This window comes from Emydura macquarii, unplaced genomic scaffold, assembly GCF_026122565.2.
Source record: "Emydura macquarii macquarii isolate MOO-44397 ecotype Brisbane River unplaced genomic scaffold, CSIRO-AGI_Emac_v2 contig_1363, whole genome shotgun sequence".
Taxonomy (NCBI): domain Eukaryota; kingdom Metazoa; phylum Chordata; order Testudines; family Chelidae; genus Emydura; species Emydura macquarii.
In genome coordinates, this window is record NW_027131500.1 from 21,427,276 (window position 1) to 21,571,454 (window position 144,179).

Here is a 144,179-nt window from a genome sequence, read left to right on the forward strand (position 1 = left end):
CCTTCAAAGCCCAGCTCTGAAGGCAGCACAGAAGTAAGGGTGGCAATTCTGCCAGCCCCCTACAAGAGGTTTGCGACCCCCCCATAACCCCATTTTGAGTTAGGACCCCCACAGTTACAACACTATGAAATTTCAGATACAAACATCTGAAATCTTTAAACTGACCAATTTTCAAATCCTATGGCCATGAAATTGACTAGAATGGAGTGCGAATTTGGTAGGGCCCTACCCATAAAGCATGAGACTGAGGTTCATTACATTCAAACAAGAGGTGACAGGAGGCAGCCAGAGCCAGCCTCTCCCTTACTTGAATCTCTCACTTCCTGGCCTCATTCCACTCCAGGGTAACAGAATTAATCTCTGCTGGAGGCTGGGCCTTCTGGCAGCCAGGACTTCAGATCCACACATCAGTGGGAACTGTGCTTAATCTGCTACTCGTTGGAGAAGTCAGGGGGGAGAGGGTATCTTCCAGTTCCTGTGGAGACTAGAGAAAATTCTCTGTAGCCCAATCCAAGAATGATTATACTTTTCTTTTAGTTAATTTTAGGATGTTGGTTTGAGCTCTTGGTTCATCAGAGGAGAATGTGTGTGTGATTACATATGTGCTTTCAATTGTATACATTGCTCTTTTTGTACTTTAATATTTTGCTTCAGGCAAAGCAGGAGTGGGGAACGTTGTTTCTCAAGTTATTCATTGTCTACTTCAACACTCCCTCTTTATTTATCTCCCACTTATCTTCATATCTTTTTCCATACCACTTCTTATACCTGGAACTTCCTTCTGTCCCAGCTGTGCCTGGTGCAGCTTTCAAGATGAGTGCTATGATTGTATGCTCCTTGTGGCAGGAACCATACTTATTCTGTTTTGTATAGTATCCAGCACGTTGTTGGTGATGATCAATAATAAAATAAGTGATCTTTTCTTCCTCCCACTGTTTCAGATTTTAATGCTTTTTTTGGAATGACTGTTAGAGCCATTCTGTTCAATAGTTTTATCTTTATCATGTAGACAGGGCCTTTTATTTGTTTTTCAAATCCGTTTTCCTAGTCTAGGGATTTGGCTGCCTCTTTGTTCCTTTTGTGGTTAGCAGTGATATCAGATTTGTTTAGCTGAGTTTTCTGCATCTTTTCTGATTTTTCATACTGATGTTCCAGTCTGGGTTCCCTACTTCACGTAACATCAAAGTCCCTTCACAAGGCAGGGACTCCATATTTGGTAAATAGGATGGGTATGAATATATAAAGAAATGAGGAAATTGTAAGTAGAAAAACCTGTAGGGGGTTGAGTGTCCTGGCCACTCATTGTTATTGGAGGGTTCTGGAGAATAGCCAGGTAAATCCTGAAAACTCAGTAAAGGTGTGGTTAACAAAGTCCCCTGCCTGGACTCTTATCATATAGCAAATAAGAAATCTCTGGAATGCAAACTGCTTTCAATTCTGGCTCTATACTGGATTCTGTGTTCTTCTCTTTAGCAGCCACAAGTCGTTTCTCTCTTCTTTTGTTGACGGTTGTCCTCCTCCTTATCGGTAATTATTTTGTTATGTCTTTGATACAACTCTATGGCCTTGTTGGTGTTGGAAAAAATTCAAACTGTAACTTTCCAGTGGTGAAGACCCACACAGTATTCTGCACAGAACTGCACTGGTGAGGAATTATGGGTCCCACTTTGTCCATTTCGATACAACATAGAATCCTGATCCCACAACTTTGTGCGGGGAGAACCGTACACCCACGTCAAGACCCAATGGGAGTCCACCCATGAGGACCTCAATGGACATTTGGGGCTTTTATGAGTGCAAGCCTATTGAAGCAGAGTGTTTGTCCTTTATACATGATAACTATGGTACTAACTGAATAGCAAATTACACACAGTTACATTAAAAGAACATATTAAGCTTGCAAAGACAAGCACTCAAAAGTTAGGAAATACCAGAATGAAGGCTGTCTGTGCAAGCCTCATTGGGTGTATGTGTTATGACAGTCTTTAATTATATGATCATATACTATTTTGTCCACAGCACCCTTGCTTTATTCAGTGCACAGAATAGACAGTGCTCACTTAATGAGCACAATTCAATATTTAGTTTTTGCCTCATTGCTCAATGGGCATCCTAGGACATATTTACTGCAAATTATTCTGCTCTGAAAACAGAATTATTAAATAATTATTAATTTCTTCATGGGCTTTTCTCTGGCACATTGCTATGGTATCTGAGGGCTTCACAAATACTAATGAATTTATTTTCACAGCACCTCTGTGAGATGAAAGGGTGACATGATCCCCTTGTTACTGCTAGGGAAGTGAGGCACAGAATGGTTAATATAAAAGAGTCTACTAATTTTGGATGTGCAATTTGAGATGCCTAGTGTCATAATCCTGCTAAAACTTCCCCCTCTGGACACACACCAAGGCTGTTGTGTGTGGCTGAATCTCAATACACTGCACCTGTGTTCTTTTTAAGCTTCCTAAACTAAGCAGCATCCATACATTTTTTCTGGTTTTTGCTCTTTAGGCACACCCTCAAAGTGCAGATCCTGTATCACACCCTTTCTGCCAGCTGAGATCCACAGTTCAAATGTCTGGGCCCTGTGACTAGGTCCAGACCAGCTCTCCTAGCCTCCCCACCCTTTCCCAGAATTCTACCATATGCGCATGTTGGCTGGCTTTACAAAGCACCTCTTCAGGAATACCAGATAGTGAAAGCAAACAGGCACGGGCTATGCAAAGTATTCCAAAAAGCAAACACTTTACTTTAGATAGCACTAAATAAGAGTTTTTTCAAGGCTCCAGGTCCTTCTTCAGAACTCCACTCCTCCAGGTCAGGCTTCCCTTCCAGGTGAATCAGTCAGTCTGCATGTGCTCGTTCTTGCTCTCTCTTCCCACTCTGGAATCCAGCCAGCATCCTTTTACCTTGGCTGGTACTGCCATCAAAACATCCCCTCTCCCTCCAAAAGCCTGTGCCTTTGTTCCTCATGTGAGTCCTTTCTCTACATCTCTCAGGCTCCATAGTTTTAAAGACACAATGCTAACACCTGATTTCTTTGTTTTACTTCTGGTGAATTCCACTCTTCAGAGCTCAGTCCCTTGCAGAGAAGTTGGAGAAAACTGGTTCTCCCAGCTTGGGCCAACCCATTGTCTTAAGGTGCTCCCATTTGAATGGGTGACCCTCCTTTATCTCTCATCTGGAGATATGCCTGACAGCAGATGGTGGATCCACTGAGGCGTTCAATGATACAGCAAAAACAATGAGAGTTCTGTGGCACTTTAAAGACTAACAAATTTAATTTTAGCCAGCATAAGCTTTCGTGAGGCTCAGCTCACTTCGTCAGATGCAGAGGTACAGCAGAGATACAGCAATGTCATAAAATCAATCAGCATTCATAAATTGTGCATAGAGAGACAAGGGAGGTGAGGTAATATTGTTTTATTAGACCAACTTCTGTTCGTGAAAGTGTCAAACTTTTGAGCTATGTAGAGCTCTTCTTTAGATAGATATAGCCTCCTTCACTACATAACTGATTCATCCCCCCAGCACCATCCATCTGTGTCAGGCAACCTCAGTTATAGGCAGCACTATTTGTTCTGCCTATAATAACAATCTGAAGCAAAGACTATATATTCTAAGGTACCTATCATATTGGTACCTAAGCACCTCCAAAAATTTTTCCAGTTTACAACAGTAAGGTTTAACTTGTTCCACTTCTCAAAGTGAAAACTTTTATTACTTAATTCACCTAACCCATACTGAAACAAGTGCTAGTGTTTTTCTCAGCTGTAGTTCATATCAAGAAAGTAGAAAGGCAGCTAACCCCTCTAAAATAGGTGGGTTGTTTTATTTTAAGACACCATTTTTTTTTCTTTTGGTCGTGATTTACACCCCTGGTTGCCACCCAGGGCTCAGTGTAATTGTACTGGATATAACTCAGCACACAGTTTCAACAATGGAGCCATAAACCAGCCAAGTCTCATTTGAACAGTGGCTCTTGTTTTGGATTATTTAAGGCAGTTTCTAAAGCTCTTTCCCACTGGAAAAATTCGCTGCATTCTTGCAGGGACATTTAAGATCCCACTCAATGCGGCAGTACTGTTTACAACTCTTCCTCGCTCAAAAGGTTACCAGTTTGAGAGACAGCCCTGGAAACACTTGGATCCATAAGAAAAAAATCGTGTCCCTTATCCCTAAATAAGTTTTCAGCTGCTCAAGCCTCAAGTGCGAGTTCATCTCCCTCTCCAGCTAAGAGGTCGCTCCCTCTCTTGCATTCTGCTGCAGCCCCGACTGCTGCTTTCTGCTCCACATACCTCCCCCTCCTCCTTTTGTTTTAGTGGTAGGCAGCAGCGGAGTTTCCTGTTGACACCGGAATATTGTGAATGGGCAGGGAAAGCAAACGCCACCTTCTTTGACTTTCCTTTAACTTTCCCTCCCCAGCCAGGCTGGGTGTGTGCCTCTCTCTCCTCCCAGCCCGCCTGTGCCGAGCCCGGCTGGGGGAAGAGAGAGGAGAGGAAAAGGCCCAAAGAGGCGCCTGGGCTTAAACTTTACAGAAGGGAGGAGAGTGGAAAGGGGAGAGGCTGCAGGGAGGGAATCTCTGGTTGCCGGGGCAGGGCGCGCAGGCGGAAGAGAGCGGGCAGAGTTGCAGGTGCAGAGCGGGCTGGCTCGGAACTGCCGCCGCTCAGCCCCGGGGCCCCCAGCGCCCCCCACCCCGGGAGCCCTCGCGCTGGGGCGTTCGCTGCGCGAGACGACAGACAAAGCCCCGCGGCCAGCTCCCGCGCGCTCGGCCATGGGGGCGCCTGCTTTCTGAATGCCCTCCCCGGCCCCACGCGTGCCTCCTCCCCCTGATGGCTGAAGGCTGGAGGCTGGAGGACGACGAGGAGGAGCTGAGGGAGCTCGGCAGGCGGCACAGACGGGGTCACCTGAACTCTGCCGCGGGTAAGCAAGCGGCGGGCTTTCCGCTGAGCGCCGGGGGCACAGCCATTAACCCTGGCCGCAATCTCACCAGCGGGCGCACAGGGCTGGGGCTGTTCCTGCTGGCAACAAGTGTGTGTGTGTTCGGATGAAGTAGAAATACGTTCATCTGTGATCGATAGTTATTTAAAAAATGAGATTCCTTCCCTCCTTAAAGTTACATTTAAAATCCTACCTGCAAAGGGGGGGAGGGGGGCAGGAAGGCGAGTCAGGGCAAGGTACAGTCACTTAACTGTGTTGCTAGCTTGATAGGCTCAGCAGAGTGCTTATCTCCTTGATGAATCAGAGGAAGCTCATTATTAAAGGAAAAGGTGCAAGGTCCAGCTTCGGCCAGTTTAACTCCAGTGCTGTTTTTTGCCTAAATGGGGTGATTACATTATAAATTGTATTGATTGATGCTTAAAGTGCACTAAGGACCCACCACCACAAGAGGCAAACCCCATCCTGTCCCTGATTCTGCATGTTGTTCAGCAGTGGAATTCCTCCGGGGGCGCAAAGGTCTGCCAGTCTATGACAGGCTGTGGGATTGGGGCCTAAATGTCAACAATGTGTGTAATGCTGTATGAGACACAATGTTACAAACAGTCTCTGCCGGGAAGATCTTACAGTCCTAGAGAAGACAGGAGGCATTGGGAGACCCAGGTGAGGGAGTAACTTTTTATTGACTCACTTCTTGTAGGCATCACAGGAGAAATGAGTTGTAGAGGCCTTCTCTATGCATTAAAAGCTTTACTGCTTTAACTAGTGTAGACAGCTATACCCATATCGATGTGTTCATATCAGAATAGTTTATTCCTCTAGGGGAAGGGGAATAAATTATACCAGCATAAGGCACTTTTATGAGGTGATTTAAGAAGGGATTTGTGTAAGAACAGGTCTTGGCAAACAGGATTTAGGAGTTGGTGGTGTGAAAGAAATCCCGAAAACAGGAGTGAGAGAAAGGGATGACATATCTGGAAGGCTGAGGAGAGACAAGGATGAGAGAATGTGATAAAGGGGTCGGTGACTAGGCTACAATGGATTTATGTAGATCCTTGAAAGCAAGGATAAGTTTTTATTTCATGTGGTGGGCCTGGGAGCCAACAGAGCCCTGTCTTGAAGTATCCCCATAGCTTCTAATTCAATCATTAGTTAAAGATCACTTGTGATGAGCAGCTGTTGCTGGTCCTTGAGGTAGCTGCCTTATTATTTGCTCTTCTGTCCATATAAAATCCACTCTGTGCTGAGACAGCTTCTTAAACGCCCAGTTCCAGGGTGAATGTCATGTTAAAAAACATATTTTTAAAAACCAGCTAAACAAAAATCTTGTTACCTTTGTTTCTAATAACTATTTTATTAAAACTGAAAACTTAAAAAGTCAGTTTTGATTTTTCTTTGTTTGTTTACTTTCTGCCCTTCCCTCAGTAACTGTAGACAAATGGAAACTGACTAGTCATTTTCACTTGGCAAAACTAGCTATCTATAACATTGGTTTTAGGGCCTTCTCCTTGTTGTTCTGTGTAGGAATAATAATATTTTAAAAATTCTTTCCAATTGATTTTTTTAAAAACTAGTAGAAAACATTTATTTTGATTTTAGATTTTGTGGAATTGTGTTTGTTTTCTCATCCTGGAACTAAATTTGACTCTGGAGTTCACTTCAAGGTATGAAATTACTAGTACAAAAATTAAAGGGCCTGATTCTTTGTTCCTCTGTACTTTGTATAGTTGCTATTGTTGCAAAGGAAGTCTACATTGCTACTGTCTGTTTTGTGTCTGTTTCTACACCTACTTTGCACTAGTGTAAATGACTATACGCCTTGCAGAGAATGAAGACCCAGGCCATATATATGCTATGAGCACTTTACCGTTATAGCAATACCTTGTACCAGTAATATTTGGACTGTGGCTCTCAAGCAGCAAGTGGCTCTTTAATGTGTCTCCTTACAGCACTTGATATTAAAACACTGTGTGATTTAATTATTAACCAGTCTAAGTTATTAACCAATCAGAATGCTTTTCCTCTCTTATTAACCAATTAAGTGATCAACTTGCACCAAGTTATTAATTTACTTGCTGTGAGAATAATACATAAAAACTAAATATTTCTCCTGTCATTCACACTACTCTGGTTCTTTTTGGTAACGTTGTTTGCTAATTTGGCTCCTGAACCACTGAGCTCTGAATATTATTGTATTATACTATAACTATAACAGCAAAGTATTCCTAGTGTGGGTGCAGCTATCCTGGCAAAGCCATGGATTGTACCAGCATAGTAAAACCACCACCTTCAAATGAAATAAGCTATACTGATAAAAATGCAGCTTTGCCAACATATCTGTATTTACATTAGGGACTTCTGCTGGCACAGTTATGTTGGTCAGGGACATAGCTATGCTGGGAGAAGTCTCTAGTGTAGGCATCCTGAGGCCCAGTATTTTTAAAGATATGTTTGAGAAAGTCACTTGAGCTGTATATTCCAAGTTTTCTTCTCTTCCCCCACCTCCCAATTTATATATTTTTGCATTAAAAAATTAACTGCACCTTACATGCAAATGATAGAAATAATAACATAAGTAAGGGTAAAACAAACAATGGAAATGCTTAAATTATGAGAAATAGGGTAGTGAGTTATGCTGTATTTATCAATTTAAAACTTTACATTTTGTTGAATGTAATACATGCAACATGTGGTTTGCAACCTTAAATATGATGGATACATGGAGGCCACAGATATAAAATAATAGTTCAGTTCATATATGGAAATCAAGGTGGTGAATGATCACCCCCTCAGTCCCACATGTACAAGGTCTGGTTCATTCATAAGTAATGTTGAGAAACTAGAGACGTGGATATTAAGAGGCTAAACATATAAAAATGGAAGAGAAAAGGGGTGCGTGTGTGTGTGTGTGGAAATAAAGAACTGGTATGAAAGGTAAAAGCATAGTTATGCTTCCTAAGGGTCTGACCCAGTAAACACTTGTATCGGTGAGTACATGTGCTTTCACACATGAGTTTTCCCATTGTGTTTGCAGGACTGGGCTTTAAAAGAGTAACAAAGAGACAAGTAATATGTTACCATAAAACTACACTTCTTACACTGCATCACCCACATTGCATGCTATGGAGAACAGGGACAATCTCTTTTTTGGAATTCCAAGCAAGCCTAATAATAAGTGTACTGTTGATAGGGCAGGTAAAGATAACAAACAATTGGAAATTTTGGGAAATGCTGATTTGTCAAAACAACACATTTCATTGGAATGTGTCAATTTTTGATGAATTTTCAGCAGAAGCCAGGCAGGTTTCTAAGAGAGATCTGCCTGTTTTCCTGACCACGTACCAGCCTCCCCCATTTCTTAGTAGCTTGCCTGGCCAGCTGCTGAGGTGCTCTGCCCCCAGGCTCCTTGGTAGCCTGCCTGGGAGTCTGTCACGGAGCTGGGGTTTCCTCTAAATTCCTCTAGAGTTCATCAAGCAGGCTGCCATGGAGTAGGGGTGCCCAGGACTTCCAGGCTCTTGGGGAGTCTCTGAGCCTGGGCATGAATATTTTGGTGATTCTAGAATGAAGTATTGCAAACTTCCAGTTCTGTAAAAATGTATGAGTTTTTGGAGGTTCATCCCAATTCAAGCCAAAACCATTTCCCTAGGCTTAAAGTTTTTTGCAGGCCTGCAAGTCTGTTTCCTGGCCAACTCTAATGATGAATATTCTTTGAGGGGATGGGAAAAGACTCTAGTCCTGCAATGAGCTCCATTTGGGTTGGCCCCTGTGCCTATATGGACCCCCATTTGAATTAATGGAGTTACTTGTGGGATCTGGGGTCTTCTTGGACAGAACTCACTGCAGGAGCAAAGCTTTCATGTGGGTGGAAAAAAGGACAAGGAAACATGGAGCAAACTATGGGGGAACGAATGAGAATATGGACCTTAGAAGCCACAAATTATTTTAACTTAATGCTCCAGTAACTTACTGTGAGAAACGAAGCCTAAGTTTGATTTGTGACTTCTGGGAGCTACTGGAATATAAATAATAAAGAGGTTTTGACATTTTCCCTTAGGATTTTCTCCTATACTTTATTATTTCCAGTAACAGTGAAGAGCCCTAGATTCTTTACTTGTTCAGCAAACGTGTACGTGCGTGTGTGCGTGTGTGTGTACCTAAATGATTCATCTAGTCTATTTATACTTCCTTTATTACCTATAAAATTGTGAAATTCCCTCTTGGAGAGTGTTCATGTTACTATTCATCAAATCTCAATTCTGACCTTTTTATTACAAGAGGAATACTAAGGTGCATTTGCCAACATCAGAATTCTGAAAGCTTGAATCAGTTTTGATTATGTATCCTGTCCTGTGAGTTATAGGCTTGGAAGGATTAGTTGTTTTTTTTTTTATCAGTACGTGTGAGTAAATGTCAAATTGTGTAACCCAACAAAAATATTTCCATTGATAAGACAAGACAGGCAATGTAAGAATAATGCTACTTGAGAACTTATTAGTTTGATATAAGGGTATTACTTTGATTTAAGGATATTTACTTTGTATATTTTGACATATGATGTTGACAACTTGTGTTTTAGTGGCTATAAAGGTTTAACTTTTTGAATCTCAACATCTACGATAATTAAATCATTATTCTCTGAAATCCCCCTAGTGTCTGACCCCTCAATTGTCCACTACTGTGAAAATGTAAATCAGTAAAAACTGAAAAATGCTTAAAATAAAACTTGATCTGTCAAAATTAAAAAAAAAAAAAAAAAATCAAATTCTGCCACGCCTATTTATACCTGGTTAGGAATTTAATTTTGTGAAGTGATAGATTCATCTTGTCTAATAGTACGTATGCAAATTATTTTGATTAAAGATAGACTTTCGGAATGCTACTGAAATGCAATTGCATGGCAATTCCCCACCACTGTCACCACTGTGGAAGAGATCCCAGGCCCTCCAGAAGTCCAGTGGATTCCAATGGGGTGGATTCTGAGTGGGGAGTTCTGGAGAAAAGATAATACAACTACAGGAAATCTACATTGAACTGGGACAGTAGAGAGAGCAATGTGTTGCGCACCTGGCATGACTCACCTACTTCTGAGGTCCTTCATGCAGCATGAGAGAGCTTCATGCACCTCTCATTCTATAATCTGAAAAGCTGAAATTTGAAATCCCCAGCTACTGAAAATCTAAAAACAAGGAAAAATGCATATACAGAGGTTTTCAACCAGGGGTACACACCCCTGGGGGTACTTCCGAATATCTAGGGGGTACACAAGAGGATTGAAGTGACTGCCCTGGGCTCCGTGCTTTGGGGGGTCCTGCTTCAGACCTGGCGGGAGGTGGGCAGCTGCAGCCTGCCTCTCGGTTGCATGCTGGACCAGGTGGGTGTGGGGAGTTGCGTACCGAGACGGCAAGGCCCCTGGGCACTGGCCTAATTGTCGGGGCACCAGGCTGGCCCTACACGACACACAGCTGGAAGCCTCCTGTGCTCCCCATCCCCGCTGCATGTTGTGAAAGGCCGGCCTGGCTGGGGTGAAGCTGCCCTGTCCGAGTTGGTGCAGGGCTGCGGTGCTGGAGTGGGAAAGCCGGGTGCTACGTGGCGGGTACACGCGGGGGAGGGGAGGAGGAGTCTGGCTCATAGGAGGAGGTAAGCAACATGTTCCCCCCCACCCAGGTATAGACCGCCCCCCACAGGGCAGCTGTGGGACGGGGCCATCTTGTGGGAGCTGGGGATCCCTCCTGCCCTGCGTGAGGGGGTGGTGGGAATGAGGCCTAGGGGGGAGATGGGGGCTAAAATGCAGGCTTGGCCCCTGGGCGCCGGAGACCCAGGGTATGCCACTGGAGCCAAGAGGGAAAATCTTGAAAGGGTACTTCAGGTGAAATCTTGAGACCGTAAGGGTACAGTTCCTAAAAAAAGGTTGAAAACCCCTGCCGCACTTGATATTAGATCCGTGTTACATCTTCTGATGTGACTATAAAAGGTGCAGCTCTGCTTAAGTCTATTTTTACATGGATTTCCTCTGATCACGTGTAGTGTAATTACTGGAAAAACACATTTTTGTGAATGGCAAACTTGTTCCTTTTTCTGATTATCCTGCCTCCATTCCTTTCTCAGAATAGTACTGCTATACCATAGCTAATTTTGGACCTGAATCTGATACCTCTTCTGACGTAGTAAGCCAGTTGAAATAATTGGACCTGAAACAAAACTTATATCAATTACAATAAATCTTAACTATTTACTGTGTTGGAATGCAGAAATAACAACATATATCTCTGCTTATCTTCTTGGCTAATAATAGAATATGAGGATTATGAGACAGCCTCTATATTCTAATGTAGTTTGAAGTATGAGATTTCTAATACAATATAAGCTAACTTACTGTACTCAGCCTGAATTAATTTGAACTTCTAGAGAGGGAGGTTGGGTAGCTACAAATGTTGTAGACATGCCCTGACTTTCAAGAAAAGTTACCAGCTGTGGAAAATCAGTAACAAGGGTTATCCAATTCAAGTAAAAAGCTGTCATGATTATGCTGCAGTGTCTTGGTAATATTACGCGTGTTTAGTGATACAGGAAAGGCTTTTGACTTTTAATATTGCTCGGTTTTTGCCCACTTTCTAAACCACACAGTTCTGTAATTTACAATGTGTTTCTCCGTCATCAGTGTGGATTAAAGAGGTTCTACTAGAGTTGCTTTTGATGTTGGTGAGATTGTTTTAGGACTCATGATTTTATTCCCATGGGATGGCTGGCAGTAAATATGGCAAATAAGTTTCTTGCTATACTGACCAATAGTCTTTCTATATTATTTTTTCTTACTCTTTTTTTTTATTATTATTATTTTTCTTCAGATGTTTCAGACTGCGTTGTGGAATTTCTTCAGTTCATTTGTTCAGTTTTAGGATACTGAAAAAAATGCATAACTTTCTGCTTGCCTATTTTCTTCTAAACCAAGATCTAGTTCAGAACAACCCTATTTCCTTTACACTCCCACACCAAACTTATGCGGACTTGCTTTGGAAGCTGAGAACAATATGGGGGCCAGTATAACAAATCAAGATTGCATAAGAAGCATATCACCTCACCAGTCAATGTACAGCTAGGGAAATTGCTGGGGTATGTTTCTGTGGGATAGGTTGATCCAGCTCAGACTTGAGTGCAACAACAGTTTTGCAGGGGTGCGGCTCTTTCTCCAAATAAATTAGGAATCCGTACGAGAAGGCTCTGCATTCGATTCTCATTTTTTTGCAAAGTATCTGTTTGGTCCCAAAAGTAAAAGAATAATAAGCTATAAGTTGTCTTCTTGAAATTTAGGCACTTGATCTTGCCAAGTGATGAGCTCCTTCAGTGTTCGCTGATGCATCAGACAGACACGGAGGCCCTCAGCACCCTGCAGGAGATGTTCAGGCATTGGCAGGATCAGGTCCAATGATATTTGTGTCAGCAAAAAAAAGATGGTTATAAGAGGGAAAGGTTTTTTTATAAATAGACTTCACTAAAACAGAGTAAATGCTGGAACATGAAATCAGTAGTAGACATACAATAAAAAGTGAAAGTGCTGTCAGTGTTCTCTGTTTGGGACCTGTTGCTCCTTGAGTGGGTAAGGTTGATGTTTGTCACAAGATCAAGATTGGTAACAGCAGTGTTATTGCTCAGGTTTCCATTTCGGATGGGTACCCAAGTCAGCGATTATGACTGTATTACAGCAGATAGATCATATTAAATGTTGAATTAGTTTGCAGTATAAATGGTGATGGCACTTGCTCAAGTGTGTTTTGTGGACTAGCTAACTCCATGCCTTGATATATCCAATATTCAGTTTGCTTTCTGTAACTTGGTAGTGCTGTGCATTGGAGTCACTGGGAGTTCCCTGTGAAGAGGTCTCATAGAACTGGACACGATGCTTTATTCGTTATTTTGGCTAACCATATTTTTCTTTATTTCTAATGGAACAAAAGCCAGTCTAGATCAGTTTTGGTGACTTTGCTGTCTGCATCATTGACCTTCAGAGTCGAGCTTGGAACCATACTACACATGCCATTGTAGGGGGCAACTTCTTGCATCTCTTACAAATAAACTGCATTGAGGACAAATAGATGTGTTGTGTGTGTATCCTTTGTGTAATGATTTGCTCTGGTGGTGTCTTATTAGCCAGAACGCACAAAGCCCTTTCAGCATCTGTTATTTTCTCTTTTATTCCTTTCCTTCATTGTGTGGTTCACCTACTTCCATACATTTCTAACCTCTCATTCCCCCCCCCCCCGCGGGGTCTTTCACACTGCTCCCCTTTTGAGATTTCACCTATACTTAAATGTTATGTCAGAATAGCTACATTAGTCAGGGGTGTTTAAAATCCACACCCGAACTAGCATAGCTATGCCAACCTAACCCCCAACGTAGATGCAGTTGCGTCAATAGAAGAATGTTTCTGTTAGCATAGCTAATGTAATTCAGGGAGGTGGTATTCCTGCACTAAAGAAAAACTCTTCCCATCAGCCATTACAGAGGTACGCTGCTATAGCTACACCAACTGTATAGCTGTGCTGGTATAGTCTCTGTTGTGAAGACACAGTCTAACTTATCCCATCACTTTCTTTCTCTCCTATCCACCTATATCTACACAGCACAAAACACCTTGCCTCTTCCAGACACTTGTATGCCTTTTAGAAACAAAACAAAAATAAACTTATATTGAGATGCATTTAAATATATAATCACATCATCTAGGTAGTCCATTCTTTCCCTTTTACCTAGAGAAACATGCAAAAAGAGTCACTTAATTAGTTTTGTTGCTCCGAGTATAACATTTGTTTTGACTTTTAAGGGACTTTTTGTGCTAAAATTAAAGTGGTTTTAGTTGTTTTAAGAAGGCAAACTCAAATGTATCCTGTGCTGTCTGTGTCCCTATATTGAAATGGGAGCACTTTGTTAGTTTCTACTTAATTTGAAATATTAGTTTGGGGCTGCACAACTTATTAATATTTTGGCATATATTTAAAGCAAATGGAGCTGAGCTGGCACATATCCCAGCAATTTTTGGGTTAGACCAGTATCATTAAACGATCCACTTTTCTGCACGTCAGATCCTATGAGATTTGGTAATTTAGAGTAAGGTTTAAAATAAAGTGTGAGAGGCCTTAACAGTTTCCAATATAACCCACTCTTTCAACTAAGGAAAAATGCAATACAAATGACAAACTGTTTTGTTATCTGCAGGCTCAGCATCTTTTGTTCCCATTTGGGCAGAATATGGTTCCATTTCATCTTAGAAAACTTTAATGGACTAACTTCACATACAATCAGTACAAGCATAAGAATGTTGAAGTGTATTTATTTGATTTGGCTGGACAGTTTGAGACTCCACCTCTCAAACACTGAAGAGACCAAAGACTATTCAAATAACTACCCATTATATACTTCTGTGATAACGTTGAGGGAGAGAAATATTTTATTTGGATGCTGTGGCAGGGCAGACTCACTCCTACCTACTCTCTAGCCCATGATCAGCTTGAAAATGGTCTTCTGGTAGAACATCTCATTTTTGCCACCACTTTCAAAGACTATACAGCCTCATCGCAGCAGTAACATGGAGCCTTCAACTCCTGAGGCAAAAGGCCTCTGATGGCTCTGACTCTACAAGAATGCCTCACTCTCTTCCTCCCCTTCACCTCCATATTTCCTTTCAGTGCCTTTTGTACCAGCTGGACTAATGAGGTAATGAATGACTTTTAACTCCCTCCAGCCCATCCCTCTCTATCAATTGGGCACTCTGGGGAAACTAACTGGTTCAGCTGCTATTGCCCAGCACTCTGTCACAGATGCTGTATTTGAGGCCCATCACAATACAATCACTGGATATTATAACCCAGGTGAAAAAAGAAATGCTCCCGAAGTGGCTAAACAATTACAAAAGCAGACAGGCATTATACTTGTTCAAATTCTGCAGGAGATTGTAAAATTCTAGGAGTAAATTGACAAAAGCATAAAATGACACCAGTCTGTCAGTTTTAACAGTCACTAAGCAGTAATGGAATCTCTTAGGCTCAAAGCAATCTCTAACTTTCGTAACTTGGAAGTAACACATTTCCTCCTCTTCAGCAGGAGACCTAGTGGTGTGAAAAGAATGCATCTGCATAGGAATGCATTAAGGCTCTTTGGGTGAATATTTAGCTTGGAGACAGTTCCAAGTGCTTGCTAATCACTAGAGATTTTCCAGTTATCATGAGAAGTATATATTCTGTAGCTTGTCAAAGATCTTAACAGTGAACTACAACCACCTTTTTAAAAGCTTCTACAAGAGGTGTAAATTAAAAGAGGAAATAATGAAAGTTTGAGCCTGTCTCAAGCCCAGCACCTTGCTCTGGTTTAGCTGTCTGTCCATGAGTGACAATGAGCCAAAAAAGGACAGAGCTGCAGATCAATTCTGTCTACATTACAATATTGCATCATTTCAAGGTGAAGCATCACAGCTTAGTGTTTCTAGTACCATGTTGTTCCTAAACCTTTTTTTATTGTGTCCATACTAATATATCTTGTTGGAGTAAACCAATGAAGTGCATCCGCACACAGCACTTACTCTGTACCTATGTACAGGGGCACCTATTGTGTAATTCCCAGGACAGTTCTTACAGCAGGTGCACAGCATAGATGAAGACACATACCTGGCAATATATTATGTTATATCAATTTAGGTTGACTTACACTTTGCATCAGAAAAGATACTTGAGAAGCTCTAACATGTCAGTGTTTGCAGCTGGCCTTTGGAGTTTGACAGTTAGAAAGAACTGTGGCCAGAGAAGTGCTTATGAAATTCTGCTCAGGTTTGGCTTAGATGTAAACTTTTGAAAATCACTATTTCCTTTTTGTACCTTGTATTGTCAGCTAATTGAGCATTCTAATATAAGAGTGGCCTCACACTGTGACCAGTGCAGCAGCACTGGAAATCCTGTGACTAGACAGCCTTTCCAGGAAGGGGTGAGAGAGAGCCAGGCCAGGCTCCACACAGACAGCCCCTTCAGACTCAGTACATGGGCTCACAGGCCCCTATCCTATTCTAGGGGCACCACATGAGGAGGAAATTCTCTTTACCTCCTGAAGGAGAAAAGGAGAGAGAGAGAAACAACCTAGGCTCCCCTAACCACCCCTAGGGATGCAGCATATGGCCCCAGCAACCTATTTCTGCCTTTGGATAATAGCCTTTTCCTGCTGCCAGCAAATGTAGGAAGCATCTGAGCAGATTAAAAATGTGCTTTCAGGTAGTACCCATGCAAAGGGTCATACACATTTTTACAAATGTATGATTTTGCACTCTGAATAAAACATGGGGGGGGGGGGGGGTTGTTTCCCTTAAAAACAAGCTTTGTTACATACATTTTATAGGGTAATGTTGTATTTTCTTGGAATGTCACCCTAACTTGGATACCCATTGTTGTGAGGTATCAAAACAGTGAAAACTCCTGCAGGCATTCTCATGAGTAGCTTATAAAGCACTGCAGGAATCCATTCGAGCTGAAGAACTTCAAAGCAACTTTACAGAAAATTAATCTGATATTTAGAAAATTTTACAAAATTTTCAAAAGCCTGATGAAGTGTTCACACAATATGATGCCCATCACAGAAATAGAAAATATAACTCCAACAATAGGTACCTCAAATATAATCCTATACATGAGGGAGAAAATTTTCAAAACCTCATAAGTGATTTAGGAGCCTAAATCTCACTGAAAGTCAATGTGACTTAAGCTCCTAAGTGCCTGGCTCTTTTCTGAAAATGAGACTTAGGAACTCCTGAAAATTTTACCCTAGATCTTGTTGGAATTAAGTAAATTAGAAGTTTCTAGGCCAAGCCATTTTAGTGGTATGTGACAAAGTAACATTAGAAGGATTAAAATAGTAACTTTCCCAACCTCCATTTTTAAACCCATGTCAGAAACTGTTTCTCCAATTCACCTAATTTTTTGGCGAAACATGGTCCTCACACACAATGACAACAGAAGTGCACAGGGACATATTTTGAGAGAAATTTGAAGGGTGGAGGGATGACAGGAAACAAAAGTCAGCAAAGCTTGTTAAAACCTGAACTACAGAGGCTATCATCTCTCTGTAAAACACAAGAAGAAATACACAGGGTGATAAGTTTATTGCACATGCCAGGGATTCCTGGCATCCTTCAGTTTCCTCTCTCTGCTTCCCATCCCCCGCTGGAGTTGCAGTGATCAGAGGGCTTCTGTGTGCCACATTCCCCTTCATTCAACGTCATGCCAGGGGTTGTGTGCAAACCCCTTTCCTCCCTATTCTCCCCCCAAATTCATCTTTCTGTCTGGGAAACAAGTTATTCCGCATGTGAATATGTTAAACTATTGGGAGGATTAGGAGAGATGAGCAGGGATATAGTTATGTTGGAAGGTGTTAATGGATGCCATCAACCATCAAACCAGTTGTTTGATCCATAGAGAATTGCAGAGGTGCTTGAGGCTGTGGCTGTGCTAAACAGCTGGCATGGGCATCATATGTCCCCCATTTCACCTATTTCCACCCAAAATCAATAGGCTTCTGGCCATTGATGCCTAGAACATTCCCTGAAATTTTGGAATTGATTGGATGTGGCATTCAAATGTTAGCACATTATAGACAGATAGACAAACAGCAAAGTGTTATCAAATTGAGTGTAAAGCCTTCATGAGGTCAGCCAGTAAACTCTGATATTAGATTTTATTTGTTAAAAAGAGGTAGGGCCATATTCTGCACTCATTTATACTAGTGTAAAACGGGAGTCACTGCTGAAATCACAATTGATTGGTAGATGTGGTAGGCTTGGTCTACACATACCAACCTATTTTCCTTCTTTGACAGGATTACTGGCCCAGTGGATAGAGAGGAAGCAGTAAACATGATACATCTTGATTTTAGTAAAGCTTTTGACACAGTCCCACATGACATTCTCATAAGCAATTAGGGAAATATGGTCTAGATGAAATCATTATAAGGTGGGGTGCACAACTGGTTGAAAAACCCCTAGTGAGGTCCCATGGGGTCAATCCTGGGTCTGGTACTATTCAGTATTTTCATTAATGACTTGGATAATGGAGTGGAGAGTATGTTTATAAAATATGCAGATGACCCCAAACTGAGTGGGGTTGCTAGCACTTTGCAGGCCAGGATTAGAATTCAAAATGACCTTGACAAAGTGAAGAACTGATCTGAATTCAACAAGGTGAAATTCAATAAAGATAAGTGCAAAGTATAACTGCACTGGGTTGGTAGTAGTGCTGCTGAAAAATCAAAGCATAACTGCAAACTGGGTTGATAGTAATGCTGCTGAAAAGGACCTGGGGGTTATAGTGGATCCCAAATTAAACATGAGTCAATAATTTGAGCAGTTGCGAGAAAGGCTAATAACATTCCAATATGTATTAACAGGAGTATTGTATGTAAGGTCTGGGAGGTAATTGTCCCTTTATACTTAGCCTGCGTGAGGCCTCAGCTGGAGTACCATGTCCAGTTCAGGTCCCCACACTTTAGGAAATATATGGACAAATGAGAGAGAGGCCAGAGAACAAAAAAATGATCAAAAGATTAGGAAATGTGACTTATGAGCAAAGTTTAAAAAAACTGGGCATGTTTAGTTTTCAGAAAAGAAGGCTGAGTGGGGACCTGATAACAGTCTTCAAATTTGTGAAAGGCTGTTAGGAGGATGAGGATCAGCTGGTAGAACAAGAAGTAATGGACTTAATCTGCAGCAAGGGAGATTTAGATTAAACATTAGGAAAAACTTTCTAGCTGTAAAAGTAGATAAGCTCTGGGATAGGCTTCTAAGGGAGGTTGTGGAATCCTCATCATTGGAGTTTTTTAAGAACAGAGTGGATGAACACCTGTCATGGATGGTCTAAGTTTACCTGGTCTTGCCTTAATGTAGGGGCTGGACTTGATGACTTCTTGAGGTCTCTTCCAGCCCTACATTTCTATGATTTTATCGTCTTTGTACTGGTGTAACTCTATTTTAGTAAAACAAAAACAAACAAAAAAATCATACCACTAACCAAAAGAGTTACATCAGTGCAAAAATCACAGAAACTCTTTTTTGGTTAGCAGTGTGACTTTTTTTTCCTTCTGTTGTGTAACTCTTTTGGTAAAACCAGTATAACTTCTAATGTGGACAGAGTTATAGCTTATTACCCTTCCTGTAAGGGAATAAGCTGTACTAGTAAAAGTGCATCTGCACTAGGGGACTGAACAACTTTTACTATCCTGTTATTGTTGAAGTGGTACAAGTTTTATATGTGGATAGGTGTTCTTTTTGAAAGGTATTCCCATTATCACACCTTATAATTCCTCTTTGCTTTGAATATAGATCCCAATATTCATTCTACATAATTGTCTTTTTTTTTTTTTTTGGCTTCTGGGGTTTAGAATTGATTAATAACCTATATCTTGTTAGAAAGCTGTCATGTCTCCTAAGGCAAACAAATTATTTCTTTGGTGAGGAAAAAGTATCTATTACAGTGAATTTAAGTTTCAGCTCTTTTCTTGTAACAATACTGTCACCTAGCTCTATTGTATTGCAAAAGATTATTTAGAGATTTTAAAACTCTCGTCTGACAAAAAAGAGTCAAATGGATCTCATTTGAGGGCCCTAGTCCTGTATGCTACCCTGTGTGAGCCAGGGATTCGCCTGCAGGGGGCAGCACAAACATTGGGCCTTTATTTTGTTCAGAATTTTTTTAGAATCAGCCTTCTATTCTGTGCCCACAAATTAGATAGTTAGAGAGATCTAAATGGCATCAGCTGGGCCTGTGGTTATTTATAACAGAAAAATTGTGCCCAGAATTGCAAAATTATAGATACAAAATTGGAATCTAGGGTGAAACTCCTTTTGAAATCAAATTCTTTGTGACCGATTCTCTTACCACAAATGATGTTAAACAAAATTTATATAACCTCAAGAATGTAGAGTGCTTTATTATTTATATGCTACTTAGAAGTAGTACATTCCCTTGTTTTTTAAAAAAAATATAGTTCAGACGAGAATTGTGGTGGATGATGTTCTTTCTCTATTTTAAGCATTAAATAAAATGTGTAAAAACAACTGTACCATTTCCTGTTTCAACAAAAAATGAAAGGGAGAATAGAATTGCATTAACTTCCTGAATGACAGCATTCCATGAAAGATCTGCCAATCAGAAGTGGGCTCCAGAAGGAAACTCTGATGCTGTTGTTTACATGTTCTTAGACTCTTTTTTCCCCACTGTTTCTGGCACATTCACATTCATGTTGCACCAACTTGGAATGTCCTGTCAGTACATTGCTCTTAAATGGCTGCATAAATGGCAGGGAAACTTGGATCTCAGCAACAGATGGCAAGTAGACTAAGTGGGAACCTCTGTCTGTCCCTGAATAGCCACAGGTAAGGTGGTTACCTGGGAAAATTTCAGGATGGAATGAGCAAGCCTTTCTTTGTGTGTATGAGCAACTGCTTTTGTGGCTCTGGTTTGAGACATTACGTTTGAATTCTAGCTAGCAAAGGGAGCAGAGTGGGATGTGATGAAATGGAGAGCAAAGTACAGCAGAGATTTAACAGATTATGTGCTGCGTGGCTATGACAGTCGGAGCTGGGCACCTGTGAACTGAACGTGAGTTAGATGTGGAAATAAGCGTCATATAATCAATTTGATTGACAAACTGCAACAAAATAGAATCAAATGCAAACCCCTGTAAAAATTGGAGAGGGAAATATTTTTCCACTGTGCATTCATTACTTGTTTGTCTGTGATCTACCAGACAACAAATTGTTGCTCAAATGCAAGATTTTTAAATCTCAAAATACATTCCACAAGCGAGTGTGACATGGACAGGATATCCAGGGATATCTGTATTTCCTAGAGTTAGACAAGCCTTTCAGTAAACCAGCTGTTCGCTGACACAAATAAAGGTGCTTTGATTCTAAAGGGTGCACACAGAGAGTAAGAGGCAAAATTATTGTAGTGAGTGGTGATATAATCAGTAAGAACATGCTTCTAATTATATATTGGATCTCTTTTATAGATTGAGAGAGCTGTAACTTTGGAATATGTGTATCTGAATACCATATGAATCTCATTTTTTTTTTTTCACAGAGTTCAAGTTTACAATGCGGCCTTTGAACTCAGTCAAAAACATTTCTTACACTAACTACTTATAATAAATGAACTTTATTAACACTATATTAGATAAAATATTTGCCATCCTTGAATGATAATTCTAACTCTTTATATTAGACAGGACATCTATGTTTGTTTTTAAAGTAGCATATTCATTTTTTGCATGTAAGAACAAATGAAAAATTCATATTTTAAAAAAGACTGTGGATCTACATATGAAACAAATACATATATGTACTTTTCAGTACAATTTAGCAAAGTCCCTGACTGCACCTAATAGACTTTATTTAAATTTGCTGCTCAGTTTCATTAGACACCAGTAAACTCCCTCTTCTAATACTTCTCTGAATAAACAAAGCCCTAACTGAGAACATAAAAGAACTCCAAACATAAAACTCCAAGGAGTGCAAAGAGTTAATGATAGAGCAGCACTAAATTCAGTGTATTTGCAGATGTTGCAGCAACCAACCGCTGATTTTTCCCCCCATCCTGTCAGGGAACCCTGCCAGCTATGATTCATGGAATGATTTTTTTGCGCTGAGTAATCTGTGTTTTTTCTTTTTGTCTCCTCCTCCCCTCGCTTTTATTCCTTAAACTAAAGTCCTTTTTATTTTAGCAGGGAGCTTGATAAACAATAGATAAAAGAATAAGCACGCAAAATGATGTGTTTTACGGAGGGGAATTTAACAAACATTAAACTTACAGTTATTTTATCTTCTTTCTGGCAAACGAACCAAATGCAGACAAACGGTCCTGTAAAAGAGATAATCCAGCTTCTGTTTTTTGAATAGTCCCTTTATAATATCTAATAGTATGATGTGAGAGTTTTCAGATTTTTGTACAAGTGTTGCTAAAGAACATTAACATTTTTGTGCTGATAATATGTTTCCTGTCTTCACAGATCGCCCTGAAAGAAATAAACCAGACTACCGTTCCTCAGGGTAAGAACGCTATTCCTGTATTTATTTCCTTCCCCCCCCCCCTCACCCCCCCCCTTTTTTTTTCTTTGAAGGTGTGGGTTAGGAAATTTAGCCAATCTACTCTCTTTCTTTCAGTAATAGGAAGAAAACATTAACATTCACTTTGGATTAAAATTAGCTATTTTATTTTCCTAATGAGCTAAAATCTTAATAGATTTAACAGGTTTCCCCCATTGTCTTTTGTACTTTAAACACAAAATTATAAAAGGCTTGTTTATGAAATACATAGTGAATTGTTTGATAAAACTATGACTTACAAAATAAAAAGCTCCAGCAATAAATTGTTAAATGCTGAAACAGTGACTTCAGTTTCCGTAAGTTTCTGAGTGTTTGCTTCTGTGACAGGGAAAAGAACTTTCATTTCAGACACGTGAACATCCAGACTTTACCGGAGCTCAGTTCAGACACATGAACATCCAGACTTTACCAGAGCTCAGATGCCAGCACATCTAAATGTCAGTGAGCTTGAAAAGGATTATGGGTATTATGGATTGATAGATACCAAGGCCAGAAGGGGCCACTAGTCTGCCCTCCAGTGTAACACAGGCTGTCGAACTTTACAAAAATAATTCCTGGAGTATATCTTTTAGAAAAACATCCAATCTTGATTTTAAAATTGCCAGTCATGGAGAATTCACCACAGCCCATGGTTAATTGTTCCAGTGGTTAATTATCCTCACAGTTAAAAAATTACACTTCCTTTCCAGTCTGAATTTATCTAGCTTCAACTTCCAGCCACTGGATCATATTATATCTTACTCTGCTAGATTAAACAACCGATTATTGAATATTTGCTCCCAATGTAGGTACATATCAAATCTGTGATCAAATTGTCCTTTAACCTTCACTTTGTTAATATAAGTAGATTGAGCTCCTTGTGTCCATCACTATAAGGCATATTTTCTAATCCTTTAATCATTCTTGTGGCTCTTCTCTGAACCATGTCCAATTTATCAACATATTCTTATAAAAAAGAACTCATCAAGCATCTCTCGTTGATTCAGAATTCCCAGTGATAGGCAGGGCTCCAGTTTTATCATGGAGGTCATGATGATCACGGAAATCGTGAATTTGAATTAGGTCCGTCTGTGGAGTGGCAATGTGACCCTGAGCACTACGTCACAACGACAATCAAATTTGGCCTGTCTGCCCTTTTGTTTCCATCTGTGAAGGGGTGGACAGGCCAAACCCGAGATGCGCTGCAACCTTGTGTGCTAGGTTGCAATGCCCAGAGCGGGAGCTAAGCCGAGTCCTGGGGGAAAGGAGCTGCTGCTGTGCAGTGAATGCAGGATTGGTTTGCTCTTCAACCCCACCACCCAGACCTCACCTTTCAGCACCTCTCTTTAAAGGATATGTCTTTTAATGACTCCCCCCCCTCCCCTCCCCCCCACACCTGTTGTGAAATTCATTTAAAAGGTCCATGCCCAAATCATAACCTTAGTGATAGGTCATAAACTTTTAAGCCATTAGATTCTGATAAAACTCTGAAAAGTCTGATGCCCCCTGAAGATTATCAGAATCTTCTGGGGTCACCATTTTCCTCTTTTCCCCTTTCCATTGCTATCTTTTCATCAGCTCTATTTTTTCTTTCTCTCTATCACCTTATATCCAGCTCCCTCTCTGACCTTCCTGTTGCTGCCTGGCAGTAAATGGTGCAGTTGAGGATACAACAAACATAAACTCTTCAGGCCTATCAGCTACAACTGCTGTCTCAGTTCCATTCTAGACCCTGTCCAATCTGGTTTCTGTCCTCCACACTCCAATGAAGCAGCTCTTGCCTAAGTCTCTAGTGACGTCTTTGCTAAATTTTGGACAAGTTGTCCTTTCTCATCCTCCTTCACCAACTGTTGGTTGAGGCTAGGATTTACTCCTCATGAATGGACATGACAGTGAACACAGTTTGTTCCAGTCTACATTGACTGCAAAGTTTTAGACAGCAACATGTCACCAAAGTCACTCATTCACAACTCTTTTCAAACATGATAAATAGAGCGTGTTGAAAATTTTCTGACGGAACAGTTTTCCATCAAAAAATGCTGATTTGATGGACTCAAAATGTTTTGCTGGCTGGCATGCTGGCTGGCTAGCTTGCCTGAGTTCCTGCTAGCCCACCACCAGCCAAGTAGGCTGACAGGAAACGAGGCATACTGGCTATCTTGCCTGCTGCCTGGCTGGATGACTGGCTGGCAAGAGGACAGGCATCCCAGATTCCTGGGGGCATTAAACCAGGTATGTTAGAAAGCTTTCCTGCTGCCAGCAGATAGGCAGGTGGACTCCCTGGCTGTATGGCTGGCTTACTGGCTGGCCAGCTCACCGATAAGCTATACCATGTCATTTATATGTTTTACCAATAACCAATTGCCAATTTTTATTTTATAATTTAAAAATAATTATTAAACCTCAGTATAAAAATAATATAAATACAATATTATAATTTGTCATTTAAAAGCTGAATTTTTTTGACTATGATCATAATATAGTCCACTATATCAGTTGAAACATGCTGACTTTTATATTCTATTATAAATTACAATATAAATAATGACATAAAAATCATATCAGTAATGTCAAAGTGAAATGTTGCTGTTATGTTTTTTTCCTCAAATGAAGTTTTGGAATTCCAGTTCTGAAGAATGTTTTGAAGTTTTGATTTTTTTTTTGTTCCAATTTGGAATGAAGAAAAATTTGAGATGTTTGGATTTTGAATTTAATGTTAATTCTGATGACTGACGCTAATGATATGATGTTGTTGTTTAGACCTGACCTCAGTTTGATGAGTAACAACTTCAGAATTTTCACCTCCAAAGAGGAGAAAAATTAACTGTTTTAATTGCCCACCCATCTCCAACTTTCGGTTTTAAATTCTTCTCCCATTCTTTATGTGGATATGTGTTTTTCTTTGTATGCCTTTTCATTTGGATCTGATGAACATCAGTAATTTTTCACATTGATCACATAAACATTGATAGAATTAGAGGCTTTCCATAAAATGTGTTGTTTCTCCTAGAACAACATAAGACCTTGACTGCACTGTGGTTTGTCGTTTTAGCAACTAGATCTATCAGTTTTATTACAAGGTTCTAATATTCCTTTGCTCAAGTTGGTCAGGAAAATCCTGCTAACTTTCTACTCCTGTGTCATTCCAGGCACAGTCTGATTCCCAGCCATATCCGCTTACCATCTGACTCCCTCTGTTCTTCCTTTTCAGATATGGCCTATGGAAAAAGAGAGGGACATTTTTGAAAGACAGTGTTTTTAGCCTGTTTATCCTGCCTCTTCCTTTGTGCCTGCATTAGTCTCACTAGTCCATCTGGTGTGCTATATCAATTAGTATTGCTGTTTGCAGCAGCCTGGGTAGAATAAGGATAAAAAACACTGGGTGAGATTCTCAGCCTCGCTCTGGCCCTTTTATGACAGGTAAAAGGGATGCAGCAGTATAAAGGGCCAGGGAAGAATTCCCCTGACATAGGAACTAAGGAAGGCAGCGCTAGGCAATCTTTTAAGGACCTCCCTCACAGGCGCTGTTATAAGAGGTGAAGCTAGGAATGGGCAGGGCCACAGCACATGGTCGTGTGGTGATTCTAGGCAGCAGTGCTCCCATAATGTGGATAGCTCTTCAGGGCTCCTTTTGGGAGGGTGTAAAGATGGCTCTGTAGTCACTGATTTCTTCCCCTTCCATTGGGCTGCAAGTTCTGTGCTGCATCTCTTAGGAGTGCAGTACAGAATCTCACTCAGAGTCTTTGCTGGTGGACTGAAGAATTAAATAATTTGAAAAGATGTCAGAGACTGAAAGGGGAGGTTGTCCATGAAAGGGTGTGTCTTAGTTTCCCAGAATAAAAAGCGTGTTAATAGCTGATCTAACCAGAATCCAGTGCAATCCCCGAACTTCAAAACTTGAAAACAGGGTTGTTTTATAAATCCCTTGGTTGAATACTGGCTGAAATTTTAATTGCTACAGACTCAGTAGAACCTCACAGTTACGAACACCAGAGTTATAAACTGACCAGTCAACCATACATCTCATTTAGAACCAGAAGTATGCAATGTGGCATCAGCAGAGACAAATAAAAACAAATACAGTACAATACTGTGTTATACGTAAACTACTAAAAACACAAAGGGACAGTTTTTAAAAAAAAAAGATCTGGCATGGTAAGGAAACTGTTTCTGTGCTTGTTTCATTTAAATTAAGATGGTCAAAACAGCATTTTTCTTCTTCATAGTAAAATTTCAAAGCTGTATTACATCAATGTTCAGTTGTAAACTTTTAAAAGGACAACCTTTTGTTCAGAGTTGCAGACATTTCAGAGTTACGAACAACCTCCATTCCCGATGTGTTTGTAACTCTGAGGTTCCACTGTTACCTTCTTTAAAAAGATGCTCCATGATTTAGATAATAAATATGCTATTTTATAACACTCTTTTTAATGTGTCTTCAAGTCCTTAAGGTTCACATTTAATTATTTTCTGCAGTAGAAATAAGGCCTCTAACATGAATCTTGAGAAAACATCAAGATGAGAGAGGAGAGCAGGAACAAAAAAATTTCCTGCCTCCAACCAGGATCATATATAACATATTCAAATGTAGTTCTGTATGGCAGGACCACTTTAAAAGCAAACACATAATGCAGTGCAGTTGCTCAGGACTAGTGTTGATTGCCCAAAATGAATAGAGAAAAAGACCCAGATTAATATGCATGTTAAGCATAATACAAGCTTGACCTCAATTTTTCCTGGATCAGATTCAATTATTAATTTTATGTCCTTGTAAAACTTGCTTTATCTGTTCATTTTCAGTTAACATGATTTTACAGGAACAACTATTGATTAGAAAAAGCATTGAAGGCTGAAATTAAATTTAGATTTAATAATGAGTATGTTGGATATCTGTATAATTCTTAGAAAGATACATTTATCTGGTCATCAGTGAGTACCCTAGTGCCATTCACTGCCTCTTGGTTTTAAGCACATGAGCAGCCTCATTGAAGGGACTGCTCATGTATTTCTAGGTAAACTTGTGCATAAGTGTTTGCAGGATCGGGGTTTAAGGACCCATGCACAGTGAACCAGCAACAGAGTTCAAAGACAATTCCAGCTAAACATAGAGTAGAACATGGTTTTAGAATTGATTTCTAACACAGCTTGACTGCATTCCAATGGCTAGGGTATAAGAAACTGGTTTAAACTGCATTTTAACACCGTTACCTAAATGTATGTGATGAAGCCATAGATTATCCAGGAATGGTTCTTGATTTTTGTGGCATCATCCAGTACCAGATATTGTGATTTGGTATGGACAGGAACAGAATCAGATCTTAGATTCTGGGGAGGTGCTGGAGGAAGGTGTGTTCAGAGGAAATGGTACTGGGATCTGGGAGACTGCTAGGAGCACAATGAAATTGGCAAGAATATGGAAAAGACTTTTCAAGGAGGAAAATGATAGCGGGAGGAGGTGCTGAGGTATATATACAATGATCATGTTCATTTGTGGCGTCATTTTTGTGATTCCATATCTAGCTTTCTGAGCTTGAAAACTGGTACACTAGATTTCAAGATCTTATCTACCCAGGAAAACTCTATTGCAGCTGGATTAGAGAAATGGTGATATGATGGGAGATTTGAAGGAGGATTCTTGAGAGTGTAGGAACTGTTTGTCAGACTGTTTTTAAAAACTTAAAAAACACACATTTAACTCCAGTGGCTAATGAACACTTGGGAGAAAGGGTCTTTTGTTAGCAATTCCTTCCCTATACCATTCCCCACGCCCAGTTAGAGTCTGAGTGCTCATTTCGTACATCCCTAAGACACTCAGGAGTTCTATAACAAAACTAGGGAAAACAGGAATTGATATTCTTGTTATTCACTTTTTTTTCCTTTTGACAAAAGCCTTTTATGCCTTCTTTACTCATCATAAAGAATATTTTTTAAAAGAAAAAGCCTAAAAACCCAAATCTCTTGAGTCATCTTTCAGATGGTGCAGTTTTAGAAAAATCTATAATGCTGTTAGAAAAAAGGGCTTCCTTTCTTCCCTAATCTCAATAGTTTTCTCTTAATTTTTAAGCAGTGTTCTTCTCACATGTCTTTAATTCTGGACATGATTGTTCCCAAACATCAAGTCTCTTCTCTAAATGTGTCAGACTGTATCTGTGAGATAATAACACACTATCATTCTACTTTGCATTAATATGCATCAGATAAAGTGGTTAAATCTGCAGCATATCAATCATCTCTTTTAACAAAAAACCCTGGGACTGAAACATAATTACGGGTCAGTGTCTCTGTAGCTGGGAGGGGTGGTCCCCCTCTGAGAAGGACCCAGAGGGGGAGCCAGACCCACCTTGGCTGGTAGAGACCCAAAGGAAAACCCCTGACCGGAAGCAAGTGGGCAGGTCCAGGCCTTTAGAAGCCCCAGGGACACCACCTGACCGGAAGCAGGGGGCGGAGCCAGGCCTTTAAAACCCAGGCCTGCGAGCCCAGTCAGGAGAGGACGGCTGAGGGAGAAGGACGCCTCTCCCCCCGATCTCCCAGCTAAGGCCAGGCCAGAGACCCACGCCAACAGGGAGTGGCCGGTCTTACCCCTAGCCTGGGAGCCAGTGGAGGGCCCATCTGAGATACCCGCGGTCTGGGAGCCGAAGGAGGGCTGGCCGGAGCAGTACAGAGCTTGGGACCCGGAGAACCTACCAGCCCTGCCCACGGCCTGGGGGCCGGAGGACCTGGAAGAGCTGCCCTCCGTGGAGGAATCCATGGAGTTGCCAGAGCTGCCACCTGTGGATGAGGAGGGCCTCGTAGGACTACCACGCACCAGTGACCCAAAGGAGGCAGTACCGGAGGTTTCAGGGAGGAAGAAGCCCAGGGAGAGTCATAAGTTCGTGGCTGAGTCTGAGGCAACCCGGGCAGCGTGTTGTGGCAGGAGCCCCGCCGACCCAGTGGCAAACGCCTTTTGCCACTGCAAGGGCCCTGGGCTGGGACACAGTGGAGATGGGTGGGCCTGCGTCCCTCTCCCCCCTTCCCTAGCATCCCCGAGAGAGCCTCACCCTTCATACCACTCCAGAGAGCGGGCCTGCTTACCTTGCCAGTCCTGCCTGAGGGCCTGGCCCTAGACTGCTGACTGGCCAGCCCTGACTGAGGCCCTGGCACTGGCCAGCCTATTGGCCAGCCCTGCCTGAGGGCCGGACAAAAGATTGCTTGCCCGGGAAAGGGGTTTGAGACTGCTCCCGGCAGGAAATAGCCGGGAGGGGTGGTCCCGCTCTGAGAAGGACCCAGAGGGAGAACCCCGGACACTGCCCACTTTCACAGGGGTCGTCCACAGTCTCCTGCTTTGAAAATAACTGTATGCACTTTGCCTTAACATGGATGTAGTTGCAAGGAATTAAGGATGAGCAAATCAAATAGTAAATTAAATTTTGCTTGTGTTTCTTAAGTATTGGATGTATTTGGCCAGAAAATGGGCTCTTCCCTGTTCACTCCCTACCTCTGTTTTTGGAAGATGCCCAGCAGCAGGGCCTGTGGCTGATTCCCTGGCCATTCCAGGTGCATTCAATTGGTCAGCTTCCACATCTCACCTGTAGGAAGGGCTAGCAAGGTAGGCCTGCTCACCCCAAAGGTGAAGAGCTATTTTATGGGGAAGCAGGTCATTTGCCTGTCCCACTTTTTGCAGCAGATGTACCCTAAAGACTCCATCATTTATAGCTGGTGCAGTACCAGTGACCTTTACACTGTTCATGAAGAGAGGTAGAAAGCATAGGACTATCTCTTGGACTTATGACGAGTGGACCAGCACCCTAAGAATTCAAGAAGGGTAGGAAATAAGCCAGTTGACCACCCTCCAAAGAACCCAGGAGGTGATCAGCTAGCTGGTCCTCAAAGATTTCGCCGAGGAGGAGGAGAAAGCTGACCCCTCCCACTAATGATGGCTGGCAAGGATGCAATGGGGCAGCCTAGGGCCTGTGGTTTTTCTAATTCAGTATTCCAATTTATTTCCTAAATATTAGTACCCTCAAAGATCCTCGTATTCATTCTCAGAATCCAAGTAAGGAGCAGTTTGCTAATTGCTACAGGAAATCATTATTCTATAACAACTTTCCACTCCATTGAAATGATCTTTTATTATATTCCTTTAATTGTTAAACTTCAGGAAAAATTGAACAAATATCTTTTATATTGGTAACGATGATCTGTAATTATTGTAGTATCTTGAGATTAAAGGTTGGTTTGTCACTTATATAATTCCATTGACTTTGATGGTGTTTCCACTGATACTACACCAATGTGAGTGAGATCAGATCTAGGCCAAAAGAAACAAACTCCCTATATTTACTGTCTGTATGATTTTTGTTTTGAAAGTGTAAAGCATTTAGATAGTAATTGAACAGCTGATTCTGGGCATCCACATATTTATAATGAATCCCCGAACATGGATAAGCTAGAAAAAAATGGATTAATTTTCTCTCATTTTTCCTTTAGGGCAAGGAGTGGGGATAAAAATTCCTTTAAGTGTAATCTTGTAACAGGATATAACTCTTCCTTGTAATTATTTTGCTTTCATTCTTTACTTCTGTGAGAATGAGTTCTAATCAGTTTCATTTGACTCAGGGAGTCAAAGGGAGAAGCTTTTAATTAACTGTCCCAGAGGAAAAAACTGGCTGGTCAAATGGTGTGAAGATAGTTTTACCATTGAGCAAGGGCGTGATGACTCACATAGCATCCAGTTTTTAACAGCGAGGGTAATAAACCATTAGAACAATCCACCTAGAGATGTGGTGGATTCTCCATTACTTCTGTCTCTAAATCAAGACTTGATGTCTTTCTAGAAGACATACCATAGCTCAAAAAGAAGTAATGGGCTTGATGCGCAAACTACTGGGTGAAGTTGTATGACCTGTGTTATACAGGAGGTTAGATTATCGTCTAAGGCTACTATTTAGTCATGCAAATGTTTAGTCTGTTTAATGGTAGAGGTATAAGAGGAAAAAACCCATCGTCACAGGAGGTTCATGGCCTGGGAAGGGCGGGAGGTTGAAGAGCTTACTTACCCTGCAATGGTGGCTGCTTCCTGCTGGGTTGGCCCCAGCTCCCTGTCCAGGCATTGTGACCCTGTGCACTAGGTCATGGCACAGTCAGGTTTGGCCTTTCTGTCTCCAGCTATGGAGGGGTGGACCCGCCAAATCTGAGTGTCACTGCAACCTTGTGGGCTACGTCACAGTGCTGGGGGGAGGAAGCCAGGTCTACAAGAGCCACTGCTGTGAGGGTCGCAGACTTTGTTAAAATTCATGACCATTCTGAACACCATGATCTCTGCACCAGAATCATAGTTTTGATCATCATCATCCCTTTTGGCCTTCACATCCATGGAAATGTTGTGGAAAAATTAGTAAACAAAAAGTCAGGAAACAACTGGACATTCCCACAAACTAGTCCTTAACCCTCCTTCTGCTCATGTATAATCTGCTGGTTACCCAAATACATGTTACAGTCAGTATGGCCAATCCTAGGCAACCAAAGCTGTGATAGATTTAATTTAAAATGCATCTGGATGATCAGATGAGTGAACACAACTTCTTCTAGTTCCTTTTTAGAACGAGATGCTTGAAAAGGTTTAAAAAAAAAAAAAAAAAGAGAGGGGGGCGGCAAGAAGTTTCCTTTTCTCTCTTTCACAGCAGTGAGGCCTGAGATGAAAGTAAGGCTCTGACTTCTAAGAATGGGTGTTCTGTATAGCATTGTTTGTTTTAAATTCTGTTTTTATCTTTCTGTGTAACAGCTTTTAGTTGCAATCACAGCATTTTATTTGTCTGTTTTAGAAATGTTGCTGTATGTTCCACTTTTGTTTTGTTTTCTGTGCTGTATGATCCTGATGTTGTAAAACAGTGTGTAATACATTTATAATTCTCAGACTGTATCATATTTAAGGGTGTATTCCCTAGATGCATCTCTGAAGTCACCCACAAGAGAATCCTTCCATTATGAATACACATGTCCTTACTCCTTTAGCTAAGCAGGCAGGGAATCACTCAAACCACAGGCCTGACAGCACAGTGAAACTCTTCTCATTCTGAAGCAAGTTGGAGATACTGTACATCTTGGGGTCTGTAGAGCTGCAGACTGGAGGGACATAGTTTTGACGTGTCTGCGAAAGCAGGTTATGACAAGTACCATTACCAGCAGGAACTCTTATACTTAACCAATGTTGCCATTTCTCAGGCAGTCAAGCAATGCTATGAAAAGTTCAGCCCTCATGCAACTGGGAGGTGAATGAAAGACTCTTCCTCCACCCCCTAATGCCTTGTAACCTAGCAAAAGGTGCACAGCACTGTCAGCCCAGATTTCTAGTCCTAGGCTTTCTCAGACTGCTGTAAATATTTCTGTGTTTCATAAAACTTATGAGCCAAGTTTCATATCGTGAGAGAGAACTTTCATTCACCCATTTCACACATCAGATAACTGAGATCTTGCATGAGGTCACTTCAAGCAGAGCTGGGATTATAACCCACATTAGTATAACAGAAACAAGTACCTTCCACTTTGTCACACAATCTTTCATTAAAAACTTGTCAAATGAGGTGCTTCTGTAACCTCCTCTAACACAATGTGGCTCTGTGTCATCCTTTGGCAGCTTGATTATATGCAAAGGTTTGTGATTCTGCTACTGATTCCATTCTAAGAAATCTGATTCTTTAGCTCAAGTGGTAGAGGACATGCCTTTAGACTCAGAAGTCCTAGGCTGCTGGTGGGGGTGCCTGAGAAGGGAAGAGTAGGTCAAGTGTGTGTGGGGAAATCTATGCCTTCCTACACCCTCTGTTAAAGCACGCCACAGCCTCTGTTAAAGCCTTCTGCTTGTAGGTCACCGGTCTGAGTCCTGCTCAGATCAGCAAGAATTAAAAGTTGTTCCCATCTGAAGGATGTCTGGTAGCCTTGAGATGAGAGGAGTTTAGTAAGTCCGACTCTCAAACTCCTCAGGGCAGGAACTGTCTTTTGGTATGTGTTTGTACAGTGCCTCACACAATGGGGCCTAATCTTGGCTCTGTCCATGTCACTAAAATAACATGCTTTTCATAAAATGACAGAAATTAGAGGAAAGCCACAGTTGTAGAATGGTGGTGAGAAGGGAATTCACACTGAATATCTGTGAAAAGAAGCATTAAAAATATATTTAGAAAATGCTTTTTGTCAAGAAGTTACTCAGAGCTTGGATAAATTAGGAAAAATTGTCAAGGTAATTATGTCAACTCAGCCTTGTTAGTTTTCCCATAATACACTGGATTTCAAGTCCAAACATCCTTCTAGCATAATTGAAGTCCATAAATAGACTTCCAAGAGTACACAGAAATTGGTGAGATAAATCTTGTGTATACCATGACTAGCACAATGGGGTTTATAACTGTAATTATTATAATAATGGTAATAGCTTTTGAAGGTGAATGTTAGATTCAGTATACTCTTTGAATGGGGTCGGGGTGAAGTGAGAGATCAAAGGTAGTTTCCAATGACTGCTCAATTATAATGGTAAATTTAATGCAATTTTTATAATATAGGTGTAGAATGAACAAATACATTTGTGATTCTGAAATTCTCAAAGACCATGATAGCTACAAGAACAAGAAACTCTACATAGAGACTTCCACAGTGTGAATAATAATATTTAGCCTTTTAATCAGTACTTCCCAAAGTACTTTACAAAGGAGGTAAATACCATTGTTCGTCAGTGGCAGAACTCCTGACTCCTGCTTCAGTGCCTAATCAACTGGACTACAATAACTAAAGATAAAACCATTCGAATTATTTCATCTGAAGTCTGGTCTCAGTCATGCTGGTGAACACAGAGTAACTTAATATGGATTTAAACCAGTGTGAGACCAGAATCTAGTCAAGCATTTCCCTTATGGGAAAAAAGTTTACCTTTCTATTTCTGGTAATTAACATACATAGCTCCTCTCATCTGTAGAGTAAGTTAAATGTTCAGTAATCATAGAACATGGGGTACTACAACATGCAGCCCTCCATAACAACAATAACCTTGGGTCCCCTGCAAACCCCAGAAGTGTGCTTAGGTGGAGGAGTAGGGTGGAGATACTTGATGCAGCCTGGATGTTACACGTTACTTAGCACTGTAACATTAGTTTCCTTCAACAGTTTTTATCCATCTCAGAGGTGGGCGAGCCAGGTGGGCTGCCGGTGTTTGGGGATCTTATGGATTCCTGGCCTTTATGAAGGGATTTTTAAGCTGTGCCTGTTCTGCACTGTGGTTTTTTTGTCCTGCAGTTGGCTGGGGAGAGCCGTTGGATGGTTGTTGGGGAAAGAGCAATGAATTTTGCCTGGATTAGCATTATGTATAAAAAATCTGAATTTTTGTACTTGTCCTTGGGAGGGACAGACCTAGCCAGTGTTCCAGCTCTCTTTTTTTTCCCTGCACGTAGGAGGTTTGTTTAGAAAACGGTGTCAGTCTCCTGCCATTGTTAAGGGATAGGAAGATCTCTCTTGTCTGCTGGGCTGGCTTCCTAAATACTCAGCCTCTTGTACTGAAGGGGCCACTCTCTGGTCCCTATCTGCACCTGAGAGCACCACCATGAGCAGAGAACAGCCCAGGCGTTGAGAGCACCTGGGAGCATACAGCCCAGCTCCAAGCACAGGAGGAACATCAGAAGCCCTGATTTTCTCTAAGGTAACAGTGGGATAAATGCTTGGAAGGGGGGGAAGGGTGTCAGAAAGAGGATGAGACACCGGGGGACAGAGTTTTAGAGCTATGGAGTTGGGAGAAATGAGAAGCCATGAAAGAGAAGGAAAGTTGTGAGGGAGCCATTGGAGGAACAGGGAAAGAGGGATCACATTTTTTTTCCAGAGGATGACTTTTGAAATAAGCCAGGATCTTACTCAGGGCATTTACATACACTGGAGTGAATTTTCTGTCTTATCTCCCCCATCACCTTTCTGAGAAGAAAAATAAAATCTAGTTTAACTGTCCAACAACAGGGGTGTGGCAGCCCTCCGGTCCCTGCTTATTAGGAGAATTGTCTGGCAACAATGTTAATGATGGCAGCTGTATTTCTAGGCCAGGTGGTTTCATGGAAGACACAGAGTCATTTTCAGTCTACTAATGACCTTTTAAAATTGGGTTTGAAAAATTTTCATTGTGATTTCTGTAAAGCAGCACTCACTCTAAAAGCAACTGGAAGGTTTTTAAGTCTGCACAACAAGCAACTCTGAGGCTGATGAAAGCTGATATAGAGAAATGGAATGATCTGATTATAAATTGTGTATAATAATGGGCCAAATTAATCATGCATGGGTGTAACTTCAACTGTCTTTTTTTCCTCTTTATTTTATGAAAACATTTTGGCAATGGATAGAAAGTGAAATTCATCCAGTGGTTGGGGAGGAGGGATGAAGGAGCATTGTTTCCAAAGATTTTATTTTTAGTGTTCTTAGAAAAACAATAAATACCTCTAGAAAGAGCAGGAGGGCACTGTCTCCAGCAAGGCAGGGAAGCCTAAGGGCCTAATGATGATTTTAGAACTGAACTGGCAGGTCTAGCTAGTTCTAAATTGCCATCATAAAGGAGGAAAGCTCAGGTAATTCTTTGTTTAAAAGGATCTCCTGCCAACGTTATGGACAATGCCAAACTCAGTGCTTGAGCAGGCATCTGATTTATCATTTTAAAGTTTTTATGGTTTGGAGACTTCTGTTCTGATTCACTCAGGCTAAGGTTAGTCTTTGTGTTTACTCTTCTTGTTTGGAATTTCGATTAGGGTTAGATTTGCTGCTGTTGTAGCATATTACATAGGTTTCCATTGCTTCTGTTTTTGTTTTGCACAGGAGGAGGAGAGATTTTTACTTTTTTCTGTTGCCTCCCCCCTTTGGTATAATGCTTATTCAGTGTGCTAGTCTATCACTGTGTGTTGTCTTTTCTTGTGTTCGGCGCATACACTGTGAATTTAGCTTGTCTCCTTATCTAGCAACTGGGTTTGGAAGACTGAAGGCTGAAGCCACTGATATGAGTAGCACCTCCAAGGCAGCTATATTTACCTTACATCCATCTTATATCTTTGGGGTGAATATTCCTATTCAGACCTGTCAGGGACTGTCAGTTTTTCTTCTTTGTTGGAATTATGCGTATTGCCTTCTGTAGAATTTGTACAGTTGTGTCTTCAGCTCTGATCTTGTAGCTCAGCAAGACAAGTTATTGTTACGTTACATAGTCAAATCTTTCCCTCCATCCTATCTTCCAATTCAGAGGCATTTTGTGTGAAGTATGTCTGGTACTGTTTGGAGTTAGGCTTTGTCTACACTGGGGATTTGTCCCAATTTCGCCCATCTGTGATGAGACACCAGTGCAGCTGCACCAATGCAAACCCCTAGTGTAGACAATGGTAAACTGCTATGAGATCTGATATGCTCTGTTTCATCTTATCCTGGTTTCGAGAAGGGATAAGATTGAGTTGTACAAATAGTGGTTTTGCTTATCTATATTAGGGGTTAGCACTGACGCAGCCATACTGACTGCTGAAATTGGGGCAAATAGCTGTAGTCAGGGCAAATCCTCAGCACAGACAAGTCCTTAGTGTATATATATGCAATGCTTACTACGTACATACAGTGAGTATAGGATTTGACTCTGTCTAGATGCAGGGTGGTGTTAAGCTACTCACAAATCCCCATTGCTACAAGAGACTGCCATCTGTCCAGATATACAAATCTGAATCTGTCTCAGACCTGAAGAAGAGCTCCATGTAGCTCAAAAGCTTGCCTCTTTCACCAGCAGAAGTAGGTCCAGTAAAAGATATTACTCTACCCATCTTGTCTCGCTAATATCCTGGGACTGACACAGCTACAGCACTGCAAACAAATTGAAATATGCAGGACATTCCTCATTTTCACAGGTCTAATCTGCTTCCCTATCTGTTAAAACAGATCATCTCAAATTTTACTTGTGTGTCACAACACCATGAAGGTGCATCAATATGTCAACAGAAGTTTAGTGGTTGGAGAATACCCCAAAAGAAACTTCACTGGGTGCAGGGAAGGGTGAAGATCCTAAGGAATAAACATTTATTTAGTCATCTGCTATTTTTTCTGTGTTTGTGATTTGAGCATGTTATGATTCTTTTTTTTTTCTTTTTTTTTTTTTTTGGAACGGTAAACTGTGCAAGTAATTTTTATGGATTTTAGGGTTTTTTTAATCATTTTAAATAAAAATATATATAAAAATAAAAAAGCTTCATCAGACACAGAATTTCCTATTTTGCTGTTCATTATCAATTTGACATAAAAAGATGAAAGGACATAATTGTCATAGATATTGACTGCTAACTTTCAATAATGCACAAAATCCATTCAAAGGGAATAATGATGTTCTTAATGCTTGTACTTTTTAGTGGATGTTTTTCATTGCAAGTAACAAAAGAAAAAGAAAAAAATGAAGGAAAAAAAAAAGTGCAAAAAATGCTGTTTCCCCTACATTTAGCCATATGATTCTGTTTGAATTGCCAAAAATTGGTTTGCATAAAAATTATGGTGCAGTAATTGCAAAAATGAAAATGGTAGTTATTACTTTGCAGTTGACAGAGAGAGGTACTTCTTTGAGAATGTATTTTTAGCTCTAAATAGAGAGTAAGAATCAGCTGTATAGTTTGCAATATTGCCCTTGTTATTTTATGTAGCTGAAGTGGGCTTGGATGACTTCTTGTGCAGAAGACTGAAGCTCTGAGCAACATGTTTTTAAACACACTGTTTAAGCTATTTTTGATTTCTAAAAATACTATTTCTACACTTTTTAAAACTGTTCCTAGGAAGCTTGATTGTGGAATCTGTTCTTTTACTGCTTTTTTTCCATAAGTTTATTGTTTTATTTTAGGGCTGTTCATAAGTGCTTTAAAGTTTTTCTTTTAAACCCTTTAAGTCTTTTGTTTTGAGAAAGATCATAAGGAACTATATTCTCTGCAAACAAATGAAGAAGAAAACAAAAAACCAAAAGACTATGGTTAAATTTTAGACTTACTGACCTTGATAGTTTTCCTTCTTAAATGTAATTGCAAGTGCTAGAATTTGCAGCAGAGAAAAACTTAAATCACTTTTATTTCGAGTACATTACATTCTCTAAAAATTAAAGACCAGGTTAGACCAAACAATATTTGTAGTAATTTTACCCCCCTGTTCCTGCAGCTCTGTTTTATTATTGTTTTTATAGCACCATAGATGTGCATGGTGCTTAGCAGAGTAAAGAAATTGCAGAATTCTCTGCCCAGAAGAGTTTTCAATTTGAAGACTGGGCCCTGGAATTAGTTATTGCTGAATAGATGCTTACTACCATGGGGAATCCCCTTTAAAATAACCAGATTATTCTGTTCTATTCAGGGTATTAAACACAGCATATCACTGTGGTATGTGAATACCTAAGTATTATGCTCAACAATAAGTGCTATTCAGATCTGGTTCTAAGTTTAGATGAGGAGAAATGTGGGGAGAGGATTGGATAAAATGTTGTATGTGATGCAGTGGCTCACTACTAAAATAAATGGTGCGTTCTGGGGATCATGTCTTTTTTCTCCCATGGGTGTTTTATTTTATTTTATGGTACTTGGCACGTTATTAGCTAGATGAGATGACTTTCAAATCCTGCAGGTTTTGGGGATTGGTTTGTTTGTTTGAAAATAATAATAAAATAGGTGGAAAGTAGAAACATTGGGACGTAGGCAACAGGAAAAAAGGGAAGGAATATATTTCTTCCAAGCCAGATTTTCTCCTGCCAGTGCTTAATTTGTGCTAGGGATGCCAAGGCTCACCCCTAGCACCTCTAGGCTTAGCAGTTCATAGCCCTGGCACTTGTGGGCTTGCTGCATCAGTTATGAATATAACCAAATCGCTTGAGCTCTGGCACCTCCTTCATTGCAGATTAAGCACTGCTTCCTGCCCCACCTAGTACAGTATCTATCGTGACTTTTTATTGGGCTATTGTTTTCTTGGATGGTCTAATGACTTGCTATGAATGCTAGAGATTGGGGAGGTTTTTACTGACTTCCATGTCTTGAGTGAAAAATCTTGCTATTAGAACTGATCCTAATTGTTTTAACTACATTGTTTTTGTTGAAAAATGGGATTTTGACAATTACATTTTTTGCAGGAAAAGAAAGATTTTTGTCAAAACATTTGACAAAAATTTTGAATTAACTTTTGACAAAAATGTTTTTATTGTTTCAAAGTTATGAGAAAAAAAATCCACTTTCACTTACTTTTAAAAACTTCTTCCACCTTTTTCCAATGGGGGAAAAAAGTAAAATGGTAAGAGAAAGTGGTTTTCCCCCACTTTCTCTCACCTGTTCACTTTCCCCCTGTTCCTTTTTCTTTCCTGTGGGGGAAAAGCTCCAGAGGGGGAGGGGCAGTTAAGAGAGAGGGATTTTGAATTTTTTGTTTACATTCTTATCTCAACCATTCATCAAAAACTTTAATTAAAAGAATACAATCCTTTTTTACTAGTTCTATTTAAGATGTTCCAGCCACAAATTTGGCTTACCATACATCTTGAGGGATTTTTTGTTGCAGAACCTGTTTTTCAGATTCCAACCATATTTTATTAAAAGTTTAGTTTTGTAGTACTGGGAAATGAGGAGATGAGGGAAACAAACATCTTAGTTTTTACATCTCTCCCATTCCTCTATCCCCCATCTCCAAACATACCTTTACACACAGCTTGTATGTCTTGTTGATAAACCTGAGTATATTTATATAAGTAGACTTCAATCGAGGCAATTTTCCTTTCTCCATAGAATACACACCATTTAACTTGCTGAGCAGCTTTTGAGACCTTGTATCAAATTAGCATCCTCCGCAGGTCTACTATTTGTTTAAAAAAATAATCCCTAGAGGATTATTCAGTGCTCCTTTCAAGTGCTGGTTTGACCACCTGGGACACTGAAGTCCTCTGTCTGTCCACAGAACGAGTCCAATATGGACAGCAGCAGTACAAGCTTTCCTAGCACATCTCTACTGTTTTGGGTAACAGAGAAATTCAGTCTTCATACCTGATCGATCCCTCTTCTCTCTGGTAAGATTGGTAACAAGGCTACCAGATCTGTTGGATGGACACCTGTTCACAGTGAACTGGATTGAACCATCAACTAATTTCCAGATGGCTGTCCAACACCTTTCAGTAAGTAAAGGTGCTTAATTATTACTACTTGGGACAGCTTTGAATTGGTTACACAGATCTCTAGCATTCTCTTATCTACCTTTCCACCTTCCCATTTTTTGTGATGTTTATTTAAAATGTTTCTGCTTTTCAGAGCTGGGACTTGCCTTTTAATGTGCGTATGTAGTGCCCAGCATAATACGTGCTCTGATCCTGACTGGGCCCTCTGGATACTACTGTAAACAAATAATTAATAATCCTGGAGGTGACTAAATTAAAATAAAAAAGAAAATGTCTATTAAAAAGCCATTAAGATTCTTAAATGTTCTCTCTCTCTCTCTCTCTCTCTCTCTGTCTCTCTGTATAACTCAGAACTGAGAGAGAGAGTCTTTTTCTGGCTGACCTCATTCTCCAAACAGCTGAATCTTCATGTAGGAGAAGCAAGCAATAGAATATAAACAGTTTTCAGGAATGCATTTTAACTTGGCTCTAAATGTTTTTTGCAACTAGAGTCCTTTGTTTTTTCTCCACAGTAGAGATCATCGCTGATAAACAGTTTGTTGAATCTCTAATATTAAACTGTTAGCGTCCTACATGCTGTGGGAGAAATGGCAGTGATTTGGGAGAATTATTGTAGGCGACTCTGGCATTTATTTGGCAAAACTCTGCATACAGGAAAGACAGGTTTGGTTCAGAGTGGGGCTGTCATTAATAATTTAAAATTTCTGTGCAGTGCACATTCTTGAGAGGCCACTGTTAAAAGTTTGTGTTTCTAATGTACTGTAGGGCGTAACTGAATGAGTCAGCAGTTACTTACAGCAAGTTGTGATTGTATAAGAAGATAGTTTTGTTTTTGTAAGACTTTAACAAGTTAAGAAATACTTTAAAATTAATATTTCTACTACCTGGAAACTGTTTTTTTTTTTTAAAGCATATAAGCAACTAATTTGAGAGACACTGTGAGTATGTGTGTGTGTATTTATATTATTCTCACAACTTTTTTGCTTCTTGGTTTACATTTACTATGTGATAAGACTTTTTTTGGGGAAAAGTGATTAGATAATAGGCTTGACCATATTAGAGTTATGGTACATATGGACTAATAAATCTGCTGTTTTATAGACCATTCCAGTGATATATTAACATGAGTGAGCTGAAGGAGAGTAAACATACAGTTTAAAAAATTAGGAAACCAAAGTTTGCCTTATAAAGCCTCAGTTCCCTTTAGGAATACTACTCCTTTACCTCAAGTTAGAAGGTCCAGTTTTTTCACATTGATTTTTTGAGTGACACATTGTGAATATAGATTAATTAGGTTTAGGGAGAGAGGGTCACTTGGGGTGGGATTTTCTAAAGCTCTTCGCTTTGGCCTAAATCTGCTCCCAACAAAATCAATTAACTTCAGTGACGGCGGAGTTAGGCCAATGTGGAGTGCTATAGAAAATCCCACCCTTAACATCAATTAAATGCTAGTTAGGAGTTCTTTAGGGCTTGTCTTCGCTGCAGTGTTAGCTCAAGTGTTGTCCTTAACCTGACTCCCATGCATACTCTCTAGGTTGAGTTAAATGGTGCTTTAAACTCAACTAGCTGGCCCATCACAGAGTATGGGTTGAAGCTGATTGCTGCTGATCCTGGAACTAGTAATGCAGGGAGGACTCAGATATTCTGTGCAGTTTGTGTGTTTTATAGTGTTATCTTGTTTGAGCTTGGCTAACTTGAGAGGAGTTAACTCAGGTGTAGATAACTTGAGCTAAAACTGCTGATAAGTGAAGATAAGCTATCAAGCAATGTCTACACTACAGACTTTTGCCAGCACGGTTTCAGTGAGGGGTGTGATCCCTGACAGACACAGCTGTGCCAGCAGAAGCCCCTAGTGTAGGTACAGTTATACAAGTAAAAGCAGTTTTGTTGGTGTAAGCTTGCATCCACAGTAAGAGTGTTTGCTACTGTAATATACAATATTCCTATACCAGTAAAGTGCACCTAATATAGATGTTGATTCTTGGAGATCCAGAACTACTGACTTTCCTGTATGGGGCTGTTTCTTTATATCTAATCATGATTCAAAGCAAAATCCATTCAGCTGCTTGCTGGATTTGATTCAGCCACTTGGCCCTGGTCTACACTACAAACTTATGTCGGTATAATTATGATGGTTATACCGACCTACCTCGCAGTGTAGACAGCACTATGTCAATGGGAGGGCTTCCCTGTCGATATAGCTACCCTCTCTTGGGAAGGTGGAGCACCTGTGCTGATAAAAGAAGCTCTCCCATTGGCATAGGTAGTGTCTTCACTGAGTGCTACAGCAGCGCAACTGCACTGATGCAGGTGTGCCATTGTAGCATTGTAAAGGTAGACAAACCATCAGTCTCATCTCAATGCACAGGGATATATATGTCAAGATGAAAGCATACTATAGTGTTTTCAAGCTGTTTTGGTTTATCCATTAAAATATTTATGAAAATAGTACTACAAGCAATTGGAGTAATGCACTGTGCTGTCAGAAATAAATTTCATTCTATATCTTTTAGCTGCACCAGTAATTCTTGCACAGTCATGTTGCCCTGCCTGTAAATGAGAGCCTATGAATAGTATTAAATGGTAAATATTTTCCATCAGTCTAGGTCAGTTGTGAGTGAAAGTTGTTACCATCTGATGACCAATGGGCTGGATGCAGGAATTGCTGGATGAGGTTCTGTGGCCTGTGTTATGCTGTAGGTCAGACTCAAATGGTCCCTTCTGACCTTAAATTATATGAATGTGACCCAAATATAGTTCTGAAATAATCCAATGCTAGTCACACAAGCAGTACTAAGATAAATAGTGAACAAATGCCCTCAGTTGGAAAAGTAGTTACAGAGAGCTAGCTTGTTTCTCAGAGTGTTTGCCTCTGCTGACACACTTGAGTTCTGTTTTGCCTAGACTGAGCAGCTGGATTCAGCTGCTTTTCATCCATGTGCCTACTTTGTCCAGACAATGGGATATCACAGTTGCTGCCTTTGATGAGAAAGAGATGTAGAACTGAGTGTCTTCAGCATATTGGTGACATAGTAGAAGATATTGGCCCCACTTCTAAAATGGCTGTTTCCATGGTCACTTCGTCCATTTTCTAAAACAAAAAGTTGTACCCAATAGATTCCAAGAATTTATTGAAAATTTTGTGGTTTGCTGTATTACTTTTCCAACAGATGTCTGGGTAGTTAAAGTCCCCCATTACTACCAGGTCTTGTGTTTTGGATATTTCTGTTGTTTGTTCTAGAAACGCTTCATCCACCTCCTCTTCCTGATTTGGTGGTCAGTGGTAGAAACTCGTGTGTGTGTGTGTGCGCACACGTGCGCACTTAAGTGACTGCCAGTATTTTCACCACCGTGTTTTCTAGACTTGCTCTGAACCAGATGAGACTATAATGGGAAAAATGCCAGTGTTCTGTCTACACTAATACTCCCACCACTGGTACCACTTGTGAAGCTGCAATGGTGGAAAAGGCTTGTGTAAACTCAGCTGTTTGTATTAAGGACACTGTATTAAATATACTGTATTTGGTACAAATTAGTCTTTAACCTTTCATGTGAATATTGGTTTTCCCAGAGGATTCTCACTAAGAAGTTGGGCCTTATTTTTTATCTGTAGTGTAAAAAACATTTTGGCTTCAGAATAGGGTTATTGGTGAGTGATTTTTAAGGCTTCTTGTGGCTTAAAGTTTTGCCAGATTCTTATCATGTTATTGAAGTTAATATAATACTTTAAAAACAAAAATGTTCTCTAGGTCTTCTGGATTGTGGTTGCAGAGGAAGGAGCACTGCTATGATGTCTAGATTAAATAACTATCTCAGAAGGAAAGCATCAGTGACTTTAGCCCTACTAAGAAAACAAATGAGTAGCCAAAAAGAAACAGATTTGTCTGTCCTTGCATATCCACAAATTTCCAGTCATGGCTTTTCTCCCTTAAGCTGTTAGTGAAAGCTGCAAACCCAGCTGAATGCAAAGATGAAATCTGTTTTTAAAGTAGCTGTTGAAAATGCTTAGCAAATGAAGTGTGGGATTTTATTGTTTGTATTTTTACTTATATTTACAAGAATGTCAGGTCATAAAAGGCTAAGTAATGTGATAATAGATGAACTGTGATAGTCTTCCCAAAGTTTTCCAATCTGACATGTGATGAATCTGAACTTCAACACACTATTCAGAGAATAGGTTAAAAAAAAAACACCTTGCAGTTTTTGCGTGACCGTGCATTTAAAATCATATATTGGTTTTCATTAGAAGGAGCTGGATGTGGGTGGATATATTAAAGTTTGAGACAAATTTCTGTAGCCTAGAAGATGTGGGGAAACATGACCTGTGTTATAAAATACAAAGCTGCCCTTTTTATTTTGGTAAAATACAACCAGGTACTGTACTGAGAGTTTGTGTGACAACATACTTTCCATCTGGTACAGAAGCTCTGAATAATGTGAGCTGCTTCACTTTTTTTCCCTGTGGATTAGTAATGTGCCTAATTTTCTTTCTTTTTTTTATTAAGCCAAGGACCCCTGTCATCCATTAGAGCAGCAATCAGGAGAAGTAAGTCTGTTTTTCTTCTACTCTTGGGTTTCTTAATTTCAAATTGCTGCGTCTTCATTTCCAGCAAGTGGCTACTTTTTATGAGAAGATTAAATGACTAAACAAAAGGAAGTTTATAGAATCTGAAAGACTGTAACAGTTTTTGCTTTGCCTCATTTTAGATCACGTCTCCAGTTTGCCGATGAGTTATTTCTTTTTGCAGAATACTAGCATTTCTCTTATCTCTGCATGTGTGCTGAACTGTGTATGTCTGATTCTGAAGAATCTGGGTTATAGTTGCCTACTCTAACTTGATTGGTTGGTTAGAGCATCATCTTGCTTCCGTTGAAGTCAATGGCAAAACTCCATTGACTTTAGTGGGAGCTGCATTTGGACCCATTCATTTTGGGATAGAGATTTTGTTTTTAAACCTTGAATGAAAGTCTTCTCTGTGCCTCTCCTAATTTCTCTCTTTATCTTCTCTTTTTGCCCTCTGACCCCACCCATAATATTCTCAGGTAGAGATTCACTTCAGTTGGAATCATCCAAAATACTGTTTTCATCCCCATTTCATGTTGTTTTTTTGCTGACTATAGCTGGCATTTCAGAAAGCTCTCTTCTCTTCAGCTATGTGTACACTAGTGTATTTTTTCCTGCTAAACTTCTCCACTCTGCCCCCAGTGACAGCAGTCATGGGATCGCTATATAGACAGGGTGTGAAGTAGTCAGCAGCACTGTACGCATTGTGTTGATAACTACTCAAAACAAGTCTTTGTGATGCTATGCTTAAAAAGCAGCACCTTGTATGCACTAGTGCTACCGTTGTTATTCTCATTTTACAAATTGGAAATTGAGGGACTGAAAGATTGTGACTCATCCAAGGTCACACATGAAATCTGGCAGAGCCAGGAATTGAATCCAGATTGTCCGACCCCAGTCCTTTATTTTACTTAGAAAACCATCTACAAGATCATTACACAATTAATGACTAACATTTCACAAATCCTAGACATATAAAGGCAATTACATGTATAATATTCCCTTAAAGAGAAATCAAGCAAATAAAAATTGTTTTCCTAGTCCTGGAAGCCCTAACCTCTGGATATTAGAGCAATACAATTAAGAAGTAATGATAATATAGTACTAGTATATGATCAGCTGTGATAAAATATTCATGTCATGGGAATTACTCAAACCAGAGAGACATGTCCCATGATTTAAAAAGGGGTGAAATACCCATTATATATTTATGCAGACGGACTGTATAAAAACATAGCTACCTATATATCAATAAGTTTATTATATATAGGCCTGAACTAAAACTCTAGATCTGGCCACTTCCCAATTCATTCTAACATTAATCTCAAGAATGTACAGTACTTACTGTAACACTATTTCCTTATTTGCATTAGAAACCTCTTTCTTCTTCTCAATTTACATGGTTTCATTAGCTTAATTTGCAGGCCTCATATAACTCTAGCTGGGGAGATAAAAACAGATAATTTCAAATTGCTAGGTAGCTCAGCAGAGTCCCTTCTTCCTGAGATTGATTTCCTTAGTAAAGCTAGGATGTCATGCATTAGGACGGGAGAAATAGTGGTAAAGGGTACAACCCCCAATTTCTTCTTCTCCATTACTAACATTTTCTAGCCTTAATAATTGCTCTACCAGCTTCTACTTAAGCCAGGGTTCTATGCATTGTACGCTCAGCACAATGGGGTACTTATCACGATTCAGGCCTCCAGACACTATTCTAATACAAACAACAGTAATAATAGAGCACATGGACTATTCAGAAAAATTCAGTATTTATATATAAAAATAAACATGTATGATTACATGAACCATAAAGAAATATTGACTAGTGAAGAGCCAGCACAATATGTCCTCCAGTTTAAACAAAACATCTTTCTGAAAATAAGACTTATATCAGAGAATGAAAAAAACAAACAGATTGGTGAAAGTTTGTAATAATGAGCTGGAGGAGAGTGGGGTTCATGCCTTGGGCGAGGATGAGAAAGTGTACCAGTATAGCAGGAGCTAGGTATAGTAGTGGCTGGTGCTGGAAGAAGTTTTATGGCTCACTCCACTGATGTTATCTGCTTGATAAGAATGTGGATGGAGATAAGAGGAGCAGTAGTAACTTGTATTGTGGATAGCAGGTTTGATAGCTCACCCTTATTGACACCCTTTCATGGGCGGGGTGAGGAAGCTGAGTGATTGACAGCAGCTGGTGGTGGAATGTCCCTTTCTGGACAGGCCCATCCACAATGGTGGTAGGGCGGTAGCTAGATGAACCGGAAGCCGACAGTTGCCCTTTTCTTTGGGGCAGCAGATGTACAATTTGTGTCTTGAGCTCCTGAATTTGTGCTTTTACAACTTAGTTTATCCTCTGGAGTAATGTCTGCCATGAACATTTCTGCACATTGATTACCTGCAAGCAGTACTTTCTGATTGTATTCATTTTAGCATTCCTAGTGCACTTCAGAGTTTATCAAGTAGACTTCTGCCTTAATATGACCAGCTGGCAACTACAAGGGCCTAAAGTTTCACTGTCTTTCTTTCACAGATACACTATTACATTTCAATCCCAATTAACTGAAATACTAGGTTTGACCAAAAATTGGTTATGTTCTCTGGGGCTGTCTTGACTGTCTGACTGGAGAATGCCTCTCATGTGGAGCTTCAGGCTTCAGTCCTGTAGAGCAGTTATGTTCTGCATAATAGGGACTCCTAAGCTCTGCTTGAGTGAAGTTTAGGAGCTTATTGAGGTGATAGCTTCAGCCCTCCAGTTTTAAAGGCTTCATAACAACAAAGCTTCCAATTATCAGAACCTCTAGTTTTATGAAAATTATCCCGTAAGGCCATTGTGAAATCAGTTTCTCTCTCTGTTTTTAACTGGTCTCTTCAACTTAGCTTTCCCATAATAAGCACTTCTCACAGATGCACACCAAATTCAAAATTACACAGACACACAGCCTGCATGTGCTCTCTTGTCCTCTCGCCTCTCTCTCTCTCTCTCTCTCTCTCTCTCTCTCTCTCACACACACACACACACACACACACACACACACACACACACACACACACACACACACACACACACACACACACACACACACACACACACACACTGTACTAACTATTCCAGTATACTCCTACAGATAGGGGAAGGAACAGAGAGAATATGGTTTGTTCTTCTCTTTTAATTCTTTGGAGGTGCTCAGATACTAGTGATGGGAGCTATATAAGTACCTATACAGATATACAGACACAAGAATAATTTCTTAGAAATGCCAATATATTGTATTTTACTGGGCTGAGGGCAAGAATGTCTGACCCATGGTGTGAAAGCACTGAGAGTCTGCAGTTAGTATGATTAGCACGTACCCTTGTTGTCTGAAATAATTAGTATTGCTTTAAAATCCATTGTATCACATTAGCTAAGGTTATTGAAAAATTTAATTGACAACTCTTTTACTGAAACTCTGATTGCTAGGACTGAAATTGATTAAAAATATAAGTCTGGGTTTGAACTTCTCCCAAAGTCCTCCTTAGTTTGATTTGATCATTTCAGGAAGGCTACAGTCCAGTATGGTGCTGATTAATCTGACAGCTTTGAAATCTGCTGCAGTGTCAAACAAGGATGTGTTTTGGCACCAACACACTGGTATATTTTTCGCTCTGCTGATTCATCATACTTTCTCATCCAGCCTCCAGGGTATACATCTCCATACAAGATCAGATGGAAAACTCTTCAGCATTGCCTGAGCAATGAAGAGAACTTCTTTTTGCCAGCAGTTTAAGGCTTGTCTCACATAGGCACTCCAGAAACTTTGCAATAGCGTGGTGTTAGCTTGTGATGATTTGGACTAACCGTCAGTCTAAAGAGGACATTGATTATGGCAAAAGGTGTGTCCTGAGCATGCTGCTGTATGGTGATGAGACCTGCACTACCAACAGCGGGCACAAGTAAAAGTTTAACAACTTCCACACCTGCTGCTGTCTTTGTTTGATTTCACATATAAGTTCCTGATACCCAAACATTTGAGAAAACAAAATCGCCAAGTCTAATGGTTATTCACTATTCTTAAAGACAGACTAAATTGCTAGATACTAAATATCATGGACTGAACAGACACACTGGATTTATGGCTTATTACAACAATCAATAACCTACTTAACCCCTCCCCCACCAGCCCTCTCCCCATGACTGGAGAGGTGTCAACAGGTCACTTCACCGTGAATGGTCCCTTGAAATGTGTGTTAACTACTTATACTAAACAATTTGTTCCACTTTGTAATTACACTGAGTACATTTCCCAGACCTGAAGAAGAGCTGTGTGTAAGCTTGAAAGCTTCTCTCTCTCACCAATAAAAGTTGGTCCAATAAAGATATTACTTCACCCGCTTTGTCTCTCTAATATCCTGAGACCAACCTGGCTACAACAACACTTATTGCTAATAGGCGTTTTATACTAGTTGAATAGATTTGCCTCTTCTCTCTATTCTGAGTGAAAGTGAAATCTTAAGAAGGGGAATGTGTGTTTGTGCATATGTGGGGATAAAGGACAAGCTAGCAGAGTAACACTCACTGGGATAGGTAGGTAGCGTTCATGTTATTGAAGAATCTGATTCGACTTCTTGGAAGTTGGGTCAGGCCCTCAGTGTACATATCTTGTATATCATCTGTTTATAAAGTAAATAAAACAAGAGAGTTTAAATCAAAACAGACACCAATTAATACATACCTAAAAACAGCATTCGAAGTATACCGCTTTTCCCATTTGAAATTTATGGTACAGAGGTCCTTTCCTTCTCAGTTTTCATGTTTGATTAAGATGGCATCCCCAGGCAATAAGTAAGCCTCTGTTGTTAAATTCAGTGTGAGAATGGAAATTAAAAAGTCAATTAAATGGGTTCTGATTTTTTAAAATTTTATTTTGACCAATCACTATAATTTCTTTTAAAAAACTGAAATCGGCACTATTCTTGTGCGAATAACAACACAAATCCAATTAATCTTGGCTATTGGCATATAGGAATCTTGGATTGTTATTTTTCTTCCTCACCCCCTCTTTCTCCACTGTAATCCCTTTTTTTCCCCCTCCAGCACTCATGAATAGTGCACATCAAAAATGCCCCGTAGAAGAGGTATGTCTGTGACAATGCTATGCCGTTCTTTTTCAAGTAGCGCTTTGCTGGTTTCAGCTATCAATCTGTGATGGCATAATAATGGTGAAATTATCAGCTTTTACACAATAAGACCTTATTTCTCCCTAAATCACTTTTGCTGTGCTTAGATTCAGTTGGGAGTTAATTTCTTTTCTTTTTTTTTTTATTTAATCAAATTTTAAAAAGTTAGTGGGGCTTTTTTAAAAAATTATTTGAATGTAAGTATGACAAAAATACAAGATTAGAGAGCTGAGGATTTAATGAGCTTGTGAAACTTAAAATACAGTGGATATAAAAATATAGATAACTGCTGGCGCATAAATTGTCTCATTATTTGTTACTGTATTAGTCCAGATTAACTTTTTTTTTTTTTTTTTTTAAACTTTAATAGCTTCTCGAGCTTCTGGTCATACCGAACAGCAGAGAGATAGAAGGTATGAGGAGGTCATTTTTATTACAACTATATATCATATTAATAGTTGGTTTTATCTGATCATATCATGATCCTACTTTTGTCCTTTTCTTCTGTTTTTTTTTTCTCTTTTCTTTCTGTTTTCTATCTGTTAAAACAGTAATGATTGGAACCAAAGAAATAAATATGTACATTTTAAAAATCATGAGATTTTAAAATGGATTTTTTTGGCCTGAAATATTTTTAAAAACTTTATTGGAGCCCACAGACACCCCCCCCCCCCAACTTCTCAGAGGGGGTGCCCTGATTAACCTGTCGTAAGCCGTGGCCTATCCCTCTTTAAAAGTACCCTTTATCCCTGCCTATCTCTCTTTAAAAGTACCCTTTAAACATATATTTGTGCACTATTTTTCTGAAAGCAAACTGACAGAAGAAACTACCATAGCAAATGGTCCATGTAACCGGATATCCAGTGGCCAAGAAAGGCATACAAATAATTAATTAATACACCAAAGTGTTCTCCAAGCTTTTCAGTCTATTGACAGCTTCACAATAGAAAGATGTTCTGGATCCGACCCCCTCCCAACACTGTTTGGTTCTCAGAATATTTTATTATGCAGAATATCTTGAAAGGTTCCACAGACAACAGTCATGCAATACTGAATATGGGTGTTGCAGGATAGGGAATATATCCTTTAGGCAATTGATTTTCACTCTGAAGCATTATTATTTATACTGTGGGAGCACCTAGAGGTCCGAATCAGGGATTGGGGCCCTATTGTTAGAGCCCTGCAAATCCACGGATATCAGCTTTATATCTGCGCATGTGAATGCGGATATCCGCAGATCAGTTTTTGGCAGATGGTGGATTGGATGTAGATCTCAAAGGCGAGGAAGCAACTGTCTGCAGCTCTTAGCCTTTGAGGCTGCTTCCTTGCCTTTGAGATCCAGGGGCAGGGGCTGGCCTCTGATCAGCTGCTCCATGGGGCTCTGGCTGGCAGGGGAGCCCTGCAGAACAACTGATTGATTGTTAGCCAATAGGGGAGTCCCCTGACCCCCAAAGAGCTGTTCAGCGGGTCTCCCCTGCTGGCTGCCGATCAGTTGTTCTGTGTGGCTTCCCTGCCAGCCAGCAGGGGAAACCTGCCAAACAGCTGATTTGAGTCCAACAGGGGAGCCCCGGCAGAACAGCTGATCAGTGACCACCAGGGGAGCCCCGGCAGAACAGCTGATTGATGGCCAGCAGGGGAGCCCCCGTGGAATAGCTCTTCGGGAGGGCTGCCCCACGGGCTGCCAATCAATCTGCAGTTCTGTGGGGCTCCCCTGCATGCTGATCAGCTGTTGGGCAGCTGCCTGGAGAGGCTTGTGGATGCGGGTCACTACACTGCAGATGGCGGTCCATGGTAAGATGATTGGGGTGGATGCGGATCCACATTTGTGTATCTACGCAGGGCTCTACCCATTGTTCTAAGCACAGTTCACAAATATAACAAAAGGACAGGCACTGTCCCATAGCGTTTGAGGCTTCATTGCCCTAGCTTTAGCTCTGGTGGGAGATTTCTCTAAAATTATCCATGTAGACAAGCCTTTAGATATCAAAGAACCAAACCAGGCAGGGCTTTCTAAGTCAACACATTGATTTCCCCCACCTTCTCCCACTGGTTAGTGCACTGTGGTAATATTTAGTATTATTAACGATGTTGAGAACTGTCCACTGCCAACCAGATATTCTGAAAAATGTCTAAACTGTTGATTAAATGTATTTAAGAAGGGCAGCATAAGTGAGTCTAGAATCACATTTGAACACTGGCATGCACAAAAGTAGAGAAAATGGCAGTAATTTGATCCATGTCTATAAATTAGAACAAATTAGTTGGTTGAAAACTTTAGCCTCTATTTCTCATAATTTCCTTAGATTTGGTCTTCACTCCAAATTACTTGTAATCTTTGAATTTTTAAACTCTGTGGGATTCAATATGTACAATTTGCCACGAATATTCGATATTCTCTATTCAAACTAAGGGTAGTTGTAATTGGTCAGATAAATCACATGATGTTATTTCTGTTCCCTGACTAGATTAGTACAAAGTCTTCCAGCATGTAAACTCACTCGTGTAGCCTTGCAATTAGCTTTCTGTGAGCATTGGTGTTAGTTAAAACTCAGTCTTGTGAACGATCACAGGAAATGAACACAAATAGCATGGCTGAAGCAAATTCATTGAAAAATCAGCCTAACTATTCACAAAAAGTTTGTTGCAGTTTTCAATGTATTCTACATGTAAAGCTGTGCCACAAAATAAAAAATATCAATACATATAAATAAAAAAATCATGACATTAATATTTCAGTTTGTTTTCTTGGTGGACTGAACAGGTGAAAAAGTACACATTCAGCCCAATCCTGGCACCATCTGAGCTAAGACATGCTCATTTAAAAAAAAAAATCTTAAATTTGTTTTGTTGCTTGCATTATTCCTACAAAGCAGTTAATAATAATACTTTGCATATATTAGTGCCTTTCAACCCAAACCACTTTAAACCATGAGAGACAGAGACCCCTGTCTAGTAAAGTACTCAAGCAGATGCCTAACTTGAAGTACATGAATGGTCCTGTTGTAGTCAATAGACCAGTGGTTCCCAACCTGTTGCCCAGGGCCAGAAGTGGCCCATGTGGACTTTCAGAATGGCCTGTGGCTCTCCTCCTGCTGGCTGCAGAAGGGAGCTGCTGCCTAAGGACCGAGGTGCAGCGCTTTGCTGCGAAGCTAAAAGACCAGTGCAGGCTCCTTGCTTCAGCCAAGGGGATCAGAGATCAGTGCGCCATCCCCTGACTGTAGCAGGGGGCATGGCACTGCCCTCTGTCTGGGTCCCTAGGCACTGGGGTCCCTGCTGGAGTCAGGGGGAGGGGAGCACAGATCTTCTGTCCCTCTGGCTGCAGAAGGGAGCTACTGCCTAGGGACCCAGGTGGAGTGCATGGGGCTACAGGACACGTGCGGTTTCTGTGCTGCAGCCAAGGAGATGGGAGATCAGCGAGGAGGCAGCCTCCTCGCTGAGCTCTTTCCATCTGGCTACAGTAGGGGGGTGGGCCTGCTGGCAGAGACTGGTGACCCTTCAGAGTTGTAAAAATTATATCTGTGGCCCTCAAGCCAAAAAGGTTGGGAATCACTGCAATAGACCTTCTTGTTTGCTTAGACTTAGGCATGTACCTAAGTGCTCTGTTGAATGGGGATCCTAAGTGATTGCTAGATTGGGGCCAGAAAGGTTAAGTGAGTGTATAAAGTCATACAAGACATCTTTGGCAAAGTCAGGAATAGAACTGGAACTACTAGGAAAACCATATTCTTTCAGTATTTATTTAAATCATTATTGTAAAACTTGCTAGTCAGTTATTCCCTCCCTCTCTGGCACACCATCTTTTTATGTTTCTTTGCAGACGTCCTGAGATTACAATAGTTGCTGCTGAGCCTCTCAGACCATCCTCCTGGTTTCCAGGTGGAAATGTCACTCCACAGGGATTAGGATTCCCATCTTCTCCATCCCAGGCCAACTGGAGGATAAATGAGCTTACTGCTGCTGAGGTGAGCAGATAATGGTTGTATTTACATTACATATGTATTTGATGTGAATTGTAAAGTGTAAAGAGGAACAATATCACCAGAACTCATTCTCCTCTTAAAAGAGAAATAGTTTTTTGTTTTGTTTTTTTTTTTAAATTGAACATGTCAGTGTAGCATGTCTGAATTCATATAGGGTTTTTTAATTTTCACATTTGGACACATTAAAATTTTTACCTTTATTTTGTAGCTTCCACCATCTTATGAGCAGGTGATAAAAGAAATTAACCAAGTGCAAGTCAATACAACAAATAACAATAATGCTGCTGCTGCTTCTAGACGCACTGCTACATCTGCAACACAGACTGACTTTCCAGAGGAAATAATCAGCCATTTGCCAGGAAGTAATGTAAAAAACAACCTACGTGTTCTCTCTGAATCTGAAACTGTTCCAGGTGAATGCTCTGTGGACTTCATATGATCATAGATTTTACATATTGTGTTCTGGTGATTCATTTAAAAATCAATTTAAGCCTTTCTTCGTTCAATAAAAATGTTTCATTTATGGACTTAGGTGCTGTTATGAATTACTGCGTTTACTTCTTACCTCTAATGACCTGATATTCCATTCTGGTCTGGGTCAAAAGTAAAAACGTGTTGTTCTTTATTATTACCCTAAGCTATAATGCATTTAATTTTTTTCCCCACAAAACCATTGAAAGTATTTTTCCACTCCAGCTCTACTGGCAATCTCTTTTGGCCAGAGAAGCTGAAAAGACTTGAGTGGAACAGCAGGGAGCTTGTAGGTCAGAACTGAGATGTATGCAAATGTGGTTGGAGAAGCTACAGTACTATTCCTTATTCTAGCCACTGCTGGGAAACCCTGTTTCATGAAACATTAAAAAAAATGTTTTTAAATGTATTTGATGGTGCTTTGAATATGTTAAAATGAAAGTACTGCAAGCCAGCAAAGTCATTTTGGACTTCTTATTTGTAAATTCTATGCATCTGAGCAAAGATCAATTCCTTTCTGAACTGTAATAGTATTTTTGCCCCCTTGAGAAAGGGAGGCTGACAAATGTAATACAAGCAACAGTGCTAAGGGGAAATGGTGGATTTCCAGTCAGAATGTTAGAGAGGCCAAATGACAAAGTAAATTTGTGTTTAAGATGTGTCAGAATACAATTTGAAAGCTTCTCTTTTCTGTCAGCAGTGCAAAGTCCTCTCAAACCTCCCAGACCTCTCTTGAATAGCAATTCTTCAGAAAATGAGGCTCCCTTAGTTGCCTTTGAAGCTTCTGAAGAATGGAAGTGCCAAGAAAATCCCAGTGATGTGACAGGTCCAGTGCCAAAACCAAGATCAAAAGGCAATCTCAAACCTGTGGTCAGAGATATTCAAAGTAAAAAACAAGACAATCAGGAAGAAGTGAGCCAGCCTAGAGCTGAAAGGGAGACATCTCCAAGTCAGCCTACATCCTTCTTAGATAATAGCTTATTGGACAATCACATGATGATGCACAGTATGAATTCAGAAAAAAACCAAAATAGTATTGGTTCAAGGATCAAAGCTTTTGAATCCCAAGCAAATTCTGATATCTCAGGATTATCAAAGAAACCAGAAATTGCCCCACGATCATTTGTCCCAAGACCTACTGTTTCTGCAAAGAAGCCAATAGTAGCTCCAAAGCCAGGGCCAGGGACCAGGAATGCATCAGGAGAACGGATTTCATGGACAGAAAACTCACAAAAAACTGCATCCAGGGAATGGCACCCTCAACCTCAAGAAGCCGGGAGCAATGTCATAACCAAACCTGAATTGCCAAAGAAACCAAAACCTACCCTTGTAAAAAATACTAGTAATGATTTGTTTGATGCAAGGAATGGGTCAGCTTCAGAGAACAGTGATGGACAGAAGAAATTCCCAGTACCTGCTGCAAGGCCACTTGTTCCCAAAAAGTCACTTTCTGTAGAAAGTCCTGTCTCTTATTCAGCCTTACTAAAACCAGTCGCTGCTGCTCCCAGACTCTCTGTAGCTGCCGAAGCAACAGCTTTCAAATCCCTGGGAGAGTCATTGGCTCCAACCAACCTCTCAGCATGTACTTTGCAAAGTAAACCAGTTGGGGAAGGAGATCTTATCAGTTTTGATGATGACATTTTGCCCCCTCGTTCAGTTAGTGCAGTGAAAGAATGTACCAATTCTGAAGCAGCTGCAGGTAAGAACAAACATAAAGGAAATAAATAATAAACATGGTTACAAATCTGCATGCATGTGATATTGTACATATTTATAGCAGTGCAGGTATATGTGTGTGTAAAATTCCATGCTTGTCATTGTATTAAGTTTCCTTTGATATATGGAATCAGAGACCAATGTGATTGACCAATAAGGTTCCCAGGCTGTGTAATTCTGAGAACATGCCAGCTGGATTTATAACTTAATAGCTAAAATAATATACAGTAAGTGCAATACTATATTCCACTCGAGAATGCATCATGATCTCATGTCTTCTTTCTGGAGACATCTTGCTTTGTGCTGTCTAATCTATCTAGTACTAATATTTGAGCACCTGTAATTCATAGCACATAGCTCCTGGGCCATGCAGTAGTATATGTATAGGTATTATAAATATTTATTCCCCATTAAGTCAGCAAGAGAAGCAGCAGTGCACATTGTGTTTTGGAAAATCATGACCAAGCAGACTAAAATACCGTGCACCATGAGTGGAGGACATGAGTGCCATTATTTATTTACTTTCACAGTTTCAGTCTCCAATGCACATATTAATTTGTTACATGGACTGTGTGTTTGTTCATATAACTGTAAGCTTGTCAGTTAGTACATCCATTTTTACTTAAAAGCTACTATGTAAAGTTTGGAAAATTTGGTTGATTCAGCTAAGCACTTAGGGTGAGAGTTGGCTGAATAATGGATTTTTTCCGTTCACTGGCAATTTTAAAAAAATCAGAAAAATTTTGTTTTGGATCAAACTGAAAACTTTTTTATATTTCAGCAACTCGAAATGTCAAAAAATTTCAAGTCAAAACAAAACGTCTTACTAACATTAAAATAAAATGTTAAAATTTGACAGGTTAAAATGTGTTTAGACTTTTAGATGTTTTGACAAAAGGAAAGGAGGAGTAGATGGATAAAAGAGGTTGTGGTGGTGTTGCTAACTCCCTTATAAACTTTAAGCCCAGTGGGTAAGCACTCATCCGGGATGTGGCCATTGTCATTTATAGTGGCAACTCGTAGTTAGGCTTGACAGAATTTTATAATTTCAACAGATTATCAATGTTTGTTTTTAAGCATTTTTCCCTGATTTTTATCAATTGAAATTTTCACAGGTGTGCCAAATTGTGGAGTTTAAGCTTCTTAAAAATATTTATCTACTTACATTTTCATAACTGTGGGTCAGGCAATGGGAGGGGTCAGACAATTATTTAATGACAGTAGACATTGAGATGCAAAAAGTTAAAAGTTTACAATTGTTCAAACACAAATTGTCAACATCATGTCAAAATAGTCAGAATAAATATTCTTAAATTGAACTTTAAGAAATTCACAAGCAGAATTTTTATAACTTTGCCTATCTGTAAATTTTGATTATCATTCATGGAAATTTGTTATTTTTTGTTTATATGTACAATGAAATAGTTGTTTACCAGTAAAAATCTAATCTTTGCACGCCTATTTGTTGTCATTCATGATGACAATGGATAGTCTTTTGGCCAGAGATAGTGCCAGGTAATTAGGGAACTCACCTGGTATGTGGGAGACCCAAGTTCAAGTCCCTGCTCTGATGACTACTTATTTATTTATAAATAGAGGAACAGTTTCAAGAGGAGAAATTAAGAGACCCCATGTCAGAATGTTCTATAACCTTTTGGCTAGGGCATTCACCTGCAACACGGGAGACCCAAGTTCAAATTCCTTCTCTTCATCAGATAGAGGGGAGAATTGCACCTGGGTCTCTAGATGAGTGCCCTGATCATTGGATTAAAGTTTATTAGGAAGGGGGTACCACTACCAGCAACCACCAGAAAACATTTCAACTTTTCCAGTTCAGTTGAAACTGACCAAATTTGCAAATAGTTTTGGTTGACCTGAAACTTCATTTTCTGGCAAATAATCTATTTGTCAGGAAAATTTGAGGCACTTTTGAAAATCACATCTGGTCCCTATCTGTATCTTTAGACACCTAAATACCTTTGAAAATCTGGCTTTTAGAATTTAGCTCATAGGCCCAGTTCCTGCAATGAGTTCTTAGAGGATGGAGTCTGGTGCCCACACAGAGCTCATCACAGACTTGAGAACTTAGATTATAAACTCAGTGAGGCAGAGACTGTGTCTTTCTATGTTTCTGTATAGTTCCTAGCACAATGGATCCCTCAGTCCTGACTGGGGAAAAATTGCAATATATAACTTCTTATAATACATAGCTTTTTATTTGCTAAATTTCTCTTTCCGGAACTTTGGTAACCTTACAAAAACAGGTTTTTCTTGATAAGAATTCAAGCATTAGCTTATTTAAGCCTGTTCATGGGCCATATAATACTGTAATAGCTTTTCCTAACATAAAATAACATACTGGAGGCTTTTAAGTACAGTTTACTTAACTCATTTTTGAGAACTTTACAGATAGCTGTTGCTGGCTGGCTCCAATTACAAGCCATATCCTTCTGCTGATAAGGCTCATTACATACAACCCTATGGTAATTTTTGGTTCCTGCTCCAGAGTTCCATCTATCATTACAATACCATCAGTTTTTAAGCAGAATTCCCAACTGCAATCCATAGGGAGTGCCACTTAAAAACAGATGATACGATAGCATCCATGGTGAATGAAATACATTTTTGAAAATGTGAAGTTGGGAGAGAGTATGTGTGTGTGACTTCATTTAGCATTAAACATTTTCAGCTACTTGGGAACAGATACGTAAATAGTGCATAGCTGTCACATTACATTTATATTTATTAATGGTAATGTGTTTCCATTATAACTTGTGTTTTGAATAATTGGATGGAATTTTGATTTACTACCTCTTCCTTTCTGTATTTACGTAATAACTGCAGGGTGCATTTTGGAAGGAAACTGTAGAAATACCTTGTATATTAAATTCAGTACTATTGATAATGATACATATATTTTCAGAACTGCTTTGATGCATTGGCTAACAGACTGCTTTTAAAAGAAGTGAAATAAGGCTGACCCAGCATTCTGTTGGCAATGAAATATGCTGCAATGTCATTGAGCAGTTCAGGATAGACATGAGCCCCTTTCTTTGTGGACTGACGGGGTCTGAACCACTGCAGAAGCAGTATCATTCCCTGGGGGAAGAAAGAATTTTTGAATGACTTGAGAGATACTTCCTAGTCCACTCCCGGAAATGTAGTGGGACTGGAAATGACTGGCTGTGACTGGGGTTAAGTTTAGCTCTTTTTGTCCAGAGGGGTGTTGCTGCAATACAGAGCAGAGCATAAAACTTGTTTCCAAACACTCAAAGTAAAATTTGTACTTTCGGTGGTTAAAGAAAACAACAATCAAAGAACAAATATAAATGCTCTAGAGCAGTAGTTCTAATGGCATATTTACCATTGTGGGCCGCATATGCAGTTCTCTGTGTTATGTGGGCCATATCCACACTATATATACATACTACCTTTATGGCTCTGAAGCTGTCACATGAGCCGCAGCTATGCACTGATTGCACCACAAGTGGCCCATGGGCTGCGAGTTAAGAATCACTGCTCTAGAATCCAGCTGACAGGCAGTCCGGCAGAATTCTTATATTTAAAGTTCCAATACAAAGAAAACAGAGTCATAGCTACATACACTACAGACTACCCCCACTGATCCACGAGAAATTAAATAAATATTGAACCAGAAACCCTGTGTTAATGCAGAGAACTGCCAGATAAACCAACTGTCCACCAGAAAACAAGAAGAGCACCACTCTGTTCACCTGTCTGATAGCTTAAGTCATCCTATGGATACATATGTTTTCGTGGTGGACATTTTAATTACAAACTCAAAAATTGAGTATAAAAGAACCAGATTTTAGTTGTCTGACTTCTCTTGTCTGTCAGATGGTAATGATTTTGTTAATCAAGTAGGCGTGTTTGCTCACCCTACCTCTTTTAAATGCAGAAGACAAAAGGGTCTGTCTGTGGTCTCAGTTAACACCAATGTAAATCAGGATTAACACCAATGAAATCAATAAAGTTGCCCAGGTGTTGGTGAGATCGGAATTGTGCCCCCATCTCTTGTTACTATTGGCAGCACATGACTTGACAAAGGATCCACAAGAAAAACTCTTGCGTGCTAAAAAATATGGTGCCATATTGCACTAACGTGAGGTGCTTGCCATGTTCCAATAGGAACAGTTTCAGGTTAGCAAGATGAATCCACAGTAAAATACTTTGTAAAGGCATTAAGAGCAGCTATAATCTGCTCCCAATTCCCCAGACCTTTGCATTTGTAATGAATAATGACATAGCAAAATGCCAGGGCTCCACACTTGTTGCTGTGGCAATCCTAGAATAGAAGAAAGGGCTTTAGCAGGCGACCCTTGAAACACAGCACTTACTACTTGTTTGTAAAAGAACAGTTTAAATCACAAATTGTAGTGTACAAAAATTTAATATTTCTGAAATGCAGCTAAAATATGCTTGTCTAGCGACCTATGTATTAGGACTGTACAGATACATCACTGCTTTAGTTAGAGCCTGCTGCAAATATAACACAGCAAACTGTTCTACAGAAAGAGTGAGTCACACACAAATGTAAGCACATGTGATGAAACAGATTTGGTGGCATTACAGCAATTCAATTGTCTTGCTAAAAGCTAATATAAACATTAATGAATTTATCCTCATAGCATCTCTGTGAGGTAGGGAGGTGTATAATCCCCATTTTGCAGGTGAAGAATTGAGGTACAGAAAGTTTAAAGCCAGTTGGATTCTGCATCTGACAAATCTATTTTTATAAAGACATAGGATGGAAGTCCTAGTCTCATTGATGGGGCCAGGATTTCACCCATAACTCCTGAAATCCTGCCTGCCTGCACAGCTGAACTGCACTGGATTCCGCTGTGGATTTTACCTGCAACCATTGTGGGGAGAAGTGTGAACAGAACTTGTCCATAGCACCTGTCATGCTGGAGGATTGCAAAACACATTGAGAACTGTGTATATTAGGGATCACTCACCCACCAGTGAAAGGCTAGTGTGAACTATGCAGCCATTGGATGACAGGAATGTTTTTAGAAACAGAAACAAACACACACCTTCTCCAACTCAAAATACATAGGTAGAATGCAACTAATCAAGCTGAAATTTAGGCAGGACACCTAAGTTAATAACTCTAATCTTGCAAATCAGGGGGGATTTGCAATGTCTAAGCGATCAGGCCCTTTTTGTTTAACATATCATCCATCAGGCAGTACTTTCAGCAGCACTGTGCCACTTATCACCATGCTAGTTCACTATTGGTTCCATTCTGGTTTGGAATTCTGTCTATTAAATCTCCAACCCTATTTCGAGCAGCATCTAGGTTTATCCTTGAAGTCTCCCTAAGTCTCCCTAGATAGGCATGATCCTTGAAGTCTCCCTAGATAGGCATGATTCTACTCAGGCTGTGAAGTGGTTTCACCAAGATGAGATTTTAATAAATCTCTGTGTTTTTTAAAGAGAGTGGATTAATCCTTACTTCCTAGAAGGCCCAGATAGCCATCTTAATTTTTTGCCTCTCTTGGTCTAGTAACTTATTTAATATTTAATTAAACATTAAAAGTAGAGACAGTACATACTTCTGTAACAGTAGTGCATGTTATGATTCCCAGTGCTGTTACGTCATTCTTGAATGTATTGAGAGCACTATTTCCATGACTTAGTCAAAACAGGTTGGCTTTTTCAAAACTGCATAATAAATATTACATTTACAACTTTCCTCTCCTTACCTGTTCATCTTACTGTCTCCTAGCAATAGACTAACAATAACAGCTTCAGAAAGATAGCCACCATCTTCCCCTGAATAAAGGCAAATATCTGCTATGTCATCCCTTTATTTTTTGGTGTGGGGCAAGGATGGAAAAATGAGACTGAGTGAAAAATGTCTTGTCTCTTCTAAAATAATACAACCAAGAGAAAATATACACTGTACTCCAATACATGCTACATTTCCCCTAATTTAAGTACCTATGTAGGGGAATATGTTATCAAACTGTTTTATTTGCAGCCACAGAAAAGTCAAACTTAAAAATACAGGCTGTAAAAAGCATATAAAAGGATTATTAAAGAAAGACGATAGTAGTCGATTGATGAATGCCCTAGAAGATTAATTTACTGGAGATGAGAAGCCCTAAGTGAGTGTTACCAATTCTATTTTCACACTTTTCTGAATCATGCGGAAACATGCCCAATTGTTGTTAAACACCATCAAAAAATTCATATGCTGCCAGTCCCATTACGCAAAACAGCATAGTAGTTTACCAGCCAATTTCTGCCACTAACACAACTCTGGGGAAAGGAATGACACAAACAAGTTAATGAGGTTTAAACTAATTATGAGGTGACAATAGTATCATTGAACATAAGATAATGAGTGGAAAACTAATATTTTCATAAATGCTTTTCTTTGCCTCATGATGAATAGCACAGATGAAGAGTTAACAGTGACTTTTTTCTCAGGGATTATATGTGTAGAACAGTAGCTGCAGAGCAGCACTAAATATTGGTAAAAGGGATGGAGGGAGAAAAATGGAAACTGTTGACAACTAGGGGCTTGTTACAACCTAATGTCCCCATCCTATAAAAATGTAGGCATGTGCTTCACTTTAAGCGTATGAGTAGTCCCATTTGATTTAACTGTGCATATATCTTTGCAGGATTGGGGCTTAACTATACAGTTTATGAAAATTCCTTTTTAGTGTCTTCAACAAAATGCTCCTTTACAAAGACAGCTCAATGTACAGATGTAGATAGTTGTATGAGATCCATAGTACCAAACAGTAGATACTGGGTCTGTTCAGCTCTAACATAGAAACTGGTTACTACCGTAAGGAGTATTCTCTAAGTGAAATGGTCTTAACTGGGCCTATTTTTAATGGAACGATGTAGTTAGAATATATTTCCTCTCCCTTCCCACCCATAATCCAAATTTGAAAGCTTTTAAATGAAAACTCTAAGTGATTTTTAACAAGGTAAACACTATATATTTTTACGTTTAAATTAGAATTTTTAAATCTCCAAATATAAAATATTTCAATTTCTTGGTAAACTGCATCAGATTCTGTTACTTGCTATTGTTTATAAGAAATTCTGTCCTCCTACTGTCCTTTATTAATGTAAATTCTGAACAGTTAATTTAAAGAAATTATTTTATATTTTACCCGAGGGAGCCTGTCATTTTGTGCAGTGTGTATTTACTTTAGTTCTACTTCGTTGTTTCCTGCCTTCAATGAAAAGAAGAAAATGGAGAATTTAAAGGAACCACCCACTGTGCTGCCTTATTTAAGTGTGTCTGACACTATTTTAATCTAGCACACATTTGAAATGGCCGCCACATGAAATAAGTGCTTATTTGCATGGGCTTTTATGTGAATGGTGGATAGGAGTCATGGTGAATTTGTTGGCCAGAATACATCTCCCATTTCCATCGTATGCAATTATGGTGCAGTAATTGTTTGCATATTCGTGTATGGGGATGGATACTGCCAGAGGAAGAAATAGTAATTGATAATATGGAGTGGACACAAAATAGATACATGTTCCTTTGCATGGAGGCAATCAGAGTTCTGCTGGAGTAAGGAGTTACTTGTTTATCCTAATACATTTCCATGGCTGCCTTCTGCATGGTATCTGAACATCTCATAAACCTTAATGAATTAAGTGTTCACTTCCTATTAAGCATGGGAAGTAATCCCATTTTACAGATGGAGAAACTGGGGCCCAGAGAGGTTGACTGACTTGCCCAAGGTCACATAAGGATGTCTGTCACATAGCCAGGAATAGAACCCAGCTCTGAGTCTAGTCTTGTGTTTTAACAAGATGGGACTTCCCCATTACTTGGATTATGATGTGTAAAAAGGCAACACAAATTTCAAGGAAAACCTGATTTAGCCAGTTATTAAGAGATGGAGGGGGCACCAAAAGGACTTGATAACCAGAGCCTAATATTTGCAGTGGAATATGTTACTTGTTTTCAGTAGGTCTTTTATTTTCTGTGTGATGACTTAGCTTTGAGAAGGTTTTGTTGAACAAAACTTTCTCTCTTACACATTCACAGCTATGTATGTATATCAGAGCAATTGCATTGCAACATGTTTTTGTGAAGCTGTACGGACTTCAGAAATCCCTGTTATCCAGAGGAGCACTTGCTATTGCACAATGACTTGAACAGTTCTGGAAAACATCTGGAACCTGGTTTAAATTAACTAATTTTTTAATCTTTTCTCAGGGCAGATCAAGGAAAAGTGCATTATTTACAAAGGGCTGAGTAATCTTTCATTAGCTCTATATTTATTGTCTCTATACTGAAATGGTAATTTTTCCCTTAGTTGTGAAATATACAAGTGTTTTATAATGACGAGGTTATGTTTAACGAAGATATGCTAAATAAGTTGTGTCTTTCATTAGATCCCTTTCAATTCCTCTCCAAAAATGAGCCTACAAAGGAACAGACAGTTCAACCAGCTATAGCACGGAAGCCTACAGTGATCAGAATCCCTTCTAAACCAGGGAAATGTAAGTTCTTCATACTTTTATTTTTTATCTGAAGTTTTCAGAGAGACTTAAATAAAGAAATCATTTTATCAGAATTCACTACTGAAATACTGAATTACCTAAAGCTAGTTACATTAACTGCTAGAAAAATCTTACCCAAAATAATTTCATATTAAGCAGTGAAGTCATGTTTACATCTTTCTAGAAAACTGTAATTAAAGAATAGTTTAATACAAAGGTGATAACTTTGTTTCTATAACAAATATAGACCCGTCTGTGGAAAATCACACCTTTTGTATTAAACTGTTCTCTAAATATAGTTTTCTAGAAAGATCTAAGTATGACTTCATTGCTTAATATTGCTTTATATTGACAGGGATAAAATTATTTTGGCTCTAAAATCCACGACTGGTCAAGTACTGGCATTTTGCAGGTGTTTATAGGAATTAAAAAGAACAAAAAAAACACCACAAGTCTTGGATACCACAAGTGGTAACTGCAGCCATTTTTGTCATGGTCCTATCTTGACCTTTAACCACAGTGTCTTCCATCTCCCAACCCATACTACTGACTAGCTCTCACAAAGCTGAAAAGCTGCAGAGGAGATGCAGTAGAGGTCTTGGTGTTGACATCTTCAGTCTATTGAGTGCTTTATTGCATGTTGCCTAGATTCAGATTTTATAAACTACAAATGTTAACCCTGGTGTACTCCCAAAGTAGAGGAATTGACATTCCTATTATATGGGCCCGAAAGTACAAGCAAAAGAGAGAAATAACACAAGGCAATTATTATAAGTGTTTAAAAACACACATTCCTTTACACTGGTTCAAATTTGTAGTAAGAGGCTGGCCTGGTGGTGGTGTTTTAGCATCTCCTTACTTTTACATCATTACTTCCAGAAGAGTGTTTAATTTTCCAGTGAAATGCTCTAGTTTTTTAGGTAAGAAATGTAGTGGAAATGGTTAGAAAAATACAGAGGAAAGATTTAAAAAAAAAATCTATTTCAAAATACATAACAACCTTTTTGGTTTGCACAATCACATGTACCCTCAGCTGTAAGAACCTGTCTGATGAAGGCAGAGAGGTATGTTCCACCTCCCCAGTGTAATTCTCAGGTCTCAGTTATTAATATGCACGTCCAGGCAGATTTTTTTTTTCTTTAACTGCAAGACAACGGCCTCTTGCTGCTGTCTAGTGGCAAATGAACTATCCTTAGGGGGCTGCTAGTCATGCTCTGTCAGTTTGTAGAGGGGTATGCAGGACCACTCAGCAAGAGACTGCAACTGGGAAAGAGTTGGAGGCAAAGGGATAAAGTGGAGTTTCCAGTTAGCAGCATAGCCTGTGAAGGTGTTCAGATCCCAGAGTGGATCCAACTTCCCTATTGTCAAATGCAAGCTGTTGCAGAAACTAAGGCTACATCCACACTGAGCTAGGAATGTGATGCCCCTGCTCACATACACATATTTGTGCTAGCTCTCATTGAACTAGCATGAGTATAAGTAGTAGTGTAGCTGTGGTGACACACACAGCAGTAACAGAGGCACAGCTTAGCCATATCGAGTAAAAAACTGTCAGAAGCAGGTGAGTATGAACTCAGTGTGTCTTAGCCATGCCTCTGCTGACACTACTCATGCTACCACAGCTACACTGCTACTTATACTCACGCTAGCTCGATGTGAGCTAGCTCGAAAATGTGAACATAGGTTGCCAGGTGTCCGGTTTTCAATCGGAAAGTCTGGTTGAAAATGGAACTTGGTAACTAAAAGTCTGGTTACATGCACTAACTGGCCTGCACCACTGGGAGGGGGTGGGAATAGCAGCAGCTGCTGAAACCTGGAGGAACTGTTTGGCTTAGCAGCTGCTGCTCTTCCCGCCCCCCAGCCTGATGGAGAGAACTGGCTGGCTCCTAGACCGGATTGCTGTGCCCTGATTTCCCCACCTTCGCCCCTTGCTGCAGCGACCACCCTCCACCCCCCATGCCCTGCCGGTCTCTGATTTCCCCAGCCCCTTGCTCTGGGGACTGACCCCTGCCATGCCCCGCTGTGCCCCGATTGGTCAGGCAGGCAGGCTCCACATCAGCTTCTCCCAGCCTGGCTTTGCAGGCAGCAGGTGAGTGCTGGGTGGTGGGGTAGTGAGCAACAGGGGAAGTGGAGAGTCAGTGATGGGGGGAATAGGGGAAAGGTGGGGCAGGAACGGAGCCTCGAGGGAAGGGGCGGGACAGGGGCCTTTGGTTTTCTGCAGTTAGAAAGTTGGCAACCCTATGTGTAGTGAGCTGGGAATCACACTGCCAGCTCATAGGGCAGATACAGCCTACAGTCATAGAACTTAAGGGCAGAAAGAACCATCAGATCATCTGTTCTGATCTGGCCACCAGTGCCACGCAGCTGCCCCTATGCCAAGCCCAACAGCCAGAATTGGACCAAAGTATTACAGCCTTCAGGAGACAAAACTATTATGTGTCACAGACAAAGAACAGGAGGGACTGAGGTGCACCAACACCTGAGACCCTTGCAATGGCAGGGAATTAATTAGAGAGAGATACTCAGATGATCACATCAAATGAACCACACCCACTTTCTGCAGAGAAAGGCAACCGTCCCCACTGCCCACAACATCCCTGCCAGTCTGACCTGAGAGAAATTCCTTCCTGACCTCTTGTATGGCAATCAATTAGACCCTGAGCATGTGAGCAAGAACCAGCCAGCCAAGCCCCCTCAAGAGACAATACTCTGTACCACCTCAGAGCCAACCCCTTACAGTGACCATCTCTAGCCGTGGCCATCCCTAAGGCCTCAGAGGTAGGAGACAAAAAACAAACAAACCAAACCATCCTAGGCTGTCATGGGTGTCAGTTTGACACAGTTGTAGCTGCACAAAGGTCTTGTTGTCATGAGGGGATTGGGTTGGGGTAAACCTATAAACCCTGCCTACAGAAAAGATCAGGTGGCAGTGATTCAAGGTGGCCTCAGCCCCACTTGCTATGGAGGGATATGGCTCCTGTAAGGAGCCAACACAGCACAAAAAGTGAACAGCACTGTCAAAAAAAAGGACAGGATGCGGGTGCTTAGGAATTTACTGAGTCAGCACCACTCTTCAGCAGCTCCCAGCCACAGAGCTTGTGTGGAGGTCCAATTGGGAGTTAAAGCTGTCCCCCAAAGTGTAAAACCTGAAAAGGAACAGAGGTGCAAACATCGCCTGTCTTCTGATTTTTGAACTCTTTGGGTTGGCAATATTGTTTGTGTAAGGGATCTGAGTGGAAAACTAGGCCATCTGTATCTGTATCAGGTCCTGCCATAAGTGCAGTGGACTGGAGTAGATGACCTCTCTAGGTCCCTTCCAGTCCTACAATTCTGTGATTCTATCAGGATTTGAAGGAGGTGTGTAAAAATATATCTCTATTGCTTTTTTAAAATCAGTGAGGTATGTTAAGAGGAGATTTCTCTCTTGCACTTAAGCCTTTTAGCCCCCATCACTCTGGCTTAGGTAAGCGAGAAAGCTTTATTAACCTAGCTCTTCTTTGCTTAGTCACCAACCCTCAGTGTCTAAGGGATTGATTCGCCTTTGGGATTTTTTATTTATATATTTTTCTTAAATTCCAATCCAGACTTTCAGGTCACTGAGACACAATTAAATGTTCTATGCTAAATAAAATAACAACCCCTCATTGTCTCCTGAGAGCTCCCTTCATTCAGTGAGCAGCTGATTCATAAGATAAAACTCTAGGCCTTCATTTTGATGGCAACTTCTCAGATCTCTATAAAAATAACTTTAAAAGATGTTTAAATTTTTAGACTGATGTCTAGGCTGATAGTAAGCATTTTTACGTGGTTCTGAGCATGGGTAGAAGCCCAGTGGATTTAAAGAAGTGCCTCAGACTTTGTTGTGAACATCATCTGAATATACAAATACCCTGTAGAATAAATTGAAAAATGTACCAGTCTGTACATTACGGGTAAGTGCATTGGCAGAATTTGTGCAAACATTTAGCAAATTTCAATCAATTAAATTTGCATTGAAAGCAAATGGTGTGCAATCATTAAATCCTTTTCTAGTGGCTTTTATTGATGGACTAGAAATGAACCTCTCCATCTTGAAATAGCAGGAACCATACCTGCCTCTTTTCATTCATGGTCTCTCACCTCTACCACATTAGACTTCCTCCAAACTGCCATAACCTCACCCTAATTGAATAGCTGAGGAAAAAGCCAGCGTCCTAGGATTTAAAGGAAAATCAGTTACACAATAGGAGAAGTGCTCCTACATGTTCCTCAAAATGGAGACGTTTCCTACGTGCCTCATCAGTATTTTCCAGTGTTCCTGTTTATATCCCACTTCCACAGGCTAAGGGAGTTGTGTTCACGAAGAGATGTTGGGGGATCCATTTTGATTGTTAATATCTATCTTTTTTACACCCCTTTTTGGTCCCTACAGAGAACTTACTAGATTTACAATTTAACACTTTTCCAGCTTTAAATGAAGTTCCACATATCCCTCCACCACTTCCTGCCGAAAAGCCCATTGGGAATACCTCTGGAATTGTTGCTGGAAAGCCCAGTAATGTTAAACAAACAAGAAAAGTGGTAAGTTGTACCTGTTTTCCTGAATTATATCCTTAGGTTAGCAAAGCAAAACAGTCTCTTGTGACAAATTGCTCATTGTGATATAAGTCATTTTGTGGGGTGGGGATTTTACTCACAATTATAAGGCATTTAATATGCTTTTCTTCCATATTTTATTTTTTAATCAGGCTAGATCATTTAGGTTGTTCTCTGTGCTGGGAAACATTTGGTTGATTTACATTTACACTTTGCTATGCTTTGATCATGTTTATCTTCTGTTTTCTATACTTTAGCAGTTGTAGTCATGCTCCCTGCAGTAAACTTTCAAAGCCCTGCAGAGAGTGTTAAACTGATAGGATTGACATGGCCAAATTCCCCCACACACTTTTGAAAATGCATCCTCTGTCTTCAGGCAGGAGACACTTCTGTCTATATGCCAGTCTCTGAGAAAAAAATTGCTTCTGACATTAAAGGGGAACTTGGCAGCAGCCTTTTCTCATCTACCCTTCCCCTACTCCTCATCTCTGGCTGCATTATGCAAACATATTCCACTAGTTTATCCAGAACCTGAGAACAACAATTTATTCTCAAATACAGCTCGTTTACTTTTCACTTGTGATCAGTGAAGTGCTAATAGCAGGAAATATTAGTACATCCCACAAAGCTGTGGAAATGGGGATTCTGCACACCCCACAGCTGTGAGCCCTTTGACTCAGATTTATTCAAGAAAAACTTTGAAAATGCAGGGAAAAAGGTCTAAATCTAGAGTCTCAATGGCAAAAATAGTAGAGAAACCAGCTAAAACAATGAGCAGAAAAGAGATGAAACCAAAAAGCCCATATGGACACTTTGCCTGAATGAAAAGCAGCAGACAGAGCACCATCAGGCATGGAATTCCTGTTTCCCTGGGAATGAGTTCAAAGTATCATAAGCCATTATAGCAAAGATACAAACCCTCAAATTACAGAGATGACTTTAGCCCTGAGCAGTCTGTCAAAGCAATGGGTTAGAAAGGCAAAATAAAAAGTGATATCTTGCCTTTCTCCCCCCACTGCCTACTATGATCCTCTTCTTCGTGTAGACGTTTCGCATCTGCTCTCCTCCTCTATCCTCTCCACTTGTCTGAGTGACCCCATCCCATCTCCTGATCTCCTTCATGCCTACTCTCATCCCCTTCCTTACTCCTCTCCTTAACCTCTCAATATCTTCTGGATGTTTCTCTTCACAATACAAGCATACTTTAGTCTCTCCTCTCTTAAAAAAACCCAGCCAAACCCACCCTTGACCCCACTTGCCTCTCCTACTACTGCTCCTTCTCTCCTTTCATCTCTAAGATAATTGAACGCACTACTTACAATCACTATCTGGAGCTCCTCTCTCCCAGTTCCTGCTTAGACCCTCTCCAATCCAGCTTCCGCACCTTGCACTCCACTGAAATTGCTCTCATCAAAGTTTCTAAAGATTTCTTCAGAGCCAAGGCTCAGAACCAATATTCCATCCTCATCATTCTTGAACTGTCAGCTGCCTTCAATACAGTGGACCTTCTTGAAAATTTTTTCTCACTTGGCTTCTGTGACTTGGTCTTCTATTAGTTCTTCTCCTAGTGCTCCTTCAGCAGATTCTCCTCATCCCCCCTCCAGCTTTCCATGAGGGCTCCACAGGGCTCTGTTCTTGGTTTCCTTCTCTTCTCACTCTGTACTTTATCTCTGGGTAATCTCATCTGCCAACACAAATTCAGTTGCCATCTCTATGCTGACAACTCACAGAGCTACCTCTCTACTCCAGACCTGTCTCCTTCTGTCCAACTTAAAATCTTGGCCTGTCTCTCTGACATCTCCTTGTGGACATCTAGCTGACAACTCAAGCTCAATATGGCTAAAACAGCTTTTAATCTCCCCCTCCCACTCCTCAGGCCCTTTCCGAAACCTCCTTTCTTGATCACTGTGGACAATACCACTATCCTGCCTGTCACTCAGATCCAAAACTTGGACTTCAGCTTAGACCTCTCTCTAGGTGTTCACATCCAGGCTGTGACTAAGACTTGCAGGTTCTCTCTGCATAATGTCTCTAAGATATGGCTTTTCCGATACATCCACACAGCTAAAACTCTCATCCAGGCTTTCACCATCTCGTATCTCAGTTGCTGCAACATCCTTCTTTCTGGCCTTGACAAATGCAGTCTTGCACTCATATCCATTCAGAATGCTGCTGCAAAATCATTTTCCTAGCCCATCACTTTGACAGTGTCATCCCTCTCTTTGTATCTCTCACTGGGCACCCCCTTCTCTATCATATCAAATATAAGATACTTGTCTTCACTTCATCCATCCCCACCCTGCCTATCATCTCTCCTGCTTTCAGTCAGCCCATGATGCCAGCCTCCATTGCCCAGAAATTTTTAAACAAGCATTTTTGTGCTTTCTCCCATACTACCCCACTCACTTTGGAGTAGCTCCCCATAAACACATACAAAGCTAACTCATTATCCTCCTTCAAATCCCTCCTTAAAACTCTCATTTGCTGTAATGTCTACAAAAAATTTAACAGTTAGGCTGAGCATCATGCTGACCAATATTAATAGACTCATTGTTTCCTTGTACTCCCCCATCTGTCTGTATCCATCTGGCATCTATTGTCTGATACTTAGATTTTAAACTTTTTGGGGCAGAGACTGTCTCTTTGTTATGTGTTTGTACAACACCTAGCATTGTGGGATCCTGATCCATGATTAGGGCTCATACACATTATGGTAATACCAATAATTAATAATAATAAGATGAAGAAATACTCACCACCATGGATGGCATGGCAAACAGAGACATTGTCTGAAAGAGAATATAGAAAAGTCGAGTAACTGCAAGAGACAACACAATTCTGATTTAGTCTATCCCCTACCAGTGCAGGTTTCTTCCATACAATATTTTTTTCTAATGCATTGTCGAGTCTACTTTTTATATGTCCACAATGATGATGCTCCTGCCACATTTTTTGAGACAGATTATCCCTCAGCCTAAGAGTTACCATCTTTACAATTTTCCTGATATTCAGTCTAAATTTTCCCCTTCTTAAATTCATCTCATGGCTCCTATTGATATTTCTTTGTACAGCATTGCTCTAAAGAGTTCCTGTTCATAAACTTCTTTTAGCCTCTGATTTGATGTTCTTCTCTGCCTAGTATAATTTAAATAAGAACGTCATCTTTTTAAACAGTAACCTGTTAATGTCTCATACGTAAAGTGAAATAGCATTGTTGTGTTCTTGTAGGAATCTGAACATTCAGATCGAACAGGTACTTCTCGGACAGAGCCTGTGCTGCCACCTAGGTGAGTAGAATTTCCAAGTAACAATTTCAGGGGTCTGAGATTTGCTCCTGGGTTGGTTTGCTTGGTCAGTCTAGTATGCATACTTACCAACTGTATATTATTAAACAGTAGGCTTGTGTCAGATTTGCTTTTAATCTAATCACTAATAATTAGGCATGCACCAATAGTCAGTTAATGAACACCACGTTGTGGCTAGTTCGTATGGTGGAAAAGGGAGACCTTTAGAAAGATTGCAGCTCAGTTCTTCTCTTATTGATGACAGCCATTGCTTTCCTCAGTTTTAGCCCCTTTGCCCGTAGTTGAAAGCAGATGGAGCTGGAAACCATCCTCTCCTCCACAGGAGAGATCATCAACAGCCATCTTCACTAGCATTTGTGGCTGGTCTTGGACTGTGGGAGCAAAGAGGTGGCAGTTGCCCTTTTAAGAATTGTTGCTGAAGAGGAGAGGTGCCAGGTCAGCCGCCTTTTTGAAGCCCTAGCTGCCTTATGTACTACTGTTTGCTTACTGTTCAGGCCCAAGACCCCAGTAGAGCTGTGGGAGCAATGACAGTCTGTTCTCCCTAACTCCTTCAGCAATAGGAAGAGGAGTAGCATCCATATAGGCAAAGGGAAGCAGGCCAGCCCTGGACCAGGGCTTCAATGACTGCCAGGGACAGGTTGGTGAGTGGTAGAAGATCTGCTGCTTAGACCATGGAGGACATTATGCCATCTAGGCACTGACATCTATGTATGGATTTTATAGGTTTGTATTGTACCAAAGCACAGTTTTACTCTTATATCAGGAGGCTTGAAGTGATCCTAGAAGTGAATTTACTCTGCTTAGGGTATCGTGACAATAAAGTTCTATTTCAGTTATGAAAGTTTAAGTGCATATCTTAATGTTAGAGTGATTATAAGAAGAGTTGTCTCAAGAGCAAATGACATGACTCATTGTTTCTCTTTATGTGTGTGTCAGCTTTGCCTTTATTTAGTTTTAGACTCTTGATCTCTCCCTTATGTTCTCCACGAATCCAGTAGATAGAAATTATGTCCCCTCCCTTTCCATTCAGGTTCACAGAAAACCTGTGATGAACAACAACCCAGTGATTTTCCAGACATGACATCTTTTAGGCTGGATATTTGATAACTCCTCACAAAAAGTGGGCAGAAAATCTGGTTATTTTTATGGTTCAAATTTGGAACAGTCCTAATTGTGTTTTTCTTTTGTTTTAGATTCAAAAGCTTAGATTTGGGGAGGTTAGGAATGGGGAAGGGGGAAAACTGAACACAGATGGAAAGATTTCTCTCATTCACATTATTTTACAAAAAAACAAAAAAAAAAAGTGAGTTAAAAGGGGCTGTAGGGCCATTAACTGGGGCTGAAATGACAGCTGGGTTTCCAAGGGACAGGAATAGGGAGGTGAAGGTCCAGGAAACCTTGAAAAAAAGAGGGAAAGGGTTAGAATAAATATATTCAAAATAGTTGGGAAAAGAAGTGTATAAACCTTTTCTACTGTGTTCACTCACCCTTTTAGAAGGCTGATTTCATAGTGGAACAATATCTGGCATAAATTCGTACAAAACTCTGTATTGTATTTTTACAGTGATTTTTTAATATTATGTAAGACTTAGAGCCCAAATTGTGATAGCAATAAAGAACACCTGGTAGGTGCATTAATAAGTTTATTAAAACTCTGAGTGGTTGAAGACACTCGCTGAACACACCAAAAGCACAGACCAAAAGCCTATTAAAACACACCTTGTTGTGGCTTATTGTTATTAAAGACCTTTTGAGAACTCATGCTAGTAAATACTTGTTTGTGTTGAACTAATGAACCTCTTATAAAAGGCTAGAGAAAATTATAGAGGAAACTTGAATTATTATGATGTTTTATATCAAGGTCACTACATTCAAAGTTGCATGAAGATTTCTCCATTTTTTTAAAAAATGCATCCTGCGTTAGTGCCTATACAATTAGGAATACAAAGCTGAAATTTGACTGGAAAGCAGTCCTTATTTAGAAGAGACTTAGCATTGAGTATTCAAGTTATTGATCTGACCACATTCTGAGCCTTTGAAAATCACACTCATGCACAGTACAGGCAGCACCATTTTTTTAGCTGTTTTTACCAAAGTTTGTACTGGTAGATTTTCAACTATCCAAGTTAGGAGTCTGAGTCCTATAGACTTTCAATGGGACTTAGGCACTTTTTTATACCTAGACTTTAACCAGGAAGCCTGGACATTCTCAATGTAGCTTTAAAGTTTTAGTACAGAATAATCTAATTGCACAAAGTGGCAAATGGTTCTATTATCTGATGACACCTGCCTGTTATCCAAAGTAGGGTCATGTCCCATCAATTAGCTGGGGACATGACTCAGTTCACATGACAGGAGGTTTCAGATAAAGTGAGATCTGAAGAAATGAACCAGACTGATTCCCAGAGTGCAGCTGAATCAGTGATGCTCAGCAAGTCTTCAGCTAAAGCACCTCGTTCAAAGCACTTCAGTCCTGGGTGGCTTCAGACAAAGCTTTTTAATGGTGGATGGCCTGGCTGAAGTCTTACCTAGTTAATGGGCTCTGGGAAAGCCCACCAGCCAGCTGCCTGTAATTGGAACTGGTCAGTAGGATTTGAAATCTGCAGTCAAGGAACCCTACGTAGGCATCCTTGATTATTCAATTCCCCGAATTATGCAAAGGTCTCGGGTGTCCCACAAGAGTTCAAATAATCCAGATTCTACTGTATTGTTCTTCATGTCTCAATTGATCACGTTTCCCTGTTGAATGCTGTATGACTGTCTGAGATTAGGGGGGTATATACTTGTTTAAGATGCGCACTTCTTTTGATGATTCAACCAACCTCTAGGCCTGTGCATGGAAAAATCATACCAGCTCGACTGCCTCCACCTAAAGGCATTCCCAGAAGGCCACCTCCACCAAAACACTCTGGAACCAAGACCTCTTCCCAAAAGGACCCTTTTTGCCGTTCCTCATCTGATATGACACTCCATAAAAGACATGACATGTTTGGAACGGGAGTGAAGAGAGCAAAAAGTCAAGTCTTGAAAAATCAAGACCCAGCATTACCACCTCGACCTAAACCAGGGCACCCTCTCTACAATAAATACATGGTGAGAGTGGAGATACTGTACCTGGCTTTTGCATATAGGATAGAACCGATTCCAGTACAGAGTATAAGGTACTTTATTGTGATGTAGCTATAAAGGTGTTTTTATTAACAGACACATGCGGTTTATTTCCTTAGAATATACTTTTAAAAATACTGTTTTAACCAACTTGATCTTTTGACAAAACACAAGGTATCAAAAGGAAAGTGTTCTGAGTGCTATTGATAGAAGTATTTTTCTAAATTGCTCTAGCATCCAGAATCCTAGGCACATACATTGCATCTGAGTTACAGCTAACACTCTGTGAAATATAACTTCACTGGGAAAGGCACACATTTGATGTGATGTGTCGTCTATTTTTAACAATTAGATGTGTGTATTATGCAACCATGCTTTAGAATTCCAAACAAAATGTCTATTGCCTGACTTCCAAGACTTTCTTTGACAGTACTCTGAATTCAGGCTATTATATTACCACATAAAAAATAGACACATGATGCACTTACATATTGCTCATCACCTATATATTTTAAAGTGCTTAACGAAGGTGGGAAAGCATGGTAATTCCCATTTTACAGATGGGATAACTTAGCCTGTACCTTAGTTAAGTGACCCCCGGTCACCCAGCAAGTCTGTGATAGAATCAGGACTAGAACCTCAGGTATCCTGACTTCCAGCTCAGTGTTTGATCTACTAGAACACAGCTGTGTCTCATGGACATTTCACTGCATTAACCTTCCTCTCTTCATTATAAAAATATGCCTTTTAATACTCAACCTAGTTTCCACAGATGGTAGTACAGTAGAATCTCAAAGATACAAACACCAGAGTTACAAATTGACCGGTCAACCTAACACCATGTGAAACCGGAAGTAAGCAATCAGGCAGCAGTGGAGGGGGGAAAGAAAGCAAATACTATACCATGCCTGTATTGCATCTTAAAGGTCAGCATGCAGAGCAGAAACAGCCTGGAGTCTACGCTGTTTCCTGTAAGCCAAGGGCACTGTTTCACCCCCTCCCACCTCACTGGGAAGGGGAAGCTGTTTTCACCACCCCCCCCTCCGAGCCGGGGAAAGAAAGCTGCTGCAGGAGCTGCTGATGCTGCAAGGAACTGAAGGTTGCAGCCAAAGCTTGGCCAAAAGCTAGATTGGGAGTCAGAGTCTGAGGAGTTTTAAAGGTCCACAGCCTGTGCACCAATACGACCGAAGCTTTGCCCACGACTGCACTCCTGGATTCTGCCAGCACCTCTGGTAGTGCAAGGGGCAGGGGAGGGAGGGGCACTGGCAGCCAGCTGGCACCAACCCCCTGCCACGTACTGGTTCTGGAACGTGGCAAGCAGTGCACAGAGTAGAGCGAGCCCTGGGGAGAGGTGGCTGTAGGATGGGGCTCGTAGTGCCAAAGGTGCAGGGCAGGCCCCCCCCAGTTCAGCCCATAGATAAGAAACAGGAATAGGGCAGGGAGCTGCTTGCAAACCAGGCAGTGCTGCCAGGTGCCACCTTTGCAGAGATCTCTCCCAGCATCAGCTGTAAGACACTGACTGCAGGGTACTGTACCATAATGTTCTGTTCAGAGTTATGAACATTTCTGAGTTATGAACAAACTCCATTCCCGGGGTGTTCGTATCTTTGAGGTTCTACTGTGTAAGAGATTGAAAGCCAAAGATAATGGAACAAAAACTGATCAGTGGGGAGAACTTTCCAGTTTTGTTTATTTAAGGATCATTTGTGCCCAATGGGCACAGCGGCCCCACATTGGGGAGAGTGAGAAGCCGCACTACTCCCAGGATTATTGTAGAGGAATTGTACCTCAGTTATGCAGAAAGCCTCCTGGATGAGCCTCAGCATCAAGGGGGAGGATCTGCACTCTAGGGTGAGCAAAGACTGCAGTGAGATAAGGGAGCAGACTCTTGTCCCCTCTAATTTTGCACCTTTATTTGATTTTAAACTCTGTTTGACTTTCATTGTATAGGTGAGATTTTTTCAAAGGCACAAATGGCAATTAGGTGCTAAATACCCATTGTCTTTAAAAAAACCTTTGAAAATGTCTCTCTAAATTGTTTGTCCGGTGGCCAAATGCATAGGAGGGGAAGGTGGGTGCATCTATATTACATTGCATCACTGTATAGGTTCTTGCATACATGCAATATGAATTTCAGGTGTTCAGTAGTGAGAGAATTCATTTGATTTGTGAATAATTCACCTGGTTTTCTCTTTAAGCTGCCTGTGCCTCATGGAATTGCCAAGGAAGATTTCTCTCCTAGAAACCCTGGAGAACTCTGCTGCAAGGTAAAAGAAATTCTCTCTCTCTCTCTCTGCAAGTACACACTAAATCATTAGTCTTTTATTATGTTAAAGCATCAACTGCTTTAGGTTACACTCCAAAAAACATAATATTGGTTTATTACATCTCTTGGTTTCAAAAAATGTTGTCGTACCTTAAAGCGCGGGGATGTTCTTGTGCTGCTGGAGCAGAGCGACAGCAATTACTTTGAGTGCCAAAAGGGAGAGGAAACTGGCAAAGTGCACTTGTCTCATATGAAGATAATCACCCACCTAGATGAGCATCTGAAAAGCAAGCAAAAGGTAAAAATTAAGAATTAAATCTTTTTAGATGGTAAGATCATCTGTGCAGGGATTGTGCCTTGCTATGTATTTATACAGTATTTAGCACATTTTAGGGCACGACTGTAGTAAAATGATTAATAGTAAGAATAGTCATTCCAACCTCTCAGCAGCATATTGATTTTATCAGACATGTACATTTCGTATTTAATACATATTAAGAATACGTTTATTTTCAGTACATTGTAATTCACATTGCTCAGTTTTGGCACTGTTTTCATGTTATGTACTCTTTGTGTTGCATTGTATTACATTGAAACAAAGCAATTTTTATCAGCTTTCATTATCAACTAAGGCAGCAAACTGAAATCCTTCTACCAGCAGGTGGGAAGTAGATGAACACAGTTTTTGTGATATTTCCCTTATAAACTTACTCCAGTCTACTCGGAAAAGCCAGTCTCTCAGAATTTTTGGATCATCAGCTGAGACTGTCTCTGCCCTCTGCCCCCTATGCCATCCATGCTCTTTCAAGACATGCTCCCTCCAACTCCTATATATGCACATCCCCCCAGCAATGTGCTGCTCTTTAACTGGTGAACTACTGATGGGCTACCAACTGATGATCTCACTCTGATGAATCACAGGTGGGCTGAGGTAGTCTCAGTTTGCATTCCATGGCTAGATTGCTGTGTGAGCACTTGTGCTGCAGGGGTGGGGGGATATTTCTGAGTGGACAGGGATAACTTGGGGTGCATTGCTGAATGCGGCAGACTGGCCATTCTTAACTGATGGACTAAGGAGGTTTGCCAACTTTGAATGCTGGAGCTCAGACTAAATGATCACAATGGCTTCTTCTGGCCTTAAAATCCATGACATTTATTAAATAATTTTTGACAGATAGCCCCCGCTAATCGGTTTAGGACTGATTTACTATGGACTTAAGGGTAAACGTTAAAATGGTTGAGGATCACTAGTATGGAGACACTCCATCACTGTGCTTCAAGTTGGTGCAGTACAAGCAATGCCAGTTGAATGCTGTCGTGTAGACAAGCCCTGAGAAAATAAGTCAGACTGAGTTCTGCTAACTGTGATTTAAGCTCTTGGGAGTGCTTAGCCAATCAGGAAACCAGCAGAAATATCATATGACTACAGCTATTTGACTTTAACCATGCAGCCAATCCCAGATCAGAATTCACCAGAAATTTAAAATGCATGAAAACATCTTGTTGCCATAGGGAAACCCTGTTTTTGGTTTTTATTCCACAACAGCTCTGAGCATAATTGATGTGCTATTTAATATGTGGACAGTTGATATACTATCTTTACTAAGGCTCCCAATGTTGCCAATATTTGTTCAGCTGAACTGATAATAGCAATAGCAAGAAATTTTTTAGAAAATTTTTCTGATGTGAGAAAGGGACTAGTTAGTGTAAAACATGCATCTCCAACTCAACCAAAATTTTACTGATGCAGTAATATTTACATGAAACATCACATGTTCATGAAATCTGCAAACTCAAAAAACTGCAAATATTGAAATTTAATGTCTATGTTTAGTTTTAAACTGAATATCATGCACAGCCCCAACCAAATCTTATCAGTAGACTATCTTTATTTGCACTGCAGTGTAGAAAACTCTGTAGATTAACACTTTATGAGACAAATGTATTATGGAGATGACATAACTGATGGCCAAGAATAAAAAGGGGGGGGGGAGGCATAAGTGCCACTGAGCAGCAATGTCTGGCACTTCTGGAAGAAGAAAAAGTTACTGTCATGGTCATTACTGTGACAAAAAAGGGATATAGAGATTTTAAGGGGTATAAAGGAGATACCATTAGAATAACATGGCAACGGTTTCCAGATAGTGTGCTGCAAAACTCAAAATCAAAACTGTTGTAACACAGTCAGATAAGAAGTAGTGATATGAATGCACAGTGTCAGTTCTCCTTTCATTTAAATTGATTCTACATCAGTGTGACTGCATTGATTCCAATGGAATAATTTTCTGATTTAAACCAGTATAAGTGAGAGAATAATTAGGCCCATTAAGTTATACATAAAAATATTTCCTTTCTTTAAAGATTGCAGTTTGGAATCATACATGTATGATGCAATTGTGTCCAAAACCAGAAATATCTTTCAGAATGAATAATAGAAAGTTCATGTTAATATCTTTCATGATTTCTGAATTACTTGTGGGTTTTTTTTGTTTTTTGTTTTTTTTGAAGGGTTCAAACAATATTCAGAAGGTTTCTGACAAAAGTGCTCCTCATGCTCTAGTGCTGCATGATTTTCCACCAGGTGAGTGCACATAAATAATACTAATAAGTATATAGTTTGACTAATAGTGTAACATATGCTTCCAAGGTCGAGAAGAAAAGAGACAAAACTATTTTCTTCTGTGCTTTGGAACACTGAGGTTTAAAGGACATGTAGCATTTTGATTTTCACAGGAATTTGAAATGTGATACAGTTGCAGAGCCCAAGCTGTTAAATTTGGATCCAAACTTACCCTGAATGTGTGGGTGTTCTGATCCACGGTTTTAACTTGGGCCAATTTTGAGAAAAAGCTTACATGCCTACCCATGTTAATAAAGACTTTTTAAAACTTGTTCAACTTTTGGTTATAATGTATATTTAATAAGCTTTTACTTAAAGAAATTGACTGCACGTGACACTGACTGTAACTGAAATTATGCTTTCTTACAGAGCATGCTGATGATTTGGACCTCCGTTCTGGAGAGACTGTTTATCTTCTGGAGAAAATAGATAATGAGTGGTACAGAGGAAAATGCGGGGATCGCACAGGAATATTTCCTGCCAACTTTGTTAAAGTGATTGTATGTAGGCCATATCCATTTAAATATAGTGTGTTTCGCTCATGTTCATGCTGAGGTCCTAATTTACCTTCTCTCCTGTGCATTTTATTCCACTTGTTATCTAGATAAATTTTGCATCAGTGCACAGAGATTGGTTTGTGTGATATTAGAAATCTACTTAATCTTGCAACTTTGCCCAGTCATTATAGGTATCATTCTCATGTTAATTTCAAATCAAGTGAGAAAATCACAGCTGCTACTTAAAAAATGCTCATAAATCACCCCTGACCAGATTCTATTCTATCTCATCTGGGCAATTTCCCACGGGAGTTTCCCTGGTGTTACAGAGGAGACAGCTACACTTAAGCGAGAAGTCCCAGCAAGGATTTGCATTAAATGGTTTGAGTGTATTGGGATGCCTTCAACTCTCCCAAGATGTACACCCTGATGTGACATGTTGATATTGAAGTATGTTTTTAAAATTACAGCAGATAAGCTATTACATGTTAGTTTATTTTGGAAAAAAAAAAAAACCTCCCAAAAGAAAACAAATTAGAACTTTTAAAAGGAAGGGACACTTTGTACAATAAGGGTCATAAAACCAGTGGTGAGGAAGTATCGAAGAGATAACATGACTGTTAATTTTTATAATATAGCCTGTTTGGTGCAAAGAGATCTGGGTAAAGGAATCTGAGACACAGGACATAACAGACACAGTTTTTCTAAAGGTTTGTCTACACTTACAGTGCTGCAGCGACGCAGATGCATCTGCGCCATTGTAGCACTTGGTGAAGATGCTACCTGCGCCGATGGGAGAACGTCTCCCTCAGCATAGGTACTCCACCTCCCTAAGAGATGATAGCTATGTCGACAGAAGAAGCCCTCCTGTCAACATAGTGCTGTCTACATTGGGAGTTAGATTGGTATAACTTCAGCGCTCAGGGGTTTGGATTTTCCACCCCTTTCAGAGACATAGTTATACCGACATAAGTTTGTAATGTAGACCAGGGCCTTTTGATAGTGGCATAGAAACTTTCACTTCATTTACATATCTTTTCAGTCATCCAGTGGATAGTGCAGTGATCAAGGAAGTCAGGAGATCTGGATTCTATTCCCAGCCCTACCACTGTCAACATATGACCTAGGGCAAGTAATGTATTGTGGATACTTAAGGTGTGATTTTAAACCAGGTTAGTTAAAATGGTGCCAAAGGCTTTGTAGACATGGTTATTTTGGTTTAGCTCAAGTCAATTAGGAATCAACTTAAACTAGACCAGAATAACCCACTTTCATACAGTTGTTTACACTGGTTTAACTAAATTGGTTTAAAAACACACCTTAAATTACACATGCACAACCTACTTGTGGAACTGCTGCTACATTAATAACTTTGGTTATTTTCTAGCTCTTGCGAGGGAGTTGAACACAAGAGGCTCTGATTCTGATTTTTAACAGTTTAGTTTAGTGAGTTTTAAGATGTTAAATACCATAACTGAATGAAAAATATTGTCAGTTTGGAATAATGGGACAGTCCCACACAGGGCTAATACTGAGATTTGTTAGTTAAACAGACTCCACGCTTTACCGTCTTCATTTTTCCAAACAAATATAATGTAATTCACAATTTGATTTCTGTTGATGGCTAACTTTGAATATGAAGTTTTAATCTATTTTAAACAGTGAAGTAAACATCATGGGCCAAATTCAGCACTGGTGTAAATTTGCATAATCCTGTTTGAAGCAAGATTATGTTAACAAGAACTAGGTACCTTTTTAAGTTTGCATCAGTGGGGTCTACACAGGCAGTTAGAAAACTCACCCCTCTCTGATCTGCACTGGGTCACCGTATAGACAATTCCAAAATCAGTAGAGCTGCATTGGCGTGCGCCAGGCCGGCATTTGGCTCACTCTATCAGAAAATACTGGAATTGTTAGAGAACATACTGTGGGATCCAGTGGGTAATAACTTAGGTGATGAACCTAGGTGTGTGTTCCTGAGCTGCTCCCATTTTAAATTTTTCTGTGTACACAGGAATGATTGATTTCTACAAACTAATATTTAATTTTGAAAGTTTATTTTAAAATGTGAATTAAACTCTTTTAGTGCTAAAATATTTTCTTCACTGTTTGGAAATGTTAAAAAAATCTGTTGAGAAGAGAGAACACTTTATAAAAAAAGCAGTTAGAGATAATCAGCTCATTGGTGCCAGAGATTCAGAACTGATACAAGGTCAATTCTATCTCTGTCTCATAATGTTAAGCTGGATATCAGCATGAGGTCTAGGCATCAAATAATAATACTGTGCGGGAATGGTACACTTCAAACATTAACTAATTAACCCCCATGATGCCCTTGTGAGGTAGGCATTATCCCAAGGTAAAGTATAGCCCAATCCAGCATCCGTAGATGTTCAATTAAAAGAATCCCTTTGATTTCTGAGGGAGTTAGGTCAGGCCCTCAGTGAATAGTGACAGAGCCAGGACTACAAACACGGTCTCTAGATTCCCAATCTTATGTTTAATCCACTAGGCCGTGCTGTATACTTTGCAGCTCTCTTGTGTGATAAGAAATCAGATGCTGGCTCTGATATTTTAAAATAAAAACTTAAAACTGTATAAATGTGGTGTGCTTTAGTTAGTGCACAGCCTACTGCTCCAAATAAGATAAGGAGCAGGGCTTTTGGTGATACTTAACCTATTTTTACATTCTGTCTTTGCATGCACACTGTAGTACAATTTGAGACGTTTGTTTGTTTGGAGTACAGATGGCAAAATCTGGAGGATCAAAGCCTGGAATGGATATGTCTAAACAGTAATCTTGACTATTGTGAACTGCTTCAGCAGATAGTAGACTGCAATATTAATTATGAGCCTGGAGCTAAAAGCAACAGTGTGCAGTAGCATTCAATTCCATTTTCTGCCAGTCAACAAAGAGGCAGACAACAAACAGGACTGTTGCTGATAAAACACACTGTTAGTAATGTAAAATATGAAACATTGCTTTTTGTTTCCATAATGCTGCATAGCACTGATGATGGGCCTTTGGCACCAAGAGTTAAGTGATTATACCAAAACAAATTCCCCAAATGTAACCAACCATTGGAACATTCCAGTGATGATGTACTGCCCTGTGGAGGCCACAGCTGAAACTGCAGTGTAATTGACTAATTTGAATGGAGAATGTTCTAGCTTTGACATTAAATATGCCAAGCTTATGCCATTGTAATTTTAAAATTGATTGTGTATTGTTTTGTTTTTTTGTTTTTCTCATTATTAGATTGATGTTCCAGAGGAAGGGAACAGGAAAAAAGTGTTCTCGTCACCATGTATTAAGTGAGTTTCATGCATATTTGTTGTTCTTTTTTTCATCTTGACATATATGAAAAACAAATAAGCAGAGAGATGACGTTTACTTCAGATTTACAGAGGCACTAGCGTTAATTTAGCCAAATTCTGATGCATCAATACATATTTTAGTTCATGCTGTTTAATTTTTGCAAAGTAGGAATATTTGAATAAGAATCTTTAAATTTTTCCTCATTTCATTCATACGAAATTAAGCACTAATTACTGTAAAATAGAATAATTATTTCTGAAGGAGTACTTAAAAGTTATGCAATTTTATTTTGACTATATAATAAATATAAATAACAGACAAATTCACGGATTAAAGAAATGGCAGATGAAATTGACTTTGAAATAAATCTGTTTTGAAATCTACTTTTCTGAGCTACTGAGAATAGCTACTTCTAGGGCTTGATTCTGAGAGAGTCTGTGTACCGACATTAATTGTAGGTGCTCGGCACCTCACATAATCAGGCCTGAAAATTATTATAGACTATTGTAATACAGAAAGATTACCAGAGGCAGTATCGTAAATGGCTATAACTTGATTGATTTAAGTTGCATTCAATGGTATCATTTTTGGATAGTGTTAGTTTGTTGACTAACATGATTGTTCACTTGCAAAGTGAAAAACAAAATGAAGCAGAGCTTGGTTACATAAACCAATTTGAGCCTTAAAGATAAATTTAAAAATACATTTTTAATTTCAAATTATTAGTAGAACAATTCAAACTTCACTTTTCTGGTAGCTTTGAAAGCTACCAGAAAAGGTCAACAGTAGAAATCTGATTTTAAAAGTCCTTCCATATCACACTCTTAAAAAAAGTAACTTTTAACGAAATACCTTCGAAAATTTATAATTGTGAAGAAGGGTGACCAATTTGTGATCAGGATTCAATTGATACCACAGAAAGAGGTGGAGATGGAGCAGAGATTTCTTTTTACGCCACTGTGACAATCTGCTGGGGTTCCCAGAACTGTACATTTCTTTGTTACCCCACTCAGCCTCAGCGTAGCAGCAAAGTACCCACTTGCTATGTGTCAGCTACCTGACACACTAGTTTGTCTACCTTCCTAGCAAACCCTTTAGGACTCGGCCAGTTGAAACCTTGCCTAGCAGGTAACAGTCAGTGAGCCCCAATTCCCGAGTTTCTCAGAGATGTCTTTCTGCAGTGCAGAGTTTCTTACTGTAACACTCACAAAACCTTATCAAGTTCGCTGGTCCTTTAACAAGACAGTACACAGCAGTTTATTACCTTAACTAGGGTTAACCAACAGTGTATTTCAATCAAAGCACTGAGGTAGTTTATGGTAAAAGTGAAACAGGTTTGTTAACAAAAGAACACAGGTTTAAGTGATACCAAGTATAAGGAATCAGGATAGAAATGGTTACAAACAAACAAACAGTAAAAATATGCTTCTAAGTCTAAAACTCAACATACTAATGACTTTTGTTCAAAGCAATTTTTCTCATCATAATCCTTCTTCCTGCATGGCTGGAAGGCTGCACAGCCTCCTTCACCTTTGTATTTCTGAGGGAGGTACAGACCTTTAGACGGGACCTAACACATGGAGCTGAAAGCACTTGGTTTCTTTGATTCCTAAGGTGAAGGATAACATCGGGGTTTGCTCCGTCTTTCTTTATAATCCAGTAAACTTTTGAAATGTATTATTTTGAAATGTATCCCCAGATAAAGTTCCTTTCCCCTGCCGGTGTAGACGCCATGCTGTTGGGTGTAGACTCCATGCTGGTTCCTCCCCACTGCTGATTTTTACAATGCAAATGATCCCATCCTGCAATCTCTCATACAAGCCCATTGAATTTAGCCAAACTTGGTCTGAGGTGTTGGCCTCTTACCTTTGTCTGGAGAAAACCTATTTATGAACTCTCCCTGACATGCCTGGTTTAGACATGTTTTAGTCAGATATTTCCAGCACATCTGTAAAGTTCTTTGTGGGTTAATCATACGTACATCTTAGAAGAATATTAATAATCAGTGAGTTATTAATTTTCCAATGATATATTGCACACCATCTTTTGAGTAAATATCATGACAATAGAGTGCCATCCGGCAGTGGGGTGCTCTTAGGTGTCACAGCCTCTTTCACCTTTGTATTTCTGGAGGAGATACAAAATGATAAATGATTGGTACAATCAGCGATTGGAATATTGCCACACAGCAACTTTTTGTTCCAATTAAATGAAAAAAATTGAATTCAGCTCTGTAGTATCTTCCTGTAAATTGTAAAAGTGTCAGATGCATTGATCTCTTTTTTCTAGATTAATACTTTATATTTTCTGAAATCCACCATAGAAGAATAAAACTTGTCCCAGTAGAGGAAAATTGTCTTTTCTGATACAAAATATTGTGATGCATTTTCAAGATTTTGGGAAAGGGTGGATGAAGCTTGCTATACTACTTAAAATAGTATTTCATAATGGCTTATCTATCAAACAGACTAAATAAAAATGTGATTGCAGCCATTTCTGATGTTTTCCCCCACTGAAGATGGACTACTTGCTGTTAGGCACCTATTTTTAACCATTTTGGCCAAAAAAGATAAATATGGTGGTTTTTGCCTATTGCTAATTATTGTGCGTATCCTGTGCAATTTGTTCTGACTACATAGTGGCCAAGACAAGAAGTGCAATGACAAAAATATTAAAATTAATATGTAAAGCCAACTCATTCTTTTGTGTTTGTGCAGGGGCCCGAGATGTGTAGCTCGGTTTGAATATATTGGAGACCAGAAAGATGAGCTAAGTTTTTCAGAAGGTGAAATTATTCTTCTTAAGGAATATGTAAATGAAGAATGGGCCAGAGGAGAGCTGAAAGGCACATGTGGAATTTTCCCCTTGAACTTTGTGGAAGTTATTGAAGATCTGCCTGGATTAGGTACAAATATATCAGCACATGCTAAGTGTATAACAGGAAATCTTCCAAATGTATATCATTTAGTATTGCATGTAGGCAGCATGACTATGTATGAGGAGTTGGAAAGGAAAATGCACTTTATTTATAAGGACTAGAAAAAAATGAAGAAAGGAATTAGAGAAGACAAGAGACAAAAATGAAAGAGGACAAATATGAGAAAATTGAAAAGACAATCAGCTTTTTGAAGGGAGATAAGTTCTTGAATAATATGGTATCACAAAATGCTGTTCTCAATTATCACTTCCTCACAAACATGTTGAACTCACGTCACCAGTGAAATTCTGAAGAGTCAGAGCAAATATTTAAATTGTTTATACTTTATTATATAGGTGTAGGAGCATTACTGAAGAACAAGAGGGACAATTCTGCTTTTCTTTCTCAGGTAGGCTATTGGAATTTAATAGACAATGAACTTTCATAATGATGCACAGGGAGATCAGCTGCACAACCTTATTCTCAGTTCATTGTGTGAATAATTACTCATAGAAACCTAAATTACAATTAATCTCAATTGACGAAATTTATCATTTAGTAGCAAATCACCAGAAATCGTTCCCACTCTTACTTCCCTTGTTTAGGAAGTTTCTTTTGTTCAGTCCATTTTGATTTGTTGAGCTACTGTAGTTTTGTTTAGTCTGCTTTTAATTTGTAATGGCAATTAGATAATTTATTTTGTTGCTGTTATCCCCTCCCACTAAAGATATTAAAAGGGGGAAGCAGACAGTATGAGACAGGAGTAACCCATGTGAAAGTTTCTCAAACTGAGTGAAAAGTTCTGTTTCTCTGGTGATCACTGAAATGTTGTTCTAATTTACAATGGTATAGACCACATATTGTATAGTGGTTAACACAGGGATGTCAGACTCATTTGTGGGAAGGGATTAATTCTTTGCTTAATTAAGGTCCATGGGCTGGGTTATAAATTCAGAATCATATGCCCCAAAACACACAGGGGAATACCCATTGCTTTCAGCAATACGTTCAGACTGTTATCAGGGAGAGAATATGGGCTGTATGTAATATCTAAAGATAGCTATTACTGGTTCATTGCCTTACTGTAACATTCATCACTCAGTAAGAAAGTCAGCCACTATCCCTGACTTTTGTTAATCTTCTTTCCCTGCCTTTGTGAGTCTCCTCTGTTCTTTCTTCTATCTTTCCTTTCCTATAGCAACTCCCAAATCCCAATCCAGTGGACTCTACTTGCATTTATCCACTGTATGAAAAAAAGGATCAGTGATTAAATAGTTAATGTTGGGAGGAAAGTTTCATCATTGGGTTTTGCAGGTGACACTCCAATCAAATTAATAAGGGACACAGCAGTTTGCTCTGAATCGTTAATACACTGTTCCCATTTGGAAAGTTCTTCTTGCAGCTCTGAGGGCTGGAAAGTTATTCGTTTTATGAAAGCTTACATTCTGGAGAATCTGAATAAGCCAGGCAGGTCCTAGCAATATATTCTGCAGGCTGTACATTTCACGCCACCAAGTTAAAATAAGAGAGTATGTGCCAGGGAGATTGTGAGGTTTTAATTCAGTTGAACCATTGATTGTGTGGCTTTGGTACAAATCACACTTCACTTTCCTGTGTTGCTGTTCATTCAGCAGAGCCTCACTGAAAACCAGGCTCTGGGTGAGAGTGGCGTTTTCCTGAATTAATAAGTTACCTGTGGGGGACAAAACAACATTTTCAAAATCTCCTTTTCAGGCCTCCAAGTTAATATGTCTGATATGAGTGTGAAACATGCACACACAAAAGATCATATTCAAAATTTGCTTGATGCTTTCAAAGCACAGTGCCAAGGAAAGGCGCCTGTGCTTCTACAAGCAGTGTAAATCAAGTCTGTGGATTCACTATCTCTTCTGTACACTTTGAAAGTCAGGATTGTTACAAAGCTTTCCCCCCCCCCCCCCCCCCCCAGTTAACTTCAGTACTCTAATCTGTGTTGAGCCAATTAAGCGAATATAATACTATAAATATATAGATAGTATTAATATGGGTTACCCTGCCTGTCTAAATATATGGCTTCACCAAAGTCTCTGTTTTAAAATAAACTTCACATTTCCTGCCAACTGTCTTGTGTTTATATTTACTTTGACAGACTGATAGACGTTCTGGAGAGTGGTGTGAAGCACTTCATGATTTTACAGCAGAAACTAATGAAGACTTACCCTTTAAAAAGGGAGACTACATCCAGATATTGGAGCATGTGGACTCGGAGTGGTACAGGGGGAGACTAAATGAAAGTGAAGGCATTTTCCCAGCAGTTTTTGTTCAGCCCTGCTCTGGTACAGTATTTCTAGTAGAAGGGAAATTCTCAATTCTTAACCCAAATTCCCAGTAACAGAGACACTTATTTGAAGTGCACATAATGATGATTGGTGTTCTGGTTCTTAGAGTGATGTAAGTAGCTAGGCATAATATTTACAATACTCAGCAATACTACAATGACATGCTGTTGCCTACAAGGCAAACTAAAACATTGAACCAAAATTTACCAAATAATGGCACAGATCACTAATCACTGCAGTTGAAGAGATACCATTAGAGATGAGAACTTTGCTCTGATTTAGTTTGCATTTGAAGCTGATCTTCATATCAGGAAATATTGTCCAGGTTTAATTAATGCTTGGAATGTTTAAATGTTGCTTGTACTCTAAAGTAATACTAAAATCTGAGAGTAAAACCAGGATAGTTCTGGTCTGAGCCTTATCACCTGTGGTAAAACCATTGTCTTTAAATTAAATCCACAGTTACAGCTGTCCAATGCTATAGCCTTCAGTGGGGTTTCACAGGCCAGGTTGGCAGCTGAAGTCACTAGGCCAGGTTGGCAGCTGGTGTGAATGAGGGTCACTCCATTGAAGATTTGGCCCAGATTTGTGGACAGTGGAGTTAGTTTCTTGTACAGGGCCATTAATGCAACCTACTCTATTCTAGTTAATTGAAGAAACATGAACAAGAAACCAGTCTAGTTCACTCTCTAAGAATGGTGTTACTTTTTTTCTTTTTTTTTTTTTTTTTAAACATAGTCACTTTCAGATTTGAATACTGTCACCTTCTATTCCATTATTGTATACAATACATCGGGGTAGTCATTTATTTTTTGTGATGGTCCAAACTCCAAAGAAAAATAACGATAAGTAAATAAAAAGATTTCAGGTCCATTCAAAAGCATCTGGTGGTCTGGATTTGGCCTGCAGTCCATCTATTGACTACCCCTGCATTACATTTTAAACCTAGTGAGCCTCCAGTTAGATGAGGAAAGTCCAACTCTCTGCAACACTCCCATTAGTGAGAAGGGTTGGGTAGGTAGGTAAGCGGTGTGACAAGCTTGACTCAGTCTTTGAAATCCCATTCCAAGGAAATGAATTCCTTTCTAGGCAGGCTAGTGTTCCAGAGGGAATACTGTCTGAATGAATATCAACAGCAGATTTTAAGTGAAAGAGGTTTAGTTTCTGTAGTGATACAAGTTCATTTATTAGGATGATTATTTTATGCCATTAATGTGACACATGCAGTTAACCCTACATATAGGATTGATTGCAGTTAAGTGTTCCATATACCAATAGTGCACTATTTGTGAATTTTAGGAAGAGAGAATCCAAACATTGAAAAGTTTCTTCTTGTGGAATTTTCTCAGAAAATGTTTGGTTGAAATATAATAATTTTTAAACAACTTGTGTGTTGTCCATGTTATACAGCTGGGGTAAAGACCTCACAGTCTCTAGGATGGAAGAAAGGAAAAGCCAAGGCTTTGTACGACTTCCAGGGAGAGAATGAGGATGAGCTCTCCTTCAAGGTAAATATCTTAGTCATGTCTGTTAACTCACAAACCTCTAAGGGGTTAGGGCAACACAGTATTGAGAGCAGGGCCCCCACATTTGGGGAGGAGGAAGGGTACACTTTACCTGGGCCTGGAGGCCCCGGGGGACCTGGCCCAGGCTACATCTCCCATTACCATGAGGAAAAAAATGAGGCTAAATTGTAGATCATGCCTGAGAATATTTATAGAAACTTATTTCCCTGTATCTATGGATCTGTTGTTCAGATTTTGGGAGATTTGCTGGAGCCAATCAGAAGCAGTGTTAGAGCAGTCTCAAGCAACCTTCTGAACAGCGAGTTGTTGGGCCTGCTGGCCCAGCGCAGGCCTTTCTCTAGAAGAGAGTGTATGCTTGTGCAGTTAAACTAGGACTTGTAGTTTGAGACAGAGAGATTTGTGCTCTTCTCTGTGACATGGTCTATCATATCAAGATCAAGACCTACCAGTCCCAGAGTTCCTTGTGCATAGGCAGAAGGGAGGGATAGCTGGTGGGAGGGGCAAAGCAAAACACCATAAGACAGTGGGAGCCAGGGCTGCTGCTGCTTCTGGTAGGATTTGCAGGCCCAAATGTGAGTAAGTGTCTAATTCACTCACAGTCTCACACACACTCCATACTGCCATGTCTGGTGGTAGCTATAAATACAAATCAGGCAGCCAGAAACATAAGGAGGTAAAAGAAAGGGAACTAAAAGAAGCTAAAGGACTAGCCCAGTGAGGTGTAAGTTTATAAGAGATAGAATACACTGCTCACTCCACTCTGTTAGACACACGCAGGAGTGCGTGTGCTGATGCTCTCCGTCCACTCACAAAGTATCTTCAAGGTAGTCTGGAAGCATTGGAATGTGCTCTTGAATTAAACTTGACACATAAAGCTCAATCATAAGTAGAAGCACTGAAAAGGTACTTCAGCTCATTTTTATGCCTTTTGATGGCTAGCTTCTGGTACAAAGTTCTTTCAAGTATTGAGGACAGAAACAAGAGTTTACAAACCAGCAGAATCTCTCTTGAATCAGAGGTAGTTCTCATTTCTGATATTACTGAAGAAATAAAACAACTTAGAAATCAGTGGCCCAAAATTCTACAGGAAGCATGTCTTGTAGCAGAAGGCATGGGAATTTTGGCACAATTGCCAACGAAGAGAGGAATGAAACAGAAAAGATTCCATGATGAGACATCTGAGCCTGAGAAATCATGTTCTTCCGTCTCTGAAAATGAACCAGACTCTTTATTCAGAAGGAATGTTTTCGATGCAACTTTGGACAATGTCATCTGCGAATTAGAGCACAAATTCAAAGCAACCAATAACATTTGTTTGACATTCCATTCAGTCCTAAAATATGTGACACTAGAGCCTGGGGAACTAGAAGAAGCTTCTAAATGTCTATTTCACAAATATCCTACAGCGCTTTCTGAGAATTTTCCTTGTGAAATGTTGCACCTGAAAAAAATCTTCAAGTCTACTGTTGGGAAAGAATATGAACTACCCCCACTTATCTTATTAAATGAGATTTACAAAAAACAACTGCAACTAACTTTCAGTGAAGTGTGCATAGCCCTATGGATTTTTTGCACACTGCCAGTGACTGTGGCAGAAGCTGAAAGAAGTTTCAGCAAGCTAGCATTCATCAAAAACTGCAAGCGTTCTACCATGAGGCCACCTAGCTATCTTGTCTATTGAGTGTGAACTTGCAAAAGAAATTGACTTTGTGGGGGCTAAGTCCTGATTTTGCACTGAAAAAGACCAGAAAAATAAAGCTTTAATTAGTGGCCTAATTATAAAATGTTTGCAGTCGCATTGGTCCATTAGAATAAAAAAAACAAGACATTGATAGGATATAATACCTTTATAATGACCAAAAAGTTACAAAATAGTCAGCAAACTTGTAGGACTCTCACATTGGGTGTTATGTTAAACAAAAACAGCGAAGTGGGGGCATTTTTCAGATATGTAGAATATGTAACAGTAATTTCAGAATTCAAACTTTTTTCATGGCTCATGAGATAGTATTTATGGGATGAAGGATTGTGGTATGTGTGCAGGAGGGGACCAGTGTTACAATTATGCTTGGGCCCTGATTGAGAGAGTGCAGTTTGCATGGAGCAGCCCATTGAGCTGGACCTCATCTACATTAGAAACAAGATTGGAGTGGGAAGGAACACAACTAGGAAAGGTAAGCTTTTACTACTCTGGAAATAAGCAGCCAAATCCTAGGACACAGAGTGAAAGGGGCACAAAGATGACATAAAGCCCACCTTTGAAATGTGCTGATCCTGAGCCTGCTCTGTTCCATGGCAAAAATTAGAGCAGGTTAACAACCAGCCCCCAGGGGTTGAAACAACACCTCTGTGAATCCATGAACAATAGGGAAGCCAACTGTGCCATCTATGCTCCTATGACAGCAGTAGGGAGGTTGGCATGGGAGCTGTTTCAAAGAATTTATACCACATGAAGATACCCTTGCACTGAACTGATCATGTTAATTTTGGGGCCAGAATATCAGCGTGCTGCACCGCAAGCTGTGGTGCAAGAGTTACAACAGCAGCTACTACCCTCAGATTTGCAAGTTACAAGGTAAATAAAGTAGCCGTTCATAATAGCCTTATATCAAACATCTACACTGACTCTTTATTGCTAGAGCTAGCATTTCCACCTTTGCTAACAGTGCAGATATATTTGAAGCGAATACTAAGAAAGCCCAAATCCAGGTACTCTTCCCATTCATCAGCTTTCCGGTAGGATCAATAGAATGTTTGATGAACCTGAGACTCAGCAACCAAGAGTTTGCTGAAAATGAATCATTATTTTAGTACACTTGTAATACATGGACTGACCACAACATGTCTGTTTCCAAGGAGAAAGTTGAAACTCAGCATGTTAAAAATAAGTATTAAGAAAAGTTCAATATTTGGAGGGGCTGTTTTTACAGTATGTCCCAGCAGCATACCTGACATCATGAGGACGTATCACTTAGTCAAACTAGGATTTGCCCCTGGATCTTTGTTTACTGGGGATCTTTCCAAAAAGTTCACTTTTTGGTGAGTGTTCTAAGGATAAATAGTAGCAACCATAAGAAGCCCCAGATGTTTGTCTGTATCTCTGTTTGTGAATGCTTTTGTCTTTTCTATGACCTTATTGTGACTTCAGTCTGGGTACAGCAAATGTGAAATGAGATAAATATGAAATGAAAAATCTTGAACAAAGTCAGATTATAGTTTTACTTTGCCCAATTGATCCTGTTACCTTCTCACACTTCTTAGAAAAAATGGTGAAATGAAATTTTCTGAACAGATGCATTTGTTCTCAGTTGCATTAACAAGTAGGGATCTGATCAAATAATAGGGTACCATAGAATTTATCCCAGTGTGCCTAGGAGGCAGAAGACATGATGAAATATAGGAAGGGAACAGTAGTAGCAGCAGCACCTAGACCCTATGGTATTGGGCTCTTTAAAATATATTTAGTGTGTGTTTGGGTTTCTTGAGGGGTTTTCACAGCACAGCATGCAATTCTGACATAGAAAATCAAATGAAGTACAGCTTGCTGGATATTCAGACTATTTGAAAAGGTAAAGATGTTAGCAAGAAGCAGAGGGTCTATAGTATATCAGAACCAATGACCTAGATACTAAGGGAACTTAAAACTTAAGTTGGCAAGAATGGGCTGTCAACATCCAAAGCAAGATCAGATGAATAGTAATCTCAAAAATACTACCATTTACTGTGCCTTAAGCAGAACATATCTGAGCACTTGGGTTTTATGTTCTTGTGAGACTACATGAGCAGAGCTTTCTATAACAGGCAAAACCCATGTACGGGAAGAAAGGACAAGGCTAGGGGAGAATATTTTAGATGAACAACAAAATGGAAATAGGAACAAGGAGTAGTAGATCAGATAGGTAGTACTAATTCTAGGCTACTTCAGGCAACTTGTTAAATAACTTATAGATCACTGTGCCCCACTGCTGGGAACCAGAGTATGAGAAAAACCTCAAGGAGTGAGTGTCCAGGATGGATAACCGGAACAATAGGGGGTAAGATGCTTAGCTTGTAACAAAAATCTGAGAAGGAATTGTGCTTACTAGAAAAAAATAGTTAAGTGAAAATATACTTGCTGTCAAAAAGTGTAAGTAGCTCATCAGCATATACACTTGTTTACATATAAACCAAGACTCAAGGGGCTGGACCCAAAAAGAAATTTAGGTGCTTGTTACTTTAGGCACCAGAGTCAAAAAAAATTTAGATCCTCAAAATCCCTGCTTGGCCACTGTAACCCTGTAGGCACCTAAGCGTCTGCTGATAAATTTCATTAGGTGCCTAAGAATCCACTGCTAGCCAGGTACACAGTGACTTCAGTCCAGGCACCTACCTCATGCCTAAGCCACAGTGGGATCCTCCGATAAGGCATTGCCCCACTTAACTTGCTTAAGAGGCCCGATCTGGTAGACATGCTCAGAGGCCTGGCTGATTTGGAGCAGGAATTTGAACCTGCATCTACCACTTTTCAGAACCATTGGCTATTCTGAGGTAGGTATCCCTCTCGCTTTCTACTTTGAAGATGTTCTACTGTGTATAAATGTCAAGTTAGCAAAAGCTGCCAATCTTTCATGGTTTGTTTTTTTTCCTCTATATAAATCCAAGTTTTATGGAGGTGAATTTTGTTACTGCTTCTCCCTCTGAAGTTGATAAATGATCACATATCACAAGCTATATTTGAGCAGAGAGGATTCATCATTGCTCATTTTCTTACAGGCAGGTGATATGATAACAGAGCTGGAATCTGTAGATGAAGACTGGATGAGTGGAGAAGTACAAGGCAAATCTGGAATATTTCCCAAGAACTTTGTACGGGTTCTACAGGCATCATAAGGGTAGAGCCTAGTTCTGCTCACTAGGCATACGGAAGCAAACGCTTATCCAGCACAAAGGCACATTATATTTCAGCAAACAAAGAACTACCGTCTTTGCTGTCACTTGAATTAATACTTTTACTATCAAATATGATTTGCACTATATTCTCTAGAAAGAGAACCACAATGTCATATATTGTCATAATATATTAATTACCTGAAATACAAATGTTAGGAAAGACCAAATTTTGCCATGATGACAAAAACTTGCTTAGTCATACTTTGTGAATGTGGATCAAACAGAATTTCCACAGGAGTTTTAATAGTTTCCACCTAGGGAAATTAAATGTGGTACAATACCTTACAAGTTAAGTAAACTGCATTCCAGTACTTGACTTGATCTGGTGTTTCATTTATCTTGTATACACTTTGCATAAATTAAGCTTGTTTAAGAGGCTTTTTAGAAATGCATTTATTTGGCAGATTTAAGTATTATAATATGTTAAATATGTATGCCACATTTTTTATTTTCAGATTTCACTACTGCTTGTGTTAATATCCTCATTAGCAGTAGAAACTGCTTTAGGATTGAAAGGAAAAATGTCAAGCCCTAATGTAGGAGATAGAATATTCCATATATAAACAGAAAAATTCTACCAAGTGTCTATCTGAAACCAAACCCCTAAAAAGCAGGAGGATCGAAAGGCTTCACTCACTTAATAGTTTCTTAATCTCAGTCCTTGGATGTAGGGCTGAGTGAGCTTGTGAAGTTCAAGGTTTTTGTGAATGTTTCATTTTTTGAAAAGTTTATAAAACTAGAGTGAGGTCATCAGTCTTTTTTATTGGAGTTATTCTCCTCCCTCCCCCGCAAAACAAACAAACAAAAAACACATTTTTCTAGTTAAAAGGAAGCCTGATTTTTGTATTAAGGAATAGATGAGAAGCCACCACCATTTAAAAACCAAAAAAACCCTCACTTTTGGGTTGGTTAAAATTAGTGTCCCTGGGAGTGTTTTTTCCTTCAGAAACTCTTTCCCTCCCTGATTCAATCTCTGGCTTTGTTGGTCACTCTAATTGCTGTCTGTTTGGTTTTTTTTTTAAACAGAATATTTTTCCTTATCCATTTTTGTTTCTCCTACACAGAAACACAACCCCAATTCCGTTGAACATTCAAACCTGACAGCATTTGAAATGAGCAAAATAAGTTTACCCATCCCTGCTATATACTCCCAGCATCCTTTACCCAGGGCTGCCCTTCTTCTGTTTTTTCAATTAAATACCTCATTTTAATAGAAATATTACACAGCCTTATTCCTACAACTGAGAACAACTAATTGATGTACTCACTGCAAGTTATTTTCTTTAAATCACCTAAATAATGTACAAGATGTAGCATTATAAATGATCTGTTAAGGCAGAAAGCAGCAGATGCCAAGAGAAATTAACCTAATAGGGACAAAAATTTTTAAACAAAAACTATGCAAATTATACAAGTTAAATTATAGACTAAAGTCTGATGTTAGACATAAGGATAGTGCATTCAGGAAACCTACATTTTCCAGAATGTTTCACTTTTCAGAATAGCTTTGCATTAACAAACAAGTTAATTGTTAACCCACCTCCCATTCTGGGCCGATGTGTATTTAATCTTCATCATGCTGCAGTTTGTTCTATACATGTTCAATGGCATCCCACTTTCACATGAGCAACTGGCCTTTTTTGTATTCTCTGAAGAACAAGGAGACTGAGCAAAGAGTGTGTATATTATATCAGAGGACTAGCAGGTGCAGGTGATCTCTTTAATTAGATGGCAAATAAAAAGAGACAGACTTTTCAGACTCTCTCTCCATCAGGCCATAAAGAAAAGCACAGCATAGAATAGAAGACAGAGCTGCAATGTGTTGATTCAGCATTGATCATTTAAAGCATGGAGACTATGGAGATCTTTTTTACCAAGTTCCATCTTTGATATCTTGATTTAATTTTGAAGTCTGAAACATGCCTCTCTACTTCTATCTCCTATCCTACAATGCTTCTTTCCCCTGGGTTTATAGATGGGATGATCAGCTGCTATAGCACGGGCTAATATCAAAACCTTGATTAAAATACAGTGGACTGTGGAACTCAAAAGCTTGCCTTTTTAATTTTGTTAGGGGACTAAAAGGATGTGATTTTTACTTAATGTGCACAAAAGTAAATTCTAATTCCACTTAAGAATGATAAAGCTGCACGCACTCTCTCTTGGAAATGTCTTCTCCTCTCCTTACACTTTGAGAAGAAACTTGTGTTGCTTTATAGTGTGGGTACCATGTCAAAGATTTAAGTAAAATGGACTCCTTTCACCATGACTCCATGCCAAAGCAATTGGTAAATCTCCTGTAAATATTTTGAGTAGTAGAACAAGTAGAAATTAAAGAACTTTATAAAAAAGACAAAGACTTACTCAACTTACTTCCTCCAAAAGAGATACCTTATCTGCCTCCTCAATTATTTAGGTATTAGTGTGCAATGTTTACTTACTATTGACTTAAGGCAGGTCTACATGGTGGGGTAATGAACTTTATAGGAATGTGATTTCTGAAGTGCACTGATGTGTCGTGCATTAATTAGTACTTGTAGACATTGCTGGTGCTCTTTAATGTAGTGCTGTTTATAACCACACTAGTGAGCCTTTAGTGTGCACAGCAGGGTCTATATGGAGAAATGAATATGCCCATGTTACTGTGCTTTAGAAATCACACACATACCCATAGTGCACATTACCCTGCCATGCAGACAACCCTTTAATTATGTCAGTTTTCTAAAGCTTTGATACAAATATTTTTGAACCAATAGTGCTGAATTTATAGATGTATAGATACTTATAAAGAAAAAGGGTGTAGGGAGATTTGGCTATATTGGCCTTAACAATTTTTACCACTTTAATTAAATGAATGACATCCATTACATTTCACACTTTTTAAATAGGCATCTTTTTAATTGAATAATCCACATATTTTATTTTGTAACTCCTAATACTAAATCAGGAAACATAGCACACAATAACACTTGCATATTATATTTAATAAGTCATAAAAAGATAAAATTGCTGGAAGTTGCAAATTCAGAACAATAGTGCCATCTAAGGGCTTTTTTACATTATTGTAGTTTTGCCAGTTCTGACAAACTTAAAGCAATTACTTTCGTTAAAATGAAATTATCTGTTTTGCAAAAAGATCTGCTTTATTGTTAGACAGTATCTGTGACCACAAAGGTTTATATAGAAAATAATCTAAAATCCCTATTGAATACAAGGATGTAATTCAGCAGAAAGTGGAAATGAAAAGGGAAAGTTCCTGTGCAAATCCAAAATTACATTTTAAATGAATAAGAAAGATTATGCGATCTTGAAATTCAACTAGGGACTATAATTCATTAATATGATATAGAGTGGTTTTCATAAGCTCCAGTCTGTTAGTGTTTTGTTAAATTATCCACAGTGAAAGTGGCATCTTTATAACAGAACACATTTTTTTCATAATTTTTATATACAGTGAACATAGTAAAAAATAAACTTTTACATTCTGCAAGTCCATCAAATTTGTCTCCAACATTATGGTACCAGTATAAATTAAATTTGTATTTAACCAATAAACCAATAAATTTTTATATGTACATCTGAGTTGCATGTGATTCTGTGTTTACCTTTAACACTCACTAATTCTGATTATATGAAAGGATTGACTGATATCTTTAAATACCTGGGGTCAATGTTTAGTTAATGTGGTCTATAATGTAAAAATTGCTTCATCTGGTGGTCTGTAGTTAAGCCTGATCTACACAGATTTTATACCACTATAACTCTTTCAGTTAGGGATTTTTTTTTTTAAATCAAAATAGTATAGTGGTATAAATGTGCCTTACACCAGTAATCACCTTTTTTAAATTAACTGCATCTTTGTCCCTCCATGGTCTGCTCAATAGATGGCCCTTAGGTCTCTAGCCATCACCTCTCTATGGGAAGAGTCCCTTGACTCTCATTCCAGACCAGGGATTTAAGCTGAAGCTCTCCAGGGCAGTGGTCAGCCAGCCTTTACAAAGCAAAGTACATTTATGATTTCTTTAATACCTTAGTCCGAGAAACAAAATAATAAATTGTCTAAATAAATGCTAAGTTTAGCAAATGTTACCCACTCTGATAGGTTCTAAACTCCTTCAGAATTTGCTCTCTTGGTTAACAGTTTGTGTCAGTTTTTAGATCAAGAACTTCTCAGTTGGTTTCAGTTGGCCTCTGGAACTCAGCCAGAATCAGTATATGCAATTCACCCCAGCGTTCAGTAGTTTTCTGGAGTTGCTTACCTGTCCCAGGGCCTGTAGTAATAACCCCCACACTAGTTTAAATTCCTGGAGGGAGGTTAGCAATCCATGGAGCTAGCATACAAATCCCTGGCTCAGAGATACAGGTACATTTTATAAAGTTGAAACAATGCTCTCAAAGATATTGCATGTGTTGATAGCATCTGTAACACCTGCATAGCTTATCTCCCTTCCTGTACAGGAATAAAGCTACATTGCTAAAAGCACTTATAATGGTGTAACTGCATCTATACTAGTGGGGTTGTACAACATTATCTGCACTGGTATAGTTAAAACAGTATAGAATTTGAGTGTGTAGACAAGTCCTAAAAAGCAGTCACAGCAAGCTCAGCTGTAGTTGGATTGTTGTAAATAGGTAAGAATACAAACTGTGATCACTCTTATGTGCTTGAACATAACAGGTAAAAAGGCTAATAGTAGGAGCACTAGGTGGGCAAGGGGATTGATAACAGGATATACAGTCTTTTACTTCTAAGACAGAATATAACCAGGTTGATAGTAACAACTGGAGATTACTATCTCCTGAGTGGCATATATGGAATTAATGGAGAAGTTTCACTCTAATTCTCAGTAACGAGGCATCTCTAAAGCCATTACAATTAGCATCCATGTTAGTAGCCCACACAGCAAGGCCTGGAAGGGTCAGGGCAATTGGACTAACTTAAACTCCCACTTTCTGTTCTATTTAAACAACTTTGGTCCGCAGGACTATCGATCTAGCGCCTTACGAACACTAAATTCACACTAGCATTTTTGTTTTGGAAAGAAACAAATAGTTCCACATAACTGACAAGACAACATCAGGGTCACAGCTCTTATTAGATTATTTTACAACCACTTCTTTATAGTGGTATCTAGACATTTTACCAGACTAGCCAAAGACTTTTGGCACACTTCAGATTTATTGTGAAGAGGCCTGCTAGCACTCAACACATTTTGGTATTCCAGACACTATATCCTGTATTGGAGCCTGAAGAAATTCTATAACAGTACCCTCAGAATTCTCTGAACTTCCATGATGCAGCTGTGGAGATTTGTGAACAATTTTTAAGAGCTAATCTGGCAAAGACCCTTGCCCATGTCAAATTGCCAAGTATCCTGAACGTTTGCAGCTTCAATTCAACTTAGTCTTCAGATTCAGACAGACAGGTCTGAAGTCTATCAATTCTGGTATCTGTAAGGTTACCCATCTACTCAAAATTTTGGCTGGTCCTGCTTTGTGCCACACAAGGAAATGAAGTTTATTTTAACATTGCTATAGCATAATTAAATAATACAGTTGGATGTCTCTTCCTGCTTAAGGGTACTCTGGTTTCCCTATTGAAATATAATTGTTGCCCTTTTAAAGTATTTAGTACAAATGTTTCTACCTATGATTGCAAATCAAGCTGCAGAGCTCACTCAGCTCAGTTATGCCACTTCAGGCTTAGTTTTCAGTCACAGAAAATCATGGAAAAGTAGGACTGGAAGAGATCCTGACAGGTCATTTAGTCCATCCTCTGCATTGAGGCAGGACTAAATATTATCTAAATCATCCCTGACAGGTGTTTGTCTAACCTCTTCTTAAAAACCTTCGGTGATGGAGATTCCACAACATCCCTAGGTAATCTATTCCTGTGCTTAACTACTCTTAACTCAGGAAACTTTTCTTAATGTCTAACCTAAGTCTCCCTTGCTGCAATTTAAGTCTATTGCTTCTTGTCCTGTCCTGCGTGTTAAGGAGAACATTTTATAACACTCCTCTTCATAACAACCTCTCATGTATTTGAAGACTTATGTCCGCCCTCAGTCTTCTCTTTTTCAAACTAAACAAACCTAACTTTTTTCAATTTTTTTTCTGATCAGATTTATCTAGACCTTTAATCATTTTTGTTGCTCTCTGGATTCTCTCCCATTGGTCCACATCTTTCCTGAAATCTGATGCCCAGAACTGGACACAATACTCCAGCTGAGGCCTTCCACTCAGTAGAGTGGAAGAATTACTTCTCGTCTCTAGCTTACCACACTCCTACTAATACATCTCAGAACAATGTTCCTTTTCTATGCAACAGTATTACATCGTTGACGCATATTTAGTTTGAGCCACTATAACCCCCAGATCCTTTTCTGCTGTACTCAGTCATTTGTGCAGTTTATTATTCCTTTCTTAGTGTAGTACTTTGCATTTGTCCTTACTGAATTTCATCCTATTTATTTCAAACCATTTCTCCAGTTTGCCAAGATCATTATGAATTCTAACCTTGTCCTCCAAAGTATTTGCAATCCCTTCCAGCTTGGTATCATCTACAAACTTTACAAGTGTATTCTTTGGCCTGGTCTATACTAGTTATAACTATGTCTCCCAGAGGTGTGAAAAATCCATACCCCTGAACAATGCAGTTAAACAATCTAATCCCACTGTATACAGTACTAGGTTGATGGGGAGAATTCTCCCAATCGACCTAGCTACTGCCATGGATTACCAATGCAGAAAGGAAAACCCCTCCCATTGGTGTAGGTAGTTTCTTCATTGAAGTGCTACAGTGGAGGTGAGTATCAAAAGAAATGTAATACTTGTAGTACGTTGATTCTTTTTACATAGTTAGAATCAAAACAGTCTCATGACGTGTGGAGCATATGCTATATATTGTTCCACAGCAAGCAAGCCCACTTCGCTGAACTGAGGGGACTACTACCCATGAATCTAATTACCATATGATTTTAGTAACCCTGCTATTGAAGGCACTGAACAAAGACATCTTTTATCTAAAAGTGGCCAGGTTTGAGATTAACAGTGCCACCTAATTCTAGAGCTGACTGACGATCCAGTTGGGGTTGCAATCCAAACCAGTGAGGGGTTGTGTGACCACTTGCCCTGCAATCCTGGATGCCTTCCTACTGCAGATCCAAGCCAGAGACAGTCAGAAGCATGGAGGTCACCTCTCGAGTGTCTGTGTGCTTAAACAGCTGTGATTCAGCAGCTCGGACACCAACAACCTGTCTTCAGCCCCTACTCTGGCTTCCACCAGCATTTGTTACAATCAGCAAGATAGCCCCAAAACACTCCCAGTCCCAAATTTCCCCCAACTGTGCGCCCTGCAGTGTCCAGCCCTCTCCTGAACAGCTCAGAGAAATAAAGTTTCTTGTTTTTGTAAAGAGACAAAACCCACCAGTTTATCGCTTGAACTGAAGTTAATACTCCCAAATTAAACACAGCACTAGATTATTTTTCACTATAAACCAAACAATTTTATTAACAAAAGAGCATGAATTAAGTAAATTCAAGGAAATAATGGTAGACAGGATTACAACAAAACAAAACACACTTTCTAATGGCTAAGACTTAACAAACTACTGTCTTGGTTCAAGGTAAAATCCTTACCATATGTCAGCAAGGTGATTCAAAATGGCTGATCACACCTTTGGCCAGGACCTTTTCACAGAAAAAGAAGAGCTGGCTTCCCTTGTCTTCCCTAGTGAAAGATCTTAGGGGCTCTCCTCCCCTTACACTATAATCTAGTTCCCAGAGACTCCAACCCCCTCCTTGGGATGAGGTTGTATCTTCTCAGCTTGCAAAAGGTCTCCGCTCCTGAATCTGTCCAGTGATGGATGCCTAAATGGCTTTCTATCCTTGCTTATGTCTCCCAAAGTTCAATGACTTTGAGCACACAGGAGGGCTTCCTGCCTCCTGAAGCAGCTTGCTGTGTCCATAACAAAGCTGACCTCATGATGTTCTTCCCTTCCTGTGGGCTTCCCACCCCCCTGTATGTAAATTAGGCTTCCAGTGTTTTGATTCTATCATGCTTAATTTACACAGGACACAGGTAAATAGCTGCCCCCTTCATGTCTCGGCAGGAACTGTTTCTTTGTTTGTTCAGCCACACAATTTTATATATATAATATCAATGAGTATTCATAATTCCTTCTATAGTGTTAATGCATACATTTTAATGATATTAATCACCAGCATATTAAAGGTATTCAAAAAAGACCTTACATGATACACTAACATTGTAGTCAACTAGTTGATTCAATTGCTTATTATTTGAGGTTTAGCCCTTCTCTGTCTTTATAGCTCAGATAATGTTTCTTGTCCATGCTAGGGTGTAGCCACTCTCTCTTCCCACTTGATTGCAGTTACATATCAGATAAACAAAGCTCTCTCATAGCCTTTCACAGTACTTTGGAAATAACTGCCCAGCGGAGAAACCACATTCCTTTGCTTAGCACGGGGTATCTCCTGTTTGATCAGCAAACACATTTTAAGAATTATAATTTCAATTTATGTCCATAACTTTGCATCAGTTGCTTGCACCTACATTACATGGTGATATTAATCATGAGTTATGAACTTTCTATGGCATATAACACTATACCTTTTAGATACAGCTTATAAACAATAGAGAGTCGGGGTACACTGCAACTCACTGCTAGATATCAGAGTGCTCTTTTGTCTTGTGCTACTGGGCTGTTCTAAATATCATACTGCACTTAAAATGCCCTTCCACTGGTCCAACTGCAAATTACTCTCGTGACCATCCTCTGAAGCATTCATGACCAAAACCCAAAAGCGGGCATAGTGGAGATAGGTGAACAGGTCCTAGTTTATAAGGGCTTTTCTAGAGAATAATCTACACCTTGAATTGAGCCCCAAAATGAACTGGCAGTGAATAGGAAGCATGTTATATTGCTTTAAGACTTTTAATAACTCTGCCCGAAGGACAACTTGGGCAAGCTGCATGCTGTGTATTATTTAATGAGAGGCCCCAAGGAAAGTAAATTAGTTAGGTCTAGCCTTGATGACCAAAATAAGGATAATCAGGGTGAGGTCCATGTCTGGAAGACAGACATTAGGAAAAGCCCTGCTGCCCCAGCAACAGGTTCTTACCTTTCTCTTGTGGCTCCTGGATTTCCAAACTTACCATTGCATAACAATTTACTATAGGCAACTTGTTAAATTTCAACTCTACTGTAGACAAGTGTTTTCCAAATGAGAGGATAAAACTGACCAGGAGATATTTATGCTTCAAAAAGAGAAGATGTGCTTCTAGTGATGTCCCACAGCGATCTGTTCTTGGCCCTCTGCTATTTAACGTTTTTAATCAATGACCTGGAAGACAACAAAATCATCATTGATAAAGTTTGTAGGTGACACAAAATTGTGGGAGTGGAAAATAATGAAGAGGACAGGTCACGGACACAGAGTGAACAAGGTCATTTTTCGTAAGATGGATATAAGAAATTTTTTTTTCATGTTTTACTACAACTAAATGTAAACATCTAGGAAAAAAGAATGTAAGCCATACTTACAAGATGGGGGACCAATGAACCTGAAAAAAATGAATCTAGGAAGCAATAAATCTGAAAAAAAAAACTTTGGGGTCATGCTGGATAGTTAGCTGAAAATGAGTTCCCAATGCAACACTGTGGCCAAAAGAGTCAATGTGACCCTTGGATGCAGAACGGGAATAGTAGTGTAAGGGGTCAGAGCCACCCCTCCCTGCCTGTCTGGGAGGGAGGCCACGTCCCCCGGCTGTGTCATCTGAAGAGACAGGCTCGAAAATGGGGGAATTAGCTGCCTCGGTGCACTAGCTCAAAGGCTGGGCAGGGCAAGAAGCAATCTATGGCCCGGGTCCTCTGGCAGGCAAACAGTCTATAGCCCCCAGCCCTAGGTAAACAGATTATAGCTCAGGTAAGGCGTTACCACCACCCCAATGGAGATAGTGGTGAGGAAGGTGGGAGACAGGGACATGGGCCTGCCCAACTCCACCACCTCCCAGCCCAGGACCCTAACAGTGGCAGAAGGTTCCAGCACTGCATCAGCAGGGTCCCATCCGAAGTACGTTGACCAAGTACCAGGCCATAATACAGTCAGACTATCGTCTGCTTTCCTTGGCCTATTTCCTACCTCCTCATCATAGTGTACCTGAGCTGCAGAGTCATCATTGGTCCACTCAGGGTAGACAGCTAGTGGCAACCTCAGAAGTTTCTCCAGGTCCCCAGCAGCAGGAAGTTCCCCCAGCAGCTTCACCCCCTTTATACTTCCTGTCCCACTCTTTTGCTTCCAGCAGAGCAGGTGGCTGTTCTGGTTCCACCCACTAAGGGGCAGGTAGGTGTCCTCCCTGTCTGTCCCAGAGGGAGGCCACACCCTTTCACTACAAGTAGAAAAGTTATTTTACCACTGTAGTGGCACTGCTGCAACCCTGTGCCTTATCCCTATGTTCACATTTTAATAAGGACATTGATAAATTAGAGAGGGTTCAGAGAAGAGCCATGAGAATAATTAAAAGGACTAAAAAACCTAGTTGGAGTTCCTTTCTTGTGTCTCACTACATTTACGATTATCAAGCAGAAAGCTAAAGGGTGATTTGATCACAGTCTATAAGTACCTACATGGGAAATAAATATTTGATAATAGTCTTCTAATTTAGCAGAGAAAGGTAACACGCTACAATGGCAGGAAGATGGAGCTTAAATTCATACTGGAAATAAGGCATACTTTATTATTTTTTAAACAGTGAGGGTAGTTTACCAATGACTGTGATAAATTCTCCATTACTCACAAAGCTTTTCAAATCAAGATTGAAAGATAAGCTCTAGGCAAACAGGAATTGTTTTGGGGAAGGTTGTTCTAGATGGGGTCACTGGGGGCCGTAAAATCCATGAAAGGGCATTGCAAACAACCGAGATCTTAAAATCAGAATTATGAAAGAACTGTGCCTTTATAAAGTCACAGGGAAAGCTTTTCATTGAGTAACTTCATTGAGTTAGAATGTAGAGATGTCCATGCTGTCTGTTGGATAGAGGAGCCACAGAGCAAGTGGAAACCTGTGAGTTAATGAGAATGAGTGCTCAAACTCTGCTGCTGTTTATGTCATATGGAAGAGTTCCTGAGATTGCTTTTCTTTTCACTACATAAAATCCCAGCAAATTGAAAAGGTCTGTCTATGTTTACTTTCTACCACACAAACATGTTGACAAACAATGGGCCAAATTAATCCCTGTTGTCAGTCCTCCAGTGACATCTTCAGAATTATAGTAGGAATTAAATTTGGTCTAGTGTGTATACAGATTTCAGAGATGTAAGAGTGCTAATTTATTAATGACTATATATATAAAAACCTCAGGCAGTTCTGAACAGCTATAACAACAGAACAATGACAAAGTCCTAAGTGATGAGTTTGTGGCAGCAAATGTTTAAGACATAATGCTGAAGACATTTCTAATTTTTAAAAATTCATCAGGGTTTCAAACTCCATTAGTACCATTTCTCTACTCAACAGTACAAGCAGGACACATATTGGGGACAAAAAATTAACTGCACACCCTTCACAGATCCTAGCTGAACTTCCACACCTCATATTACTACATATGGTTAGCAAAGCCATACGTTAATCAGACCCACTGAAATGTCCTGTGTGAGAATTTGAGAAGAGGTACAAAAAGTTTGAACCCTCGCTTGTAAGTTGAAAATTCAACACCATCTTAACTATGGACATGTGCGAAGAGCCTCCATAGTGAGTTTATATACTCAAGACTGCTTATTCTTAGCTTAGTACAATATATATTGGTTGTACTCTTTGCTGCAAGATTTGCATGTTTAATTTTATTTTTAAATCTTAGAAGGGAAAACATCAAGAGCAGGTCTACATTTTAAAATGGTGCAGCTGCACCACTGTAGTGCTTCAATGAAGATTTCTCCCATCAATGTAGTTAATCCACTTCCACACAAGGCAGTAGCCAGGTTGACAGGAGAAGCCAGAGACATAGCACTATCTATGCCCTGACTTAGGTCAGTATAACCGTCACTCAGGAGGTGTGGATTTTTCACATCTCTGAGCAACATAGTTACACCAATGTAAGTTTATAGTGGAGACCTGGCCTCCGTTTCTTTGGTTATGTTACTTCATTGGTTTCCTTAATTGGATGTCAATGCCTATGTAAGGCAGCATCCACAGCACACTAGAGCTAGCATGACGGGTATACACATTTCACCCAAAATCTGCATTTGTTTGTCTGCCAAATCTAGTATTGGCTCTCTCTAAATGCTATGGCACCTCAATGCTTATCTATACCCAGATATCAAATAGAACAACTGGCAAAATGGGAGCATTTATGACCAACTGAAAAAAATTACTCCCTCTTTAAACACTTCTTGGTACTTTATAGGAGTTATTTTATCAACTCAAGCATAACCAAAATAGGACATTTCACTGTAAGTATCCACTCACTCTTGAACCAAAACAGGTGAGAACACAGGCTTGATTATTTTCAGCGTAAGTTTAAATAGAGTAGCCTGTATCAAACTTCGGAACACTCACTCATTGTATAGGAGACCAGTACAAAATCTGGTCATTAAAAATGATATTGTAACACCAGAATTAGATGTTAATTATTAAAATAGACAAGGATGGGGTAATAGAAAGGGGACATAGAACTTAGTCCAGGGAATACAACTCTTTTATACCTCAGTGTAGAATACCCACCCAGCTCTTATCTAGTACTTTTCCATATATATGAGCATTTCACAAAGGAGTGTCATTATCCTCATTTTAGACAGGGAAATGGAAGCCAAAAGGGTAAAGTGACCAAGCAGCCCAGGGTTGAACTAAGTATAGAATCCTGATCTCCTGAGTCCTGGTCTAGTGCTCTGTCTATTAGACCACACCGCCTCCCAGAAACAGCTGGCCAAGTCAACAGGGTATGAGATTTAGATGTACTGTAATCCCAATGACAAAGGTATCTGCAACCCTCTATGCAGGTGCTGAGTTCCAAAAACTGGCCCACTTCTTCTCCTTGGACATACTTGCTACAGAATCTTTATGTGGCTATTCTTGAACTTTCACAGGGATGACCATTTCTTTACAGGATCTCTTGAGCCACTTTCCTTCCCCTTTCCAAACACAGCATGTCCCTCTGCCAACAAGTGATCACTTGTATTAGTTTTCCAACAGGATCATAAGCAGCTAAGAACAAGAACCAGAAGCACATAGCCCACTTTCTGGCTCAGTGGTGAAGAGAGGTATGTCAATTCCACTTTGGTTTTAATTTAAAAAAATTTATAAGCAGAGCTAAAGATTAAACCAGATTAACATTTTAAAGATTACTGTAAATGGAAGATATACCCTTGAAGTAAGGCATACCAATATAGAAGAGCCAATCTTTGGTCTAATTTCTATCAGATATTTGTGCCATTTGCCCAAACAGGAGCGAAGCTGGTAGACATACTAGCTTGCTGCACACTGAACTACTGATACACCCTGCCACAAATACCTTGTCTATTGAAGTGTCACATTACAGAACTATACTCTTAGGCTGTCACAAATAACCATAATGAAGAGTTTTTAAAGCATGCACTGTTCTGAGATGCAATGGCAATTTTTTTTTGCTCATTTGTGGATATTTATATGGTTACATTAAAGAACTATAGTGTAAGCTGAGCATCTTGCATATTAAGAAATTGGTAGTCTAGTCTTCAAAACAGAACTAAGTTATCTTCAGATTTTAAAACAAATTTTGGAACACAAGATTGGTAAACCATACCTAACAATGGCCTAATTCCCTCCCTACTTTCAGTCTAAACTGCTTGCAGTTATAGCATGTAACTTGTAGACTCATTTCACTAGGGAAAAACTCAGCTGCATTGAAGGAGTTATTTTTGGTGTGCCACTATCAGTCAATTCTACTGTTTAAAGAAAAGTACCAGAATTCAGAGCATTGTCCAGATAATAGTATAGGGCTGAAGGAATTGGCAGCCTTTACCTATACCTCATGTTAAAAAAGCTAAAATTGTACCACTACATCATCCTAAAGAACGAAGCTCAGAATTAATTAGTTTTAAGGTTCTTTTTGTGTCTTGTCACCATTAAAGTATTTCTGTTCCAAATTTATTTCATATAATGGGAACTGCATTCTATGGTATTTGTGAATTGACATTGTGACTAGTACTATTTCTTGTAATGGGATAAAGTAAAAAATCACTTTTGTACACTATTCTTTGAAAACAGCTAACATTTTGATTCATAATATGTTTTCACAATAAAATAGTTGTAAGACATTTAAATCTTTGGGTATCAGAAAGCAAAATTGCTGAGTGGAAAAGGTTACTCTAAAATATTATTACCAAAAGGATAAGTTTAGGATCTAAATAAGTGTAAAGGAAGCAGAAATAAGATTTTAAACAAGAGTCCCCTCTACTCTGGATAATCCTTTAAGGTCTCCATGGAAATTCAGGTTCTTGGACAACATCGCCTCTCCTCTGCTTCTCCACCCTCCCTCAATCACCACTGCCAAGGAAACTGTGCACCAGGTGGCTGGATGCCACTTCAGACTGCTTTTTTGAAGTGCTTGGAGATAAAAGGTACTATTAAGTGTAGTTAGTACATGTGACCAATGATACATATTCTGTATGTAGACAAAATATTAGCCTCATTTACTTCAGGATCTCATTAGAACAGGTTTGGGTTTTAGATGCTCAATTCTTTGAAATTCAATCTAGTTCTTCTAAAAAGGACAACCAATCTGCTTCCACCTAACCGTGATTAATTAAGAGGCAGACTCGATACCAACTCACATCTTTAGCATGTGAAACAATAGCAGTGAAGTGGCATATATAATAAGGGTAATAGGTGTAAGTATTCAGTATCTTATATCACATCTGACTTAAGTGTCTAGTATCACTGCATTAAACCAAATACTACTACTGTATATTAAATTTTTTATTTTTTGCATCCGTTTTTTATTCTAGACAGACTCTTGCACAGGAGGCTCGTATCCATCAGCTCGTTCTACTTTAGCGCCTGTCTCATCCCCAGAAGGTTTTCCTGTGCCACCACCTTCACCATGCAGTTCCATCAGCTTGCCCACTAAAAAAGCATAATATTGCAATTGTTAAGAATACAGTAGTGATATTTAAGAATTTTTAAAAAAATTATGAATTAGAAAAAAAAGTTTGTATTATTAAATTCCCTGTCATCTATACACCTCAAGACAAGTTAAACATTTAAATACGCCTTTTCCACACTTCAAAATCAGTACCACAGCTAAATCAGTAAGACGTACCCAATTTAAGAGTGTACACACAAGGAGGTTGCACTGATTAGGTAAATATTTGTATTTAGACAAATCTTTCAAAGATGCCATTAATAACTCAGTCCTGCATTACATGGGAATGTCAGAAAGTGGCAAGGAGTATAATCACTTAGTGTCATTTGGGACCGAAACATGTTGTCATCATTCATTCCCAAACCAAAACCACCAAATGTTTATAATTGCTTCTTTTCAGCATCTTTATTTGGTTTCTTCGAGCAAGAACTCAAGAATATTCCAAAATTAAGAATCATTTACAGGAATTCAGATTTGTTACTGAAGTCTCAGACTGTTAGTATAAGCCATTTATGATGAGTCTTAAGCATTGAAACATGCAATGCTGCTTTCAGAAGGCTCTTTCAGTTCCAAAAATCACTGAACATGATTTGAAAACATTATTTTACTTAGCATACTACTACTCAGTTAAACTCAACATTTAAGCAGAAATTAACTTACATTCAAACTTGGGCTTCTTAAGCATCTTCACTTTGCGGACGTACACATCATGAAGAGGGTAGATGGACTGACAAGCTTTTTCTATGTCTTTGCCAATGCTGTCTGGAATCCTGGGGGGCAGGAAAAAAAAAAAAAAAAAGTTTTTCAGTGTTAGATTTTCAAGCGATAAACTACTGCTTGATCAATATATATAAAGTTCAGACTATTCAGTATTTTAACACCCTCAACAGCAATCCACCCCCACACCTTCCCTCCAGAAAGGTGTAACAAACTACATAAGTTCCTTAGTGTCAGTTACTCATCTTTTGTGCATAATGCCCTATTATACAAGTGATATAATTTCTGCTTGTTTCTCAGATTCAACTACCAAGTCAAACATCCCTTTCAAACTGCTAATTCTACCAAAAGAACTCAACTCTTCATAACTAGACATTACTGAAGTCTGCAAAAAGGTGTGTGGATCATGCAGTCTCTTCACAAATTCTTTTTTTAGATTTCCATAATCACAGCAGTCAACGTCAGATGTGGTGCAGGTGGCAAGAGTGTAGGTGTGGGGGAACGGTATGTTAAGCTTCCCATACTTTTGTCGGGGAATGTTTAATACAAGTAGTTGTTGAGCACTCAGCCAGGAGTGAAAATGACAGATAAATTGTTGTACTGGATAGTAAGTTAGTTATTTAATTAGAAAATAATTAATTAATTAGTATGTCCAGATACTCTAGCATTCGGATTCTTCACCTTACTTCTCACACAAGTGCTTTAAAAACAGATGACAGCGCTGTCCCCACAGAGATTTAAACTAGGTTAATACATGAAGTGCTACAAAACTCTCTCTGAGACTATGTAAACCAAACCTAATTAAACCAGACTGTTTCTGAAGTTAAAGCTTGTTTAAGGACAGCCAAGACGTACAGCTTATTGACAACTTCTTTCAGGTCATTAGTCTGCACCTCCCGGGTCATGATCTCCATCATCTTCTTGCGAATTTGGCGGACCTGCTGGTGCTGGGCATACGAGGTCTTGCGAATCTGGTTATTACGCTTCTTGGTAAAACCCACGCAAAAGAGGCGCAGTAGATAGCCATCTGTAGTTTTGACATCAACATGGGCTTCAATCATTGTCTAGAAAAGAAGTTATAGAATACATTTGTCTTTTCTAGTACCACAGAAAGACACCACAATGCAAGCCTCTTAAGTATTTCCAGTAAGACCTTCCTTAAACAATACTCTAGTGTTGCTGTCAACTTGACTCAACTTTAAGGTGTGAATAGTTAGCCCCTAAATTGTTATAAATTCTACCTAATATTAAACTGCCATTGACACTTCAAATTCCTAATGGAATGTAGGGTTTGGGAGGGCACTAACTGATGACACAAGCATCACCACTTCTCACTCCTGGTCCCCCTAATAGGGAGCAAACTGAGTGAAGGAGAAATAATTCAGCTAAATTAGTATTAGCAGGGAACACAAAGGTGTTGATTCATATAATGCACCTTCCCCATCCCAGATTGGGATTTTATATGCCACCCTTGCAATTAGTGGGAAATCTCTCCTTGCAAGTGGTTTCCAGGTTGCCAATACCAACTCTCTCTCCTTCCAGCCCCTATTCTTGTGTTGGCACTTCTACTGAACATCCCAACTCCCTGCCTCATACACAGTGGCAACGTGAAGCCAGTAAAATCCAAACTTGTTTTTAGTCAACATCCATTATTTAACTAACATCCACCGATCAAGAAATTTTCTGTGGCTTCTTAAGTTTGGGATAGGGATGATGCCTGCATACTATATATTGAAAGTTTGTATTTAAGTGTAACCTAAAAGTATAGTAACTATGATATGTATAGCAAGATGTCCTCTTTTCTCAAGCTGCCCTCCCAAATTCTGCCCTTCTCACTAATATAGTGAGAGGCCTTACGGATTTGCTTCAAATAATCATGAAGTACTTGAACCAGTGGGGCCAATGACTAACCAGAACATAAATAAGATCTCAGAAATAGGTTTGCTCAGTTTTTTTTGTTTTGTTTTTAAACTAGGCTTGAAGTCCATGTGCTGGAAGTATTCTGCAACTGTACATGCACATTTTTAGATACCCCTCTATAGGCAACAGCAATTGCTTCAGATGTTAGTCTTTAAAATCTGACCCTTAAACTTTATACTTTACATTCAAACTTTATCTTACTGCTATTTTTAAAAAACCAAACATCAACCCAAAGAAATCACACTGAAACACAATGTAGGTTGGCCTGACCAAGGCAAAGATCAGTCTACAACAGTATTCAAGATCAAGTTGTTTCATCTCTATTTTTAGAGGCAGTTTCCTATCAGGGTAGTATTTGTACAGCTTCACAGATACATGTCATTACTACTATTTACCTGCCATTTTTTGACCATGGAGCACATTTTGTCACGGGTGAGGTCCATTCCATGGAAGTTGGTCAGACAGTTTTTGCCCTGAACATCCTCTGTAATCAGTTTGAATTTACGGAAGGCAACTTCATCATTCTGCAGATCAGCAAGACTCACTTCAAATACACGGCCCTTAAGTCCATCAGAGGCAATTTCTATATGCATATAAAATAACATTTGTTGTTATTAGTAATTAGAAGGAATAGCTGAATCAAATTCTGAACCCTTATAAATTCATATCAAATAAGTAACTGCCTTATAGAATATTAGAGGCCACATGGACTATTTAGAGCAGGAGTGGCGGACCCAGTGGCTCTTTGATGATACAACTGTAGCTGGTAGCAGACTGAGAAGTGAAATTGACAAGCTGCCAGGGAAATTGACAAATCAGTGATAATTTTTCTGTTGAGGGTCAGAGACTGAAAAGTGAAATTGACAAGCTGGGTAAAGTAAATGTGGCTGTTTGCAGCTCTTCCTCTCTCACTGGTTGGCCACTCCTGATTTAGAGGTTTAATCTGTGCCTTATAGCCTCACACTTGAACAAATGTATGTAAGTTAAGACCTACAAAAATGTAGTCAGTTACACCTTTTTAATTTAAACTGTTGCAGAGAAGTTCTTTTTGTAATAAAACTAGTCAAGCATCAATTCAAAGCAGCCCTGTATTTTTGACACCATGCCGTGCACCATATTTAATATTCAAAAAATAAATTCTATGTACAGGCCTGAACATACAGTCTAGTTTTGAAGGCCCAGATTTTAAAAAAGCATTTAGATGTTGCTGCGCTCGGTGTTGCAACACCTTAATACCTTTAGAAATTAGAGTCAAAGTGTTTTGAGGAACAATGCTGAAAAGCAGTATATATATAAAAATTTAATATGTTTTTTTAAAATATACATAATATAAAACATGCACACACAAAATAAGAGCTAAAAATATAGATGATTAAGAACTGAAGTTAAGGAGCAGAGCAAATTACAAGTCTAATTATGTCACTTAACAGCTATACATCTGCCAATGCATGACTATCCATCCTTGCAGAAGGTTCTATGTTCAGTTACCATAGCACGTTATTCTATAAGCTACTAGATTTCACTTTTATGAATCATATATATTTAGCCAAAAGTTCCCCTTTTCTTAATGTTGTTCCATTGCTCCTAGCTATATCAATGTACCATGCTAAATAATTCATGCCCTTTAGTATTTAAAACCTGTATTACATGTAAAGATAACTCCCTCCTAATCACATTGGCCAAGTTACACACTTCAATATTCAGAATATTTTGTCACTCTTATCTAGATTCCAGTGTTCATTTCTCAATACAAGAGGCTGAGGTTCCCCCTCACCTAAACACTGCATTTTAAATGTGGTCTCATCTGATCACTACTCCCTCTACTCAGGGATGCCTCTGCAAACACACTGCCCAAAAAGCTAGCAGTTTTGCTACCCTATCGCAATGAAACCCCACATATATAGATCTGCTCATTATGTCCTTCCCCAAGATCTTTCTGCAACACTGCTTTCCAGATCTTTCTCACTTATAAAAGATACTGATCATTTTGTCATTTCCCCCAGATGCATCTAAACACATTAAAGTAATTTCCAGTCCAAAATTCTAATCTTTATTGGGTCTTTCTTCGTTTTTTGGTCCAACCGGTATTGGTCCTACCAATAAAGATCAGTTTAATAAGCTTAAGAGATACACATAAGTAGGCCTTCTACTCAGTGGTCAAACAGCCACACTAAAAAAAAGTGCTACAGGACTCTCGTTGTTTTTGCTGTATACAGACTAACACGGCTACTCCTCTAGAAATAAAAAAATCCTACACTTCCATAGTCTGTTCATCTTCTGTGGATAAGAACCAAACCATGTTGATCTGTATGCCTAACTTGATTCTTTGTCTACTGAAGTCAAAGCCTTAGTGCTACCCAATAAACAGTAAGGTCAATTAATAGACATCTAGTGTTACCTCAATACATTAGATACTCACTGGTTCCTTGGGTCCTGGTGACGAGTGTCTTCCCAATGTTTCGGATATTAAACATTGCAGGAGCCTTGACATCGTACCAATCCTTCTTTGAGAAGGGATCGACCCTTAGTTTACAAAAAAATAAAATATATTTCCACTCATTTTTCAGATTAAAGCTGGCCTTAAATTTGAAAATTTGGTCCTCTTCTTCCACGTTTATCACATGAAACTGAACTCTTGTAGAGTTACCAAATACCAGACAAAGCCATTAAGCCATATTCTTATGTAGCACTACCACATGCCATAATATAATGGCTTTAACTGCAGGTATCACCCATTTAAGACAGCAATAGACATCTGCAGTTTATGCATTTTCTAATTAAAATGAACATGTTTTCTTATCAGCATAAGCTTGCAAACATCAACAAGTGATACGTTTCTTTTTGCTTGCCAAGGTTCAAATCCATTAGAGCTACTAATCGAGAACTTTAATTTACAAGCATTTCTGGATAATAAAATATGGCTGCTGATTCAACAAACCCCCAAAATACATCTGAAATATTAACATAATGTTAACATTAATATTAATGTATGTCTCTGGGTTTGATATACAACCTTTACGAAAGCGTCCTCTGGACGTCCATTGCACGAATATGGTGAGACCGACACGGGACCAAGAGAGCAGGAACCGACCCATCCCAATGTGCTGTTCAGCCGTAGCCCTCTAGGCCCAGCACCGCCAGGAAGAGTCAGAGACCGGAACCCAGCACAGTACCTGTCCCGGCGGCACCGGAGCTGGCCAGAGACGGCTCCGCACAGCACGTGCACCAGCGACTACCCGGCTCCCTAACTCCCGGCTGGCCCCGAGAGCCGCAACCTGGTGCTGAGGCGGCTCAGTGCGGCCAGGCCCCGGCCCGCCCGCCTCGAGCAGGGGGATTCACAGCGCAGCCAGCCCTGTCCCGGCCGCAGCTTCCCCGTCCCGTGCAGCCGGGGTCCCGCGCGCTCTCCTAGTCCCCGCCCCTACCACTGGCCCAGCCGCCGCCGCCATGTCAGCACCGGCCGCGGCCGCCGCTCCTGGTGCGGGCCGCCCCCAATCCGCCCGGCATCCGGAGCATCCTGCCGGCCCGCAGCCCGCCTGCCCCTCCGCCGGGGCCCCTCGGCCCTGCCCGGCCTCACTCACACTTTCTTCTTCGCGCCTTTCTTGCCTCCCTTGGTGAGGCGCTTGTTCTTGCCGACCGCCATGGTGCAGCGCTGGAGCCAAAGAGGCCGAGACCCGCCAGCAACGCGAGATTATGCGAGAGGGTCACACAGTCACGCGAGAACTCCGCTTCCCGCCCTCTCGCGAGAAACCACTAGAGCCGGTTGCTCGCGCGAGGGAGGGAGGCAGAAGCTCCCTGGACCGAACCAAATAGTGCGGCGGGAGAGGAAGGAACATAGGTGACGTGAGTCACCCCTGGTGATTCCTTACCAGTGGGCGGGGTGCCGGGGCCCTCCCCTTTAGTCTCCTTGACCCCAGCCTAGCCTAGCCCCGCCCCAGTGGTGACGATGCCGTAGTTACCGCCGCCGGCTGACTGCGTCTGCTGCCGCCCAGCGCAGCGGCGCTCTCCTGAGGACGCGGACCACGCCCCGCAGGTGCAAGTCCGGACTCAGGCGCGAGACAGAGACTGGCAGCAGCCGCACCCGCCCAGCCCCGCCACGAGCGCGCCCCTCCCCCCGGGGCGGACTGGATGGACACGGACAGGACGGTCTGGAGAGAGCCGAGGAGGAGCATTGGGGCTGTCTCGAGCTGTGTGCCGCCGCCGCCCCTCCCCCCTGCGTGGGTGCCTGGTGCCCAACTGCCACTCCTTAGCAGCTCGTGTCTCTGTCTCCTCCCTTCCACCCCCCCTCCCCCCATCCCCGGACATCCGTTGCTTTTGCTCGTTGTTCGGGGGCAGAGCACGGACGGGGACTCGGAGGCGGCAGTGTCGGCTCAGGCAGGTTGGAGAGCGGGCTGCCTGCCTGCCTGCTGGGCGAGGGTCAGACTTAATGCCTGGGCGGGGGCTGGGCAACGTGGGGCTGAGCGCTCCTGGGGCGGCAGGGAGGGGTTGACGCTAGCGAAGTGGGGAGCAGCAGCAGCAGCCCTGGCGTGTCACCCCTCCCAGCTCTGTGGGGCGGCAGACCCGTCCCAGCTGCATGAAAGAGGGAGGGGACAGGTCTGTGGAAGGGGGAGGTCCCATTCGGCCCAAAGAGGCAGACCTAGTGGGAATGGCTGTTGTGTGGGTGTGTAGGTGAGGGCCTAGTATGGGGATAGGGCTATGTGGGGCTGTGGTTAGGTTCCCAGGCAGCCTTAAGTTAGGTGTGACTCAGATGACACCCACCCAAATAAAGGATTTAGGGTCCATGGGTTTCTTGTCATTTGCCACCCCAAAGGAATGGCAGCAGTAGGGCTCCACATACACAGAAACCGTACTGGGGTGGCAGTGCCAGTGGCCTCCTTGCACATGAAGTTTCAGAGTTAACAACCCCTGGAGATGAGGAAAAGGGCAGTTCACACCTCTCAGATCTATTGTATGAGGCTTTCTACAAGTGCTGTATGCAATACTCTAAGTTCACACTTTCAAGCTTTTCTTCACAACCAGGACAGCTAGAAACGTTATTTTAAAATGAAAGCTCACATGACCGCAGACGTTGGAAACTCAACCCTTGGCACACATCTATGCCTTAACCTGGCCCTGGGCAGCAGCACCTCAACAACTTTTTTTTTCATAGTATAAAATCACATTTTTGTCACTAGGTATCAACTGTTGCACAGTTGTTGCTATAATGCAGGACAAAGAAAATCGTGTAATTGATAAGGCCAGCCTTTTAAATGGCTAGTTGTCATAAAATGTAGTATATAGCAGTGGTTCTCAACCTTTCAACTGTACCCCTTTCAGGAGGAGTCTGATTTGTATTGCATACCTCAAGTTTCATCTCACTTTAAAACTATTTGCTTACAAAATCAGACATAAAAATACAAAAAGGGTCACAGCACACTATTACTGAACAATTGCTTACTTTCTCATTTTGTCTGTATTACATTTTAATTTTAATTCGCTAGTGCTTTTTATGTAGCCTGTTGTAAAACTAGACAAATATCTAGATGAGTTGATGTACCCCCTGGAAGACCTCTGCATATCCCCAGGTACATGTACCCCAGTTGAGAACTGCTGGTAATAGCATGGTTCTCAGAAAAGATAATCCCTATCTATGCTAGCCTAGCAAGACCCAAATCAAACCCCCAGATATGAGCACCCCACTGTCCCAAAAGCTGGGGAAGTATACATCCCAGTGCACACTGACATAGAAAGCCTTGTTAAACACACTTGCTGCAAGCAAGTACAGTTTCATTGCCATGAGTAAGATGTTCAAGCAGTATTTCTCATTAGTTTATATTATCATTTACTAACTATATGAGGACAACAGCAGTTTGTATTGCTTCATTGCTTATTTCCACCCCTGCCAGGAATTTCTCACACACACCTAAAATCATTGGATTTTACCACCACCCCACCCAAAAGGCCAGAGAATGTAGTCAAACAAGAGATGGAGGCAGGGACTCAGGAGCTCAACTACATTTCCCTCAGGGATCAAGAATGAGGGAAATGTTTAGTCTTCTCCCTTGAAAGATAGGATATGGGGGTCCAACAAGGGATCTGCACTCCCCTTGTTCCAGGCTTGGCTGTGGGGGAGGAGAGGAAAGGGGCAGTAGCTGGGAAGCCATACAGCAGGGATCTTTTTTCTGGTTCCCAACAGTCAAGCTAACTTCTAGAACTCCTACTCAGTTGTTACTGATTGAGGCTTCCCTAGTGCAGCCTGAGGTTACTTTAAACTTCCACCTCACACAAATAAAGAACAATGCACAACTCCTAGACAAAATACATTTCAGTCCTGGTCAACATCCTGGGACTGTTGAAAGCTTGCTGCATCAAGTTCCAGAAATTATATTCACCTAGCAAAAACTTCCTGCTCTCTCCTGCCAGCCAAGTATCTGTAAGAGGCCAGCATCCAAATCTTGGCAAGACTCTTTAATATATGTTAAGGCTGACTGCCTTGCAACTCCTTCCCCAAATGGGATTGGAATCAATTTTTAAAGAAGGGAGCTCTGCAAAGAAATAAGTGACTCAGAGGAGTGAAGAGGCAGTGGGAGCCCTGAGCAAGCCGTCTGTCAGCCTCACCTCTTTTGTTAATAAGGGCTTGTCTACATTTTCAGCACTGAAGCGGTACAGCTGCACTGGTAGAGGCAGTAGCTATGACAATGGGAGAAGCTCTTCCGTTAACATAACATTATCTACACCCAGGGTTAGGTCCGTATAACTATGTCGCTCAGAGGTGTGGAAAATCCACACCCCTAAGTGACATAATTATACTGACATAAGTTTGTAGTATAGATGTGTGCGGAAGTCAGAATTTCAAAGGAGGAGTACTGATTGAATCCTGAAGCATGAAAGAATAATTGGATGGACAATCAGAATGTATAACCAGTCTTTGGCAGCTGAGAGACTGCTACCTCTCAACTACTTTGGGAAAAATTCCCTTTAATTTATTTTTAATTATTTATGTATTTTAATATTGGCTAGTAGCTCATCAAAGGGAGCTTTAAGGGAACCTAAATGAAACATATCCCATTTGCAGGTGTCAGCCAGAAAATGCAGGCAGATTAATAGATTTTCTTGAAGCAAAAATACCTATCTGCCACTAATTAATAAACTTCTTTAAACTCTAAATTCTCAATCATTAATAGACCCTAATCAATATAGAATTAAATGATATTTAATAATAGCCACTACATTTAACAAGACGTTTACCTCATAACTATTCTCAATGTTCCTATCCAGGGCTGAATAAATTGCCTCCTTACTATGCTTTCAGTGGCCAACTCACAGGAAATCTATTATTGATGTGTCTTATATAATTCAAGCCTCTCCCTCTCCCCCTTCTTTTCTTTACTTTCATCTAGTCCATAAAAATCCATGCCCTCAGACTTCAGGTGTTAGCCATCCAGCTGCAGTAAGTCCTGCTGTGTTTTCCGCTTGAACTTATGCAGTATACATAGCACCCCAGGGAAGAGTTAGCAAGGTCAGCAACATCTATTTTTAATTTTAAAGGGTCCTAGTTGCAAATGGTGATTTGTTGGAATGATTTCATCTGCCCTGCTGTGTGATTCCCTTCCTGGCCCCTTCCATATTGAGATCTAGAGTGATTGTGCATTCTTGAATGTTTAGGCACGTCTTGCTTTTCAACACACATCCTGGTGTCTTTGTCAGTTTTACAACAACAACAACAGTTTTGTCCCACGTTTTGCCAACTCACCTTCAGACTCTGCTTGAGGGACCCAGGCACCAGCAGAGCCCCGGAAATTAACAGATGGGCAGAGCCCACATTTGAATCTAGGATCATTTTCAGTGGACTGTTTACATATTCCATACTGCCTTTCGTCTTCCCAGATCTTCTAGTGAGCCCTTTCGCTCCCCTTAACCCAACCTTCCCAACACACAGGTCCTGATTCTTGGCTCTGCTGTGGCTATGTTACTAATAGCTCCAGGTACCAAAGCGCCTGTTAAGCCAGTGAATCAGGCCCTAAGAAGATTATACTTGTGTAATGAGTATCCCCAAGTGACAGATCCAGCAAAGCAGCCCATTGGCACACTCCTTTCAGCATCCAGTGCAGGGAAAATTCCTTGGGAAAGAGGATGTGGCCAGGGTATCCCTACATTCTAGCAATCCTCTAATGCTGGAATGGCTTCCTGGGGCCACAGGCTTGCAAGTTTAAATAAAATGGTTTTTAAACAGTTATACTTTGCTTGCCTTGGCCAGACGAAAAGTATTTAAACAGTTTGCAGGAATTATTTTAAAATGATTCTACTATCATAGTTCAAGTGTTACTGGAGTTGGGGCCCAGTGTTTTGGAAACATAAGCAATTGGTATCTACTGTTCCTCTGGCTGTAACTGAGTTAGTAGGAGACAACACACCTAGCCCATGAGCTACTACATTGGTCATTCAAGCAAATGATATTATAAAAGTACTGTAAGTGAACTCTGCTTCGATTCTCCCCAGTCAGTTTCTGCGGAAGATCTCTTTAAGGGCCTGATTCGCTACTGCTTTGCACCTCAGTTAGCATTTTATACCTATTTTGCACAAGTGTAAATAGCTACACAAGGTACAAGGCAGCACAGCATCAGACTCTAAGTGTTCTTATTGATGAGCAGAGCTCACAGGGTCTTATTTGTTTGTTAGTTTCTTCACCTGCAAAAAAAAATTATCCATTTCTAGGGAATACCAGATACCAGCTGTATTGCTGTCTGATTTGGGGCATCAAACAGATCTCACACATTTTCAGGTCCTTGTTCAATTCCCTGTGAGCTGATTCTGCATTCCCTGGATATGACAAATGTGTAGAGGAGGGTAAAGGGTGAGAATAAAATGAAGAAAACTGTATCCTCTTTGCTCTTCCAGACAGTTTGGTATTTCAAAAAAGTAAAAAGCACTTCTCACCATGACTATGTTGCAAACAGAACAATCAGAGAGAGACCTCTAAGTAATACTGCTTTTTGTTAAACCAGTATAAAAGTAAGATTTAAGACTTGTTTATGATCTCTTCCTATAGGGTGCTCTCTTTCCAGGGTCACAAATAAAGTCACTTTCATTAGGAAACTAGCTGGAATCAGCTGGATGGATGGAAATAAGTGTCCATTGTAATTACAGAGGTCCAGCGCATTCCCTCCCCTAGGGGAAAGGAAGGATTCTGGGGGACATTTTAACGAGTTGCCCTCCGTGATGGTGGAGTTTGCCCTCCCCACTGTGGAATAAGTTCAAGTGTCTCCTCCAGAATGTAAGTGATTCCACCAAGATCTGTGTAGGTCTTTGGAGATCTGCAGGAAGCAAGCTCTCTGCCTTCATACTGGCTCTGGGGCATCTCCCCCTCCAGTTTTCTGGCACTACTCTTGCAGTGAATTTTCTCTATAGGTCTTCCTCAGGCACTAGTACCCTGATAGTTGGAATCTCTGGGATTCTAAGGTAACTTTTTCTAATAATTTTCCTGGGGCAGGTGACTGGATAATGCAAGTACCCTAGACTTACCACTTCCAACCCTCAGAGCCACTCAGTCCCTGACCTGAGATCCTGCTGTGGGTTACCAGAAAGGGGATAACTATACTACAGAACTGGGTTGGTGGCCCCTCCCTGCACAGCACAGGTGGGTAAGTACAGGGAAGGTCCTTTCCACACAAAGCTCTCAAGGACATAATCTTGCCCTTGTGTACAGCATTTTATTTTTTAAACATTCATCTTTTTTCAAATTTAACTTTCCTCCTCTGATAATTTGCTAACAAATCTCTACAGTGCAGAAGTTCCTTTTCTCCATACTCTGATCTCTTTTTGGGCTCCAGTGTTATTCTCAGAATCTCATTCTTGAATAGAAATCCTCCTCTCCCATAGTTTGTGTTGACTCCCTAAACTCTGAAGTCATTCCTGTTACAGCTGTTAAATGCTGCTTTTTTTTTTTTAAAGTAACACTGTTCAGAAACATTGTCTAATAAGTTTCAGCCCATGGTGAATTTTTATTATAGGCAAGATAAGAATTTGTGAAAATAAAGTTCTTAATGGAAGTGCTAGGAGAATCTTAGCTATAGTGGTGGGAGTGGTGTATAAATAGACAAGAAACTTTTCTGAGGTTAGTACACTAACCAGTAGAAACCTGGTTTGTTTAACATAGGTTTGCATCTGGGGGGCTGAAAATTATTACTGCTGTTATCGTACCTTTTTGTATCTTGCTTATTCACTAAAAAATAGAAATATTTCTTACTAATATGAACAGGTCATGGTCCCTACCCATCTCTGAACACAGCACATGTATATATGCATAAACACATACAGCTTCTTCTAGTTTCCCTTTATTCTGAACTTAAGAACAGTGGAATATAAATCTGATCTGGCTGTTTGTAAAGCTTCCTATTTCATAATTCAGTCCCATTACCTCAGACAAAACCATAAAAATCCTTTTATGCTTCTGGATTAGTGCTAATGAGACTCACCTGGTCTGATTGATTGCCAGGGTGATCAGCAGAAAACAACTAGTCCAGGTGCAGAAGACCTCTGTATCTCTGTACAAGGTTCCAGAACCTGACATTCTGTTTACTTTAAAGAATGGGTACATGGCACATTCACCTGGGCTAGCATTGTGTGTGGGAGGTATTAATATTAATAGGATTTAGGAGTGAAATGTATTGGTATTGTGCATCTGCTATCTAGCTCAGTATTTCTCAATCTTTTTGATACCAGGGACTAGCTTGCTGCTGTCCTAAACTGGGTCAGGGAAATCTCAGGAACTGGTGCCAGTTCACAGACTAGACCTTGAGAAACACTGATCTGGATGGACAGTAACATCTCAGATATGACTAAAACCATGAAAAAATAAATGTTCAGGAAAGCATACGTAATTTGAAATCATTATAAAGGATCCTTCTGCCACTGCTATAGACTATTTATGGTTCTGTCATTGCCTTCATTCTAAATCCTGATTTATTTAGTTGACTATGAGACTTTACTATAATTTTGATGTAAAAAAATCTTCTTATCTTTCCTGTGGTGAAATTCTCTTTTAGTTCCTTGGGCTGCTTTGGGAATCTCTCTCAGTTACATCTGAATTTTCACATCTCCTTTTTGGGGATATAGTTTATTACTTCCGGCATGAGTCACCACTAAAAAATTGCCTTTGAATTCTGCAGTGATAGAATACTAAGAGAATGTGAACACCAAGTATTGGTAGAAGTGCAGTGCTATGTCAGGGCTCCTTTTATCCTACACTCTTTGTACTGTTCATACTGACTCCAAATGCAGTTTTTCTAAACTAGTCATATTTGATGATTTTTTGTCCATCAAGATTAGGAATGTACAATACTAGTAAATGACTCCTAAATCCCATTCACATAACACATCCTATGTGCAGTGCTAACCCAGGTGAATATGCACACACTTCACATCCTCAGAGCTGTATAAGTGTTCCGTGTGATTTCATTTAAGTATTATTGCTTATATGATTCAACTGCTTAAACAGGAATCTTCCAATGGAGCAAATGTGTTTGTGATACAGAACACGTTTTCCTATCTCCTTTTTTTATACAGAATTTCCAGTGATACTTTGCCATGACTCTGCAGCATTCAGTTAAGGGTCATTTCAGGCGTGCTAGAACAATGTTTATAGTGGGGGTGTGGAGAGCCATTGAACCAAACTGAAAACCCTGTATATAATGGAAACCACTTCAAGCCTGGGGGGGAGGGGCAACAGCACCCCCTGCACTCCTAGTTCCAGCACCTATGGGTCACTTGCCAGGATTATCTGGCTATATCACGTAGTCGTTTCCTTGCTATTGCAGGGGCTTCAAGCACTGGTGCACTTCAGTCCTTTCTATTCTTTGCCTGTGGCACATAATAGTCTATTCTCCTGTGTGTTGTAATACTTTGGTCTGATTTTGGTTGTTGGATTTTGGTGGCCTGTGATATACAGGAAGTTAGACTAGATGATCTTGTGATCCCTTCTCCAGGGCCCACACATGGTGGGGAAAAGGGTACACTTTACTGGGGCCCGGAGGTCCTGGGGGGTCTGGGCCAGGATGCAACCCCCATTACCATCAGGAAAACATTTTTCATGGCTCATGAGACTGTATGTATGGGATGAGGGATTGTGGTATGTGTGTGGGAGGGGGCCCATTTTACAGGTTTGTACTGGGCCCAAAAAAATTATGCTTGGGCCCTGCCCCTCTCACCTTAAACTCCATGACTTTATTGAGAGTTAGATGCAAGATGCTGATCTTGCAACTGCCTTTAAATGGAGGTGTATTCTTTACATCCATTTGGAGTCCCACTTATGACAGTAGGGCTCTAAAGTGGGGTAGGTATACACCTGCATTGAAGCAATTGCAGGATCAGGACCTAAGTTATCTATGTGCAATAGTTACAGCAGTATATATATATATATATATATAAACACCCTCATTTCAAGTGATTGCTCTGCCCCCAACTTCCTGTGGGACCACAGACAAGCCATTTAGCCACTCTATGCTTCAGTTCCCCATAGCACTTCCCTACATCACAGGGGTGAAATGAGGATAAATACGTTAAAGACTGTGAGGTGCTCAGGCACTCTGGTAACTGGGGCCTAAGATAGATAGCTTTATGCCAATTTTGTTAAAGAAAACAGCGTTCCCAGGTATGCTGGAAAAACACTTTTTGTTTATATCAGTTTTAAAATAAAGTTGAGCAATACATTATGAATTTGGAATGCCACACAATGTTCTGGTATTGTTCTAAATACAGACAGTTTAGATACTTGTTCCTTTTCTGCTTTGTTGCTGGAGTTGAAGTGTTTTGGAATGAGCTGGCACAGTATTTATCCCTTTAATTGCAAAGCATTGTCTCCTTGCACGTTCTTATTCTGATTTTTAAATGTACTTGGAAAAAAGTGTGTTTTAAATAATGCTCCACAGGGAATGGATACATGCTGTTTCTTAATTGTTACTTCTGACTTGTTCATTGATATGCAAATTAAATGGGGGTGGACATGATTGGTTCCAGTGGTGTAGAATCTTGTACCAATTATAAATTCCACTTCAGTGCTTGCTAATATGCAGATTTTTCTTTTAATTTTTTTTTGTTCCAAATGATTTTTTTTTATGTGCAATATTTACACTGGAAATTTTACCCCCTCTGACGTTCTATTTAAAAAAAAAAAACATGCTTGCAGGATTTTGCTTTTGTTTTGACCAAATAATTGACATTTGGTGTTTTATCTAGTGCTTTCACTGGAAGAAATGCAGTGTTTAATATTTCTCAGTAAAACGATCTGTATTTTTTTTAGATGACCTGAAGAGGTTCTGCTGATCACATACATATCTTTTTACTGCTGTGAAAGTTATGTTCTACATTTCCCTTAAAGCCTCATTCTACTCCAAAGGATGACTATGAAAATGATACTGTGGGGCACCCGTTTATTGTCTCTCACTGATTTCATATCATATTTGCTGACTTTACAAGCTAAGAGCTGGGGTTTTTTTTTGTTTGTTTGTTTTTTTCCTAATAGCCTGCCCAGGTGGAGCTAAGGGTACAATTTTGTCTCATGATGCTTTATTACTGGTAATGATGCATGAGATGAAAAGTACCCAGCTTGACTGTATGAGCCCAGGGTGAATTTTTGGGGTTGGCAGTTAGTTAAATGTCTTTTTACTAGCAAACACAGCAAATTTTATATGGAAATCACTAAGCCAAATGAATATGGAGCCCCCCAATGCTATTTTTACAGTCACTTTTGATGGCAGAATCACATTTAAACAGTCCTGCAATAGCATTGATTATTTAACCTATCTCTATATGGGAATGGTTTCCAACATACATCATTTGGCACAAAAAAATGTTTCTGACACTTTTCATGCTTATCCTCCTTTACCCCTTCAAACAGAGGGGAGAGGATGCGGCCTTCCCCTTTTCTTTTTTAAAAAAAGAAATGTATAGATGATACCTATTTGCCTAATTGCAGGTTGTACTGTTCAGATGTAATGTAAACATTGAAAAGGAATATATTAGTCACCACAGTTAATAGCATTAACATATTTCAATGACAGTAATTGCTTTTTTTCATTTGGGAATAAATATTTCAAAAGAAAGTGCTGTATTAAGGATAATATGTTTCTTCTCAATGGTCACTAATGGAACATAGTATCTCTTGCCAATGTAACTAGTTAAGTGATTTGCTAAGTAAATCCAGAGGGTTATTTCCTCAATGAGAGTTCATTCTCAAATAGCAGAACCAGGGACATGACATTGCACTAACACAGTATCCAACACTGGCAATCAATCCCAGAATCATTAACAACTTTGGGCTAACAAACCAGGTAACAAACCAAGTATATTTATGGAGCAATGCAAAGTAAAGTTATTTTCTAAGGGCCAAATCCCAAAGTCCTTACTCAGTTTTTAATCATTCCTTACTTTGGCAAGAGTCCCATCAAAGTATTTAAAAATTGATCAGCAAATGTATGTGCAGTTAAATTATAAAATCTGTTCTAATTCTGTATCTGAGGAATACATATCTGTTAGACTACAACTTTTTTAAAAGGATAAAGACAGTTTCCACCTCCACCATACTGAAAATGTAATCCGAACAAAATGCTCAAGACATTTTCATCTAGGTTTTATTAAATGGCCTGTACAGGCACATCCCTCCAAGTCAGGATCTAGCCCTTCATTAGTGCATCATCTTTATCTAAATGGAACCATTGTAATTGAAAGATTCCTGTGCATAGTAATGTAACATTAGAGAGTACTATGAATGTTGTACCAAAGTACAGTACTGCCATAGCATACTAATATTCTTATATCATGATTCTTTTGATATGCCATCATCCTTAAATTTTTCCTTGATTTGGTTATGAATTTACATCTTATATCAGCAAATGTATGTAAATCTCTTTGGCTAATAACACAATTCAGTAAACTAGAAATTCTCTTTATTTTACTCTTTGGACTATGCTACACTTTCCAGCTCTTCTGTTACTGGTGGAACCCACCTAGCAGACTCCTTGTTGAAGACATCAGACCATTGTAAACTGAGACAACTTACATCAGGGCTAAATTTTGACCTTATTGTCTTTGGGACCTTTGGGTACAAGCTAGATTGTAAGGAGGGAACAGTGGAAAGATCAGAGACAGGCATCTGGAATTGCAGAAGAGGGGTGGGAGGGGAGGAGGGAGGATGAGTTCAACCCTTTACTTCAAAATTTAAACTCAGTTATGTCCCTGCCAACAACAGTTCTTACAGCACCTTGGGTTCTCCTTAGAGCTCCTTGGCTTCTCCCTCAGCAATAACCTGGTCTGAGTTTGTATGGCTGCAGGTGGTATTATAACATGTGGAATTACCTTGGTCACACTAGAAAATTCTACATTCTTGGGAAAAAATGAAAACAAACAAACAAAACCGAAACAGGAACTGGCGTATTTTAAGCCAGCCATCAGTATAACAATATATATTAGTCATGATTTCTTGAAAAGAAAATATAAGATTTCATTTTGCCAGGAGGAAATGAAAATGTCACATACTGTAATATAACAGGGGCATGGAATTTACAGTAGTGATGTCTGTTTATAATCACTTTACCTTTATGTGTGTAAATGCACAGAAAGCAGAACACAGGGGAGGCAGTTTTACAACAGATTTAATCAAGAGAACATCTAGGCCTTCTATAAACTTAACAACCAACTTAGAGAGGAGAACGGAGTTGATTAGACATGTTAATGGGGTGATGTCTTTACATATGACAGATGGCCATGTTAGAATAGAAAGTTGCTGATTCATTTTTTAGATTTTATTTATAGAAGCATTGCTCATAGCATTTTGATTAGCAATGTTTTACTTAAAAAGAAGCAATTTCCACTGAAATTGAACTTTTAACGAGCTGGATTTTTAAATTATGGCTATGTGGAAATAATAAAAACTAAAATACAAACTGAAATTTTTGGACCTGGGGCTCTCTTATAAACGTCCTGAACTGCTCACGTTGGGCTGCAAATGGCACAAAGTGCTTACTGATTTGCAAGCTCATAAGAACATAAAGTAATTGAACCATACAGAAGGAAGCAAGCTGTGTTTTATGATCTAGAGAGTCCTTTAGTATTTATATTTGACAGAGTAATTGTCCAGAACATTTGAAGAAATTAAAAAGTTAAGAAAGTGCTAATTAAAACTCTCACCTAACAAATCTATTGTTATATTACAATGGTAGCTTTGTTTGGAAAAAAAACCTCCTTGGTGATACTTCCCTCTTTCCCTCCTCCCCCTTGATTTACAGAAGTGTAAAACTTGATACAGTTCAATATCATTTATCCGTAGCTCACTTATATGAAATCTCCTGTTATCCAGATCTGAATCATGTAGCTGGTCTCTAATGGGGATTCAGGTAAATGAGGATTTGATGTGTAAGGACTACTACTAGCTAGTGTCCTTAAGGTTATCTGGCCCAGAAGACATAAGAGAATGAAGCTGTAGCTGAAGTCCTGCTGTGTCCTTTTGAGCCAGACCAGCACCCCAAGTATTACAACCCTTTTATTATGTAAAGATTTCTAGTGCCCACCAAGCCCTTTAGATAACCAAAGCTGTACTATATTTTCATTCATTTCCTCTCCTCCCCCCAATGAAAAACTTCTGCTCCAGGATACCTTATAGGACCAGAACTAACGAAAACAATTCGACTCTGCTAACCTCTGATTTATCTTGTTCTTTTGGTGTCCCCTGATTTTTTATTGTTATTATTCTTATTCCCTTGGAATCTGTCTATCCAATGATTTGAAGTGTATTACATCTCTATCTGGTACAGACCACTGGCTAGAAGAAAGCTATAGAACACCTCACTGGCCCATCGGAGAGCTGGGAACCCATGAAAATACAAGTTAGGAATAGAGTCCCCCAGAAACATTTTTTTCTTAAAACCTTTTGTAGGAATTTAGCATTTATGAAAGGTACTAGATTGATGGCCCTGGAAAAACCTTGAACCTGCAAGGCTTCTTGTAATTGCCAGTGTTGCAGTACCAATGAAATGAAGGTATCCTGACCTACCTAATCTACAATACCTGGCACAGATTCTTGGACTTGGGGTTTGTAAAAGAATATGCAAGGTTCTGTGGGAGCAGAAAAATATTTTGGAATACTGGGTGAATAATCTAGCTTCCCAAGAATCTTTGCCATTTTCTGTGCTTACCCTTGCTCCCTCACAGACATGCTGTTGGGGGCATCTTTGCTGTCCAAAGGCAATGTTTTGAGGCTGAGAACATGTTCTAGCTCATTAAAGAAGGAGTAAGCATGCCTTACTGACTGAGAACTCTAGTTATTGTGCCAAGACTTGTTAAATCTCATTTTCAGGTTCTTGATCTTGTTCCTGTTTGATTAGGGACTGTGATTAATACAGAATGCTACCAGATGCTGGGATTCCTTGCCATATACCAGGGGTGGCCAAACAGTTAAAATGCGGTTCGCAAAGCCTCCTGTGGTCCCCCCATTCTCTGCCAGGAGCTTCTGCCCTGCAGCAAGGTAGTGGGGATAGAGGATTCTGCCCAGCGGGAAGGGGAGTCTTGGGGGGTGGTGTCAGTAATTTTGGCCACCCCTGCCATATACCATGCCATCCTGGCTGATGGAGTTCAGTTAATTCTGGATCTTTTAATTGCCCCAGGCTCCCAAGAAAGTTTTGGATTCAATAGTGGCAAGTAACATGTCCCAAAACACAGTAGTCTCACAAAAGTAATGCTGATGACAAGCTATTGTGACACAAGATGGGTGCAGGGCATTCTGGATGGTACAGGATTTTATGGAGAGCTGCCCCATAGCACAGCTTAGACTCTTGTCTAAGTGGTTGCTGAGGGGCATACAGGAACATAGTGGGACTGTTCTGGGAGGACTACATTAGTGTTAACATTTTAATGCTTGTGAAATGTTTAGAACACTTTCATATGTGGACACTGTAGGTTGGATTCTGAACTATACATGAGAAGAAGTTGGGTGCTGGTATGTTTGGGACCACCAGGGAGTCAGCTGCAGTTTTCCGATCCTATGTCACTGGCCACCAGCATAAATTAAAGCTGCTGAGGAGCAGCTCTGATAGGCACGATTGGCATATAGTCTCCCAGTGACTTTACACCAGTGGATGATCAGGCATAAACAAGCTCTGATCTGCCATGCCCCTCACAGCTCCTTATCTGTACATCAGGGTGGAGGGCTGGCTAGGACAGCTTTGACACTTGTACGCTAGCAAAGAGCCCCCTGTACAAGGTAACCTCTCCTCTGGCCACCTCTGGCTAGAAAATGGCCACTTTGAGACATCCGAGCAATGCAAAGTGATTGTAGTAGAGTGAAGAGTCTGGTCCATTATGTTTCACAAGTCTTCCAGGTGTTCACACAGTAGTGGGAACACCAAAATTCTGCAGTGTAAACTGGCCTAGCCTGTCACAAGTCTAATTTTCCTTCTGTGTACATTTTCCAAAGATTCTGTTCAATAGCTCTTGCTGATATTCACTAATGGAGCTGGTTCAACTGAACCCATAAGTCTGCAGGTTGGTAAGTGGCAGCCTTACCAATTTCACAGTTACTTACTGTTGTTCTCATTTCTGGTAATAGCATAATAAGTATTAGCTTTGGGTGACTGACAATATGCCAACATGTCATTTGAGTCATGGAGTCAGTCAAATTACCCCAAAGAAATGGGAAACTGGAACATCTCTCTACTCATATATATGACACAAAACTGTACACACAATATTGACCTGGGTAATTATTGAGATTACTTGGCAGTGCCAATAAGGAGTACAAAAGCATTGGCACAACAGAATTTGACACTCCCTCACCTCATGACATTAGGCTTAGCCTGGGCCAGTTTCTGGCTCTACTCTAACATCTCTCCAGAGACCTCATGTTTCTTGTTTCCTATGGGCTCCCTGAACCTCACACTTTCTCCATAACTAGCTAGACTTTCAGAACATGCATTTTTCTTTTTTTAGTTAATCCCAACTCAATTTACCAGATCACCAGTGGACCTATGATTTCAGAACTGGGGTGGAGGTCAGTGGGACCCATATATAAACAATTATGTAAATGAGTTTTGTCTTCATTAAAGACAGTGAATTGCATAATATCTAATATTTTACACAAGCAACCATCTTCCGGATCCTGGTTGCCTTGCAAAGTGGCCAATTATAATTTTCCTATCTATTTTATTAGTGGCTTGAGTAAATGCTCAATAAACAAAGTTGGTCCGTTCAGATGATCCTTAGTCAATTTAGTTTGACTATGTTTTTTTCAGATATAATCATGGAAGTGGGGGAAAAGAATTTCCTCAGCAGATATAATCACAGGCAGAGTAGGAAATATATGTGATGATTATAGGACTGAAACAAAGGACACTATAATTTGGGCAGAGCCAGGCAACACCTGCTCTTCTCTTGCCCTCTGCCTCTTTGGTTCTCATTCCCCTCGTACAACTCCTTGATCCTCTCATTTCCTCCAGGTCCTCTCTCTTTCTCTCTCCCACCCTCTTATGTTCCTTTCTTTCTCCTGTCTGCTAGTCCTTGTCTCTTTTTACTTCCCTTGTGTTCCCCTTCCCCTTGGTCCTCATCACCTAGGTCTGCTTATTTGCTTATCAACCTCACCCCACTGGAGCAGCCTCCTCATTTCTGGAGCCTCATGATCTCCTCCCCCACAGTGCTGTTTTTCTCCCCATTCACAGAGCCCCAATGTCTCTTTTCCTTCAAGCTTAATCTCTCTCCCATCTGAATCTTACTCATGCTTCTTTCCACTGCTAGCTTCACTGAGAAGGAACCAGGTTGTAGAGTAGGAAATAAAATAAATAAAAATACATTGTTAACTTTTGATGGACTAATCTCCATAAATTTGTGAAAGTTTAAAAAAAAAAAAAAAAACCCCAACTAACAAGAACAAAAGTTCTCAAACCTTACCTTTTCCTTATTTTTTCTTAGTCACTGGCTTTTGTTCCTTGTCTGGGCAGGCATTTGCTTGAAGTTATTCAGCTCCTGCTATTCAGTCAGAGGGAGGCTAAGGGAGATCAAATGGGCTATATATGCTTTTCAGAGCCACCAATAATCTCTAGCTGTATCTAGACTAGAGAACTGAACCATTGGTAAGTGAATTGATAGTGGACCACCATAATAAGTACCAACAATGCAGTGTTCCCATGCTAGCCATGCTGTTTTAAGTGCAGTTTTGTCCCACATCCATTTTTTGATGTGCCATACTATTATAGTTGCACTGCCCTTTAGACACCTACCCCACAGATCCCAACACACCTCCTGAAGCAGCAATTTGGAGGAGACTTAAAAAGGCCTTCTGAGACCAATTGTGGTAGAAGAGTCTGAAGACAACTCCCATAGTCCCCCACAGCATTCTCTAAAAACTTAGGAGCTGGTGTAATTTCTAATTCTCTTATTCAGAATGGAATCCATTAACTCTTGCTCAGCAAAAGAAGTTTCTACTAGAGCTTTTGAAAAGTAATTGTGAAGTGGTTGTGACCAGCTGCATTATAAGCCAGTGTAACCATATGCATAACTCATTGAAGTTTATAGGAGTGTTTCCCCAATTTAGCAAAGCATTTTAGCACATCCCTATTTGGTAACAATTAATTAAGCATGTACTTAAGTTCTTTGCTGAATATGGGACTTAAGCACATAATTAATTATGTTGCTGAATAGGGATGGACTGCTTAATGAGGGAACCTGGTCTGTGTTGTTTCTGTACTCTGATGTTTTATGTCTCCATTTTGTCTGAACCAACCACACTGAGGAGGCACCAACATGCTAGAAAAAACAGCTTGAAGGGTTGTGTTGCTATAGGTTGTGTGCTATAGGAAAGCAGATTCTTATGTAAACTACTGGGAGAACCAATGGATATATCAGTACAAGTGAGGGGATGGGGATGGGTTAATGAGACACTAGTGTATGACTCAAAGGAAGGGAAAATAAGGAGGGATGATAACACTGATTAAGACAAAATGGGTTATGGAGTATCTTTACTTAAAATATATTTTGGTAAAATACAGATGAAATTTTCTTTCTTTCTGATGAGGATGAGGTATCTCCTGACATGCCTTGGAGTTCGCAAAGAATTGTGGGTGACATTGAAAAAAGATATCTCCTAAAGCTTAAGCTAAAGAACAGTTGAGCTAAATCAGCTTCTTTAGCTCAATATCAGCATAATTTCCTGACAGACTGAAGATTCAAATTCTAGTACCACCAATGAGAAGCTCTCATTGTAAATTCATTTATTAATTCAAAGATGTTTAAAAATATTATATCAGTAATCCACTAATCGTGAATAACAAATATGTGACGCAGGAAAAAGAAAGAAAAATACTCAGATTTCAGTTATAAACAAAAGTAAATAAAATGCTTTAAGTTGATGAAAAAATACCTTACATGCTCATTTAAAATTATACAACATTTTGAAATATGAACCAAAATCAAGTTACTATTTAAGACATGCTGCAGAAATCTCCTCACCTAATCAAAAGAAAGTCTTTGTCAGAAGGAGACTAATCTGTATTTCAAAATCAAATTGTTCTCTTGGAGTATTTTCTTAGTAAAAATCTTAGTAAAAACAGAGAGGCACTTTCATATCAGAGGTTAACAGTACTTATAAGCTGCTTTTTTATTTGGATTTTAATTTCTAGTAAAGTGCTTCCACAGCTGTTCCTCATACTGGAGATCTAAAATAGTTTGTGACAACTATTATATTTGTGATAAATCTTTTTCTTTTCTTAAAGAACTAATATTCTATAGTTATTAATTGAGGTCCAAATCTTTACCCATCTCTTTGCACGTATGGTGACCAAAAACACTGAATTGCTGTAACAGAGGGCCATTGGTGCCAGCTGGCAAAAGGCTCACTGTTCTTTACAAGCAACAATCTGTCTCAGATTTGAAACTCAGTACACCTAATACACTGCTTTCATGGTATTTATCCATAAGGGCATGTGAGGTCTCTACTGAAAGCTTGTAACTTATCAATACTAATCATTGCAAGATGTGTGTATGGGTAATATTTAAGGAATAATATAACTATATTGAAAATTATGCCCTTATGGTCTTGTAATAAAAGTTAGGAATCGTATGTCTCAGTGATAGCCCATTCCAGGGGAAGGGAGTTGTCACCCCATGCTAGCTAGCCGATTATGTAATATATTGCTCAATTGTCCACCATTTCAACAATCCAGAAAAATCAGTGGAAAACCATCAAAGGCAAACTATCAACATCTAAACCACATGAAAGTGAAAAGAACTGATATGACAGTGAAGGTATGACCTTATCTGTAAAGCAAAGGACCACAAGGGTAAATCTATGGCTAGCAGAGTTAAGGACAATAAGAGGGAGTTTTAAAATATATTAGGAACAAAAAGAATCCTGACAATGATATTGGTCCATTACTAGGTTTGAAATGGTAGAATTATCAGAAAAGGCAGAATTGTACAATTGTACAATAAAATTTTTGTTCTGTATTTGGGGAAAAAACAGGTGATGATTGAGTCTTCCCATATGGTGATGATAAAAGTTTATCTGGAGAATGTTAAACAGAAGCTACTAAAGTCAGACATTTTTAAATCAGCAGGTCCAGATAACTTGCATCCAGGAGTTTTAACAGAGCTTGCTGAGGAGCTTGCTGGACCATTACACTGATTTTGAATAAGTCTTGAGGCACTGGGGAAGTTTTAGAAGACTGGAAGAAAGCTAAGGTTGTGCCAATTTTAAAAAAGGATAAATGGAATGACCTGAATAATTATAGGCCTGTCAACCTGACATCAGTTCCAAGCAAGATAATGGAGAGGTTGCCAAGGGACTTAAATTAATTAAATTAAATTAATTAATTAAAGGTGGGTGTAGTAGAAAGAGAGAACCTGAGATATGAGGCCTTGTATAACAGGCCTGGCCTGAGGTCTACACTGCTGATGTAAAGCAAAGTTAGCAAAAGTCAGGCTGTGAGCAGAAGTCAGGCCCTCTTACAAAACATGCCTGCTTGCAAGTGCACAGAACCTGGCAAGAACAGGGTTGGTATTGCAAAAACACAAATATTCCTAAGAAGTACTAGGCAGAAGACACTTGTGCAAACACATTCTAGAAGGGTGGTACCAGAATACCCCAATACCAAATATGGTATAAACACAGAAGGATATGTTGAGCCCTCCTAAAGATAAGGTCAGGATGGCAGTATGATGGATAGAGATGTTTTGATTGAACCAACATGTACAAGGTAAAGGGTGGTAATGAACCATGGCAGAGGGGCAATATGTAATTTCTTTGTATCAGTGTATAAAAGAGGGTCCCAGAAGGAGTGTCTTTGTTCAGCTGAGGGGGGAATGGAAAGTCCTGCCATTCACTGAGCTGAGTCCATTGTAACAGGCATGCATGTCTTAGTATCCCCATAGAATCTGCCAGGTGCTATTACCGTGCTTTGTTGACAATAAACCTGGTCAAGTGCCTTCGCTACAGAAGCCGAGTCTGTGGTCTTCTTGTGCAGTTCAATCGGAGCCTGTTGTATGGGATAACTGGTCAGAGACATTGCAGCATGCAGAGAGAACACACTCACAATCAACAACTAGCAACAGAGGGTAATATAATAATGCAAATCAACATTGGTTTATGGAAAATAGATCCTGTCAAACTACATATCTTCTTTTGATGAGATTACAAGTTTGGTTGACAAAGGTGTGACCCATACGTGCCTAGGGTAGCCACCTGAAAATGCCAAGGTCAGGGCAGGCTGCAAAAGGAGAGCAGATTCTCCCAACACAGGTGGGTGACACTGAAGTCAGACTTCCCAACCAGCCACAAACAGTGCTTCTGATTCCCCACACTGGCTTCCCCACAAGAAGCCAAAATAAAAATATACACAGCCCCCTTTACTGCATTTCAGTCTCTGGCTCCCAATCAGCCACTAAGTCCAGTAAAGAGATCAGTTATTTAAAACTCCATGCTCTTTACCAAAAAGGTTTCTCCTGACCCCAAAGGGTCAGCCACAGTACCAGATCAATATAAGTTTGGATCTTACCCAAAATACCACGCTGCCAGCCAATCCTTTAGTAACTAAAACTAATGGTTTATTATAAAAAGAAAGAAACAAATTATAAGAGAAATGTTAAAGGATTAAAGCAATCAGATACATACAAGTGATTTGAAAGTCCATATATATCAGGTTTCTAATATAATTGTGGAGTTTTCAGGCTTGTATAGTCCCTCTGGTATACATCCAGTACCTGGATAGGTCTCAGTCCTTTGTTTCACAGCTTAAGTTCAGTTCAGCTGTAGCTGAGTTGATCCAGAGGTGGGTGAAGACTGAAGACAAAATGGATGTGGTGCAGCTGCCTTTTATGTCCTTTGGCCTTTGCCATGCTGCTTGTGGAAATTTACAGGAATAAGATGGAGTCCAGGATCACATGAGTAAGTCCTGGTGACTCATCAGGTATATCCCTGGCTTCTCCCCCTGGGCCCATTGTACCTGTGAATTTCTTTAATGGGCCAGTAAGCAGGCTAGTGCTGCAGCCATCCTGTCTGGATTGTCGCCCAGACACAGCACAATTTGAAATACAGATATATCAACCATATCCATAACTTCCATTACACATATAACACATGAACATAAACATTATAATCTGACTTAGCACATTATATCCTTTTTATCAGTACCTGACATGGCATATCTCATATAAATTATTATGATTTTGACATACTGATGTTAAATAATATAATAAATGCCCCCTCCTCCCCAATCCAGCCAGAGTGACAAAAGGTAATAGTGTTGATGCAATATACTTAGATTTGTGTAAGGTATTTGACTTGGTACTGCACAGCATTTAAAACTAGAATGATATAAAATTAACTTGCCATTCATTTAAGGGATTAAAAACTGGAGGGAATGGTAAACTGGAGGGAATGGTAAATAATGAAGAGGATAGATCATTGATACAGCACAATCTCGATAGCTTGGTAAACTGGGCACAAACAAACAATACATGTGTTAGTATGGCTAAATATAAATGTATGCATCTAGGAACAAAGAATGTAGACCATACTTACAGGATAGGGGACTCTATCCTAAGAAGCAGTGACTCTGAAAAAGATATGGGTGGATAATCAACTTGAACATGAGTTCCCAGTGTGATGCTATGGCCAAAAGAGTTAATGAAATCCTGGGATCAGATGTGATGTTGTGGGGGGAAGAGGGGGACATGAGGGGTCATGTGCCCCCCTCCCAATTTGCTGCTTGGCTTTTACTGAGCATGCTCTCATGAACTAAGCATGCTCAGTAACACTGCTGAAGCTGGCTGTCCTCACCCTGCCTCCCCACTCCCCACCCCCATTATTGGCAGGCATGAGTTGTCTCCTGCCTGGGATACATAAACAAAGGAATCTCAAGTAGGAGTAGAGAGGTTATTTTATCTCTGTATTAGGCCCTGGTGTGACTATTGCTGGAATATTGTGTCCAGTTCTAGTGTCCACAATTCAAAGATGTTGATTGGAAAGGGTTCAGAGAAGAGCCAGGAGAATTATTGAAGGATTAGAAAACATGCCTTATAATGATATACATAAGGAGCTCAATCTATTTAGTGTACCAAAGAGAAAGTTAAGGAGTGACTTGATTATAGTCTATATTAAGTACCTACATGGGAATAAATATTTAATAAATGGCTGTTCAATCTAGCAGAAAAAGATATAACATGATTCAATGGCTGGAAGCTGAAGTTAGGCAAATTTAGACACGAAATAAAGTGTAAGGTGTTAATGGTCAGATTAATTAACCATTGAAGCAATTTACCAAGGGTCGTGGTGGATTCTCCGTCACTGACAATTTTTAAATCAAGATTGGATGTTCTTCTAAGAGATATGCTCTAGGAATTATTTTGGGGGCAGTTCTATGGCCTGTGTTATACAGAAGGTCAGAATAGATGACCACCGTGGTTCCTGCTGGTCTGGAATCTATGAATCTATAAATATAGACAAAAGACTCATTCAGCATATCACAGGGTGGAGATGCACTGAGATATCTTGAAAGAGCAGGGTTACATGCAAGATTGGGTCTTGGCTCCTTAGAGCTAGCATCCCCTGCAAGAGATTGAACTTTGGGGTAAGAATCTACTTTGTTAGATAGGAAAGGTAACTATTAGTCGGTGTTGGCCCTAGTTCATGTTTTATTATTTTGTTTTGTATATTTTTATATGTAACCATTTATTTCCATCACTCTGACTTGTTTTGATTTGAACCCCTATTCTTTTCTTAAATAAATTTCCTTTTGTTTTACTGTAATTGAACTCAAGTGCTGTGTGTGATACTGTAGTGGTGTTTAAAGTAAAACTAGTACATTGGGGTATGCTGTTCCTTTGAGAATGGAGGATCTCGGATATCTGTAGGTACCACGAGCTGGATACCACTCTGGGGCACTTTCAAGGGACTCCGGGGTTGGGATGTATCTATTATCAACTGAAGGGGCATAAGCCTCATTTCCAGCCCACACTTCCACTAGTAAAGAGAGGGCAAGGACATTGAAAACCTTGAGGTGAAGCTAAGCCTCATACAAAGGTTAAGAATTGGACTGAATGGTCTCGCTTCTGGAAGGTGAGGCTGGAAACTGGGCGTGCTACCCCTAGACCAGTGTTTCTCAATTTCTTTCCGCCCCCGGAACCCTTGCGCGCCCATGCCATACCCTCGGAACCCTTGCCCGCACATGCCATACCGTCCGCCGAAAAGTCAAGGAAATCTTCCTCTTTTCGGCGGTGCGGTGTTTGCTTGATTCGGCGGTGCGCTCTCAGAGCTGTTTTCGGCAGCCCCAGCAGCTGCTCAGTGGCACCAGTTTTTTTTAACATTCGGCGGCACGATACAGCTTTTTCGCGGAACCCTTCCGCTCAGCCCATGGAACCCGAACACCATTTGAGAACCACTGCCCTAGACCATCTGGATCTCCGAGGACTCTATTACATCAACCTGCAAGGGCAAAAGCAGTGCTGACATAGCCCAGAAGAGAGTGCTGAGTGCTGGGAGGGAGGTTGTGTTAGGGTGCTGACACCCAGCCAGTATAGTCAAGACTCACGCTATAAGCGGAGGCAGCAAAGTGACTCACAGCCTGGAAGCCCTGAAAAGCGTCACAGCTGCTTACATCCATTTACTTGGACTTTGCCCACAGAAAGAGCATATGAGCTGTGAAGGATTATGAACATTTGTTTTCTCAACTCTGTTTGCAGAACAGTATTATCTTATGTGCACTACATTCAGTTTTCTCTAGCTTGTCTTGCAGACTGAGTTAAAATAGAATATTGCATACTGGAGAGTCAGAGATCAATCAGGACTTGCATGGTTTCCTGTTCCCAGAAGTGGCCACAGAAAGGATAACTGTCTGTTCATTGATTTTAATGGAAATTTCCGATGCTCACATCCAAGGGGCTGAATTTAATCTTGGTGCAATTTTAAGAATCTCAAAGACAACCACAGCTTCAATTGGCAGCCAAAATCATTTTAGGGAATGGTTAATGACCCAAAACACAGATATTTACATCGTTTTCCACACTGCTTATTTATTTGTATATTTCCTTTGCTGTTCCTTTTCTATTGAATAAGGAGGGAATGATGGATTGCAATGTGGTCAATGTTACAGACAAATATTTTGGTAATTTGTGAGATGGGCCTCAGCTGTGATATAAGAGGTCTGTCTGTCTCAGAAAAGTCTTTAATTTAAGAGAGAATTATAACCTTTCTACTGAATTTCTGGACCTATCAATAGAATTTCATAGAAGGGATATAATTCTCCACAAAATTCTCTTCTGTAGGGTGATTTGAAAATCCTATAGAAAGATACCATTCTTGATTCAGTTTTATAAGGATTTGGGTAATTTCTGTAGGATATTATTGATTTAATCCTTAATACACACTATTTTTCTACTAGGGCCTCAGGACATCCTCTTTTTAAAATTCTTAGGTTTAAGGATTTCCAGTGAGATTGTGGAGGATATATCACTTTGGATAGTTTTGTTTGCTATTATCATACTGAAAAATCTAATAAATATCATCCTAGATCAACCATTATTGCATTTTCTCTAGAACCATAAACTGGCAAGTTGATAAACATTTCCTAACTTGACTGCTGTACAGTCCTGTTGCCTTTAGCAATCAAGGCCAGTCTGGAAGTATTTCTTTAGCTCCAAGAACTCAGTGGAAAATCTGACAGGATTCAGGATGACACTGCTGTCCTAAATGGAAAACTGGATTAGCTGCTGACTGGCGTATGCAGGTTGGAGAGGTGAAAAGGAAATGCACTTGAAATCCATTAATGACACCAAGTAGTTGGTTTTAGCACGTAGTATCCGTTTCTTTTATTGGTTTTATTTTGAAGATACCTTGTGTTTTTTGTTGTTTTTTTTTGTTGGTTTGTTTTTAACAAAGAACAACAAAACATAAAAGCATTAGCAATAAATATTGTATTCCACACAAAGAGAAGAAGACTAAAAATAAAGAGCACTCCTTTAAGTCACAGTGTATGGAAAATGTCCCAAACATTTATTTCCAGTTGCAGTTTATTCTCTGCTAGTGGTAGTGCAGACATATATAACTACCGATGAAGAGCTAGGAGACAACTGAAGACCATGGAGGGTGATGATATATAAATATGGGTAGGCAAATCTGACGTGAAGGTGTGCTCTAAGCTTATTTGGAAGCATAAGTGTATCTTACTCATGATAGAGTAGACAATGCCTTAGGAGCTCAGATGAGTCAAGAAAAAACAAGAAAATCCAAGCAATGATTAAAAAAAAAAAAGTGGAAAATATATTCATATGTGTCATCAGTGAATTTCTAAGATTAAGACTTCAGGGCTACAGCATGTACACAGCCATACAACAAGCCAGAGACTGAATGTCAGCATTCCAGCTGTTTAAAACCCCTGGTAACACCATAGAAGAAGTTGTGAAAATTTGCAACTTGACAGGCAGAGTATCATTCCTTTCCACTAATGTATGTACCTAAGGAAAAAAAATAGTTTATTGGCAGTATTGAATTTATATGTGAATGTACATTTAAAATAGTCTGTTCCTGCTGTAGATCTTGTAATAGAAAAGGATAAGTTAATACAAATATATAGAAAAGGAACTGACAGATTTTTTTTTAAAAGTGTATTTTGACTTCTGCACAGAAGAAGTTGGAGATTTAATATTAAAACAAAAAGCAGTTGAATTATCATTTTTTCCATATCTTGGTCACAGACAAAATAAAGAAGAGACCTTTGCTTAACTGAAGTGAGACTTTCTTGTTAAGCACATGAATGTATGTATTTTATTTTGCAGATAAATTAAGAATTTGACATGAGAACAAAAACTTACATTTTTTGGAATTTAAAAGAAGATCACTTCAGTCCACTGAGCAGGATGTTTTATAAGCAGTTTAGATATACACTTACTGTTCGACAGAATGTGGGAAAGTGAAAACTGTGTTTGACCAGTGTTTTATATGTAATAAAATGTCAATTTAATAATCCCTGCAACTTCATCATCAGCACCATATAGGCAAATCTCAAAAGTAAGTAGCTTCCTTGCAGACTGAGTATCACTCAGATCCATCTCTAGCTACATCCTTAAGACAGTTTGGCTTAAAATTCAGTCTGTCTGTCATGGATGGTTTTATCACATCACTGCAGCTTTTGCCAACCATGTGATCACCAACCAAGTTGCTATATTCACTTGTAAACATGCTTTGTAATTCATTGGTCTTCCATCCTGATAAGATATATCTGTACCAAAGAAAGCTGTCAAAACCAAACCAGTGCTAGTGGAGGTAGTTGCTGGGTCTAGCCATAAATATATATTCTCATTGCTCATCCTCCTACCACTTAATTTGGAACAGCTGATGAAGACAACAAGAAAAATAGTATGAATGTGCAGCTTTTCAGCCTCCCTCAGCACCCACATTTCACTGCTGTACAACAAAGTTGGTACAACCATAATTCTATAGATCAACAGCTTTGAAGTAATTTTGATGTTCTGACATCTTCATAGAGGCTGCTGAAGGGTCTGGACCATGGCAGTGGCTGCTTTTATATGAGCATCCACATCTTTCAAACTTTCTCCACCAGCACTGTCTATGGGGCTTCCCAAGTGTTTGACAGTTGCTACTTGCTTGATATCCCATCTGAGCAGTTGTAATCTGGAGTTGGAGGCAGCTTGATGGTAATGGCTAGGGACTTCATTTTGTCTGGATTAATAACCGGACCAATGCACGCCGCTGCTTGCCCGACCAGACTGGCCATCAGCTGCAGCAATTCACCAGACTAAGCCAACACAACAATCCAGTCAATTGTCCTTGAAGCTACAATGGCCAAAATGACCCTCAATTTGTGCCCCTTCTTCTCAGAAAATGAAACAAAATCAGTCCTCTCTGAATGGAGGAGGTTATGAAACATATTTTGGGATATATATTTTTTTAATCTATATATACAGGCCA

The 144,179-nt window shown here is 39.9% G+C and overlaps 2 protein-coding genes and 1 non-coding gene across 5 annotated transcripts; 1 reads left to right on the forward strand and 2 right to left on the reverse strand.

Annotated features, from left to right (window-relative positions):
- Window positions 1-4,286: 4,286 nt before the first annotated feature.
- On the forward strand, window positions 4,287-99,540 carry SH3D19 (SH3 domain containing 19). Of its 3 annotated transcripts, none has more exons than XM_067551899.1 (21): window positions 4,287-4,926; window positions 21,973-22,012; window positions 44,693-44,733; window positions 50,279-50,321; window positions 53,726-53,870; window positions 54,097-54,301; window positions 55,057-56,058; window positions 64,482-64,589; window positions 69,037-69,149; window positions 72,393-72,451; window positions 75,298-75,562; window positions 77,776-77,844; window positions 78,001-78,141; window positions 80,352-80,424; window positions 80,833-80,963; window positions 84,220-84,275; window positions 86,997-87,184; window positions 87,553-87,605; window positions 89,325-89,511; window positions 90,925-91,022; window positions 95,793-99,540. In XM_067551899.1, the coding sequence occupies exons 1-21, from the start codon at window positions 4,836-4,838 to the stop codon at window positions 95,907-95,909; spliced, it is 3,225 nt and encodes a 1,074-aa protein (XP_067408000.1). In that variant the 5' UTR covers window positions 4,287-4,835; the 3' UTR covers window positions 95,910-99,540. The 3 variants fall into 3 exon arrangements, with proteins under 3 accessions (XP_067408000.1, XP_067408001.1, XP_067408002.1); XM_067551900.1 differs by having other exon boundaries at window positions 55,060-56,058; XM_067551901.1 differs by lacking the exon at window positions 78,001-78,141.
- Window positions 99,541-110,928: 11,388 nt separating this feature from the next.
- Window positions 110,929-117,481, reverse strand: RPS3A (ribosomal protein S3A). Its single transcript, XM_067551911.1, has 6 exons — window positions 117,325-117,481; window positions 116,166-116,269; window positions 114,142-114,329; window positions 112,682-112,890; window positions 111,770-111,879; window positions 110,929-111,090 (listed from the first exon to the last, which is right to left on the reverse strand). The coding sequence occupies exons 1-6, from the start codon at window positions 117,384-117,386 to the stop codon at window positions 110,969-110,971; spliced, it is 795 nt and encodes a 264-aa protein (XP_067408012.1). The 5' UTR covers window positions 117,387-117,481; the 3' UTR covers window positions 110,929-110,968.
- LOC137155630 (small nucleolar RNA SNORD73) lies at window positions 111,395-111,466 on the reverse strand. The gene has a single exon (XR_010920588.1). It is a non-coding gene; the product is annotated as a small nucleolar RNA SNORD73 (small nucleolar RNA).
- Window positions 117,482-144,179: the final 26,698 nt, after the last annotated feature.

Bases quoted from the DNA above. Each gene is read 5' to 3' on its own strand.
- SH3D19 (XM_067551899.1), top strand. From the start codon at position 4,836: ATGGCTGAAGGCTGGAGGCTGGAGGACGACGAGGAGGAGCTGAGGGAG. The intron at 87,606-89,324 runs GTAGGCTATTGG...TTACTTTGACAG, and splicing joins ATTCTGCTTTTCTTTCTCAG to ACTGATAGACGTTCTGGAGA. The intron at 91,023-95,792 runs GTAAATATCTTA...ATTTTCTTACAG, and splicing joins AGGATGAGCTCTCCTTCAAG to GCAGGTGATATGATAACAGA.
- RPS3A (XM_067551911.1), bottom strand. From the start codon at position 117,386: ATGGCGGTCGGCAAGAACAAGCGCCTCACCAAGGGAGGCAAGAAAGGC. The intron at 111,880-112,681 runs GTACGTCTTGGC...CCTGCCCCCCAG, and splicing joins AAAGAAGTTGTCAATAAGCT to GATTCCAGACAGCATTGGCA. The intron at 111,091-111,769 runs GTAAGTTAATTT...ATGCTTTTTTAG, and splicing joins TAAGAAGCCCAAGTTTGAAT to TGGGCAAGCTGATGGAACTG.